At 39.6% G+C, this 144179-nt stretch overlaps 2 protein-coding genes across 2 annotated transcripts; one reads left to right on the forward strand and one right to left on the reverse strand.

The window, feature by feature from the left end:
- Positions 1-37606: 37606 nt before the first annotated feature.
- Positions 37607-70882, forward strand: UBXN2B (UBX domain protein 2B). The gene is made up of 8 exons (XM_004580577.4): positions 37607-37807; positions 44931-45034; positions 54075-54225; positions 56555-56638; positions 57632-57741; positions 59426-59563; positions 65341-65502; positions 67126-70882. Exons 1-8 carry the CDS (start codon positions 37724-37726, stop codon positions 67286-67288), a joined length of 996 nt encoding a protein of 331 aa, XP_004580634.2. The 5' UTR covers positions 37607-37723; the 3' UTR covers positions 67289-70882.
- Positions 70883-105074: 34192 nt separating this feature from the next.
- LOC101535440 (cytochrome P450 7A1) lies at positions 105075-114949 on the reverse strand. The gene is made up of 6 exons (XM_004580783.4): positions 114870-114949; positions 111845-112085; positions 110523-111109; positions 108433-108563; positions 106218-106393; positions 105075-105374 (listed from the first exon to the last, which is right to left on the reverse strand). Exons 1-6 carry the CDS (start codon positions 114947-114949, stop codon positions 105075-105077), a joined length of 1515 nt encoding a protein of 504 aa, XP_004580840.2.
- Positions 114950-144179: the final 29230 nt, after the last annotated feature.

Consider the following 144179-nt stretch of genomic DNA (forward strand, 5'->3'; position numbering starts at 1 on the left):
TGTCATAGAAGTATAGAGTGGAATAGTAGTTACTAAAATCAGGGAACTAGAGTAGGAGGAGGGGAAATGGTTAGTCAATGGGTACAGAATTACACTTAGATAAGAAGGATATTGCTCAGTGGGGATTATGCAGTTAACATTAGTATACTGCATATTTCAAAATAGCATGTTACAATCCTCTATTTTTAGACCATGTTTCTGGTCACTGGTTCTTAATCTCAGCACTTTCTTGAAATTCTGTCTCTGCTGTTTTCAGATGTCTGATTAGAAACTTGAATATTTGAACCAGACATCCTATTTAATTTGCTCAACTTATTAATTATTTAAATTATGGAGTTCAATTAAACCAAAATGGAAATCCCTCACACCCCAAGGTAATTAAGCAAATATGAGCTCTAATTTATAATTCAAAAATCATAAAGTTGTGATTGGAACAAAGATGCCTGCCCAGGAGCTCAAGGCTATTTCATATGTCACAGCAAGTGTTTACCTACCTATTCATTCTTTGACATAGCGTATAAAAGTTAAACATTAAAAACCAGTACATGTCCAATTACTGGGTCGTTCTCTCATTCAGTTTTCACACAGCACATGAAAATTCAGAATAATAAATGAATGACAGAAAGAGAAAGAAGGTGAGGAAGAGGGAGAAAGAGAAAATATTTGAGTAGAAAGCTTCAGAGGAGGTGGTATTGTGGCATAATAGGTTAAACCGTGACCTGTTATGCCAGCATACCTTATGGGTTTCTCATAGGTCTTGGCTGCTCACTTTCTACCCAGTTCCCCACTGAAGGCCTGGGAAGAACAACAGAATATGGCCCAATTGTTTGAATCCTGTCCCCATGCAGAAGACCTGGTGGAAGCTCCTGACAGCTGGGTTTAGCCTTGCCCAGCTCTGGCCATTGTGGCCATTTTGTCTCTCCCCTTTCTCTCTGTGGATCTAGCCTTCAAGTAAATAAATAAATCTTTTAAGAGAGAGTATCAGAGAGCTTAATTATGGTATCTGTGATTATAGCTAGTAGAGCCTGTAATCTGGAATTAAACACAGGTGCTGACATTTCATTTATTTTTTCTACCCATTACACTATTTCTCTTGACAACAGAATTTTCCATCCAGGGTAGTTGGCAATGTTTAAGTGTCTATTAAGTTCAGGGTCACCTTGGGAGAAGAACAACATGAACCTGTGGTGCTGTCACTGTCTGGTTGCTGGACAAAGCACTAAGGACACAATGCCACCATGACAACGGCAACAAACACTGAGAACCCCAATTAGTAGCATGGCCCACAGGAACCTTAAAAACTCAGGGAAGGGGAAAATTAAATGCCACATGGTGAAAAGCTTTACTCACAACCTGAGCAGATCTCAGAAAGATGAAGGTTTATGTGTGCAAAGGGGCAAAGACAGGCATTTCAGACAGGACCAGTCAGTGGGATCAAAAGTTGAGGACAAGAATGAAAGAGAACACAGAGGCAGAGGTGACAGTAATACCCTGTCCTGAAGTTACAGACTAACAGGGATTCATTCTGATAATATTCACAGTATTCCTACTCTTCAGAACCCATGATATATATTAAACATGTCCTTTGGCATGAAAATATTATGCAAAACTTTTGAAAAAATTTAGCAAGATACATGTATTCAGGATACAATTAAGACAACTTTTCAGGAGTACAATACTTATAATTGAGAAGTACAATAATTGAGGAGCACAATAATTATAAATTGAGAATGAAATGATACTCAAGTACAAAAGAAACTATTAGAATAAATAAATAGCCCCCATCATATGATTTCTGAAATGTAACTGCCTTTTGTTTTCCCCAGAGGAACAATAGTACCCACTCTCCCATCCATTATGTTTCTATTTAGATATGAGGGTATTCAAAAAGTTCATCAGAAAACAGTTGAAATATAACTTTATTTGCTGTAAAAAAAAAATTGGAATCCAATAGTTTTTTTAAGTCATATGCAATATCCTTGACTTCACAGGTACCTTTTAATTAAACTGTATGCTTCAAAATCATAACTGAACTTTTACTCCTAGATGTGCTTTCCTTTTGCTAGCTTTCTAAGAAGAAAACTGTTTCTACTTTTGTGTTAATTCCTAAAATTACGTTACTAGCCCTCTAACAGTTGATTTTCAGATCAAATAACAAGCACCCAGACAGGAACCTGACATTGCTACAGGATATTGGCATGTATGCTGAAGTCCTACTGCCATAAGCTTCAGGGTTCTTCCTGGAGGAACAAGAAATGAATGTTTAAAAGCACAGTAACTGCTAGTCAAAATAAATCCTAGGAATAAGGCTAATCCTTTAGAATATCCAAATATTTTCACCAAAAAAAAAAATCCTGTACTTCTTCAATCATATTAGTTACCAAACATTATGTCAAAACTTGCAAACTGCCTAGGCTACTTTCAGCAGACTGTAAACTATGATGGCAAAGACTCTGGCAATCTTATCTGCATATTCAAAATCCTCACCAAATGAGCAAATGACACTTTGAGATAAACACTTTATTAATTTGTATGAAAGCATAAGTTAAAGCAAATACAGACAACTATATGAATATGTGCAAATATAAACATTAAAGCACAATACAAGATCAGAAGGTATATAAGTAAACAGGCATGCACACAGTCATCCAGAGGAACTGTACGATAGAAACTATCATGTTGAGATGTGAAGATACAATGCAGAATGCACATCTACTTCCAAATCAAGGATGGACTCCTAATGAAACTGTTAAACACATTTTGACAATAGGATGCTGGGCTTTCTGCCATTCTCTATACCAACAATATCAGGATGCACTTAAATCACATAATGATGGCTTTCTAATTGTGTTTGAAGGACTGTACTATTGTAATAGTATAAGAGAAATTAGTGGGGGGACGGCAACTGAGGGAGGTGAGGGAGAAATCCCTAAGCCCACGGAACTGTATCATAAAATAAATGGAATTTTAAAATAAGGTTATTTTGGTCCCAAAGGAGTCAAATTACTTTTTAAATGTTATCTATTAATTTGAGAGACAGAGTCAAGTAGAAAAGAAAATAAATTATTTTCTAATCTTTTGATTCATTACCAAATGCTCACAATACCAGCAACTATAGAGAAACAGGGAGCCAAGAACTCAACTTTACACTCCAAAGGGGATGATAGAAACTCAGTCAAGGCCTACGTGGTCTCCATTCGTATGAAACTAGATAAAAGTTTGAAACTGGGCATGGAATCCAGGCACTCTGATATAACGTACAGTTGGCTTACCTCGGTTTTCAAGTCCATCCACATGAAAGTTCTACAGTTCACGGGTATTGCATATTACTTGAAGAAAAACCCACTGGATTCCAATTTTTTTTACAGCAAATGAAGTTATATTTCAACTGTTTTCTGATGAACTTTTTGAATACCATCATATCTAAATAGAAACATAATGGATGAGAGGGTGGGTACTATTGTTTCTCTGGGGAAAACAAAAGGGAAAACAAAAGATTTCAGAAATCTTTCGCTGTTCAACAGACTGCTTCAGTTTCTCAGGCATCAAAAAATGACAAGAGCCTTTGCTTAAGACAGAAATAGTAGGGCATCTGCTGGGGGGCAGTGGGTTAAGCTGCTGCCTGTAACACTGACATCCCACATCAGAGCTCCAGGTTGAGTCCTGGCTGAACTGCTTCTACACAGTTCCTTGCTAAAGGACCTAAAAAGGCATTAGAAGATTGTCCATGGACTTGGATCCCCTACACCCAGGTAAGAGACACAGAGTTCCTGGATGCTGCAGCCATCACGGAAGTGAGCCTGCCGACTACACACCGATCTCCCTCTCCTCCTACTGTGTCCCGCTGTCTTCCCAATAAATAAACAAAGATTTCCAAAATAAAAGGAAAATAAAGATGCAATGGGGAAAAGCAGAACCAACACGCAAGTCCATATCCTTCTTGGTTCTTCTGCCATGAGTACTTCCTCCACTGGGAGGCGCCTTTCATTTCTTCTTTCTTCAGAGATGAAGAGTTCCCCCCACAAGCCTTTTTCAGTTGCCGATTGGCCTGCTAGTGATGTTGTTGATGGAGGGTCACCCTAACTGAAGGCTGCCGGGTTTAGCAAATCATATAGGATGCCTGGATAAATTTAAATTTTAGGTAAACAGTGAATAGTTTTTCAACATAGTTTCAAATGTTATCTTTGCACTTCCTACATTTCATCTGGCAATCCTACCCCAAGAGCAGAGTAATTTGAGTCTACGTTTCCTAAAAAAGAAATTTTGAATTGGCTGTTGACTTCTTCACGTTCTGTGTCTTTCTTTCTGCTATACTAGCCATGCTTTGATGTAAATCCTCTCTTGGGGATGAATGACTGAATACCTTGAGGCTTTTCTAAGAGTCTGTGAACATCGTGTTGTGCGTGTCCATGAAGACTGTGTGGCTTTTCCAGAGAACAAAGGGGTCACTCAGGGAACCGTGTCCTCCTCTTAGGGGTTCCAAAACCCACACAGAAATAAGAATCCTGCTCACAGACCTTGCCAGGCAGATTACATCACTGCTACCCTGTGCCCTTGGAGAACTCTACACAGTCCCAGAGGCCTCTAATAAGGTCCTAGAAGCAGAGGCAAAACTTCTTTGGAAAACCTGGACCGCATGCAGTTGCTGACAGTGGCTCATTGCAGAAATCTCAGGTAAGTCATTTCACGAGACTTGTGTTCCAAGTATTCTCCATTCCTTTATTTCTTCCCTCCTTCCTTTCTTCTTTCCTTTCCTTTTCTTCTAGTCCCTTTCTTCCATCCTTTTTCCCTTCCTTCCTTCCTCCTTTCCTTCCTCCCTTCACCCTCTTTCTTAAAAAGGATTTATTTATGTATGTATTTAAAAGGCAGAGACAGAGATCTTTTTATCAGCTCATTTACTCCCCCAAAGGCCATCATGTCCAGCACTAGACTAGACCAAATCCAGGAGTCTGGAATACCTCCAGGTCTCCCTGCTCCAACACGGGCTGCAATGCCCAATCCACTGCTTTCCTGGGTTTACTAGCAGGGATCAGGATCAGAAATAGTGCAGCGTGAACTAAAACCAGCCCTCACGACACAGGTAGTGATTTAATCAGATCTTCCATAAAGCTGCCCCCTCCAGATGTTTTACAACTGGGGGGTCTGTTTTACAATGGGGTGGGGAGTCTAGCTTTTCCACTAAAAATTATGCAAAACTAAAATGAAAACTTTTCAGTTAGTTTCATCTCTTCAAAACACTTTCTTCTGATTAAATCATTCAGTGACTTGTAGATCATACAGTAGCATCATTTTCTTCAAGAAGGTTCTTCATTTTCATTTCTTCAGCTACATGTTAGTCATTTAGTTGCATGTTATTTAACTTCTTGGTGTTGTTAATTTCTTTTTTCTCCCTGATGTTGATTTTGTTTTGTGGCTTTCCATTTAAGGGGATGTATAGTAGCTGTGTAATGGAGACTGGCATACCTAGTAACATGTTATTTAACTTCATGGTGTTTTAAATTTCTATTTTTCTTTTTATTGTTGATTTTGTATTATGACTTTTCATTTGAGGAGATGTACAGTAGCTGTGAAATGGAGACTATCATACCAGTTGTGATGATACAGTGTAGTATGCATTTCTGCTTCCAGACAAAGATGGACTCCCAATGAAACTGTTTACTATATCTTGACAATAGGATGCTGGACCTTCTGTCATTGTCCATGCCCGCAATGATGGACATATGACTGTGTATGAAGAACTATACTTTAGTAATGCTAGAGAGGAACTAGGCTGCGGGGGGAGGGAACTGCGGAGGGGATAAGGGAAATGCCAGGAGCCTATGGAACTGTATCATAAAATGACAATAATAATAAAATGTAAAAAAAAGTGAACCTTAAAGAAAAAATCCATACTATCAATATTTTTGCATGACATTTTTTGAAATTATTAGAAGAACAGAGAGAGAAAGAAGGACAGACTTAGAGAGACCAATAAAGAGAGTTCTTCCATCTGCTTGTTCCTTCCCCAAACACCTGCAACAGCTGACCCTGGGAAAGGCTGGAGTCAGCAGACAACTGCATCCAGGTGTCCCTTTGGGCGGCAAGCAATACTCAACTCCCTGAGCTGTAAGCTGTCATCTCCCACAGTGCGAATTAACAAGAAGCTAGAATGGTAGCAAAACCAAGACGTGATCTCAAGCCCTCTGATATGGTATGTGGGATCCCAAGACATCTTAATTGCTGTAACAAAAGTTTGCCGCGATATCATTAATTTTGAAAGTGCTTATTTCAAAGACAGACTAAGGAGGGCATCAAATATGTGGTTGTATAAACATGAAATCCCTTTTCAGTATGGTCATACTTCACTTTCCTGGCATTTTCTGGGTAGTGTTTCCCATTAGGCCATGTCTCTAGGGAAATATTTCTAAATATTTCATCATGAACATGTTAAAATTGTTTTTGCATTTTTTGATGATCCTATAGAAATATTATAAATATTGTTTATTTCCTCTGCTGCACAAAACAAAGAAAAATGAACACACAAAAAATTATTTTTTGATAGCTATTTGAAGGCTATGTCTTGTCTTCTCCCCTAATCTTACATGCTATGTTTTTTAGAAAGGCTTGTGTGCTGAAACAAAGTGTGTGGAACTGGCACTCATCAACACTTCTCTTCCTTCTGCATTGCATCCTATAGTTCAAGTGATTGCACATGACCGTATCTTGGAGGCTCTGCTATATATCTCTGTGCTATGTACACACACAGAATGCATTCCTTCTAATTAATAATCACTGATATTTATTTAAAATGTTTAATTATTAAATCATTTCCAGATACATTAATAACTGTAGTATTGTTTTTAAATCATGTGTCCATTATCAAAAACAATATAAATGCTTATGCATAAAACTATATGCTGGAGTGCTGTTAAACCACCTCAGAGAGTATCATATTGTTTCATTCTGAGCACAACTGGATAATCAATTTAATGTTTGTAGAGTTGAGTGTAGTCTTCCAGTTAAAGTGTGTGTGCTTAATGCAATTTTTATTCATTTGATCCAGGAAACATTGAGACTAATAATGATTTATCTTTAGAATTCTTATAGCAATAGGAGAAATTCTATATGTGTGCCATAATCATTTCTCTCTTAACTGTGGTATTCTAATACAGCATATCACAACCATATATTCATTTTTTCTATTGAGAGAGATTCAGTTTGCTTATAAACTATTTGTTGCAGTTTCCAGTGAATATTCTTGTTCTTGGCTCTTGTGCTTGTGTGCCAGGATGTCTCCCAGTGTGTGCAGGATCTGGCTCCCCAAGACTCATGAACGCCAATGGTGCACATTCCTTTACTGCTTAGCCTTCAGGGATGGCTTGAATCTAACAACAGAGGAAACATTCATAGCACTGAAAGTGGCAAACCTGCAAAACAAGCCCATCTATCGCTTGCACTGGGGAACCAGTGATTAACCCTTTACCAGCACATCAGTAAGTGCATGTATCACCCTGAGGCAGAATTGCCAGCTAGTATATGGTCTTTTCCATTTTACTGGATGCAACCAAAGTTGTCATGCCACCAGTTTTGCCCTCACCTAATAGTCTACAGACACATTACTTCTAAAATATTTTACAAAGAGTTGATACTATTAGATAGGTTCATTTATATAGACATAATAGGTTAAAACTGACACCTCATTACTGGTTTTATTTGATTTTTTCTGCAAGCCAGTAAAGTTGAGCACATTTTTATATACATAAAAAGATATTTGAATTTCTTTGTTCTTAAATTACTTCACTCATGTTTAAATTGGTTGGTCTTTTTCTTACAGGATTCTTGTTGAATTTCTTTCAGAGTTTGGATAACTAAACTGTCACTTGGTTTTTGGATCTTTTCTGAATCTGTTTAAAGTGTTTCGTCCTTACCGTGGCATTGGCTGTGTGCAAGCTTTGTAGCCTAAACTTTACTTAGTGTCTCTGGATCTCATAGTTCCCTTGGTGGAACTAGAATAACAAAATCATCAGTTTGTTAGAAGTAAATGAGTGTGGGCCTGGAGTGATAGCGTAGTGGTTAAAGTCCTCGCCTTGAACATGCCTGGGATCCCATATGAGTGCCAGTTCGTATCCTGGCGGCCCTGCTGCCCATCCAGCTCCCTGAATGTGGCCTGGGTATACAGCAGAGGACATGCCAAAGCCTTGGGACCCTCCACCCATGTAGGAGACCTGCAGGAAGTTCCTGACTCCTGGCTTCACAATCTACTCATATGTGGTATTCCTAGAGAGTAAATATTTTACTGGTTTTCTAATAGTTTTTCTTGTTTTCCTGAGTTAACCAATGTGTAGTTCTTTTAAAAAATGTTCATTTGGGGCCCGGCGGCGTGCCCCGGGATCCCATAAGGGCGCCGGTTCTAATCCCGGCGGCTCCACTTCCCATCCAGCTCCCTGCTTGTGGCCTGGGAAAGCAGTTGAGGACGGCCCAATGCATTGGGACCCTGCACCCGCGTGGGAGACCCAGAAGAGGTTCCAGGTTCCCGGCTTTGGATCGGCGCGCATCGGCCCGTTGCGTATCACTCGGGGAGTGAATCATCGGATGGAAGTTCTTCCTCTCTGTCTCTCCTCCTCTGTGTATATCTGGCTGTAATAAAATGAATAAATCTTTAAAAAAAATGTTCATTTGTTTGAAACATAGGATTTTGGAGAGAGAGCAAAATCTTCCATTCTCTAAATAACTTTCATAAATATTTACAAAGGTAGGACCTGGGTTGGGTCAAGCTGAAGACAGCAGCTGGGGACTGCATAAGGGTCTCTAATGTGGGTGGCAAGCATTCAAAGTGACTGGGTCATTTTCTGGATCTTTCTTAAGCACATTAGCAAGGAACTAGACAAGAAAAGGAAAAAAAAAAAACAGTCCTGATTTGAGTATTGCAATTGGTGACTTGACCTGATGTACCACAAAACCCAAAGTATTGAGTACTTTCTTTTGCAGCAAATGTACTAAAGGCACAAATCAGGCCATGATACAGGGCACGATCTGATCTTGGACAACAGATATACTTTAGCCCAATGACCACCTGGGTTAGCTGACAGTCTAAGGTGCAAGCAATGGAATAATATATTTAAGTTTGTATAAACAGATGGAAATGTAGAAAATAAGGATAGTGAATCAGAGAACAGATAATTCAAGACAAAAATGAGAGTAATTCAGTAGTCCACACTTACAGGTTGAATCTGTGGATTGAACCAATGTGGATCAAATATGTTTGTGAAGAAAAATTGCACCGTTCCTGAAAATTTACAGACTACACACACACACACACACACACACACACACAACCACAACTGAATGCTCATTTATCTCTAAGTATCCAATTACACATTCAGGTTTGAATGAAGAAAGAATATATAATCATATAAAATACTAGCAAAAATAGATTTAGGCCTAAAAGGTAATATTATAAATAGTAATAATATAGCCTTGAATCTTCATGTGGCTGTCTCACATATATACACCACGAGCTCTTGCTGTGCTATAAAAGGAAACATGACTTTGGCACATAATGTTCCATCTTTTTCATTTTGATAAACAAGTTTCTGCTTATACATCTATATGCATATATATACAACCACAATTTGAGCTATTCATTATAATAACTCATGTGTTGTCTCTAACCAATATGTGCTAACACGTTTCTGGGGTTCTGACCACTGCTGTGCTCTGTGCTGAGCTTCAAGCTCCTTGTGACAGGAGTCCTGCTCAGCTGACCCTTCCTCCCCTAGTGCCTAGCGCAGAACTGCCTCCTCTGAAGTCATCAAGAGATCTGATTGGATCACAGGACTGAACTGTGCATAAGCCTAGAACTTTATCAATTCCAGATATTCAAGGCTACTCCTTTCATGTAAAAATATAAAGCACTTCTTAGTGGTTCTTTGTTCCTGGTCACCCACAAGAAAGCATTCCTCACTAAACTTTGTATGTAACCAAGATTAACCCACTTGGAGGGTCTAAACAAATGCTAGCTCTTCAGCTTTGCACCATTCCTACCCCTCACACTTCTATTATTCCACTAATCTGCCACCAAAGTGACAAAATAAATGGATGCAATTTTTCCACATGTACAAAACAACTCCATTTCAACAAGTTCCAGTCTCATAGCTTCATTTGTGCAGGCTTTTCAATAGTATGGTTGAGAGCTCGACTGGAGGAACTCTAAAGTGACTGGTTAGTGGTTGGAGAATGAAGAGGAAGCAGAGTTTGAGGAGAGCGGGATCATTGTAATGCTTCCCATTAAACCACTAGATTGCTTGCACTTCAGGCTTAGCACAGTCTACCCAGTAAATTGGCAATATCCCAAAATGCAGTGCTTCCTGAGGTTTCTCAAGCAATGAAGCAGGCAGCTCTTTCTCTTTTCTGATCACCATCAAAAGAATAAATTACTAAACAATAGACAACTCTGCTTCATTTAGAACATATGAAGCACTTCAAAATAGTAATGCTGCTTTTATGTTCCAAGGGAACAGCTGTTTTAGAGGCACAGCATGAGACCTCAAATATTCCTGATTTAATTTGTAATAATTTCACTCATTAAAATATACACTCATACCAAGGGTAATCAGTCCATTTCAAGAAAGTAGTGAAATGGCCTAGACCAAAAAAGAGTTTTGCACAAATCCTTCTTTATGATTGTAGGATGGCATCTTTAGCATTTTTACAACAATAAGCATCTTTGTTTTTAAAACAGTAATGACTAGATAATCCCTATGAACATCACTGTGCTTTAAATGCTTGTGGGGCTGTGCTTTGAGCTGATGAAGTTTTCTTATTCTCTGAAGTTTGTGTTCCATCACTGCTTGGTATTCCCTTTACTACTTGTAGCTCCATAGAGCTATCACTGAGCTGAACAATTTCTGTCAGCAAGTGCAGCATGAGCCAAACTTATCTTTCAGGTTCTGAAGCCATATTTATTCCACATCCTCAGAAAACAAATGACAAGTTTACCATATTATTAAGCTAGCGGTTAGCAATTTCCAATAACTTAAAATCATCGGTTGAAGACCACAGTTTCAAATTCAGATTAATACATTGCCATTTAAGCCACAGAGGAAATAAAGACATCTAATCGGGATATTCTTAAAGTTAGGAGAGCCGTCTGCTTCCAATCAGGAATCCTATACACAGAAATGTTTTCTGAAACATACATTCATAGATGTATTTTTGAACTTCCTGTGGGCCCTGTTATGAGAAGGAAAACATCCTTAAAAAGTATGACCTTAAACAACAAAAGAAAGGGGTAAAAGAGCTGTGGAGATGACACATGGTGTACATGACCTTCTGCGCTTCCTTTAAGGGACAGTTGGCAATACTATGTCACATACGACCTTGAAAAACCAGGGGTAATAAAATATAACATATCAGCAAAAACAAGTAACAAGAAAACAAGAAAAAAAAGATGTGTGTGTGTGTGTGTGTGTGTGAATGTGTGTGTGTCTCACAGTGTGAGACAAGGAAAGAGAGCAAAATAATAGACTGTAGCTTACTGGTGAATTTTACACTAAGAAATGCTATGAGCAAAAGTTGCTGTTTCAATAAGCCACAAAGCTCATATGTTTGAAAAGTTTCAGCATCAATTCTGTGAAGAATTGATCTGGGTACCATAAAACAGAAAAGAGCAGGAAACTACAGACCCGTCTTCAAAGAGATTATCAGTTAGTAGTGCCAAAAACACTAACACAGAATAAGTGACAACTCTGAGAGGCAGGATACAGACATCCAAGGAGAGAGAGAGAGAGAGACAATAAATTCTACGCATGGAAGGGTCGCTTTAGATGAGAGACGTCAGTAAATACTACAGGAAGAGACAGACGTAACTAACTGTGAGCTTTGTCAATTAGAAGAAAGGACTTTACATTCCAATATCTTCCCAGGAAGAATCCTTTCACCATGATTGATCATCTAAAAATTAATAGACTCCTCTACTCACGTGATTGCAAGGGGCAAGGAGAAAACCATTTTGATAAAGCACAGTATGCCTAATCCAGATCGGGTGTTGAAATAATAACACAAACTGCCTGTTCTGAGCTAAATCCAACAACAAGCATAAAACCAACAGAAGTAAATATGCTTCAAAAACTGTTTTTTCTTTTTTTTAAGATTTTTTTATTGCAAAAGTGAGATATACAGAGAGGAGGAAAGGCACAGAGGAAAACCTTCCATCCATTGATTCACTCCCCAAGTGGCTGTAACGGCTGGAGCTATGCCTATCCAAAGCCATGGGCCTGGAGTCTCTTTCAGGTCTCTCACAAGGGTACAGGGTCCCAAGGGTTTAGGCTGTCCTCGATTGCTTTCCCAGCACACAAGCAGGGAACTGGATGGGAAGCAGGGCTGCTAGGATTAGAACCACATGGGATCTTGGCATGTGCAAGGTGAGAACTTTAGCCACTAGGCTACTGTGCCTGGCCCTGTGTTTTTTCTTTTTAAGTAAACCGATCAAGAATCCTTTAAAATGTTTACCTCTTTAAGATAAATTGCAGAACAGGACATGAGTGAAACTGATCTCATCAGTAGAACAATAGCAAAGATGAACTGGAGAAAACCAAGCCAACTTTCAGCTAAATGGCACGAGCAAATGATGGTCAAAGACAAGAGAAGCTAGAGAGGGAGAGTGGTGCGATCGAACCATGAAATAAAAACTGATATCACAGGAAATGGAAAGAGCCAGAAATACCAGCACAAGGGCCAGAAATACTTGGACAATTCTCAATGCCATCAGGTTCAATCAGACTGAATACTACTAGTATAGATACTCTGTAAGAATAACAGCGTGGGACTCATGCTAACAGGTAGGTGGGAGGAAAAGGATTGGAACTGAAATGTTTACATTATCACATATTGCTATGAAGAATTAAATTAGATCACAAAGTCATATCATAAATCATAAAAATTCTAAAAGGGTTAAAGTGTAAAACAGATACTAAGAACTCTACATGTTTGGAAAAACTTAGCAAAATACTTTTGTGAAGTGGAAAAGACAAGTCATTTTTAGAAAGAGAGCAATAAAATCTCCAAGTTGACAACAGAATTAATAAAAGTGTCATATTCCAAACATATAAACAGCTGATACAAATAGTGGCAATACTTAAATATCACTGGAAATAGGAAATGGAAATCAGATTTTAATTGCTACCACATATTTCTAAAATCAAACAGAATATACACAGATAATAGGACCCAATATTCACAATTATCATTGCACAAAATAGGAGAGATAGCTGTGACAAACAATATGTACAGCCTATAATAATGCCCTATAGATTCAATGGGAAAATGTGAGGGGCAAATGCTCACAGGATACCCCTCATTCATTTTCAAACCAGTCACCAGAGAAACAGCCGCTGAAGCAACCTTACATAATCTGGACCTAACTACCTAGAGGAAGTACTGCAGGTCACTATTTTGAAGGAGGGATTTATGGAGTAAAAAATGATGAAACAGAAACTCATTTTTCATAAACATTCAAATGCTGTCATTGGTGTTATGATAACACTGGTTTTGAAAACTGTTCTATCATAATTAATTAGCATTTATTTGGAAAAAATCTGAGCATGACTAGAATTTTCCATCTTCTTACTCCAGATTTTACCTTTAAGAAACAGTTGTAATGCTGCAAATCAACTGTTTTGAGTGTTAAGAATCCCTGAAGCATAAACCTTCCTCAAATGCTTGCTAGCTTGCTCCAAATATCACACATGAGCCACATCCTGCAACAGCCCTACAAAGATCCTGCATGCCCACTGAGAGGAGCAGCAGTGCCAAAGGACCACCCCCTTTTTTTTGTCTCTCCAAGATGAGTGATTTTAGATCTTAGCTTTTCTTTACTCTTAATTATTTTTAAATCATTTTTTAGATTTTTTTTTAATGGAAAGTCAGTTTTACAGAAAAGGAGAGACAAAGATTTTCAATCTGCTGGTTTACAGCTCAAGTAGCTGCAACAGCCAGAGCTGAGCCGATCTGAAGCCAGGAGCTTGTTCCGGGTCTCCCACCCGGATGCAGGGTCCCAAGGCCTTGAAGGGCGGTCCTTGACTGCTTTCCCAGAACACAAACAAGAACCTGGAAGGGAAGCAGAGCAGCCAGAACTGGCACCCATATGGGATCCCGGCTCATACAAGGCAAGGATTTTAGCTACTAGACTACCATGCAGGGCTCTACTCTTAACTATTTTAAAACCATTCCTTTCCTAATCAAATGATTGAGTCAAAAGAAATGGTTTCTGATGAAGCATTTGAGTATCATGTCTCAATCTCATATTTACACTGTGATGAACACCTGCTTGTTACTGAATTTTTGTTTTTTTCTTAATGAGTTTTATTTTTAAAATAATATTTCTAGGCTTATAAAAAGTACATGATAAACAGAGTTTCTAATTACCCAGTTCTCCTTTTTTTAATGAACATCTTGCCTGAGCATTGGTGTAAGTTTCACTTGTTCAGGCCATATTAATATTTTAATCACAGTTCTTGGGTTATAAAGGACTCATTCTTTGAATTGCATATGCTGCAAGTTCTGACAAAGATATAGTGACATGTACCCACTATGATGGTATAATATAGAATAGCTCTGTTGCCCTAAACCCACACTAGGCTCCATCTAAATAGCTCTTCCTTATGCATCCACCCCTGCTCCCTGCCCCTGACAGTCACAACCAATCATTTAACTGTCTCCATGAGTTTTTCTTCTCCAGAATGTCCTATGGTTGGAATCATATAACATGCAACCTTTTCAATTGGCTTCTTTCACACAGCACAATATATATGAGCTCCCTCTGTGCCTTTCTATAGTTTGATAACACATTCCTTTTCATATAAGAATATTCCTTAGTGGAGATGTTCCACAGTTTATTCGTCTACTGTGATTTCTTGGTACTCCAATGATAAATATAAATGAAATTACTATAAATAATAAATAATAAATAGTAATAATAATAAAAAGGAATAATATTAATAGTAGTAAATAGTATAATAATATTAATAATGTTAATAATAAATAATATTATTAATAATAAATAATAAATAACCATGCAGATCTCTGCATGGATATACATTTCTAATTTGTTGGTTAGAGCACAATGTTGGATCATGTGGCTGTACCATGTTTAGTGTTGAAAGAAATCACTAAATACCTCCCAAATTGGCTGCTAACATGTGATATTCTCATGGGCAATGACAGCACCTCTTACTCCACATCCTTACCAATATTTGGTGTTGTCAGTCTTATGTATTTTGAACATTCTAATAGATATGTAGCAGTATCTCATTTTACTTGCAATTCCATAATGATGTGATGTTGAAAATCTTCTTATACTTTTATTTGCATGTGTTTGTTTTTGATAGAATGCCTAATAAGGTGTTTTGACAATTTTTAAAATAGGCTGCTTCCTTTTTTAAGATATATTTATTTTTACTAGAAAAGAAGATATGCCAAGAGGAAAGACAGAGAGGAATATTGTCCCTCCAATGATTAACTCCCCACGTGGCCACAATGGCCAGAGCTGAACCAACCCAAAGCCGGGGCCTCTTTTGGGTCTCCCAAGAAGGTGTAGGATCCCATGGCTTTGAGCCATCCTTGATGCTTTCCCAAGCCTTAAGCAGGGAGCTGGATGGGAAGCAGGGCACAGGGGCACGAACTGGTGCCCATATGAGACTCTGGCATCTGCAAGACAAGGACTTTAGCCACTAGGCTACCGCGCCAGCCCCTAAATAGGCTGTTTTCTTATTACTCGGTCTTGTTTAATTTAATTTTATTAACTAATTTGAAGGGGGAAGGAGAGAGACTTCCTTTCCACTGTTTCATTTCCTCAATGCCCCTCAGTATTTGGGGTTGGATTCAGGGCCAATGACAAGAGCCTGAAACTCAATCTAGTTCTCCCACATGGGTGGGAGGAAACCAATTATTTGAGATACCAATGCTGCCTCCCAGTGTCTGTATTATCAAGAAGCCTGCCTCAAGAGCAGGAGCCCAGGAAGAGAACACAGGCACTTGATGTCCAACACAGGAATCAATCACCAGGCTGAATGCCCGCTCCTTACAACTAAATTCGAAGAGCTCTTGTAAAGCTTCAATGGCAGTCTTATATCAGATAGGGCTTTTCAAATATTTTCATGAAGTCCAGCTCACCTTTTCATTCTTTCAATAATCTTCGCAAAGGAGTTTTTAACATTTAATAAAATACAACATTGTATGCTTTATATTACACATTTTCGCAACTCAATAACTTTTAGGAATTTATCTACTGTGTTTAATGACTATCAATAACTTTTATGTTTTCTCATTCATTTATTTTGGCAGAAAATTCTGTAAAAATTATTAAGTAGTGGGTGGCATGGAGTCCTCACCTTGAACATGCCAGGGTCCCCTATGGGTGCCAGTTCATGTCCCAGCTGCCTGCCTTGCTTCCAGACCCCTGCTTGTGGTCTGGGAAAGCAGTCAAGGACGATCCAAAGCCTTGGAACCCTGCACCCACATGGGAGACGTGGAAGAGGCTCCTGGCTTTGGACAGGCATAGCTGCAGCAATTACAGCCACTTGGGGAGTGAATCAACAGATGAAGATCTTCGTCTCTGTTTCTCCCCTTCTCTGTACATCTGACGTTCCAATAAAAATTTTAAAAAAATAAATCATTTTTAAAAATGATTATGGGGAGCAGCAGCTAAAGGATCCAGTGTCCACTGGCTGTCACTCTACAATTTTCTGGGTTCCTGGAGTCCTGGACCAACTACTTTGCATGAAACTAGGAATGGAGGTAGACTGTGAGAGATCACATTGGAGGCTTTTATGGGCCAGTGTCTGAGGCTAAATCCCAGTTGCAACCTCATGGCTGCTTACAAAGCAAGTCCAGAGAAATCAGCCTGTAGTTTGCCCAAGAGAGGAAAGAAGCATTTTTGTACAAATGAAACTTTCTCTGTGCTTGGTAAAACAGACGTGGGTTTTCTCAGGCTCCTTTCAGTCTCCTCTCAGATTTGTTTAAATTCATGATCATATATGTGTGTAGCCCCTATTACCTTAATTTGTTCACTTCTGCATCTGGAGTCCAACTGTCCCAATGCCCTGGTGCAAATGTCTTAGCTTCCTAGGTTAGCGAGAGTCTGGATAACTACAATTTATGAGAGACAGAGAGAGAAGGAGAAGGATGAAGGGAGGGAAGAAGAGAAGGAATAAGGAAGTGGGATGGGGAGGGGAGAGAAAGAAAAGCTGAAGGCTCTCCGAGCTAATTCTCCATTCTTCAACAAATAATGTCTTAAATCAATTCAGCATTTCCCTTGACCTATTTAAAATTTTTTATAACATGATTAGGTCTTGCCAAGGAAACAATTTGTTACAAGCTTTCCGTGAGTGATTCTCTTTCATAATTTAAATTTTTTTAAAGAAAAAGGACATCTGATCTTTTTTATTTTCCTGCATAGCACAAATTCATTCTACTCAAGGCTTTTAACTGAAAATTTAAGAACCAGTGTTTGGGGCCCGGCAGCGTGGCCTAGCGGCTAAAGTCCTTGCCTTGAACGCACCCCGGGATCCCAGGGATCCCATGTGGGCGCTGGTTCTAATCCCGTCAGCTCCACTTCCCATCCAGCTCCCTGCTTGTGGCCTGGGGGAGGGAGCGGTCGAGGACGGCCCAAGGCTTTGGGGCCCTGCACCCGCGTGGGAGACAAGGAGGGGGTTCCTGGTTCCCGGCATCGGATCGGCACGCACCGGCCCGTTGCAGCTCACTTAGGGAATGAAACATAGGATGGAGGATCTTCCTCTCTGTCTCTCCTCCTCTCTGTATATCCGGCTTCCCAATAATAATAAATCTTTAAAAAAAAAAAAGAACCAGTGTTTGGGGGCTGACACAGTAGCGCAGCACACTAATCCTCCACCCTGTGGTACTGACACCCCCACATGGCTCATGTTTGTGCCCTGGATGGTCTTCTTCTGATCTACCTCTGTGCTTGTTGCCTGGGACAGCAGCAGAAGATGGCCCAAGTCCTTGGGCCCTTGCACCCACGTGAGAGACCTGAAAGAAACTCTGGCTTCCAGCTGTGAGTCAGCTCAGCTCTGACTATTGCAGACATTTAGAAAGTGAACCAGAAGATGAAAGACCTTCGCCTAGTATCTCTCCTGCTCTCTCTGTAAAATCTACTTATCAAATAAAAATAAATGAATCTTAAAAGCAAAACCAGGGTTTAGGTGTGAGCACTTGGCACAGTGGTTAGGATGCCAATTAAGGCAACTGCATCCATGTTGGAGAGCCTGGGTATGCATTTCAGCTCTGCTTCTGATTCCAGCAGCCCTTGAATGTGCACTCCGAGAGGCAGTATACGTCAGTATCTTTCACTGCACTGAAGTCACAGATCGAGTCCCCAGCTCTCCTTGCCTTTTTATTATTGTCATTATTTTAATTTGAGAAGTCAGTCAATGGATAGGATATGTTTCTCTTCTTTCTTTTCCTTTCATATAAGTAAAAATAAACAATTTGATAAAAAACATATCTCATGGTGTGCATCATTGATGACATTCATTTTGAGAGATTTCAGTGCTTCACATAAACATCAATATGTTACCCACTTAAGGCATGACTAACTATAAATAGAAGTAACAATATGAATAATAATAAATATGAATTTAAGGAATGCAATCTGCTTTTTTCCTAATAACTGATTCCTGATTGTTTAATTTCCATTACTTTTAGCAGTGTTCTCCAGCTGCCACCAAACTTTAACAAAAGCTTTGAAAACTGTTTAGAAAAAGTGTTCGGTCAATTACCATCATATAAAAATATTTTGCATACTCATTTACTGTACTATTTAGAAAATTTTCACAATTTCCTTGTGAGTTCCATATGGAGCACTCAGTGAATTTACAATTGCATTTATATGTAACTTAAGTTGCATTTTATTTTCACCATATTGCACCACTGTATGTAAAAATGTTTTCCTTAATTCTTTCTGCTAATATTAAATTCTATTCTGTTAAAATATACTTTAAACTCCAAGTTAAACCTAAATATTTATTCAAGTTTTTTTAAAGATTTATTTTATTTTTATTTGAAAGCCTGATATACAGAGTGAAAGAGACAGAAAGGAATTATTTTCCATCCACTAGTTCATTCCCCAGATGGTCAGAATGCCCAGACATAAGCCAATCTGAAGCTAGGAGCCCGGGAGTTTCTTCTGAGTCCCCCACTTGAGTGAGGGGCCCAAGGACTTGAGCAATGTCCACTGCTTTCCCAGTTTTAAGTGGGGATCTGAATCAGAAGTGGAGCAGCTAGGACACAAACCAGCAGCCATATGGGATGCTGACACTGCAGGCAGAGGATTAGCTTACTATGCCACTGCACTGGCCTCATTTATTCAAGGTTTTTATTGATACATTATTGCATTCACCTGCTTGTTTTATTTGAAGTAGATATCATTAGTGTAAGCATGCAATTCATTTTTAAACACTGCTTGAAATATTGTAAATTTGTGAACTTCCAACTTCATTCCTCTTCTTGATTTTTCTACATAATTACACAATTGGTGAAAGCTGAATTTTTAGTAAGATTAGTGGGGCCTTATCTGAAGCATTCCTTCAATGATGTACGTCTTTCTAAAATTTCAGTAAAATAAAAGTCAAATCTGGCTCTACTTTCAGATATCTAATTAAATAAATCAATTAACTGAAGTGAAATTATTTATAAAATTAAGCGAACTAAGGAAATTAGGACAGATTTTTAATTATGCTAATTATGCTAGGTTATTAATTAGATTACAACTCATGTCTATAAACATGAAAAGAACAAGTTAACAAGCAACTGAGATCCTGAGAACACTACATGTAACACAGTAAGTTTTACAAAAACAGTCCTTTTGTAACATTAAAATTTTACTTCAGCAGCAAAGAATTTTTCTAAAATGAATTCTGAGGGAGGATTCCTATCTAAGTTGATAGATCGGTAACTATTTATGGTGTAATAATATCACCACCTACTGGGGAAGTGCAATTTGAAGGTTTCATTTGCAAATTTTCAGCAATACCAATGTTTATTGAATTTACACATTCTTTGATTCATACAATTGCTTAACAGGCTGAGATTCTAACCCTTTCCTTTGCACAAATGAGAAGAAGATCTACGAGGCTAGGCGAGGTTTCATGGTTTCCTACGGCAGAATCACACCGGCAGTTCTATAAGGTGACCAGAGAGTTCACAAACAGTGACATTATGAAAAAAATAGAAGTGGATTTTTAATTTTTTGCACCAAAAATCAAATAATGACGTGATTATATTTCTCCATGAACTTCTGGAAGTCTCATCGTTTTCTGACTACCATCCAAGACTCATTACATACACAAGATGTTAATTGCTGTCTCTTACTCCTCGCTCCTGGAAACTGGGAACTTCAGTTAGCTTTACAACCTGCTAGCCATCGTGGTAGATGTCAATCTACTTTAATAACAGCTGGAGCACTCTCAAAGTGAAAGTAAAGTTGCTTTTCCTATAAAATCTATCGCGCTGATAGTGTCCCCACTGTTCTTTTACCATCTCATTTTATCTTAGAATAATTAAGTTCTGAGTTTCTATTAGGGCTTATGTTTTCTCCAGCAGGTGACATTTTTGATTGAAAAAAATATATATAAAATTGTATTATACTTGTGTTTCCTATCGTGTCTTGGTTTTGTTTTGTAATGTATAATTCAAGAAATGGAAGAAGCAACACTTTCAAACTCTCAAACTGACAATTTAAAACTATTGAAAATGATGTGGGAAAGCAGGCTTCCTCATAACCTGTGAGAAAGTGGGTTAGAGCTCAAGTTCACCAGCAGTTACAATAACCTTCCAATAGTTAGGCTGGGGTGGGCATCCTGGTATAACAGATTAAACCTCTACTTGGGATAGCCACAATCCATGCCACAATGCTGGTTCGCGTCCCAGATACTCCATTCTGCTCTGCCTACTGCTGACACAGGATGGTTTAGTTGACGGCTAAATGGTTGGGTTCCTGCTTGAACCCTTTAGGGAGATCTAGATGTAGACCCAGATCCTGCCATGGCTCTTGATGGTCTTTGGAAAATGAACCCATGAATGGAAGCTCTGTGTGTGTGTGTGTGTGTGTGTGTGTGTGTGTGTGTTCTGTCTCCTTTCTCTTTTTCACCCTGTCACTCTGCCTTTCAAGCAAATTAAAAATAAATGAATATTTTGAAAACAATGTTAAATCACTAGACCTTGCCACTGTAATTGCATTTTTGGAGTCCGTTCTATCTAAAAGTTGGCACATTCATTGCATCATTATCAGTAATACAAAAAGCAAGTATGACTTAAATAGCAGGTTCTCAAAAGAAACATGCAAATGGCCAACTAATATATGGGAAAAAATGCTTTCAGCAGCCACCAGGGACATGCAAATCAAAACCACAATCAGGTATCACCTTACTTCTGTCAAAATGCCTACAAACAGCAACAAATGCTGGCAAGTAGTTGGCAAGAAGTGAACTCTTGGACATTATTGGTGGCAAAGCAAACTGATGCAGCTACTTTGCAAAGCACAATGATATTTGTTTAACAACCCAAACTGGAAATTCCCTGTAACCCCCAACCCCACTACTGTGTATACACCAACGTGGCAGGAGCTCATTACATCAAAGTGGTACCCGCTCCACCATGTTGACGACAGTGCCATTCACACTAGCCGAAAATATGGAGCCAACCAAGGCATTCATCATCAGGTGAATAATGAAGAAATATGTCATACATGTAGAATTTACTATAAATTGCCATAAAAACAATGACATTTTGTCAGAACAAAATGCTTGCAACTGGAGGACATAGTGATAAGTGAGATAAGTCAGAGACAGAAACATGAGCATCAGACTCTCCTTGTGTGGGGGATTTAAAATTTAAGAAAAAAGAAATGCTTACAGTATATCTTTCTTATAAATCTATAGTGTTGTGTCAAATTTTGTGTATAGTAAACTGCTGCCTGGAAAACTAACTCTGCCTCGGGATTGGCGTTAATGCCTTCAGGGTTGCATGCCTGATGACCAGCAGGCCCCATCTCTTTCAGGTTTCACCACCTCAACATCACAACAGGGATCAGGCACAGGAAACTTTGGGGGACATCACATCCATCCCATTGCATAAGCTGATAAAAACAAATTCTAGGATGTCAGTGCAATCATTTGCTACAATTATCTTTTAAATGATGCAGTTCTATGCTTATGAACAGGAAAACTCACCTAAACTTTAAACCAAAAGAGCCAGTTTCTGCCATCTACATGCACTATCACTTTACTTTTGTGAAAGTATATAACTTCATCTGAATTTTATAAATACATACACATAAGCAAATACACATACACATAGGAAGGTATCTTAGGCAATGTATTGCAACTTTTTTCAGATTATGATTCATATAGTAAAAATTGTCTCACTCTCTCAGGCCAACTAAAAGGGGATTAAGATTTTAAAAATGGAGGTGAGTTTAAAAGAAAAAGTTTTCTCAGTATTTCAGAAGAAATTGAGTACGAAATTCAAATTTCTGACAGAAATTTCAAACAATTAATGTGCTTACATGTTGTCTCTAACCTGATGGCACCTCATCTCTCCTGAGATACTCCCTGGCTCTCACTAGAGATGAGTACATCGTGAGTGGTGAACGTTACACTTTGAACCTGACTCAACTCCCCAGTTCATGCAGTGCAGTCCAAAAGCCAAACCTGATGGTGGTAATAGCTAAAAACCTAACACAGTCCCAGTTGTTTGAAACTTGGTTCAGAGAAAGGTCCTTAAAAATCACTGAAGGCATGGTCTGGAAGGGTGGTCCTCATAAGAGGGTGGGTTTCATAAGCCCAAGTCAGACCCACTAGCTTGGTCTGTCTGCTTCTTGGCTTACCACGTGGTCCTCACCCTGCACCTGTCCTAACTTCATTAGACACCAGACACTTGATCTTGAACTGTGTACCTTAAAACCACGGTAAAGCTCCCTCCTCCTTAAGTAGACTGCTTGGGGATAGAATTTTACCTATGACCTCCTTGTTACTCATATTCACTGCCCTAATGCTGGCAACTGCTTCCTTTTGGGGACAGAGAGTGCATTTGTCTTGGGTTTAGAATGTAGGTGAGTGGTGGCAGGTGAAGAGATCAATGGGGAGTGGAGAAGTAAAAGGTGAGTGTGTATTAAATCGTGAATGTTTGCACAAGAGGATGAAAATTCAAGGAAGCACCTGTTGAAATCTTTCTTTTGATATTTAATAAAATGAAAATATGGTTATACTTATTGCCCCAAAGGTTGCTTTTAACTTTTCCTTCCCGGGCTGTTATATTTCAAGGCTGCAAATTCCATGCTAGCAATTCACCTTTTACTTTCTAACGAAGTTCAACTTTGCAGTTCTACATAGCAACACTCACAGTAAAGTATGGGATCCTCTCCTAATGTGCATGCTGGGTAGTATGTATTCCTCAAGATTTTGTCTCTTCACACTCATTGAAGATAAAGTGGAGTGGACTTGGAGGAATTCTGAAGGTGCAGTTGAAGTCTGTGGGCTGGATCTCCCTCTGGTGGACAGTTGTAGTAGTGTTCATATCTTACATAGCTGTTCTTGACGTGGAAGCTTTTGGTGAATGGCCTAGAAATATTTCCTCAAGGCAAGGACAATCAACAAGTGATCTGGAAAGACCACTCTATGATCAAAAATTCCTGTACCCAGTGACAAGCTTACCATGGTCACCAAGAGTTGGTTATAAAGAAATGACTTGGAGTAACTTGGCCTACTGCTGAAAGCACCTGAGTCCCAAAGCAGAACGTCTGGGCTCCAGTCCCTACTCTGACTCCTACTTCCAGCCTCCTGCTAATGTGGACCGAGGAAAGCAGAAGTGATGGTTCAGGCACCCAGGCACTGCCACCCATGTGATACCTGCAATGGGCTCCCTGCTAACACCTTCAGCCCTGGCTGTTATGAGCATTTCGGGAATGCCTCAGTGAATGGGAGAGCAGGAGATTGTTAAAAAAAATTTCATGCAATAGTGATGGAAGTAAATAATCCATTTGCCTCACTCTGTTTCTTTACCTGTCAACTAACTTTTTTTAGTGATTTGATAACTGCCTTTGGTGGGTGATAAAGCTGCAGAGAGCTCACTAATAATTTTTCAGTGTTCTGACTGATAATGAATGGGACATTTGGATTTTGGAGTTTGCTAGAGAGAGAAATCCCTCCCTCACCCTGGAACTCTACAACACAGTCACACAGAGAACACAGAAACCCATGTTAAAGCAGGGGCCTGCAGCAAAGCCCATGTGCAATGTGAAACTCTGCACCATTCCTGGCACCAACACACGGGTCCTAGGGAGAATATAGATATGAAATTTCCCATCATGAGAGGTTTGGGACTGTTACACAGACTGAGCTGGGCTTCCCAAAATTCCAAGTTCCACATATGAAGCCCTAATCCTCAAAATGATGATATGTGGAAGTAGAGCTCAAGAAGTGATCAAGAATTAAGGGTGGGAACCTCAAAATTGGAGTAGTACCCTTATAAGTGACACCAGATAGCTTGATCTTGCTTCTCCCCTGCCACTGTCTTCTTCGGGTACAGGTAGCCATCTGTGAGCCAAAAGGAGAGTCTTCACACCCAACATTTCAACACCCTAAGCTTGGCTTTGCAGTCTCCGAAACTGAGACAATAAATGTCTAGGGTTGATGAATATGAGACCTAAACAGAACTGACTAGAATAAAGCCAGAGTCTAAAGGTACAGCAGAACGTAGCAAGCCAGTGCTATGGAACAAGGCACCAAACCCCTTAGCTGGGGGAGCCACATTTAATCAGGATTCCTGCAAGCAGCTGACAAGAGCCAAAGGCAGGGCTGTAGGAAAGTATGCCCCAGTCTGTTTCACAAGCTCATGCAGCGAATGCTGGCCATGTGCATAGCTTGCCAGGAAAGGTGATTGCTCCAGGCTTTGTAGTATGCTAGAACTTGTTCAGCTCCCAAAGAGCTGACCACATCGCGCATGGTGCAGTGGGTTAAGCTCACACTTAATTTGGAACACTAGCAGCTCCTATGAGTGTAGTGGCTTGAGTCTTGGCTGTTCTACTTCCAATCTAGCTTCCTGTTGCACTTGGATGGCAGTGAAAGACAGTGCAAGTGCTTGGGGCCCTACCATCCATGAGGGAGTTCTTGGCTCCAGGCTTTGGTCTGGCCCAGACCTGGCTGTTGCGGTCATTTGGAAAATAAACAAGAGGATGTAAGATGTAAGATTTCTTTCTCTCTCTCTCTCTCTCTCTCTTTCTCTCTCTCTCTCCCCTCTGCCTTTCAAATAAATGAATAAATTTCTTTTCCTTTTTTAAAGTCATTCTCACAGCACAGCCAGAACCTGTGGACTTACCGGTGGGAGGTTCTCCTATTGGAGCAGTGTTCGTGCAGATGACAGGATGGGGATGGGCCAGAAGGAGAGGCAATAGACCTCTGAACAGGCACCCAAACACGGGCATGTGCTGCTCTTACACGGCTTTTCAAACTGGCCTCTCTGGGCCCTCACACCATATGGGAAATCCAGTGCTTCGTGGTGCTCTACCTGGCTAAACTCAGTGGTGCTGCTGGGGCTCGTGCGTTTACCAGCAACTCTCCAGTCGGATCCTGGTACAGAAATATGCTGCTGGAGTTTGGACAGTTGCTAACTATGCTATCTGCTCATTTTGCTCTAACTTGACACTTCACTTGTAAAGACAAAGGCTATAACACACTGCACAACTGAGAACTGACAAATGCAAGAAAGGAAAATGCTTCCAAAGAGCCCAAATACTGCAAAATTCACATGTAAGATAACTGTGGTGCTGGTATATTTCTGAAACTGCAGAGGACAACTGTACTTATGGTCATGACTATGACAGAGGGAAGACCTCAGTCTTAGAGACAGAACACTTTCCTGGGAATTCCATGATGTTGATTATGCCAATGTCCTAAGCACTTTGTTCTCAGTTACATTTCTTAGTCCATCATATAGTATCTCGTCACAACTTCAGAGTAGGATGAAAGGGTTTCCTACTCCCAAGACCATTGAAGGAATACTCCTTGCATTGAATTTAAGAATTTCACCACAATGGTCATTACTTGGGAAGCACTTTGCCATCCTATTCTCATTCTGAAGATAACAGAATACGGCTGTTCTTCCTCAATTGCTAGAGTGTTACGCATGGGATGAGTGCAAGTAATACACGTCACTTTGGTTCAACACTAGGCGTGAAGTATTCACTCCTCTTCTCGGCATTGCCCAGGGGGCAGAAACGGCCTCGGCTTCCTTGAGGATAATGTGACGTGGAGACTTTCATCAACTCATCACCTTCTCTGTTACTTAGAAGTCAGCAAGGCTCGTGAATAATCTGCTGCCACTACATGTTCTTCCTGACTGATATACACATGCTTCCACTGCACCCACAGAAGAGCCCTCAGATCATCCCTCAGTAGTGCTCTAACTTACATGTGATCATAGACCCTACATTTTCTACATTATTGAATATTTAAGATCATAGCAAATCAAAAGCCTCTATATCTATATACAGATAATTGTCTTTTAAAGGACTAGCTGTCTTCATCCATTTTGTACTTCAAAAAAAAAAAAAGATTTACTTACTTTTATTTGAAAGGTAGATTTACAGAGAAAAGGAGAGACAGAATGATCTTCCAGCCGCTGGTTCACCCTACAAGTGGCCACAATGGCCGGAGCTGAGCCAATCCGAAGCCAGGAGCCAAGAGCTTGTTCCAGGTCTCCCATACGGGTGCAGGTTCCCAAGGCTTTGGGCCCTCCTCTTCTTTCCCAGGCCACCGGCAAGGATCTGGATAGACAGTGGAGTAGCTGTGACACAAACTGGCACCCACATGGGATCTCAGCATGGAAAGGCAAGGGCTTCAGCTATTGGGCTACCATGCCAGGCCCTATTTTGCTTCTATCACAGCATACATGAAACTGAGGATAGATATGCAAAGAATAGAAATGCACTGACTCACAGTTCTGTAGACTAAGAAGCCCCAGGCTGAGGAGCTCTATCTGGTAAGCATCACTTGCTGGGTCACAACATGATTGAAAGTATCCTATGGCAAGGCAGAGTAAGAGAGGCCTGAGTTTCCTTTCACGACAAACCCACTTCAACAATAAGAGTATTAATTCATTTCTGAGGGGAGAGCTCTTGTGACCTAACCACTCATTAAGAATCTACTTCTCGGGCCCGGCAGTGTGGCTTAGTGGCTAAAGTTCTCGCCTTGAACGACCTGGGATCCCATATGGGCACCGCTTTTAATCCCGGTAGCTCCACTTCCCATCCAGCTCCCTGCTTGTGGCCTGGGAAAGCAGTCGAGGACAGCCCAATGTTTTGGGATCCTGCACCTGTGTGGGAGACCTGGAGAAAGTTCCTGGAAGAGCTCCTGGCTCCCGATCAGCACAACATCAGCCGTTGCGCTCACTTGGGGAGTGAATCATCGAACGGAAGATCTTCCTCTATCTCTTCTCCTCTCTGTTTACCTGATTTTGTAATAAAAATAAATAAATCTTTAAAAAAAATAAAGAATCTACTTCTCCGCACTGGTATATTGACAGTTCAATTTCCAATACATGATTCTGGAGGGACACATTTGCACTGTAGACATGACTGACACAGACAGGCTTTAATAAGCAGATAAGGAAGCAAGTGCATCAATGGGGTGTTATTTTGTGACAGCCAACAGAACTACCTACATTAGTAGACTTTGGTATTGCTGACAATTTCACCGGCTTTCTCTTTGAACTTCAAAATTTCCTACAGTGAAAATTTTAGTAGCAATAGTTTAACTGCTGTTTCATTAGGTCAACCACAAAATAGTTAGACCATAGAACACTCAATTCAATGTCCATGGCTATGTCTTTAACATGATAGCACTAGGGAGTCAGTGTTGTGGCACATCGGGTTAGGTTACCACTTGATATATGGAGGAGTCTCATCTTCAGTTCTCACAATTCAAATTTTTGCAAGTGAACCTGGAAAGGCAGTGGATGATAGTCCAAATACTGCCAAATGCTGCCAAATAGTCCTAATGCTGCCATTCATGTGAAAGGCAAGGCTGGGAATTCTTGGACCCTGGCTGCCAGCCTGGCCAGAGCCTAGTTGTTGCAGCTATTTTTTTTTTTCTAAAACAGGCATTGGAAATAGAAACAAAAAGCAAAGCAAGTCAAATGACAAAAAAGCAGATGTCTTTGCACTTAAATGTAATGTAACATACCTTAACTTAGAGTTTTGATCTGTAATCTAAAATTTCTGAATAAGGAGGATGATGTATACATAAGACAGGGTAACAGTGTTTGCTGTGGCATGAAGTTATGGTGGCATCTGAGGAAAATATTATGTGTATATAGGGAGCATTCTGGAAGCATTTTTTTTTTTTCGACTTTGCGTCCTGGGCTAAGAGCATGACTTGGCATGTTAATTTCTAACTTATTGGTGGTGAGTAGGAAAGACTTCAGAGAGAAGTTCAGGGGCCAGTGCCGTGACACAGATAATGTGCCCAGAAAGGCAAAAGACTATGGCCCAAGTGATTAGACACCTGCCATTCATTGTGACCATTTGGTGCATAGACCAGCAGATTGATAGTCTCTTTCTCTGTCAGTCCTTTCCTCTTTATATATAATTTTGCCTTTCAATAAATCAATGCAAGGCTCTCCAGGAATGGGCATATGTTTCATATAAAAATGAGGCCCCAAGATACAGGTAATACCTGTGGATGGTGAAAGAGGACCTCAGAGTGTGGTACCCATTCTTCAAAGGAAGGGTGGCCCTAAAACCCTTTCTATCTCCTCTCCGGGAAGCTAAAAGCTTGTCAGCTTCTTCTTCCATCATCCAAGTGCATCTTCAATCAATGGTCACCACAGGGATAAGCACTGTGGTAAAACAAATGACAGGTGTCAGAAAATAAATAATAATTATTGTTCTACCTCTGATCCAGTACACTGGGTTCATCTGTATACTCGGGAAACAGTCATGAAGATGCATTTTCAGAACACCATACTCGTCTTAGCCAAGCTGAGTCAAGTGTACCCATACACTATATAAGGTCTTTAGCCTCCTAAAGCCTTGATATGTTAGGTTTTAAACATTATAATCTGCTTTGGGAAATTAAATGTCCTTTCCCAGATTTTGTGAGCAACCTGGATAGGAAATGGGCATGTCTGGACAAGTGGGAAAAAGAGGCTGTCAATGGCATGAGCTTGGGTAGTGGATAAGATTAACCTGAGGGCTCCCTAACATGGAGCTTGTATGGTTTAAATTTTCCACCAATGCCAATGGAGAGAGAATAAAGGCATAGAACAGAAGGCAGAAAAAGAAAGGAACTGAAAGTTGGCAGACGCCATAAAAACTAGTCTGACCCCTTAATGTAGAAAGCCTGGCTTATTTGTCATGTGAGCGTGGTTAAATATTCAAAAGTCAATAACACAAGGAGGATTCGTGGACATCAAAAAAAAATAATCACTTGATCAAATTCAACATTCATTCAGAGTAAAATGACTTAGTGAACAAGAATAAAGAACTTCTTTAATTTGACAAAAAGTACAAAATTCCTGCAGCAAATATATCCTAAGATAAAGTGTCAAACAGTAGCAGCAGCAAAACACATGGCCAGTTTGCCTCAGCAGGTGATGTATGAGAGGTCCAGTTACTCTACAAACTCACCAACACAATGTCACACAATGTCTCATGGTTTACCTTTAATTAAATCACATTTTAAAAATTTTAGCCATTCTAATAGAAAGCCCTATTTCCTTGTTGTTTAACTTTCCATTTTCCTAATAACTAACAACACTATGCATCTTTCATGTGTTTATCGATCATTCACATATTTTATAAAGTGGCTTTCACATTTTTTGCCTCTTTTAACTCAGTCTTCTTGTCTTCCTTACTGACACTGTAATTTATCTGAATTTAATTATTACAGTCATCTTTTAAGATGAGTACTAATTTTTTCCATTTTGAAGAAACTGAAGCTTGGCTTCAAATCAAAGAACTACTAAGATGCAGATTAGGATTTGAGGTGTCTTTCTGAAAGTTTTGTTTCTAAACAGTACACAACATTGATTATAAAGTAAAGTACTTGCTTTACAAATCAAACGCTAGGAGATGGCTTCTGTTTTTTCAGAAGCAGTTCTCCAGATATGTTAGTTAGTTAGTTTAATTGTTTCATGAATACCAAAAGATTTTAAAATTAAAGCAAAATCTTAGGATTTCTACGGGCCCATGAAAGTTGAAAACATTTTCTGAAAACCTAAAATTCAGTACATCTGCAGAGACAACCCCTTTCTCCTCTTCTTCTTCTTTGACTTTCAATTCTTTAAAAATAAAGCTTGTAGGACATGTGTTTCATTAAATTCAGTTTAACTAAGCCATGTACCATAAAGCCATAAGCCACTGTTGTTCATTTGAGCATACACAATGAAAAAAAATTACTTCAGGAAGCATTAGTTGAAGAACTTACTTATAAAAAGGTATTCATTCAGGCCCAGTGCAATAGCCTAGTAGCTGAAGTCCTCATCTCACATGCGCTGGGATCCCATATGGGTGCCAATTGGTGACCCAGCTGCCCCACTCCCCATTCACCTCCCTGCTTGTGGCTTGGGAAAGCAACGGAGGAGAAATGAACCAGCAGATAGGCGAACTTTTTCTCTGCCACTCCTTCTCTGACTTTTCAGTAAAAATCAATCTGACATTTCAATAAAAATAAATAAATCTTTAAAAAGGAAGCATTCACTCACCATCAGAGTTTCTCCAGTGCCTCTCTGTGAGATTGGCCAGAGTGTTCGGCCAGAGTGTTCAGCCAGAGGTGTATTATTCCAACCTAGAAAACATTAAAAGTTTAAACTATAGATAGAATAATGCGAAGATTCCTGGGCAATATATAAAGATATTCTAATGGGTTAAATTCTGATACGTGGAACTAAATCATGTTGGAATGCTGAGGGTTTCATTATTATTTCAAAAGCCCTGAGGTAGGGTAGATAAAAATATGAACAGTTTAATTTGTAAAAAAGAAAAAAAAAAAAAAACAAGACATAAAAACTCAGGATTTAAAGAGAATATTCCCAGGAGCCAAAGATGGAAAACAACTTCACACACAAAACTCAGGTGTGAGCCTGGTCCATGTCATCTGAAGCTTGAGAATACACACTCGCTTCAACTCTGGTCTCACTGGATTTGTTCATAGCTTCACACACTCCACCCAGAAGGTGCCCCAGAATGTTCCATTCCAGCCTCTTGTCTCACATGCTCCGAAACCATCAATCAAACATAGCACGAGTGAGTATGGAAATGCAATCACGTGAAGTCTTTTGTATATATATTTTTTGCTTTACAGAAATAAAGGCCAATTTCCTAAGCGTTACATCTGTCATCTTTCTGATTATCTCTGGTCCTCCTCATAGAACTTCCACCCATACCACATTTCTCACCACTTTCTGAGCAACCTATGCATTCTTTACTTTGAACCATTGCTCTTTTCCCTTCTGTAAGAACTCTCCATGTGTCACCAACATGTGTCAAAAATCTCCCTGTTCTTCAGTGCTCAGTTCAAATGCCCCTTCTCTGCTACCACATTCACTGAATCAGAATTGATTTCTCCTTCTCTGTGTACACAGTTTTTAATAATACCAAAAATAACTTTAGGTTTTTATGCACATTATTTGATTTCAATAAAATTCAAATCATGTGACAAAAAAGGTTAGTTTTTTTCACTTTCAAATCTTCTGTGGCACATAATCTATTTCTGTACATAGACAGTTGATCAAAATTGTTGCAGTTTAATTTTTCAAACTTAATAAAATTTTGTAAGATAAGTGTCTAATGAAATGGGAATGCCAGTCCGTCTGATACCAGGATAAATTCCCTAAAGGCTTTCTGCTAGCAAATTTGGAGAAGGGTAATTAATTCCATTCCACCCGGCGGGGCCCATTTCTACTGAAGCACCACAATTAGCAAACCCACCTATGATACAGTCCACAGGAATTTAGGTATACTAGTTTGCCGGAGTCCAGCTCCAGCCTGGGTTTCAGAACTCGGGAAGGGTGCGTGGATGAGGCGCAGAAAGAAAGAGACAGACCACTAGGATTCCATGATGACAGTGGACACGGCAATAAAGCCGTCCGCTTTATTTATACAGAATCAATTAAACTCTGGCTCAGACTTTCCACGTCATGGTCAAGTGGGTGTTTCTAAGGACAACCCTGCCATCTACTTTATCCAAAAACAATAGAAATTCCTGCTACAATTCTTATCCTACAACCTAATCTTGTATCACAAAGAAAAGGAGAACCTAAAGATTAAGGAAAGGATGAAACCCTAAATACAGGTCCCTTGATTAGCATAAGGTCAATGGAGACAGCCAAGACAGTACGAATAATAGAAGGCCCTTTTGTAAGACATTATTATTGACATTAACCTCCAAGCTCACATTGTGTAAAAAGCCAGTCTCACAGTAGCAAAAATGCCTGGACAGATTAGAATTCTTCCACTGAGCCGGCATAGTAGGCACGGCGAATGTCCAAGCGAAAAGCACTGACACATGGAGACCATGGTGGTGGTAGAAGTGCTGGGAGCCGTCTTCTCCTAAGCCTCTTTATTACATATTATCTCCTCTTCCCCCCAAGTCCATTAACAGGACAATAGGACGTCAATGAGTCTGCAAAGGCCAGGTGCTACTGCCTTAGGCCTGATTCCTGAGTGCTCAGCTAAAGCAATGTAAATCAGCTCCTCAGCCCACAACACTAGTTACAACCCATGCATTCCAATTTGGAAATGATAAAACAAATTTGCAAAAAATAATAATTTACAAATAATTTAAACTGACTAAACATTGAAAATAAGCACACACAACTAATTACAACTGTGTGTGTATTATTCAGTCACACTACTCACTCTTTACTGAAAGCCAAGAGGTAGAAGAGAAAGAACAGAAACCTGGCTCTTTGAGATGTCATGCTTTGGAAACTCACACCATAACACACCTTAAAAATGTCTCCTGACTTTACGAAGTGCTTAGGTAGTAAAGATTGATCAAAAGGTCATTTGCATGGACCATTTTGAAAGATGAATATATGCTTATCAGGTACAAAAAGGACAACAATAAGAAAAATACAGACAAAATGGTAAGGAAGAGCAAAAATGATGCAGAGTATTTGCAAATCCGTTGGTGCTTTACGACAGCTAAAATGAGCACGCTGGGAAAATAGAAAGCTTGTAGAATACAAAGTGTTTTCTATTCCATCACAAGCAATGATTTTTTTTTTCTTCTACCTGATTAAGCATCTTTTCTTGAAGAACAATTCTGGACTCAACGTACAGAGCAGGAAAGGAACCCAAAGGCCGATTGAGAAGCTAATGTGACAGCTTGGGGGAAAAAAAACAAAAACAACAATAACAACAACAACAAAAACACCAAGGAGTTTGGATGCAGTCTAGGCAAGGTGACAAGAAGAGGAGATGGAGTTATAATATTCTTTGAGGGAGAGAATGAAAAAGTTGATGAACAAATTATGAGGGTAATGAAAAACAAATTTTAAATGTTTTGTTTTGAACGGAAGCTGGATGATAATACAAGAATAAATGATAAGAAATAATGATAAAATATATTATATATTCTGAAACACTCAGATAAAAACATCGGTTGAAAAGTAATTGGAAATGTAAGACTGAAGCAATAAAAAGAACTCTAAAATAAGTGCTCTAAAATAACATTTGTAAATGTGTATATAATTGATGCTCATTATTTGCAGATTCCATTCATTTAGTCATAACAAATTCATTTGTAACACCTAAATCATTACTTGCGGTGCTTTTTTGGTCATCTGCAAACACTCAAAAGGAAGCAGAAAATACTGAGTCAATCAATGAGCATTTTCCTAGTTCTTACATGGTGAACAAACATCCCTTTTGAAAGTCTAGTTAGTGCCATGCTTTTCATATTGTTAAAATATTTTGTTTGTTGATGATTTTCTGGGTCAAAAGGGCTCCCAGGAATAATGCTCAAGTACAAGGTGGTATCCCGAAGCCCAAGGAGCTATGACGAACCACGTGACTGTGTTAGCTCACCTTCATTTAGTTGTAACTTAAAGCACTGTTTCTTTCCTTTGAAATCTGCTTCTCCCTTTCAATTCAGTCACAGACAGAATGTCTTATTATGACAGACTAGTTAAGACTTGTCTTCCCAAACCTTATGCATGTGTTTAAGTTCTGATAGCTTAATGTTAGCCATCAGTGATTAAGGATGGAGATGGATTGAATTCTGACAGTGGTTAGCCACTTAGGTCCCGGTGAAATGCCTTTGAAAGCGTGGTTCTCAGGAGAGATGAGTATTTCGAGTTCAAGTGAAGCTAGCTGTTCTCTTTCTCTGTGCTTCCTGACCCACTGCGCACCATCATTTATTTTCATCTGTCACGTCCAGCTTCTCGAGATAACCAAATATGGACCACTTGAACCTGAACAGAAACTTGTGAGCTGAAATAAATCTTTCCCAAAAAAACTTCTTCCAGTTAAAGTAACAAAGTAAACTAGTGCATTTATCAAATCCTCTAGTCAACTTGTTATTTTTTCATTTTCCCTGTAGGAGACTCCAGTCCCTACTAGATCTAGTCCTCAGACTCCTACTAACTACCGCTCCTGATTATATTCTTGCTGACTGATAAGACTTGAATTTAATTACCCCTATTGTTTTAATAGCCCTATTCCCCAACTTTGACTCATCCAACACACACATCTCTGAAATGTTTCTAAACCGCAAATCCTTTTATATCCAATTGCCTTAGAACAGTGAGACTCACCCATAGTTACCTAATAGAATCAACTGGAGTTTTGTTCTTTAATCAACTTAATAAATATATAAATTGCATATAACAAAATGCACTCAGTTTAAGTGTATAGCTCATTTTAAATATTTATTTATTTTTATTGGAAAGGCAGATATACAGAGAGGAGGAGAGGCAGAAAGGAAGATCTTCTGTCTGATGGTTCACTCCCCAAGTGGTCACAGTCCAAAACCAGGAGCCCAGAGCCTCCTTCAGGTCTCCCACTTGCGTGCAGGGACCCAAAGCTTTGGGTCATCCTTGACTACTTTTCCAGGCCACAAGCAGGGAGCTAGATGGGAAGCAGGGCTGCCAGGATTAGAACTAGCACCCATATGAGATCCTGGTGTGTTCAAGGCGAGGACTTTTGCTGCTAAGCTATTGTGCTGGGCCCTAAACAAAGTCTGTATTTGTGTATCAATCACCTCAATCAAGATGTAAAGCACTTCATTCACCTCAGAGAGTTTCCACACGTTCTTATACAGCTTCCCATGTCTTACCCCAAAGAGACACCTCCATGGAACTACTAGCTTTGTCATTAAAAGTTCATTTTGCCTACTACAGAACTTCATATAAATTGAAGGACACAATATGTATTCTTCCATGGATTCTTATTTTTTCTTGATACAGACTCTAACATTCATCCACAATACACAAATAAGCATTTTTTTTTCCTTTTCACTGCTGCAAAAGTTAATATTTAGGACTATCATTTATTACAGGGCAAACTTCATCTTTATCTGATTTACTCATATAACGTTAAGTAGCCCTTATCCCAAAAGCTTGAGACCGCAAGTGTTCCACATTTTACAATATTTGAAAATTTGGAATATTTCCACTCGACTTTATAGACTGATCTGTAACCTGAAAATTTGAAATATGACATGTTCTAAAATCTGAAACTCTTTGAGTATTGCATTGTAATAGAGCAAAACTCCTGGATGTTCTCACCTAATGTGTATGCCAAGACAGACACAAAGTCAATGATCTGCACTGAAAGTTAAATGAGTTTTAACAAGTTGCACAAGCCAGGAGCAAGGTAATCTTGTTATAACATAAATAAATAAGTAAATGACAAAACCTGGCTTTCCCAGTAAACAAAGAGTAAATTATGCTACACAGTTCATTTCCAGGGAAGTCATACATATTCATTAGGTTTCAGGGAAGCACTTGCTAAAGGCTATGCAGATTCAGGGCCCAGCGGCAGTAGTCTAGTGGCTAAAGTCCTCACCTCAAACGCACCAGCATCCCATATGGATGCCACTTCTAATCCCAGCAGCCCCCACTTCCCATCCAGCTTCCTACTTGTGGCCTGCGGAGGCAGTCGAGTACAGCCCAAAGGTTTGGGACCTTGCACCTGCATGGGAGACCTGGAGGAGGCTCCTGGTTCCTGGCCTCGGATCAGTGCAGCTGTGGTCATTGCGGACACTTGGAGAGTGAATCAGTGGATGGAACACCTTCCTCTCTATCCTCCTCTCTACATATCTGACTTTGCAATAAAAATAAATAAGTCTTTAAAAATAAAAATAGATATGCAGGTTCATATGGAGTAGGGACATACGCCCCATGAATTAGTGGGTATCATGAATGCCATATTCGACTGAGGATGACATTTATCATTATAACTAGGAGAATTTTTTAGATTCCAGTATCAAAAGGTAAAATTTGAAAACAGCACACTTGCTACTTACGCACACAATCCTTAACCCAGTTCCCCAGTGTTTGGGCTTATGGTTTGTATGAAGGAAAATTCACCTCAGAATGCGTCTTCATCCCGGTTGTACCCTCTTCCAGTAGAAAGCATATGTGGCTATGTTAACTGCAATTAAAACAGGATTCAGTTACCCTCTTTGGGAGTGGATGTTAGGGTCAGTGCTTAACAATTAGATTTTAGATCTGGATTTTCTGAATGGGGGTGCTCCACCTGTAATAAGTCTCACCTGGCAAAGGAACAGATATGTACACATGGAACACACTACGATGTGTTGTTTTACTTGGTCTCCAGATGGGCCTAGCAATTAAACTGACATAACTGAGATCAACTAGAGAAAAACACTAATTTTATTTATTTATAAAATTCGATGCATACGTTGGCATACTCACAGCTAAGTGAAGATCCGGAGACGCAGTGAAGTCTACGTGCTTACAAACAAGGTTAAACAGAAAGAAACAAACATGGAGAAGTTAATGAGGAAGAGATAGCTTGGTTAACAAAGTCGGCTTGTCTGAAGCCAAGAATTTCCTTGGCCTCAACTTTGCAACCCTGATGAGGAGAGTTCTGTAGTTTTCTTTCTGGAAGAAAAGGAACGGTCAATGTGCTTTTCTTGCACCTGCTCTTTTCCAAGTGTCTTTCATTGTGTCAAAATGGTTTAATATCGGTTGAATGTAGGTTTAATACTTTTCATCCTGAATAAAAAGGCCGTTTATGATATCCTTCACACTAACTAGCAACGCCCGCTGTGGGGAGGGACAAACCACGTTGTCCTTGAAAGCGGAGAAAACAGAAATTGATATTCTCTGGGTGACGTCGCAATTTTCTTCAGATATTACCTCACTGTGGAGTTAAATGAATCTGCCAGCTAATGCTGTTCTCTAGAGACTTCTAAGCGTCCTCCAGCCCACAGCAGGTTCCTCTGCGGGGAAACTCTGAGTCAATACCTTTAAGGAACCCACAGACCCGACAGGTGACCGGGCACTGGAGCCCAGGAGGGTGAGGTGACCGAGCGCTGAAAGAGGGCGCGGGAGCCCAGCAGCGTGAGGCGCAACCCACCTTGCACAGCTCCTTCCCTTCAGGGGTCCCTCGGCGCGGCTCCGCCCCTTCCCGCGGTTACCCGGCAACAAGTCCCGGAAGTCGGGAAGCGCATCCGCAGCCGGCGCTACCAAATACTGGAAGATGGCGGAGGGCGGAGGCTCTGAGGCGGACGAGCAGAAGAGGAGGTCCTCCGCACCGCGGCCCCCGAGCGCGCGGGATTTACAGGTGCAGTGACCGGCCGAGGGCGGGCGCGCGGCGGCGGACGCAGGCAGGCGCTGGCCCTGGCTCAGCTGGGCACGGAATCGTGACTCCGGCGCGGAGTCGCCTCCGGGCGGCACACTGCTTGGCGGTGGTGGAACAGGTGCCGGAGCCTAGTAGCGCCAGAGCCGGTTTTCCTTTCCACTCCCTGTACTATAGGAGAAGCAGCTGTCCGCTTAGAATGGCATTCTGTTGGGTTGTCAGTTGGGTGGTTCGCCGCCGGTTGTTTCATCAGGCTGATGGCAGAAGGCGACGTTACTGTGGCCCTAGGGACTTCAGCAAATGCTTAGAAATATATTAATATGGTTTAGGTTAGTATGCTTTAGTTCTTGTCTTGAATGCTGTCAACTAGAAATCGTTGCTTTTTATCAAGTAGCTTTCCTTTTTAAAAAGATTCATGCCACAGCCATTATGGCAGCTTAGTTTTAAAAACCGCTGGCCAAAAACTGAACATCTACAAAGAGTCATAATTTAGAATACGTGGGGCTGAAGCCACAGGTTCTGGTGGAATGTCTATATTCTTTGATAGCACACTTCCAGTCTCTGTTTAAAAGTAGTGCTACATCCTTGAAGATGCAAAGATAAATAGGATAGCAGATCAACTATCCTATTTATGATGCTGGGTTACATCGAAGGATGCTGATGAATAAAATCTGTGAGAGGCCATAGATACGGACTGGGCCAACAGAGCAAACCAATGTAATCACATACCGAGTGTGGGATAGTTGCAGAGGGCCCTAAATCAAATCACCTGGTAAGCTGGAGCCAGTGAAGTTGTTCTCTGTGCCTGGTTCCTTTTCTCTGTAAGTGCTGTCAGATGGTGAGCTTGATTGCAGCTGGTTCTCACAGCCTGCTCTGTTTCTGAGAGCTGCCTGACCCATTAATTGTTTCTGTTTTTCTTCACTCAAACACTGCTGATTGTTAAGTGGTTTAAAGAATTGTCTTCTAACTATATAAAAGTATAAAAGACATCTACAGCTTTTGGAAGTCTTCTGGGTTTTTTGATGAATTGTATGTAAATAGACTTAGCATGTTTTGTTATGATGGAGTATTATTGTCAAAATCCCTAAGTTGGACAATGGAGACATCCGTGTAAGGTTAGGAATTGGATTCAATGTTGAACAGTTCCTGTGTCCATAGGAAGTCAGTGCTACTAAATAAAATCAGAACTAGAAGGCTACAAGCATAGTCTACCTCTTTTAAATAGGCATAAGCAATTTATGACAAAGTATGAGGTGTTGGGGGAAAAAATGAATTATTCCCCAAAGCAGCCTTGGTTTCCATCATGGTCCCATCTCTTAGAAGTGTATGGACTTAGAAGTGTCTCCTCTTCCTTGATCCTCCATGTCTTCATTTATAAACAGTGAGGATGGTGTCAGAGGACCGGTCCAAACTTCACATGTGCAGTTGGGACACATGGAGTGAGGGTGTGACTAGCACTGCTCCTCGATTAACAAGGCTACGAGGAGTTTCTGGCTGTGTGGCAAGGCCTGGCAGAATGTCTCTGGTCATCTCATTGCTGCCTCACCCCATTGTATGGACAGTCAGTCACTCTGATGTTTCATGGAATTCTCCTGAGGGTGTTGTTTTTTTCCTGCAAATTATGAAATGATTTCTGCAACTGGTTTAATATGGAAAACTAATTTTATCAATCATGTTATGGTAAAAGGTCTTTAACAATGTAAGGCAGTGACACACAGCAAGCAATAGTATAATTGAGCCCACATTGTTCCCAAACATCTTGTTATGTGCTCACTTTTGTCTTGGAGCTTGCCCTAATATAAGTAATGTTTTCCTTAAGAAATGGCTTGGTAATATCTTGGAAACAGATGGCTATCATAGAGGTACGAAGAGTTTATTTACCACGCAGCTTCAAACTGCTGCACTACATGAAATGACGCGTTTTGGCTTCCCACCACACAGAGTGTATGTATATGGGACATCTTCTAAAGGGATACAAATGGCGTGAACCCCTAGAGGAAAATGGTTTGAAACCTCTACCTTTTGTTTGCACTTACATTTAGGGGATGAAAATAGTTTGAAAAGGTAAAAAAATTTTTTTGTAAAAGCCCTCACATTCGTAGAAAAGGCTGAGTTGCCCTGATCACTCCCCTTTAACAAATGAACAAAAACAATTGAATCCGTACTAGGGGAAGGTGATAGTAATTAGCATATGACTGATTATAAGATTTAATAAAGAGTCTATGATATATGCCTTTATAAATTCCTTTCATTTGAAAGCTTTCTCTTTAATTTTGTGTTTTTGGTATTTTAAGTAGTGTTAGTTTAGGTTTAGTGAAAATTGGTTTTGGTTATAAGTAAACCACCTGTCACTATGTAAGCGTATGCGCTGCCAACCGTGGAGTTTCTGGCTTTAGCCAGGTGACTGCAGGTTTGAATGAGTAGTAGTTTGTTGAAAATGTTTTCTTTGAAGTATAAATAATAAGAATGATTTTTTAGAATTGTTTTTGTATTCTTTTGACCGTAAAGTAAAAATGAAACAATTGAATGTTATACAAAAGCTTGTGATGGTTTCTGTATAAATAAGGAAGGCAGCTTTTTTGAGTAGTCTATTATGAACATCATGCGGTAGTGGTCCAAGTCACTTCTTCTTGTCTGCTTGCTGACCCACACATCGCTTGCAAGCTGTCAAGTCAGCCGGAGCTGGTCTGTGGCACACTTACCATCCTGACACGAGCAGAGGAGCTCCACAAGAGCAAACATTCAGAAATGCTAATCAACACAGAGCAGGCTTTTAGGGACATGGCTTCACAGCTGGCCAGGATGCTCAGGTGTATGCTTCCAGTGCTGTTCTGCTCCAGCTTAACATCAAAAGTAAAAGGTTTCTGTTCTGTCTGTGCTACCATATAGGTTGGAAGTTGGGGAAAGGTAGAAGAGGAGAAATTAAGATAATTTCAAGCCAAAACTGATCACTCCTCAGTAGCAGTGGGCATTTTGGTAGCAGTGGTTTGTGAGGTCAGCTGGGTGTTGTCCTCGGCAACCAGTAGCACCTCAGTGATGGGCAAGAGTGGGTCATACTTGTTATGTTACCGTGAACACTAAACAGGAGATCATTGATATCTTCTGGGTCCTGAGGGCCACAAGGAAGATGCAGTGACCTTTATTGATGGCAAGATACATTGTGCCAAAGCACAGGTTAAGTTCAAGTCTGATATTATTTGAGTCTCCTGGAAAAATGATGGTAATATGTTCTTGACGAATTAGCAGTGTTCATGTCAATATCATCAGTTACTCAGAATTGGAGTCAGTGCAGTCTGTCAACATACGTCTTTCCACCATGGGAAAGTACTTTGCTACACAGAGTGGGTGTGCTTTGGTCAGCGTCTGGGATGTGGATCAGTTGGTGTGTTCCGATGCTTTTCCAGGCTGGATTGCCTATAGGAACCATTGTTAGCCGGAGCGGAGAAACATGAGCATCAGATGACCGTTTTGTTGCCTCTGTGAAAATAGAGACGTAAGAAGAGAAAGGCTATGGAGGTAATATGAAAGATTGGCACTTCAAAATGCTATGTTTCTGCTGGCATTTGACAAGCATGACAAAGATTGCAAATATGACAGTGACTAGAAATTCAAAACTGGGAAAGTGTTGGGGCTACCTTGGGGTTGGTTGATGGTTTCATTAAATACTTGTAAATAGATATAAAAAGCCTTTTTTTTTTCCTGCTGCTCATTATGGTTCCATTTGTGTGTGTGTGTGTGTTTATTCTCCTCCTGTCCTGGCCATAAATTAGCTGATTAGGGTTCAGCAGGAAGGGTGATGACCCCAGTATTCTCTGTCCTCTGAGGACTTCCTGTCTTCTCCACTGTGTAGATGGTGGACTTTGTTCAATTCATTGTTCTTTGAAACCCTTATTCAAAGGGAGGGATAAGAGAAGGTTGAATGGGAATGGAAGTTTTCAATAATTAGATAATATGTATGATTCTGAGAACTAGAGAGCAAACTTCAATACATATTAAGGTAAGGGTTCAGCTTGATAGTAGTTGTTACCTGTGGGGAAAAAAAAATAAGAATGTCTAATACTGTGTTAGGATTGCCACAGGTATACTAAATCTGGTGGATAGCAATAGTCCGTATCATCTGGTCTCAGCTCGACTTATGATTAGAATCACCAGAAATGGTTGTTGAGCGAGTTGTTGAGCATCACCCCTCATCTCTAGATCTTTAAATGTGGAGTGAGGCTCAAGAAAGTGCCTGTGATGCTGCTGTTATTCTGCAAGAGAAATCCTTGTTGTAGTATCAGAACTTGTCACAGTAGGAATCAGAATGCCAGTACTTGTGGTATTTTGCCATATTCTTGAAATACTCCGTGTATTATTATTATTTTCAGATTTTTATTCAAGCTCTTTGCATGTCAAGTTCTGGAGGAGAGACCTTTATGTACATGCTGTAATCTCTCTCTAAAATTGAACCATCTTCCTCCTGACACTTCCTCAGGACACTTCATTGGAAGCAGGGGTGGAATTGTAACCCAGGCACTCAGATACCTAATATAAGGCTGTGCTACTGCAACAGAATGTCTGCCCCTGAATTACAATCATTAGATATTTTGGAATAAATTCATTGCATGCCTTTTAAGTACCATGTGTATTAGCAACAATTTGGCAAAGTTCTAATCTTGTACAGAAGGTAAAATAACGTATACTGATAATGACAACACAGTGCTTAATACATGAAGCAGTTCAGAAAATTCCTAAGTATGTATGACGTACAGTAGGGAGAAAAGTTACTCAGTTTTGTTACGTGTATATTTTAAGAGTTAACTAGTAGAATACTCAATTAATTGCCACAGTTTTTTAAGGCAAAAAACAACTATGCATGGTTTTCAAAAATTTTTTTAAAGATTTATTTTATTGCAAAGTCAGATATGTAGAGAGGAGGAGGAGAGACAGAGAGGAAGATCTTCTGTCTGATGATTCACTCCGGAAGTGGCCGCAATGGCCGGTACTGTGCTGATCTGAAGCATGGAGCCAGGAACTTCCTCCAGGTCTCCCACACGGGTGCAGGGTCCCAAGGTTTTGGGCCGTTCTTGATTGCTTTCCCAGGCCACAAGCAGGGAGCTGGGTGGGAAGCGGGGCCGCAGGGATTAGAACCAGTGCCCATATGGGATCCCGGCGCGTGTAAGACGAGGACTTTAACCACTATGCTGTCACACTGGGCCCCGGATTTCAAAATTCTAAGAGAATAAAGAAAACACCCCTTTAAATATAGATAAAAATTTTATTCATGAGAATAAGATCAAACTGAATTTACAGAATTGAAATAATGCTGGCTCAGGAGGCACTGTTTGGAGAGATTTTAAGGAGATAAAATTTCTGAATACTTTGACTCAAGTCATGAGTCTTTGTAACCTCATCTTACTTGTGCTTTTGTTTTGTTTTTAAAGGATAGCAAAGGACCAGTAAGCAGATGTAGATAACATTGTGGGAATAACAGAAGCCTTGGTGGGAAATGAAATACTGATGCACTAACCATTTAGCATTTTTCTGATATTCCTAGATATAAGTAACAATACTGTACTTTCCACTACATCGTTTAATCCATTGAAGGTGATTTTGTAATAGAAGTTTTAAAATGTGGTAACTAAGGCTCAGGAGTTAAGTTTGTCCAACATCACACACAATATGCGCCTAAAATGGGATTTGAAGTCCTATTTTAGATTTCAGAGCACTTTTATAATTTGTGTTTCTTGCAAGACTACCATGTTGGGTGTGTGACTGTTGATATGTGTATGAGGGGAAAAAATTAGTGATAAAAATGACTCTGTTGGACCCGGCGGCGTAGCCTAGCGGCTAAAGTCCTCGCCTTGAATGCACCGGGATCCCATATGCGCGCCGGTTCTAATCCCGGCAGCTCCACTTCCCATCCAGCTCCCTGCTTGTGGCCTGGGAAAGCAGTCGAGGACGGCCCAGAGCACTGGGACTCTGCACCCTCGTGGTAGACCCAGAAGAGGTTCCAGGTTCCCGGCTTCGGATCGGCGCAGCACCGGCCCATTGTGGCTCACATGGAGAGTGAATCATCGGACGGAAGATCTTCCTCTCTGTCTCTCCTCCTCTCTGTATATCTGACTTTGTAATAAAAATAAAATCTTTAAAAAAAAAGACTCTTTTTTGTTGTATATGTATTTTAAGACTTGAGTGATAAAATATTAATGCCCCCAGTGCTGAACTGTTTGGATTACGTCTTAAAATTTAAAGAACAAATACAATTTTTATGTGAAGATTTCCAGCTGTGCTGTATCAGATACAATTTGGTTTCATTTGTACGAAACTAATTTTCAGGGCATTTATATGCCTGATGGGTTTTAAATTGAGAAATTGTTTTTCTGTGCATAGATTTTGAAAAATTTTAACAGTTGTAAGAAATTATGAGATCTGATAAAAGAAGCTGATATTAAAGTGAAATATCTTCAAGAATTTTGTTTACATATTTCTTTATTTTTATTGAGAAGTCAGATTTACAGAGAAGGAGAGACAGAGAGAAAGATCTTCTGTCAACTGTTTCACTCTCCAAGTGGCCGGCCACGATGGCCAAAGCTGAGCCAATCTGAAGCCAGGAGCATCTTCCAGGTATCCAACTCAGGTGCAAGGTCCCAAGGCTTTGGGTCTCCTTGACTGGTTTCTCAGGCCCAAGAGAGGAGCTGGAAGGGAAGTGGGGCAGCCAGGACATGAATTGATGCCCCTATGGAATCCCAACACATGCAAGGCAAGGATTTTAGCCATTGGCTACCACACCATGCCCAAGTGCTCTTAAACGAATGGTAGACAGTTTTATTGGTCCAAAATTTAAAGTGGTTTGTTTCCTATTACAAAGTTTAACACCACTGAATGATTACTTGAAAAAAATTAAATGATTACTGCTGTAACTCTGGTATATGTGGGATTTGGGTAGTTCTGTAAGTGGAGAATTGAAGTGAGTCTAGTTTGAAGAAAAATTTATCTTCAGAAGTGGCAGCCTTCACTTACAAGCGTTCTTCAGTGCTCAGTTTCAAGTGAATAGTATATTCATAACTTGTACTTGCAGAGTTTTATTTCTAGTGTTCTACTCTGAAATAAACCTGTTACTATGTAGTTGGCCTTGGCAGAACTATATGAAGATGAAGTCAAATGCAAATCTTCCAAGACTGAGAGACCTAAAGCTACAGCCTTCAAGAGTCCACGGACACCACCTCAGCGGTAAGTTTTGTTTAAGAAAAAATTATATATCTCTTTTTATAAATCTCATTACTTCCAAATTATTATAAAATATCTTAGATTTTTATGAAATTGTTTTTTCTCAAGTATTATTTGGGTACTAGTTCTAAAACTTTATAGTCATTGACAGAAAACCTAAGTACCTAGTATTTTTGTTGACATTTGAGATTGTATCTGAATGCTATTTTTTTTTTTAAAGATTTATTTTATTTTCATTACAAAGTCAGATATACTGAGAGGAGGAGAGATAGAGAGGAAGTGGAGCTGCCGGGATTAGAACCAGCGGCCATATGGGATCAAGGGGAGGACCTTAGCCACTAGGCCACGCCACCAAGCCCCTGAATGCTATTTTAAGACAAAGTGGTTCTTTAATACTCTGTATGTCATAAGACTTAATAACATCTTAAGAAATCCTCTCTTACAAATACCTATTCATGTACTAATTTTTTAGTCATATATGTGATTCTTTTTTTTTTTATGATGTTCACACAGTTGGTTAGGGTGGGAAGGGCCAAGGGTTAGGGAAAAGTGGGTGAGACTGTTGTTTCCACATTTTCTTTTTCTTATTCCTGTATCTGGGGGAAGTAGGAGAGAAGGAGGGAAGCCACACCCAGCCTCCCAGTTGACTCAGTACCCGGGGATGAGGAACAGCTATCTGATGTCATCCCAGCATCCCTGATGTGAAGCATGCGCAGAGGGTTCTGCTGAAGTGTTTTGATAGTTCTGATAATGCTGGTAATCTTGCCACTCCAAAGAGGAAGAAATCTTTCCAAGGCCCATTGGCTGACGTAGTCCACCTTAAAGTCTCCGTTCATCCAGATATTAGCTGTCAACTCTTGGCTGGATAGTTGATCAATTTGTTCTGCCCTCCTTCCTCTACTGTGGTAACAGATGTCCTCTGCAAGCCCTAGTAGACTGCCATATCCTCCAAGTGTGTCTGTGTATGTTGTTTACTGCTCTGTCTGGGCCAGTGAGGAAGCCCAGTTCTGACACATGCCTTCCACGTTCAGACCATAGCTCCTGAAATTCTCCCCATGTCCAGCTTGGAGTTCTGAGTTGAGGAGTTCATCTGGGGGGATTCTGAAAGAAACCTCAGCTGAAGTGATCCCTGACCTTACTCGCGTGTGCTTGCCAATACGGAGTCTGGCTCTGTCCATCACCCACCCTAGTTGCCATTGCTGGATCGGTTCTGTCTACAGCCCTGCCTCTTACTAAACAAATACATGCTGTGGCCCAGCCCAACCCTGCCCAGCATACACTAGGAGGAACTCCAGCCTAGTCGAAGCTACCCGCAATAACCTCGCTAGGCCTACCCCCAGCCCTGGTTCCTCTGCTTGCCAGTATGTGCAGCAGACTGGTCCAGTCTTCCCACATCCCATTGAACTCTGATACACATCAGTAGGCATTGAAGCCTACCTTAACCCAACCTGCCCCACTTTATAGCCCACACTTATGCCAACAGGTGCCACCCCTATTTAACCAGGCCCTTCCCTATCTCTGGTCCTCAGGCTCACCAGTGGGAGTTACAACCCATCAGAGAAGTGCCCACTGTCCCTACTGGTTCAACACCCAGTTCCAGATCCTACACTTTCAAGGTCATTGTGCAGCCTGGCCTGACAGAACTTGCCACCAGTCCCAGCACTTGCCAGCTGATGCTGTGGCAGAGTCCTACTGGCTCATAACTACACCATAGGATACAGTCGATTATCCCAGCCTGGCTCTCCCCCAGCCCAGGTCCCATGCAGATCAACATTTTTTTTTTTAAGATTTTATTATTATTGGAAAGCCAGATATACAGAGAGGAGGAGAGACAGAGAGGAAGATCTTCCATCCGATGTTTCATTCCCCAAGTGAGCCGCAACAGGCCAGTGCTGCGCCGATCCGAAGCCGGGAACCTGGAACCTCTTCTGGGTCTCCCATGCGGGTGCAGGGTCCCAAAGGTTTGGGCCGTTCTCAGCTGCTTTCCCAGGCCACAAGCAGGGAGCTGGATGGGAAGTGGAGCTGCCGGGATTAGAACCGGCGCGCATATGGGATCCCGGTGCATTCAAGGCGAGGACTTTAGCCGCTAGGCTACGCTGCCGGGCCCCAGACCAACATGTTTTATAGCTCTTCCCTACCTGGTCTTCCCCCAGTCCCATTTCTCACACTCACCAGTGGAGGCAGTGGCCCAACAGAAGAACTCCCCACAGCTCCCCTACTGGGCTCACATACTCCTCCACCACCCCAGGTCTCATATGTACTGGTGGGTGCTGCAGCCCAGACTAGCATAGCCCATCTCACTTTGGCATTTGCCAGTGGATGCTGTAAACTGGCCCAGCCTGGTCTCCCCCTGATTCCAGCTCATGCTGGTGGATGCAACAGCCTAGACCGGCCCAGCTAGCCCCTAGTACCCAGCCGTAATGTGAACTGGCTGGTGTTGTGACCAACCCTGCCTGTCCTACACCTTGCCCTGATTCTCAGATCTGCCAGTGAGTGTTATAAACTGGCCCAGCCTAGACTGCCCCCAGAACTGATCCCCACCTGTTCCTGCAGGTCCTGTAACTGGGCCTGGTCTGGGCTGCTCTCAGCCATGGTTCTTGAATTCACCCGCAGCAACTGTGTCCTGACAAAGGAATTCCCCAAGCTCCTCTATCAGGTCTCTTCTCAGTGACAGATCTCATGCACATAGTTGGGTCCTTAGCCCAGGCTGACTTAGTCCACCACCTGTCCTGGCAGAAACAGTGGCATTGACCAACCGTCCCACAGCCACTCTGGTTCTTAATGTTGGGAGCAACAGCCCAGCCACACCTGCTCCATGCCCAGACACAGTTCTTGTATGGTTCAGCGGGTGCCAAGACTAGCTCAACCTGTTCTATACCCACCTTGGCTCTTACAAGTACCAGCGGGTGCTTGAGGATAGCCCAGTCTGGCACAGTCCAATATACCCCAGACCTAGTCCATGCCCATGCTGAGGTACACTGCAGCCATGTCTAGCCCAGATTGCTGCCCCCATTCCAGCTCTTGTGCTCACCAGTGGGAACAGCAACCCAGTCAGGGAGTCCCCTTAGTTCCCCAACCAGGCCTGCTCCCTGCCACAGATCTTGTTTGAGTCAGTGGTTGTTCTGACTCAGCTGAGCACAGCTCATCCCCTGGCTTGGCCTTTACTATAGGATGCTGCAGCCTGGCCTGGCCTAGCCTGCACCCCAGTCTCAATACTCACTGGCAGGTGCCATCACCCAGCCCTGCCTAGTCTGCCCTCATCCCTGGCTCCTGCACATGCCAGTGGGCTAAGGTTGACCTGCCCCTGCCTGGTCCTCCCTATTTCATATCCAACCTACATACATGCCAACAAGTGGAACTGCCTTACCCGGCCTAGTCAACACCCAACTCACCAAGGGAGCCACAGCGACCAAGGAATTTTCCCAAGTTCCCCCACCAGGCCCACTCCCAGACCCAGATCTCACATGTGCCAGCATGTGTTAGTTCCCTATCCACCATACTCTGCCCCCTCCCTCCTGGCCTTTGTGTGAGCTGGTGGTTGTGGCCTGATCCAACCCACATGCCATTCCTGGGTTTACCTGCTGATACTGCAGCCTGAACCAGCCTGGCCTGTCCCAACCCCAACACCGTTAACGTCGAAGGGTTCCATAGGCATGCCTAGCTCAGCCCGTAACCACCCCCAGCGCTTAAGCAAACCAGTGGATATTGTAGTTCCACAGGGTGGCTCGTATATCCACCACAGAATCTGCCCCCAGATCAGGTTCTCTCATGTGCTGGTTGTATCATGGCCCTGCCTAAAATTAGCCTTTCCCTGTTCCAACTCTCAGATACTGTAGTATGTCCCTGCCAGGTAGGCTCCCTGCCCTAACATTAGTGTGCATTGGTGAGTGGTCGTTGGTGGTAACCCATGCTAACTAGCCCAGCTCAGATCTCCCACGTGGGCTGATGCATTGGTCTAACCCATAAAGGTCCTCCAACTTCTTCCGTACAAACTGCTCTTGCTCAGCCTCCTCGCTTACCTGCAAGTACAATGCTCTTGTTGATGGAAATCCCTTAGAAGTCATTCTTCACCTGCAACATAGTCCCTCAGTGGTCTCCCACATCCCATTTCCCATTTCCCTGTTCAATCCATAGTCCCTGAGCCAGGGAGTGCATGGGGTACCTGGTACCAAATGGCACTCATGGGGGCTGCCCAAGCTGGGCTCGGCCTGTGGCACCAAATGGCACTCGTCCGTAAGTGTGATTCTTAAAGCCCGTCCCCAGAGCTTGCTATGAAACTTTTTTCTTTGATTAAGAATCTAAAGCTTCTGTACCCTGTCTCTGATGAATCACTTAATGAGAGACCTGATAGATACTAGCTGCTGTTTTTAAAATTCCTGCACTATAGGGCCAAGCGTGGTAGCCTAGCCCCTAAATTCCTCGCCTTGAATACCCTGGGATCCCATATGGGCGTGACTTCTAATCCAGGCAGCCCCACCTCCCATGCAGCTCCCTACTTGTAGCCTGGGAAAGCAGTTGAGGACGGGCCCAAAGCCTTGTTACCCTGCACCCATGTGGGAAACCTTAAAGGGGCTGCGGGTTCCAGGCACCGGGCTCCTGGCTTCGGATCAGCACAGCTGCGGTCATTGTGACTGCTTGGGGAGTGAATCAACAGATAGAAGATCTTCTCTGTATATCTGACTTTTCAATAAAAATAAGATTGAAAAAATTACTGAAGTATAAAAACCAGCTATATTTCGCAGCCATGAGTAATATCATTAATACCTCTTTAGTATTAGAAATATCATCCTGAGAAACAAATTTGTATCTCTCAGAAAGGTTATTATTTTCTAAAAGCTGAAATATTCGAATTGTTTTTCTTTGTTACTGTTTCATATCCCTACTTTTTGTAGGGAAGGTAAAATACTGAAAAAAAAAGAAAAAAAATAGTTTCCCTAGCTTTTTATTTTATGCATTTTGAGACCATTTGATAATTGAAAGACTAGTACAGTAGATAAATACTGTTTTTGCTTCAGCCATATTCTCTAGTTAACACTGTTGTAACACTGCGCTTGTGTATACACTCCTTTATTCCACTGTGTGAAAAGCAACTCTAGCCAGCACACTTGGGCTGTACCTTCAGCATGCCTCTCCCCGGAGTATGCATCTGCTGCTTTATCAGTTTGACAGCGCATTACAACTGAAAAATTCACAGCAGTTGCACAACATGACTTAACATATAGTCTGCGGTCAGGTTGTCTCGTAGGATTTTGAAGTCTCATCCAGGAACTTGCATGGAATTACGTAAGTCCTAGTTTGATTTTGTAAACCTAGGCCATTCTTTCCACATTTTTGTTAGTTTTTGTTGTTCATAATATGAAGCCATTACACTGATTTTTTTGAAAGTTCTAAGCCTTTTTTTATGTGTTTATTTTTATCTGAAAGTCAGATTTAGAGAGAGACAGACATAAATAGAAAGAAGGTCTTCCATCCTCTGCTTCAGTTCCCCAGATGGCTGTAATGGTCAGAACTAAGCTTATCCAAAGCCAACAGCTAGAAGCCTTTTCATAAGTTTTTAGGGTCTTGTCCCTAAGATTTGCTCTCTAGAATAATGACATTTTCATAAGGGTGAACTTTCTTAAAAGATACTGCTTGAGACATAAGAGTCTTGGGTACAGGGTCCCAAGGATTTGGGCCATCGTCTGTTGCTTTTTCAGGCGATAAGCAGAGAGCTGGATGGGAAGTGGAGCAGCCAAGACACAAACCAGCACCCATATGGAATGCTCATACCCTCGGGTAGAGGATTAGCCTGTTGAGCTATTTATAAAGTCTCCAATATTCTAGATCATTGTTTCCTCATAATTAGATTTTCTAGTTAAGCATCTGTTGAAAATACTAGATAAGTGATAATGTCTTCTGTCTATTATATCACATCAGCAGCCCTGTGATTTCAGGTTTTTCCACTATTGGTGACATATTCACTTGGTTAAAGTGCTGAAAACCACATCATTCCATTTTAAGGTACAGTTTTGCCTTTAATCAGCAGGTTGGTGTCTTGAAACTGTTTGACTATCCTTTTTCTTCATCTAACTCTTAGCTGTTTCTTTATTTTTTTACCTTTTTCCATATTTTAAGAGTGCTTAAGGTAAATTTGTGTAACTGATTTACCCAATCAGTATTTGGCCATTGTTTCCTCAGTCTGAACCTATTTCCAGTGACTTAATCTGCTCTATTATGTAGCGAATCAAAACGTTTGAGTTCTTAAAATAACAGTATGTGTTGGTATTTCCTTTGCTATTCTAATACCTAGCTAATGGGTGGATTTTTATTTTTATGCCATCTGAAACAATGTTGCCATTAAAAATTATAATTTGATAATACAGTTTTTTGGGGTCTTGTTCCTTAGATTTGCTCTCTAGAATTATTATGTATTTATAGGATAAACTTCCTTATAAGATACTGCTTGAAGCTTAAACTATGTGTAAACTGCTTGAGAGATGATATAAATTATAGGCAATCTCTCTCATTTTTTAAGATTTGTTTGGGAGGCAGATTTTTTTTAAAGATTTATTTATTTTTTTTATTACAGAGTCAGATATACAGAGAGGAGGAGAAACAGATAGGAAGATCTTCCATCCGATGATTCACTCCCCAAGTGAGCCACAACGGCCAGTGCGCGCCGATCCAAAGCCGGGAACCAGGAATCTCTTTCAGGTCTCCCATGCGGGTGCAGGGTCCCAAAACATTGGGCCGTCCTCAACTGCTTTCCCAGGCCACAAGCAGGGAGCTGGATGGGAAGTGGAGCTGCCAGGATTAGAACCGGTGCCCATATGGAATCCCAGGGCGTTCAAGGAGAGGACTTAAATCACTAGGCCACGCCGCCAGGCCCTGGGAGGCAGATTTATAGACAAAGAGATATTCTACCTGCTGGTTCACTCCCCAAGTGATTGCAATGGCTGGTGCTGAGCAGATCCAAGTAGGAGCTAGGAACAACTTCTGGGTCTCCCACACAGGTGCAGGGTCCCAAAGCTTTGGGCCGTCCTCTGCTGCCCTTTCAGACCACAGCAGGGAGCTGGATGGGAAGTGGAGTGTCTAGAACACAAACCAGCTCCCGTGTAGGATCCTGATGTGTGCAAAGCAAGCATTTGGACATCTCTTTTCACCAGTGTATTTTCTAACACTGCACACACAACTCCTTTGACTCTGTATTCAGTATCAGCATTTACCCAATTTCATTAAGTTTCTAATTGTCAAGTACCTGAACCTCACATGTTATTTGGCTAATTCTGAATGCAGTCATAGCCTTCGAGCCTAAACTGTGTAGAAGCCACTGACAAGCTAGTACATTTGTATTTTAATAAATTTAATGATGAAAACTGTAACATAGTGGTAATAGCTTTGACTCACCTCAATACTGATTTTCTTTTTCTTTGTATAGATTTTATTAGTGGGCAAGTATTTAAATTCCCTCACCTTATGGTGAGGACAACACCATTATTAAGACAAAATGAATACATAGTTACTCCCTGACAAATGTCAGCTATTATCAACATATCACGACCAAAATGAAACGGGCATTAAATGCAGCAGTTGAAATACTGTGTAGGATGCCCACGTTCCACATTGGAGTGCCTCGTTTGTGTCCTGGCTCCGCTCCTGTTTCCTAGTGTCTGACGGCATGTACCCTGAGAAGCAGCAGGTGATGGCTCAAGTTCTTGGGTCCTTGCCACCTGCATTGGAGACCTGGATTGAGTTCTGAGCTCTTTGCTTCAGCCTGGCCAAGCACTGGCTGTTGTGTTTGAGGAGTGAACCAGGGGATGGGAGATCTATATCTCTGTTGTTTTTTTTTAAAGAAAAATGAAAGATAAATAGCAGTTTTAAAAGACTAAGATGAGTGGTACATATTTTACCAGATTAGACACTTGGCACCAGGGAATAACAGAGTTACAGTAGCAGGCAGTTGCAGCCAGAAGCATTCCTTTTCTGTTTGCCATTACTGTCTAAAATCATCTGCTCTAAAGCTCCTTTTCTGTATTACTAACAGTTGCCGTAAGATCCAGCTGGGGCGCTGTTCAGCTTTGCCAAAGTGGACCTAGCAGGTGTAAACTTGGGGGCAAGCCTTCCCTAGGCTTTTGCTCTGTGTAAACTTAAGCCACTGTGTACTATTCCAGAGCCCTTGCAGAGTGAAGCCCACCTCTTTCTTTAATCAGTGAGCAGTTCTAGTGGTATACACCTGTTCTCTAGGTAGAATTTCTCTTTCCTTAGAGTGAGTTGAAAGGTGATCTGGTCAAACATAAAAGAGACACTTTTCTAGGGATATGCATGAGTTGAATGGAGTAAGAGTAGAAATTAGCCACTGTCACTGTCTACATTGTTCTAGCACAAGGATTAAAATAGTCTTTCTTCAGTGCAAAAAATCTCTAAGGAGTAACACTTGTATATGTAGTCATGTACTCTAGAATTCAGTGTTTATGATGTCTAAATCTAGGCCTTTTTAAACTAACCAGATGTGTGAGAGTGGATTCCTTATGGGGACGGATTGTCACTTTTCTTCGATTTCATCTAAAGACCCTAATTTGCATTTGATAAACAATTGCAAGGAACCAAGCAGGGGAGCCAGGAAGTCAGGTGTTGTGTTGGAGGCTGAGCCTGTCAGAATCCCTGCCAACTGAGAAAGTACATGAACCGTTTCCTCTAATGCTGCCCTTAGTCTCACTTTAAGAATTAAATGTTTCTATAGCAGTTCCAGGAATCCCTCTTTTAAGCATATTTTAAAAAGAAAAGTGTGAGTGGAAGAAAGGAAAAAAGATCTTCTATCCACTGATTCACTCCCCAAATGCCAGAAGAGCCAGAGTGGAACCAGACTTAAGCCAACAGTTAAGAAATCCATCCTTATCTCTTATACGTGTGGCAGAGACTCGGGCACATGGTCAAAACCTGCTCCTTGCAGGGTGAGTGTTAGCAGGAACCTGAAGAGGAAACCAAGGCCAGACTTGAACCCAGGCATTGCATCCAATATAGGATGTGATTCTAAGATTTAATTCATGAACCGTGATGTTTAAAGGTTTTATTCAGGTGAACATGAGTACAGTGGATTACATATAGTTCGTCCTTCAACTGGAAAAATTGTGAATGAACTTTTCAAAGAGGCAAGAGAGCATGGTGCTGTCCCTCTGAATGAAGCTACAAGATCTGCAAGTGATGACAAGTCGAAGGTCAGTGTACAGTTTCAAAACTAAACATACTATTTCTATATCCGATCGCTCATCCTTTTTTTATAAGCAGACGTTTGTTTTCTAACTGGGTATTTGCTTTAATACTTCTCATTTATGAGATAATGATAAGTCTGTTAATGAGAGGTTGACAGAAATTTCTAAAAGGAATAGAGAAAAAACTCGCATATCCATTGGAGTCATACCCACTACCCTCTCTTGAACTCTCTCTAACCTCTGGCCACCACTACTCTTTTCCATCTCTGTAACTTTCTAATATTAAAAATGTTTTATAAGTGGGATCCTACAATAGATAATCTTCTGCAAGTAGTCTATTCACCAGGTTGTCCTATGGATTAAGACTGCTCTTTTTCAAAGAAAAAGTGATAACAGTGGTCTCACACACTTTTCTTTAGCCCTTGACCCTTCATATCCTAACCAAATATGTAAAAATTATCAAAAATAAAATTTATATAATGAAAAATAGACTGGTCTTTTTCAGAGTTGATTCCTCTGGTATGGATGTACCATTGGTTTAGCCATTCATCAATTGAGCATTTTATTTGTTTCTATATGTTAACTATCACAAATAAAACTGCTGTGAGCAATCATATACAGGTTCATCTACAGATGCTAGTTTTATTTTTATAGCATAAATGCCCAGGTGTACAGTTACTAGGTCACATGGTAAGTACTTGTTGAGTTTTTGAGAATCTGCTAAGCTATTTTCCAGCATGGTGGTACTATTTTATATTCTCACAATCTATGAGAAATTATTTCTCTGGATCTTTATCAGCATTTGTGATTGTCTCTATGTTTGACTGTAGCCATTTTGAAGCATAGTGATAGTACAGTCTGGTTTAAATATGAGTCTCCCCAGTGACTGATGATGCTAACTTGTGTTTTCCTGATGGATAATGGTGGTAAATATCATTTCATATGCTTGATTGCCATTTTTAACTTGTTTCAGTGAAATATTTTTTCATAATGTTTGCCTATTTTCTAATCGGATTGCTACTGTTGAGTTTTGAGAGTTCTGTATATATTTTAGTAGGTATGAGTCCTTTGTCACATGATACAGCTTGCAAATATTCTGTCCCACAGTATAATGTATATTTTCATTCTCAACTGGAATTTTGCACAGCAATAGCTTGATATTTTAAAACCATCCGACTTGTCAAGTTTTTTATTTTTTTATTTTCTTTTGTGGATCAGGCTTCTGACGTTGTCTTAACTTTTACCACACCATTGGTCCCACAGTTTTTTGCTCATATCACCCAAAAAAGAAAAATTACACAGTCTACATTTTACACTTAAACTTATGATTCATTTTTAATTAATTTTTGGTGGGATTTGCAGTTTGGTTTCTTTTTGTGCTTATAGAGATCCAGATACCCTGGCATATTTTTTGAACAGGCTTAGCTTTCTTTGTGAAATTACTTGTATACCTTATTAAATTCTGTTAAACTGTTGTATAGCTTTTATAGCTGCCATCTCAGTACTGGAGTTGTAAGGACTCCAAGAGCCTTTGTTTCTGAATGTCCTTCACTCCTGTGATCTGCATTCTCAACCTGGAATCCCCCGTCACAGTCATTGGCGAGGCTCTGCACTCCCCCACTCTCCCTTGCATGTAGCGGTTCAGTAAGGTTGGAGGTGTGCCTAGGCTATGTGTCTGCTGAAAAAGCCTTTCTTGGTGCTTTTGTCATTGATAAGAGAATCCTTTTTGTGAATGAAACTTAACTCTTACCTTTTGCTTCATTTTTATCAATAACTTCAAATGGTTTCTCAGTCAAGTCTTCAAGTCATTTTGATTCTTGAAAGCTTTCCAGTTTCGTTTTAAAAAATGTGAAATTGATATTGTCCATAATGACTAGGGTGGGGAAGAAAGCAATTTGACAATCAAAAGCTCATCTATATCACTAGGGATAGGAACAGCATCTTAAGCTCTGAAGCTACCCTCCCTGATGAATGGAAGAATTAATGATCAGTGTAGCAAAATAAAATGTGTAATCAGAGCTGACTTGTCAGTTGTAACTTGTCAGTTGTCAATTGTAAATCAAGCAGCATATAAAATAAAAATACAACCCTGCTTCGGGTCATTTAAACTCACTGACAAAATTCTTTACTCTGTGAAGTTTTTATTTATTCTGAGAATTGTTATGAAATTGTAATGGTGCCTTAATAAATCTTAACTATACTGTAAAATACACATTCTAGTGTGCAAATGCTTATCTTACCTTAAGATTATCTAATGCTGTAGTCCATCATACTTTATAATTACATTTCACTTAATTAGCCCTACGTCACTTACTGTTTAACATCTGTGTTTTAGTCCTTTACAGGTGGAGGATACAGGTTGGGAAATTCCTTTTGTAAGAGATCTGAGTACATCTATGGAGAAAATCAGCTGCAAGATGTAGGTGCAGTAATCAGAATGAAAATTGGTATTATCTATTAGTTAATCCTTTGGTTTTAAAATTTAAACTAAAAAAATAAATATCTTTTTTAGTATTTAAAACTGGGCCAAAAGACCAATGTGTAAGTTTTCAGTGTAAATTTGCATATCTTGAATTATTTCATGCTGTGCACTTAGAAGTACATAACTGTTGAAGGAGTGTGTGATTGTTGAAATCAGCTTTCGCTTCAGTGTTTGGTCTTCTGGTTAAACCACTGGTTAGATGCCTGCATCCCACATTTGCATGACTCTGGCTCATTTCAGCCAATGCAGACCGTGAGAGACAAAGCTGATGTCTCAAGTGGTTGGCTTCCTGCCCCCTCTGTAGAAGTGGTTTAGATTCTCAGTGACTTTGGCCCCTGCAGCCATTGTGAGCCTTTGGGAATGAGCCACCACATAGTAGATTACTCACTGGCCCTCCTTATATGGCTCACTTGCTTCATCTCTCAGAATGATTTGAAAACTGGCATATATATTATAATAATTATTGTAAATAGTGTAATTAGCTGAGTTGTGACTGTTGAACATTAAGGTCCTTCTTCTGTTGCTTTTTAAAATGCTAGAATTAAAGCTTCATTTTTTAGCATTTATAATTTCATAAATGTGGGGATTCTCTCGGCCCTTGTCATGAGTATTTAAGCTCTGCAGCTGAAAAGAGGAAGGGGAGGAGTGGCGGGTCATACCTGGAGCTGTCTTCTCTGTTCCCCTGGTGGTTGTACTTAAGATTGCAGCCCAGCTGTGGAGGCTTTGTTCTTTGCAGCCATCTTCAGTTAGTTATGCTGAATGAAAATCTGCTAGGCAAGCACATTCAATTTTCTACGAAACTCTGAATAAAAGAATAATACGAATAGCTTCCTATTTTAAATTAGGATAATGGTATGGCATGCTGTATTACGTTTGAAAACATAAATCTGTTTGGTGGAAATGATTCCTGCCTGATTCCCTGTCCCACAGGTACAGGTTTTGCTTAAACTGTGGAGCAATGGTTTCAGCTTAGATGATGGAGAATTGAGACCTTACAGTGACCCAACAAATGCTCAGTTTTTGGAATCTGTTAAGCGAGGGTAAGATGTGTTATTTGTATTCTGTTGGTTGGAATGGGGTGAGAAGCTATTCTAGGAGGTAGGGTGTGGTGCTGGCAAAATACTGGGATAGAATAGCTTGCATCAGTGCTGTGAACACAGAAACCCAAGGCATCACTAGCAAGAGCTGGGAGCAGTTGGGAGGCAGAGATGTTCGTCTGTGGTGAAGACCGAAAGTACTATTAATAATGGTGCTGATTTTATAACTGTGGAAGAAAATATACTGTTGCAGAGTGTAACATGATGTAGACCAAGACTAATTTATTGTTAAGCTAAAACCCATGAAGTTTTATAGGCTAATGTTGAAACGAACAAAGATTTTTAAGTTCAAGCCACAGCCCTCCAGCAGAAATTATGCATCAAGAAGAGTTTTAGAAAAGACTCAAGAAAATAAATGATGTTGGATAATAGTTTTAAACTGCATATATCAGACATTCTATCTATTTTACAATAAATATTTCATAGCCTTGTCTTTACTATCCTCAAGGATAGTAGATTATTTTCTCTAGAATTGATAATAATATTCTACTTTAAAATATTGAAGAAATGAAAGACATTTGTTGTAAAATAGTGCATACATTTAAAATGCTCAGCTTTGACCATAGCAGATAGAAGTAGGCCTGCAGTTCCGGCAGTTTGTAGCTCTGTGCCATCTAACACCTCCTGTATAAATGTGGCAAGTATTAAAATTAGAATATTAGGGTATAAGAGAATGTTAATTACCATAAATGGAATTACACTCAAGGGCTTTGTAAAATTCCAAATAAAGTGTACAATCCTTCTGGCAGTTTATATAATAGACACATTCTTGGAAATTTCAAAATATATCAAATAATACCCTGCCAAGTATTTTTTGTTTTTGTGACTTTAAGACCCTGTTAAATTTGGGACTGAGGTATATTAAAAATATTAGTGTAACCCTCTGACGGAGCACTTGGTGATCCTGTGGAATCCAAGACAAGCCTTCAGTGTGCAAGATGAGTTTGCCATGCCATTCATTCACAGTCCTGCTCTTACACTGGTAACAACAGTGCTTAAGAGCCACCCATGATCAATCAAAGCCACCCCTATCGATTTTCTAAACATCCTACAGGAGTTTAGAAATAAAAATCCACATTAAGCATTTATCCTCATAGGTATAAATCTAGGTATAAATTGCTATTTTACAGTTTAACTTTCTAAATCCCAGAAACACACTAAGAACACTGTGACAATCAGAATATCCCAGGGTTGAGATATGAGATCTACATAATCAATCAACATAAAAACTGTGCAAATTGAGTCTCCCTAATCTGAAATTCTCCAAAATCAGAGACCCTTTGAGCATTCCCATGTTGCCAACTAGAAAACTCTTCCATCTCACCTCATGTGACAGGTCTAGTCAAAATACCATGTAAAATTACCTTCAAGCTATGTGTATGAGGTATGAAGGGAACGTAAGTGAATTCTGTGTTTAGATTTGGATCTCATCTTGAAGGTATATGTCTAAAGGTCGTATTCTAAAATCACACATTTCTGGCCGTAAGCCTTTCAGGAACGGGGTACTCAACTTGCTTGTAATGGAAGAAGAAATTGCTGTTTGCAATACAGTTCTTAATTTGATGACAGTAATCTCAGTATAGTTTATAATTTTTGAAAAACACAAACATTTTTCCCTCTCTTGAAGAGAGATTCCCCTGGAGCTTCAGCGACTGGTCCATGGGGGCCAACTGAGTTTGGACATGGAGGATCATCAGGATCAAGAATACATAAAGCCTAGGCTGAGGTTCAGGGCATTCAGTGGAGAAGGCCAAAAGCTTGGAAGGTAAGATTCTAAAATGAAACAAGTATTTAATCTTTTTCAACATATATATATTTTTTTATGAGAATAAATGAAATGTAAAAAACTGCCCTGTGAAAGAAAAATCAGAATATGAACTGTGAAAACCAATTAAAAACTACAAATCCAGCCATGGTATTTAGTAGGCTAAACTTGGTTATTCTGCATTCCTAGCTGTCTGAATACTTTATGTGCTATTAACTCATTTAATCTTCATAGTAACTCAATTTTGCAAATATAGGGATTTGCCCAATGTGTTTGAGTTTAGGAAATCACTGGTGAATGGGATTCAAACCCAGGCACTCTGGTAGCAGAGTCTGTGCTTTTCACTTTATGTCATGTGCCTGTTTCAGATTATGTGGTTTCAAAAGGGGAAAAGTAATGGGTTTTGATTGTATAGTACAGTGGATATCTTAATATCTAAACAGTGTGCATGCAAGCTACAGAACCTCAATACGTAAAAGACTGACGAAGCCTGAACTGAGACTGAAGATGAAGGAGGAAGTTGTCTCATTTCCAAGGAATTCTGACTACATTTTGTGGAGCAAAATTTACAAACCAGTGTGCGTGGTATAGCAAGGTCCTTTAGAGTAGCCCTAGTTTGACATAATCTATGTAGATCTCATAGAATGTGTTGGGAAAAGTTAACTCTCTGTTTGCTCATATGATATTACAGGTAATTTGGATTTGCCACCATGCCACTCTTTCTCAGCTAATCGTTTATGTATCCTTTGTGTATGTGTGTTTGTTTTGTAGTGTGATTCCTTACTGTATCTTGTTTATTTGCCTTATTATTACTGGTTGTCCATTCCCCTATGTCTTAAAATAGAGAAGTTATACTTGAATGACTAAAGTGTCCCTTTCTGTATTTCTGCTGATAGAGACTGAATCTTAGGAGGGAATACAAGAGTATGAAGGAACTTCCAAAAGTTTGTGGACTATGAAGTCGAAAGTTTCCTTTGGTGCAAAAACATTTTGAAATCTTGGCACATACTTACATAATGGACATTTTTGAAATTTCATGGATATAAAGGTGTTTGTACACCACAATAAGCATCTTCAGATTCAGTTTTCCACAGAATTGTTGTAGACTTGCTGAGGATTTTTTCCTAGCTAAATCCTTCCTTGCCTAATCACAAGTCTACCTGGGTGTTTTTCCCTCACCTTTCTTCCCTGTCAGCACATACCAAGCTTCTCCTGCACTGTACTCTTCCTTTATGACCCCAGACAGAAAGATGGGAAGATAGATAGATAGATAGATAGATAGATAGATAGATAGATAGATAAGAAGATAGCTAGATCTAATTTGCCACCATGTCTGTTTAACTTAATATTTCTTGAGATTGATTTTAATTAGGATAGAGATCAAAAAGCCCAGTCATCTCATTGCTGTGTATATATTCATACTTTTATATTTATAACTAAGAGTTGATATTAGAACGCACATCTTTGTTATCAAAAGCATAGTACATTTGGAGTTTGAATTGAAATAGCCTAAACGAAAAACGGCTGAGAAAAGTTAATGGTTATAACCTGCAAATTTAACCGTCTGATGATTGTATCTCATGAAAGCTACTCTTTTCTAGACAAATAGCTTGAGAAAATGACAAAGAATCTGATGAAAAAGAGTAACATGGCAGTATTGATGATGCCATGTTATTCATTGCCCATATTTTTCTAGGTTTCGTTGATAGAAAAATGGATTTGTTAGCTTAGCTAATAAGAATTTTGTTATAGGATGCCAGATAGTTTTACAATTTCTGGCAAAGCCAAGCTTTCCTTAGGAATAACAAACATTAACAACAACAGTCCAATGAAAGCAGCTCTTATGTCAACTGACCTGTGAAGCTAAGAACCTGTCACTAGAACATTTGTTCATGACTGCTCTAGAAGAAGCAGATAGCTTCACCAGGTTAATAACCAGAAGAGCTGCTAAGCTTTCACATCACACTGCTTACTTCCATGCACAAAATATGTGGGGAAGGGCAGTCATACAAAATTCCAGCTGTAAAATTCTATGAAATGTAGTCTTTAAAACTGGCAGTTTTTAGCATATAGAAAATGTATGTGAGACAGACAGCATGGGAATGTGAGTCTGTATTCAACATTCATGAATCTGGATGTTGAATACGTAAATTAAATATACAGAGGGTCCTGATTTACAGTTGTTCAACTTACGGTGGTATAAAAATGTTGAAACTACCTAGAATTCTGGATTTTGAACCCCCAGGCTAGCCGTATGGGATAGGATACTCCTCATGATGTTAGGCAGTGGCCAAGCAAGCCACAGACCCCATTCAGCCCACAATCCCAAGGAGAAACAGCCTGTTGTTCTGTATAGTGTGCTGTGTTGCTGAGCTGTGATGTTGGCTAGATCATGTATGTTAGATACATTTTTTATTTATTATCTTCAGCTTTTGATGAGTTTCTCTGGGCATACCCCTGTTGTAAGTCAAGGAGCATCTGTATCTAAAAATGAAGAGTTACGTGGAGCATTTGAAATTAAGAAATACATTAACATAAAAGTTTAACAATTAACCTTCATCTATTTAGATAGTGTCTTTCTAAAATGTCTGATTTCCCAAGAGTTCCAAGCAACTGTTTTGTGAATCAAAATAAATAAAAATGGAAATAACCCAAAGCTCCATTTTAAGAAATCTATAAATGAATATTAATAGATAAAAATAACTTAATTTTTATTGTGGTATATAATTAATTATGTAGTAACCCTAAATGTAGGAAAACTCTTCTTTTTACATTATGAACTTTATTAGTAAGCACTATCTATACATAGATGCTTTCCATATGAATGAATAGCGTATCAATAAACATGCATAGATAATTATAAATATCAGTATTCATGTCTATTGAGTGTTTATATAGATCCTTTATACTGCTGCCTGAAATTTAATGTAGCTTAAATATATATGCTGTTTTGAATCATGAAGTACTGAGGTAATGATGGCTTGCTGAGTGAAGAAACTGCCTTTATGTCCAATAAATACAAATGTGTATGGAAAGAAGCAATTTGAAATTCCCTCAGGGGGTCCCTTTTGTGTCTTTGTTCAACAAAGACAACTTAAACTAAAATGAATGTTGGATTTTTATTATTTCACTTCAACTGGGGATTTTGGTCCTTAATCAGATGAGAAGGAAAACTCTTATCCAGTACTGTCATGTAAAACAGTAAAAGAAAGCCACAGATGTGAAACCACAAATGAAAAAGTAGTGTTATAAAATGTATTGTTGGATAAAAGGTGACTTGGTGAGTCAGAACAGAACCCAGAAAAATCACAGAGTTCTTTTGGGTAGGAAAGACTAGAAAGTAGACTTTTGCAGAGGAGTTTGTGAGCTGTTATATATTAATGATGAAAGTCATAACTTGAAGTCATAATCTCTCTGCTTAAGAGAAATCACTCACTTTCAGAAGATTCAGCAAGAACTCACACCAGCCAGCGCAGATGAAATTTGACTTCATTTTGGTCGCTTTACCTTTGAATGCTCTCTTCTCCAAAGCCTAATAAGCTGTTCTTTCTGCTTGTCCTTGCTTTCCTTGTTTCAGCCTTTGGCAGTTCCTCACCTGACTGTGGCCCTTGGATTGCCTGTCTTATGTAGCTCTGTGCTGGGCAAACAAGGCTGTACCTTCTCCAGTCACACTGAGTTGACTGAGTACTCTCAACATCCCTAATCTCTGTGCAAAGCCTACTTCTCACTCTCAACAGAATGCACAGTTAACCATTATGCAGCATCGCCTCGTGTCAGTTGAGTGACTAGTGAGTATAGCAGAGACGGTGATGGTGGCAATAATGATAGAAATAATGTGTCTACCAGGTTGTTGGAGAGTCTAGGATGGAAGACGTCCTTTGCATTCTTACGTCCCTGCTTTGCAGTTTTCATCCCTTTTTGTGTGTGTATAGGTTGTTAAACTATTTGCTCAATAAAGTGAATTGCATTCTAAGTATTTAAGCTTTCAGTTCCAAACTTAGAAAATTCCTTAATATCTGGTTACAGGTTGTAAATTATCATATCCTCATTTTTTGTATTGTAGATATATATTTCTTAATTTGTTTCTAAAAGCTGTGTTAAGGAATAGCTAACAAAAAAGGGAGAAGGGTTAACAGCAGAACCAGTTCATTTTGTGCTGTTATCTTTTTATTTTTAAGATTTATTAATTTTAATTGAAAGAATTGTAGAGAGAGAGGGAGAGACAGAGAAAGATCTTCCATCCGCCGGGCCACTACTCCAATGACTGCCACAAGCAGAGTTTGGCTGGTCAGAAGCAGGGAGCCATGGGCTTCTTTCAAGTCTCCCACTTTGGTGCAGGAGCCCAAGGATTTGGGCCATCTTCCACAGATTTCCCAGGACATCAGCAGGGAGCTGGATCAGAAACAGCAGCCAAGACACCAACTAGCACCCAGATGGGATGATGACACAGCACACAGAGTACCAGCCTACACCACCATGCCAGCCCTTTTATCATCTGTTTTGACAGGGAGCTTAGAGGATGGAATTAGAGTGATGATGAATTAATTTATGTTGGACTAAAGCAACAGTGCTCATAAAGATTTTATGTACATAAATTTTCATTTTTAGATGAAAATTTATAGGAAGATATTTAAAACAGTATTTGAGAGAATAAACATCGAGATGAAGAAGGGCCTGCATGTGTCATAGTGGTTGAGTTATTGCTTGTGATACCCACATCCCGTATTCAGGATGGTTGGTTTGAATTCCGTCTCCTCCATTTCTGAGTCCACTTTCTGGTAATATACATCCTGGGAGGCAGCAGGCAGTAGCTGAAATACCTGGCTTGGCGGGGGGGCGGAACGCCCTGCCACCCATTTGGAAGACCAGGATGGATTTTGGCTGCTGGCCTCAGCCTGGCCCTGGCCCAGCCCTAGCTGTTACAGGCATAATTAACTGATGGAAGATCCCATCTTTATCTCTGTTTCTCCTTCAAATAAAGTAAAACAGAAGCTTTAAAAATTGGCTAATTTTGTATTTTAAAAGAAGCACTGACTTTTGGACATTGTTTCAGCTTAGACGGATTGATCATTCTGCTGGTATTAAAACATCGTATTTAATGTCACTGGCTTCTAATGTCTCTGGCATCCAAGGTCACTGGCTTCCGGGTCAGATGTTTAAATGTGTTGTCTAATAAACTTCATGGCAATTTTATCATCATGAATAAAATTTCATTCCTGACTATTGCATAGGAACTATTTGTCTTTTATCCAAATAAATAAATAAATAACTACTTAAATGTTTTTAAATCCTATTAACTAAGTTTATATTAATGGTTTAGTTTAGATTGTAAATGCAAAAATAAGTGCTTCCTGTTAAAAACACTGCTTTATAACTGTGTTAAGGACCTATTGGGATAATATACCTGAAAACATCATCTTATTATCTCTTATTTTATAAATGACCTGGTTGATTGCTCACATTTACAAAATTAATGCAGCTGTGTTTGCAACCAAGTCTCTGTCTTATTAATGAAATTGTGCTGAAAGTCTAATAAAATTTCAGAGTAAAAGTGAAAATGACGTGAATATACCATCTGAAGTAATGTTAGTGTAAGTTACATGGTTAGAAGAAGTATAGGAATTCAAATGAAGTCATGCTTTTGCTAGTCCAGAAGCGGAACAAAGGATCACTTGAGGATGACCTTAGATCTGCGTGTTCATCTGCTATCTCCAGTTGGTCGTGTCCTTGCTTATGAATTCTGATTAGTTCTCTGTTTTTCCATTCTTCTTTCTTAGCCTTACTCCTGAAATAGTCAGTACACCTTCCTCTCCTGAAGAAGAAAACAAGTCAATAGTTAATGCAGTTGTCGATATTGATGATTCGGTGCCAACTACAAAAATTCAAATCAGGTTAGCAGATGGGAGTCGTTTGATACAAAGATTCAACAGTACACACAGGTAAGCTTCTAAATCAGTAACATGTCTAGTTTGCTGTTAACTGCTGTGCCTTTTCCAAGTAAAACTATGTTTGACTTGAGTGATGAAGAATGTGGAATTCATCACATGTACTTCAATTTTTGATAGAAAAATCTTCAAAAGTATAGTAGATATATATATATGTAAGAAATAAAATAACAGGAAAATGCATTTGAATTATTCTGTTAGCTAATGTAAGCTTAGATATGGTTTTTGTCTATGGCTAACACCATGCAAGGTGGAATCGATTTTAAATAGTAAAACCAGGACATGGACATATGATAGTTAAGACACTTATTAAGGCAGCTATGGCCCACATTGGAGAGCTTGAATTCAGTGCTCAGCTAGGCTCCTGTCTCTAAATTCCTGCTAATGCAGACTCTAGGAGGCAGCACCAATGTCTCAATCTAAGCAATTTAGATTCCTGCCATGGGAGGCCTGGCGTAAGTTCCCAGGTCCTGACTTTGGCCCAACCCAGTCTTAGCTGCGATGGGCATTTGGGAAGTGAGTCAGCTAACAGGAGCTCTGGTTTGGTTTGTATATGCAGCTATTTCTGCTTCTGCTTCTGCTATTAGATAAATATTTTTGTTTCATCTTTAAAATAATAAAATTTTATTTGGGCTTCATTAGAAAATTTATGATAAGTCTGATTGGATTATCTTTTTGTGTATAGCAAATTCATCAAAATAAAATGTGTAAATGTATAAAGTAGATAAGTTGCTGTGGGTAAATACCGTACTTTGAATTGTCTTAAATATGTATCACTTTAACAGTCCTTTATTTATCAACACTTGTGTTCACAGCTAGTTTTATATGGTCATTGAAGCAGATGATCTTAGTTGAGTTATATGTTTAGAAACCATTTTTCAAATTATTCTTATGACATAGTTGTCATAGATTTTTTTAAGATTGATTTTAAGATTGATTTTATTTGGAAAGATAGAAAAAGGAGATACAGAAAGATCTTCCATCCACTGGCTTATTCCCCCAAGTGGCTGCTACAGCCCAAGCTGAGCCAATCAGAGCCAGGAGCTTCTTCCAGGTCTCCCACACAAGTGCGAGGTTTTGAGGCTTTGACCCATCCTCTACTGCTTTCCCAGGCCACAGCAGGGAGCTGGATGGGAAGTGGAGCAGATAGGACATGAGCCAGGATCCATATGAGCACGTGCAAGGCAAGCATTTAGCCACAAGGCTACTATACCAGGCCAGTGGTTGTAAGAGTTTTAGACTTATCTCACCATGTCCCAATCCATGTTACCTTTTTTGGTGCCAAATGCTAGTGATATAATTTTATACTCTGAAAAATATACCTGTAGTTTCACTATAGGAACATTGTTAACTCTTATCCAAAACTCACCTGAAGATTGTTTCCATGGTAGAATAAATGTAGATACAATATAAAATTGTATTTGAACTTAAAGGTAGAAAAATTCTTCTGTTGAATTAGTATAAATTGAAATTGTCACACTTTGAAATAAGTGTTGGAAATGTGAAATTGTCATGATCTAATTTTAGCTAATGAATACATTTGTTTTGTTTTTGTGTAATGAATTATTTGGTTGTTTTGTTTTGTTTTGTTTTGTTTTGTTTTGTTTTTGCCTTCAGAATCCTGGATGTCCGGGACTTTATTGTGCAGTCCCGTCCTGAATTTGCAGCTCTTGACTTTATTCTTGTGACTTCTTTTCCCAATAAAGATCTAACAGATGAAACCCAGACACTGCAAGAAGCAGATATTCTTAACACTGTGATTCTCCAACAACTAAAATAATATCATGCCTATCTATGCATTCATACTGATAAGGAAAATACTTTCAGTGTAAAAGCAACCAGGTTATTTTTAGCTTTTTTACCGATAAATTTTGGTTTTGTTGTTGTTCTTTCAGTCTTAGTACAGATGAATTTGGATGGGGTTATATCTTGAGATAAGTATGTGTGAGTTTTAATTGCAGGCTGGTTTATGTTGAGAGATTTTTAAATAGGCAAACCAGTTTCTTGCATACTCAGTGCTAATGCAACATTAGTTTTTAAGAAAAAATGAACAAAATTGTTTTTTGCTAAATATATTCGATAAAATTTGCACTAAAGTTCCTTGATGCAGCATTGGCCAACAGCCTTTGAACAATCGTTTGATCAAATAAGTTGAAACTTTTTCTGTCATATATACTAAGAAGTATATATTACATTCTGAGTTTCAAATGGTTTTATCATGCAATAATTCTTTCTTCTATTAAGATTTTATAAAATTCTCTTGCTTACTGAGTTAAGTATACTGTGAATGTCAGAAAATACATTTTGGTCTTAGTTTTTTGGTTTGGTTTGGTTTGGTTTTCCCCATCTATAACCATCATATACTAGAACAAAAAGACAAAGATCAGCAATTCTTGAGAAAATAAGATGAACAGCACTTTAAAATAGAGTGATTAGAATCCCTTCCAGAGCCTGCCTTTATCGCCTTCACTGATTTGTTCAATTCATTTCTACCCTAGGATACCCACTGTACAAACTAATCAGTCTTCTACCCAGAATGTATTCTGTTCTAAAACAGAAGTAGTGTGGAAATACAGGAATGTAGATTCCTTCAGTGACTGAATCTAAAGAATCACCAGCCTAAGTGTTTGCATTTGTGTTGAAGCCAAGCATTTCCAGAACAAAGTAAATAGTGTCATGAATAATAGACATGCTTTTACTGCTTCTCAGACACCAGCTCATCTTTAATCATCACTTTGGGATAGTTTGCCTTTAGTGCCATAATACACTGGCTAAATAAGTGACTTAAAATAACACAAATCTTAGAATTCTGAAAGTTAGAAGTCCAACGTAGATTTAATTATTCTAAAGCCAAGACATTAGCAGGGCTACATTCTTTTTGAGAAGGGCTAGGGGAGGATGACTCTCTTGTCCTTCTAGACTCTAGGGGCCACTCACTTGTTTTCTTGTAGTTTCTCTGTCCATTTTAAGAGCTAACATGTTTGGATCTCTCTGACAACACTAGGAAAGGTTCTGTGCTTTTAAGACTCACCAGAGCATTGCATCCATTGGATAATCCAGTTAACTCTCAAAATTCTTCACAACCTAAAGCAAATGCTAGCAGCTGTGTAATATCGTATTTTTTTTCTTTCATATTCTCTGTACCTTTCACTTGAACGTGGCAATGCTGCTGCTGATATAACATTGTCAAGAAACTTGTACGTCACCTACATATGTTTTGGGGAGTCACTCCATTATCTAGAAGATTCCTCCACATATGCTTTTCACTTGCTCCCACCACTATCTTTGAGACATCTGAAAGGATCCGATAGTCATAGCCTCAATCTCACAAACTTTTGTGTGAGTGGATGCTCAGATATTTAAAAGTTTCTGAGGCATTAGGAAAAGGTGGTACAACCATATCCTCATCTCTGTTAGAGACAGGCTTATCTTCCAAGTCTTCCATCTATTTTACTATAAAGGTTCTTCAAAAAATTTGTAGGGGTGAGCATATGGCCTAAAGCCATGATGCCTATCTCTCATATCAAGAGTGCCTGGATTTGGTTTTTGACTCTGGCTGCTGATTCCAGCTTCCTGCCAGCAGACCCTAGGAAGCAGCAGATAATAATGGCTCAGGTAGTTGGGTTGGGTCCAGCTGCCTACACGGTAGATATGTATTGAATTCCTGTCTGCTCCTCTCAGGCCTAGCCCTTGAGGCCCTTTTGGGAGCGTGAACCAACAGGTAGAAGTTGTCCCTGTCATCCCTCCTCCCTGCCCTTACCTCTTGAATTAAAAATTAGGTTTGTAGAAAATGGAATGAAAAGATTGTTTTGGGGACAAGAAAATTTTAAACCTATGCAGTTTTTCAACACAGCATGTATTTTATATAAACTTTTTTGAAGACCCCTGGTATGAATGAATTTCAGAATTTTTTTACACCACAGTCAACTTACCCCTTAATTCCATTTGTCATGAAAGGTTGAATTGCTTGTCTGTCCTCTTTTTTCCTCTTACTATATAAGCAGCCAAAATTAAATAGGCCATGTCTTCTGTAATTGCTTAGCAATAGTCTCAGCTAAATATTGAAGTTTATAAGTTCTGCCTTCCAAACAACTTCAGAACACAGTTCAGATAAACTTTTTGCTAGTTTGTGGCAAGGGTCTTTTTCCTTCAATTTTTCAATGACACATTCCTCTTTTTCTTCAGAATTCCTGATGATGTTGTTACCTCTGATGTCCTGATGTCTTCGTTATACTAACAGTCTCTTCAGGGCAATTCAGATACTCCTTCCGGTGACTTAGATGTTCTCTACTAGACACTTTGAAGGCCTTACTAGTGTTAACATCCTATTTCTATGTCAATCTAGGCTCTTTCTGTTACAGTCCTCACACTTTTTTCAGCCTCTACTCACTGCCAAATTCCAAAGCCACTTCACTATTTTTTGGATACCTGCTCCTAGGTATCTAGAGAAGTCTGCCATGCCTAACTCACTGCCAGTTGACTTGAATGTGCTACTGACTAGGAGATTCAGAATTTACCTTTCTTCAGAGGCACTGTGCATGTCAAGCAGGTGAATTTACCTGTGCTGTAGATTTTAATGCTGGAAATGCTATCAGAACTACAAGATAAAAATCCTGATCTCCTTCTGCTCCCCACCTCCACCCCTGCCAGCAAGGAAGAAATAAGGTTCTCTCAGCCTCATGATAGGGGTGAGAAAGATTATTCCTGGGCCTCCCCTGTGATGGGAAGCCCTGATCTTTTTCAGTTGTTAAAAACAACTTTGATGATACATATGCAAGGGGACTTGAGAAGGTTCATGGAAAATGGAATCAAAATATGTGGTTTTTCCAGGAATTTTTAATGTCTGTTAATAGAACAGTGTGGATCAGAAAGATTTCCCAGGGGTAAAGTACCTTTTCATGCAGCAAATTTGTCTTCCTACAGAAATGATTTGTTGAAAGAAACATTTTCAGTAAAAGAGCATTTACCTGTTTATGGATTAGCAGAAGACAACAATGAAAAACTAACCAAACCTTGTAGAATCATCTGAAATTTTCTTCTTGTAAATTATTTTTGTCAGTTATATGGAGTGCCTATAGATGCACACACAAAAATGACTATCACTTTAGTTTTCGTAAGGAGAAAGAACTAAATAACCACAAAGATGAGGAATACAACTGTGTGTTATACTTCATGTTTAACTTCCTTGAGAGTCATTTTCCTGTATGATTTTTAAAATTACAGTGACGTAAATTTTTAAACTTGTAATCATTTCCAAAAAGATTGTGTCACAATGAACAGCTAGACAACCATGTGTGAAGTCAGTCATTTTGCATGATGGATGTAATCAGGTTAAAATGTCTGCTTGCCAATAAAGAATGTTTTCATGAAACTCCTTCAAGGTGTTTTTCAAAATTGCTTTGATTTATAATTTTGTTCAAGTCACTAAATAGATTATTTTGGTCATGAATAATATTTCCTGTGGTTTAAATCCCTCCGGTGCATATTATTCAGAGACATAAAAGATGTCTATTGTGCCATGTCATCCCAATTTTCCACTGCTATTTCAATTTACTCTGCTCAGTTAAAAGGGTTCAAATGCTTGACTTTCTGTGGCAACATATCTCTGAAAGCTTTGGATGTGTATTGTTACATTGTATTGCGTGTTCCCCTTCAGAATTGGTACCCTGATCATTGATGCTAAATAATACATATATGTTGGTAATTAGGAAAATCTTTGTTACAGTGCTCAGTTAAAATGGAGTCTCTAACCATATGCATAGAAGTGTGTATAGCACAGGAAAATGGCATGTGTAGCCGGAAACTAGTAGCCAGCTCTAAACTACTTACATAGCTGTAAGTCTACAACTATGACTTGAGTCTCTTCAAACTTTTTTAAAATTTATTCTTTACATTGCTTACGTAGTTAGGAAGGATACACACCCATGTGGGTCTCTGATTATGGTGGGGAGGGCTGAGGTATGGAGGGAGGGAGTGGGACAAGTATTCCTTTTTTTTAATTTTTCTCCTGTGTCCACAGGGAGAAAAGGGGCGGGGGGCCAGTACTTGCAAAACTATGTGGCCACCAGGGGATGGGGAGCAGTCATTTGATGATGCCCTAGAGACCCTGATGTGAGGAAAGAGTCTTCTTGAGTAGTTTTTTTGATAGTTCTGAAACGTCGGCTTTGTTGCACTGGGTGAAGCATATCTTTCTAAGGTCTGTTGGCTTAAAAAGTTAACCTTAGTGCATCCAGAGACCCAAGAAATGCCCCAAAGCTTGGCCAGGGGAATTGTCCAACCTGTTGTGTTTTCCATCCTCTGATGAAAATGTCCTCTGCTGGCCTAGATGAGCTGGCATGTCCTGCCCCCCGTGTGCATCTGGACATGCTGTATACTGCACAGGCATCAGCAACTAAGGAGGCCCAATGGCAATATGTGCCCTCCAAGATTAGACAGGACATCTTGTGATTTTTCCCTGTGGTTGGGATCTAAATCCAGCATTCCAGTCAGGGAGTCCACCAAGAAAGCTTGCCTGGGGTGATCTCAGACTTGAATCTTGTGTGTGCCAGGTTTGGTCCATCACCTAAATCAGCCAAATCACCTACCAGTGAATGCAGCCACCTGGTCAGTTCTGCCCCCTGTGAACTGATGAATGTTGTGGCCTAGCCCAGCCCAGCCTACCATAGGCCCAGTCTTTACACACACCAGCAGGTGCTATGGCCTGGTTGGGGTGAGCCTGATTAACTTTCACTAGGCCTTCTCCTAGTCCAGGTTTTCGAGTGTGCTGGAATGTGCTATGGCTTAGCCCATGTTATACTGCATCCCGTCTGGCTCTCATGCACACCCACAGGTGCTGCAGCTCAACTCAGGCTGACCTGCTTACATGGGTTCTGCCACCTTGCCCAGCTAAATCCATCACCAACCCTGGTTCTTGTACTCACCAGTGAGAGATACATCCTAGCAGAATAGTGCCCACATACAGTTCCCCTACCACACCCACTTGCAGACCCAGAGCGTTCATTTGCCAGAGGGTATTGTGGTAAGCCTAACAACTTTAACCCAGTCCTGGAACTTGCCAGTGTATGTGAGAGCCTGGCAGGTCCCACCAGTTGTGGATTTCATGCATGCCAGCAGGTGCAGCAGCTTAGTCTCAGCTTGCCCCCAGTCTCAGCTCTCACACTCACCAGTGAAACCAGAACCCAGCAGGGGAGTCTCTGAAGTTTCCCTGCCAGGCCTGCTCCCAGCCCCAGCTTTTATATGTGCCAGTGGGTGCTGCAACCCATTTTGAAAAGATCCAACCCCAAGATCAGCATTTGCCAAATGCTACAACATGACTCAGCCCACTTTACCCCCAGTCCCAGCTCTCATTCGCAGGTACAGCAGCCCAGCCCAGCATGGCCCAGCCACAGCCTTCATGTGAGCTTGAGGGTGTTGTCCAACCCAGCCTAGCCTGCAACTTTTTTTTTTCTAGCCTGCAACTTGCCAACTGGAGCTGGCAGTTCAGCTGGAGCAGTCTAGCTCCAGCCTTCATGTGAACTGGAAGGTATTGCAGTCCAACCCAGACTGGCATATAACCTGTCCAGGCTCTTGGTCTTGCCATTGCATGCTGTGGACTGGCCCAACCTGGCCTTTCCCCAAACTCACTCTCATGTTCACCAGCTGGAGCTTCAGCCTAGGAGGGGAGTTTCTTAAGTTCCCCTACTCTTCACACTCCAAACCCCAGATCTTACATATCCCATTGGGTGTTACGGCCTAACCTGATATGGCTGACCCTCACTCCTGGCACTGAGTAGCGGGTACTACAGCCTAACCTAAGTGGCCTGTACCCATTCTGGCTCTCACTGGTGTGTATTACAGCCTATCCCAGCCTGACCCATGCCTTGACCCAGCTCTCATGTGAACTGGCAGGTGCCACAGTTTAGCCTGTCCTGTCCTGTCCCACACCCATTCTGGCTCATAAGAGTGCCAGCAGGTACTAGAGCCTGGCCCAGTCTGACCCATCCCAAACCCAGCCCACCCACATACTAGGTGTGGCACCTTGCCCAGCCTGGTCCACCCCAGTCCTGGCTCTCACCAGTGGGAGCTATAGCCAAGCAAGGGAGTCCCCAAAGTTCTCCTGCCGGGCTGCTTCCCATCTATCAATCTTGTGTGATCTGTTTGGTGCTTCAAACCTTCCTGGCATGGCCCACACACAGTCTCAGGTATCGCTGGCAGATTTTGCAACCTAGCACATCCAGGTACAGCCCATACCCTCTCCTGGTTCACTTGTGTGCCAGTGGGTGCTATGGCCTAGCCCAGCCCACACAAATGCTGATGAATGCTACACCCCCAACCTATCTGTTGTGCTCCCCAGCAGGAGCTGAGGCCTAGCAGTGGAGTTGTTCAAGTTTTCCTACCATGCTCAGGATCTCATATGTGCTATTGGGTGTTGTGGCCTTGCTTGGCATGGTCTGCCCTCAGTCCCAGCCTTTGCATGTGATGATTGGTGCTGTAACCTGGCCCAGCTCAGCCTCCAAGCCCTGGCTCCTGTAAGAATCAAGTGGTTTCCTGTCAGGTGATTTCTGTGGTCCAGCCTGGCTCAACCCATCACCACCCCCAGCTCTCACATAAAGCAGCAGATGCTGCAATCCCACAGAGGTATACCCACAAATCCACTGTGGAATCTGCTCTTAGACCCAGTTCTGTTGCATTTTGATGGCTGCTGTGACCCAGCCTGACCCATCCCTGCTGTGACACTCATGGGTGGGTGCTGTAGCCTAGCCCAGCCAGGCACAACCCCCCAGCGCAGCCTATGTGGGTGCCAATGGGCGGTGGGTGATGCTATTTAGCCCATCCAAGGTTTCACATTTGGGCAGTGCCTTATCCTGACTCAGAAATGCGCTCTGGTTTCCCTGCTCTAAACCACTTTGTCTCAGCTCCCTTAACCTAACTGGGTGCAGTGGCCCAGTCTGTGGAAGCCACCAGAAACCATTCCTCCCTTGTCAAACATTCCCTCAGCCACTTCCACTCCAGTAACATCCTCAGGCCTGCTTTCCTGGGCAATTTGCAGTCCTTCCACCTGGGATCGAGGTGTCATGTCCTGGCCTGGTATTCCCTCCCATAAGTCATTTAAAAAAAAAAAACAGAATAAGGCACAGAGTGGTAGCCTAGTGGCTAAAGTCCTTGCCTTGCATGTGCCAAGGTCCCATGTGGGCAACGGTTAATGTCCTGGCTACTCTTCTTCCTTTCCAGATCCCTGCCTGTGGCATGAGAACCCCAAAGCCTAGAGACCCTTCACCCATGTGGGAGACCCACAGGAGGCTCCTGGCTTTGGATCAGCTCAGCTCTGGCCATTGCAACCACTTGGGGAATGAACTAGCAGACGGAGGATCTTTCTGTATCTCCTCTCTGTGTATCTGCCTTTACAATAAAAAATAAATAAATCTTTTTAAAAAAGAGTTGAACAGGGCTTAGTGTGATGGCTCTGTGACTAAATCCCTCACCTTGCACTCACTGGGATCCCGTATGGGCGCTGGTTCATGTCCCGGTTCATTTCCCATCCAGCTCCCTACTTGTGGCCTGAGAAACCAGTGGAAAATGGTCCAAAGACTTGGGAGACCCGGAACAGGCTCCTGGCATTGGATTGGATCAGCACCGACTGTTGATACCACTTGGGGAGTGGACTAGTGGACAGAAGATCTTTCTCTGTCTCTCTAAATCTGCCTTTCCAATAAAGTAAATAAATCTTGGGGAAAAAAAGGAAACTTTAAGAAGAGAGAGATACAGTGTCTGGGTCCTATCTTTACATCATAGGAGTTTGGTCTCAGATATAAGGATAATATACAAAAGCCAGTTATTTTCTGCTTACTAGTAATAATTGAAATTTGTAATAAAAACAATGTTACTTGTATTAGCACCAATATAAAATGAAATACTTTAGAAATCTTTTTAAAAGTACATCTATATAAGGAAAATGACAAAATTCTAGTGAAATAAAATCAACTGAAATTTCATGAGATCCATGTTCACAAAGAGGAAGACTCACGATTGATAACATGTTAGATCTTCCCAACTTAAATAATGGACTTGCCATAATCTCAGTTAAAATCAATCCTACCAAATTATGGTGTGGGTAGCAACAAACAGAAGAAGCTCCTGGGTCCTGGCTTTGGATTGGCTCAGTTCCAGCCATTGAGACTACTTATGAAGTGAGTGAATCAGCAGATGGAAGATCTTTCTCTCTGTATCTCCTTCTTTCTGTAAAATCTGCCTTTCCAATTAGAATGCAATAAAAAAATAAGTAAATAAATAATTCTTTAAAACAAGGACCTTAGCCAATGGGCTACCGCGTCAGGCCTTCAATAAATCTTTTCTTAAAAATAGAATAGGCAATTATGTGGACATACTGGTATATTTAACACGAATTTGGCATTAACCATAACTAGAATTCCTGCCAGCCTTGGCTGCTTTCCTCCCAGCAGTGCAACACTTGCCTAGACAGTTGCCTCAATCTGAGAGTGACTAGGGACTCTTAAAAACAAGAAAAGACAACTGAAAGTTTGGACTTTATGACTTCCCATTAGAAAAGATTGTTTTTAAAAGTAGCTATGTGTTTATTTGAATGTTAGCATTAGAATCAGATCTGATGATTGCCTTGTTTCCAAACTACTGAGCATATGGGGACCAGGCCAGGTGAAGGCCAGGAACCTACTCCAGCCCTCACCTGCAGGTGGCAGGAGCCCGCGAACTTGGGCCATTTTTTGCTTCCTTTCCATTAACAGGAAGCTGTATCGGAGCTTGACTAGCTGGAACGTGAACCAGTACTGTAAGGGATTGTAGCATTGTGGGCGGTGGAACCTCTAGATGAGTTCTTCCATAAGAAGTAATGATATCCCAAATTTTTCTGACTTTGTGTAGTGTAGTTGGTTTCATATGACTTCATACTATGGATTTCAGGTAACAACCATTCGGAATAAAACAGCAACAGAACAAGTCACTTTTACTGACTATATCACAGTAGTTCCTTTATGTGACGGGTCTGAAGAATAACTAACTTGCTGCCTTGCACTTCGAGTGGTTTTACTCATAGTTAACATTTTCTGTAGGCTTATTATTGAATTAAAGCGTGCTAATTCGGCAAAATCGAAAGATGGCTGCTAAACTAAAGGTGTGAGGAAACTGTCACTTTTTATTTCTTCAAAAAAATTCTCTTTTCTGTTCTTTCTTTACCTGGTCAGTTTGTATTTTTTTTCCATAGCACTGCTTAAGATGGCTTAAGTAGTGTGGGTATTTAAACCAGTAACTTTTCTCACTTGAACTCTGAGTATAGAACAGTATTTTAAGTTACTATTCTGTGTTATTTTAATTGTGTATCAATTGATTGAATTCTTTGGCTTTTTCTGATATACATAGACTGTGTCTTGACTATTAAAAAACATAGGTGTTGGGCCCGGCGGCGTGGTCTAGCGGCTAAAGTCCTCACCTTGAATGCACCGGGATCCCATATGGGCACCGGTTCTAATCCCGGCAGCTCCACTTCCCATCCAGCTCCCTGCTTGTGGCCTGGGAAAGCAGTCGAGGACTGCCCAAACCTTTGGGACCCTGCACCCGCGTGTGGGAGACCCGGAAGAGGTTCCAGGTCCCGGCTTTGGATCAGCGCAGCACCGGCCCATTGCGGCTCGCTTGGGGAGTGAATCATCGGACGGAAGATCTTCCTCTCTGTCTCTCCTCCTCTCTGTATATCTGACTTTGTAATAAAAATAAATAAATCTAAAAAACAAAACAAAACATAGGTGTTAAAACTTAAGTTGTCATTTTTCATGGTTCATCTTTATTTTTTATTTGTATCAGTAGAAAAGGCTTATTCAAATGTTACCAGATTTTAATGTTATTATCATAAGATTAAGAAAAATAAAACTATAATCTTGATTGTTCTGTGAGGCACTATTGACTAGAAAGTAGCAAATAAGACTCACCTGAGTGCCATGGGTTAATTATGCCATGTCCTGCACAGGAGGTTAATGTGCGCTTCTCTGCTTTTCATGTGGCTCCCTGCAGTTAACCTGAGAAAGTAACTAAAGAGGCCTCAAGTGTTTGGGACCCTGTTACCCACCTGGGACATCCAGGTGGAATTCTTAGCTTCAGCCAGGACCTTAACTATTGGAGCCATTTGTGGAATAAAGTACTCCACAAATGGAGTGGATACTAGGACTCTGCCTGTCTCTGCCACTCTGAGATATATATATTATATTATATTATTATATATATATATAATGTTATGTTATATATGTAACATAATAAAAGTACTATAGATTTTGAGATATTAGTGGAGTTGAAAGTGGAAAATGAACTCAATAGTTGAGTGGACATGGGGGTCTCACTCACAGGAGCCTAGAACTTAACTGGATCTGAGTTTTTCAGTAGAGAAAATAGTAGGAAAAATTGATGAGCAAGGAAGAATTCTGTCCAAGTCATCAATGTGAGTGACATGGACCCAACTACTTGAACCATCACTGATTCATCCCACGATCTGTATTAGCAGGAGGTCCAGAGCCCTATATGAAATCTATTTCCTCCATTATGGGACCCAGGTGTATTTCGACCAGCACTGTTCTATGAAGACATTGTTGGAAATCCCTCAACTTAAGTAACTCATTTGATTACTCAGAAACAGCCAGAGATTGCTTATTGTAATTTTTTCTCTGCAGATTTTATACCTTTAGGTATAACACGGCTATTTAATCAGCCTATCTAATAGAATTACTCAGCCTTTTTTATTATTAAATTACCATTTTGGCTAATGATGTCTTATTTCAGAATGTGTTGCATCATCATTTGTTAGCCTACTACTGACACTCCAAGAATTTGAAAGAGGAGTTGCTCAGTCTTAATTACAGTCAATTTGGAGTGTGCTACCAACACTTTAATCACTGGCAGGCACTCATGCCTCTGAAGTTAAAATAGTTCTGAGTGCTGTTATCTTTGGCTACCCTGCCAGTTGGCTGAACTTATGAAGAAAACTTTAATTTGCCAGTAGACACTGGTCATGTTCTCCAAATTAACTATATTATGCAATCTTCCACACAGAGGCAGCAGAAATGACCTAGAGTTACAGATTTCCAAATAACTTGTATCAATAGATAACAATATCTGCAAACATGCATGAGTTTCACAGTTCTTGGAAGTATTTTTGGGAAGAAAACTATGTTATGAAACTCTTATTTTTGATATCTCTAATACTGCCCTTCCACATATGTGAAAATAACCAGTGTGAATTTCCATTTGTTCTTTTTAAAAAAAAAAATTCACATGTTTACTCATTTTAAAGGAAGGGAGACAGATCCCTGCACTGGTTGATTCACCAAATGACTATAGGAACCAGGAATTCCACCTGGGTCTCCCACACATGAGTGGCACAGGCCCAACTCCTGGGACCATCCCTTATTGCCTTACCAAGCCCATTAACAGGATGCTGAATCAGAATTAGAACAGTCAAGACATAAAAAGATAACACAAGTGTGGCTTAACATGCTGTGTCGCAAGGCTGGCCCCATCTTTGGGTTAGAAATACAGAGTTGAAGCATATTTGTTATGTAAAAGTTATAAAATCGTGCAACCCTAAAAGATTTGGAATACTCTGTCGCTACCCTTTGAAGAACTTACCTTAACATTGGCCTATATCTGAATCCTTTCATTTTGATGTACCGAAAATAACAAACTCAATTGCATTCCTGATCATGTCGGACCTTCTGTGAGCACACAGCATAGAATAAACTGCTACAACCTCACACACAAAGAACTAGATGATTCACAAGCTATATTTGTTTCTCCTCCTGTTAGTTTTTGAGTTTATAAGGAAAATGATAAAATCATAAAAGATGTTTTCCTTTCTAGAATTCTGAAAATGTTTGACTCAAATTTTTAGTTTTGTTCATGAATATGTCATCTAAAACCATTTTGTGGATGGTTTCTTCAAATTAAATAATTACATCTAGGTTGTGGAGAAGCATGTTTACTATTTTCTCCTTGTTCTTCCTGCTCTTTGTCTTATAGAATATGCACAATATCTAAAAAGTATACTGTTTGTATGTGGGGGTAAGGTAGTTTTGAAACTTTTTGCTTTGCTCATATACCTTTAAATCCAATGAACATCTAATTTGCTAATTCTACCATTTTCTTCTTGAGTTTCCTTCCCTTGTTTCTCTGGGAACATTTAAATATCACTTCCTCATGGTCTGATTCAATGGGAACATTCTGTGCAACAGTAAGCTTTCCTTCCTGAAAGAACCAAAGATGAGTGGTTGTCACTAAGGGAAAAATTAGGTGGCACTCAGTGACCATAACTTCCTCCTGCTCAGGGTTAGAAGATCAAAGCTGTATGATGCAGTCATGTGAATTCTTAAGGACATCTTTACATATAAAATTACATTCATGTTAGTGTCAATTCATATGTTGGATATTTACTGAATGATTAATACACTTAAAATTTAATTCACATTCAACAGTCAGGTCATCCAATATGAAGTTATATTTGTGAATACCAACAACTTAAAATTGTTCATCTACATAAATCCTGATGTACTCTCTACTGTGACATCACTTGTATCTGTATAGCTTTCTCTCCCAAACATTTCACTTGACCTGCACAGGAGCACTGGGAAAGAAACAGAATATTATCTCCATTAGCTTCATGGACCTACACACTCAATGGTGGAGACCTGTTGAGGTGCAGCTGATGGTAAGATAGAATCTTACAGGAAGCTTGGATAAGTTAGCATTAGGACATCATGTTGTGGAGAATGGTTATTAGTTATTGTCTCCACCAGGGAGATATGCAGGTCCAGGAAAGACTTCCTATCGATCTTTTCATTGACAGCTTTAATAAAATGAAGTAAAAGGAGCAAAGTTACTTGTTAAAATAAAACCAAGAATGACCATGGCATGGATATCATTTACAATGCTTTCTATAGTCTCTTGCAGCACAGGGAAGGAAAGCATGACCAAATGCAACTAGCATTGTCATAAATAAAATACTGATAGTGTCAATGTAGTAGACTGAGGGTTCCTTCCACAGTAATGTTGCCCACTGAGCATTATCCCAGTGTTCATCACCTGAGTGAAGGGCTCACTGGCCACTCTTGGAGAGCGTTTAAAATACTCCATATAGTTCTTCATTTAAATGCACTGCTATAAACTTCAGTTTTTAATTATTTTTCTGTTTTTAACCCATAGCATAGCCATTCTTCCTGATTACCTTCACTAAACTCTGTATATGGCCACTCTTAGCTGTGTTTAACTTTGGTAGTTGTAAGTCCTCAGTTCTGTAAATTCTATTTAGATCTTTCAAAGTTGTTAGCACAAGTTTATTATCACAAAGTCCAGAAACAGAGACATGTGCAACAGAATTGGAAAATTAAAATGAGAATTAATATTGGATTGAGAAACCTAAATTTCTTATTCCTGTACCAGCAAATCTGTAAGTTCAATTTTTCTCATCTCCAGAATGAAGGAGTTAGAAAACTGCCCTTCAGCTGTAGCCATTATGGGAAATTATATAGCAGTTTGCTTACAAATTTAAAATAGGGGCTGGTGCCATGGCATAGCAGATTAGGTCTCTGCCTGCAGCACCAGAATCCCAATCCCACATAGGTGTTGGTTCAAGTCATGGCTGCTTCAGTTCCAATCCATATCCCTGATAATGTGCCAGGAAAGCAGTGAAAGATGATCCAAATCCTTGGACCCCCAAACTCATGTGGGCAACCCAAAGGAGAATCCTGGTATTTGCTCTCTCTCTCTCTCTCTCTCTCTCTCTCTGTCTCTCTCTCTCTCTGTTCCCCCCTCCCTCTCAAGATCATAATTTCAGTGTGATATATGCACTTTCATGTTCATTGTAGCACCATTCACAACAGTACTGATATGGAAACAACCTAATTACCTAACAACAGTTGGATGGACTAAATATGACGTAACTATACAACAGAATTTTATGCGACACTTTAAAAAAATTGTGTCGTGTGTGATAAATTAGGCAAAACTTAAGGACATGTATACAAGGGTACTAAGCCAGATACAGAAAGACCGATACCTTGTGATCTCACATCTATCTGGAATAATAATAACAAAAATATAGATCGAACCTATAAGTAACGTACTGATTACCAGTCGACAGGGAGGAAGGAAGTTGAACATAGGATATGTACTTTCATTTGTAAAATGAGGCTTAATGTGTAGCACTATAATTATAGTTATTAATTATAAATGAGTTTGCTGGGTTAAACTTTGATTCAACTAACATAATTTTTAATTGTTCTCATAAAACTTGTCCAATGTTTACTATTTAAGATTCCTTGATTTTTGTGTTTAGCATTTCAAAATGTATAAAAATGTAAGAGTCTTTAACCATTTCTTGGAAAAATATGCATTATGAAAAAACTAAGTGTGAGATTTCAAAGTGTTCTTACCCCAAAATTAGTTAATACTAGCTTATGATAACATTCTGAAGCAGATCTAGATTTTGGGACTAAGGAAAAAACATGTCATACTTTGAAAAAATGAACTATATAAATTCTGCTAAAATTAAAAGAAGAACAAGCATGTAATTTATGGTGAAGCTTAGGAGGAAGAATAGTGAAATGATCGATGCTTTACAAAAAGTTTGAGGACAGTGTTCACAAAGAAATCAGCAACTTACAAGTGTCTCATTCATTTTAAGAAGGGACAAGGTGATGTTGACGACGAATCCCTCAGCAGCATAAATTGCATATCAAATTATGAAGAACACTAATTCAGCCCAGGCCCTAAGTGACATAATAGCCAATAACGTTGATGCCTTATCAAATCACACAATTCTGACTGAAAAGACAACTTGAGCAATCATTTTGCTCAATAATTTCCAAAATGATTGTTCCCAGGTCAGTTGAAGGTAAAAATAGAATTTCAATGGAAATTCTAAACAAGTGAGATCAAAATCGTCAAATATTTCTTCATGGAGTTGTAAATGGAAATGAAATGTGGCTCCACTAGCATGATCCTGAAGAAAGCATCAAATGTACAGATTCCAAGAGGAGAAAACAGTCAAAGTGGAACATTCAAGAGAAAATGCTGGGAAAAACATGCAAAAAAAAAAAGAAGAAGAAGAAGAAGTTAGAAAGCAGATTTTTACTACAGAATTGCAGCTTAGCTTTTTTAAAAAGTATATTTTTGAAACCAAAATTTTGACCTTTAACATCATTCCTTATAAAAGAAGGCAGTCGGGCCCAGCACGATAGTGTAGTGGTCAAAGTCCTTGCCTTGAACGCATCAGGATCGCATATGGGCGCCGGTTCTAATCCCGGCAGCCCCACTTCCCATCCTGTGAGCCCCAGCTCCCTGCCTGTGGCCTGGGAATGCAGTTGAGGATGGTTCAACAGCCTTGGGACCATGCACCCGTGTGCTCCTGGCTCCTGGCTCCTGACTTTGGATTGGCTCGGCTCCAGCTGTTATGGCCACTTGGGGAGTGAACCATTGGACGGAAGATCTTCCTCTCTGTCTCTCCTCCTCTCTATATATCTGCCTTCCCAATAAAAATAAATAAATCTTAAAGAAAATAAAAGAAGGCAGTCACCTTAAAGAAATGATTAATTCCAATTTAGAGAGAGGCAAACAGTTCTAGATCAAGTTAACTTGTGATCTGAACTAAGAAAGCTATTAAGGATAAATCATACCCAAGTGACGTGAAAGCCAGGATAATCAGTTCCCACTGACCTAACTGGAGACAATTTGAACATCAAGATCACAGAAAGTTTTGATAAAAGTCCTTAAGTTCATCAAAGTCTTCAATCATTTGTCACCATGTGAAGTAATCATCAGTGTAAATCCTTACTTTGAATATTTTTTCAGCAGAGGTTATAAGATGCTGTGCATTTATTCTGCGTTTCCAGTCAGACCTATATCTCTGAGTAACCAGTAATTCTAGGTGATAAAATGTAGTTCTAAAAGAATGTCAACTAGTAAATGTAGGTGATTACCTCTTTTCATCATTTTCAGCCACTGATGTTATTAATGCTTAGGCAAGAATGATATGTTGAGGTTAAAATTATTGGAAGGTCACTTTGTCCTTCTCCTTTCCCCTCTCATCATCCTGTTCCCATCATAGAGGAAACAGCTGTTTTCCTTGCATGTTCCTCCACTGCTGATCTTTCATTTCTCTTGATTGTGACTGGAGTCTGAATCAAAATATTCATCTGAAGTGCCTCATATAACACTTCAGTTGTCTCTAATTTTCTCTCCCCAATTTGGACTCTTATTTCTATTGTCAAAAGCAGCCATCATAAAGTCTTTTCACAGCATCTTCTTTCTTAATCAAAATTCTCATTTTCACATTTTCAATTGCTTTTTTTAAAAAGGTTTATTTATTTTTGTTGCAACAGAAGATTTATAAAGAGAGAAGGAGAGACAGAAAGCTCTTTCATCCGCTGGTTCATTCACCAAGTACCTGCAATGGCTAAAGATGAGCCCATCAGAAGCCAGGAGCTTCTGGGTCTCCCATAATGGTACAGGGCCCCAGGGCTTTGGGCCACTCTCCACTGCTTCCCAAGGCCACAAGCAGGGAACAGGTTGGGAAGTGCAGCAGCTGGGTTATGAACCAGATCCCATAAAGGATTCTGGCACTTAGCAAGGTGAGGATTTAGTCGCTGAGCCAATAGGATGGGCCCTCACAGTTGCTTTTAACTGAGATTAAAATACAGTCTCATTTATATCAACATCAAACTTGCTTTCCTTCTTTGCTAGTAATTTGACTTTTTGTTTTGACTGTGCTTATCATTCCAGTCCCTTCATCCTCAATTATCAAGAATAAATGATTCCCGTCATTTCTATATGCTTAATTCCTTATTCTATCAATATTTTTTTTAAAAGCAAATAGGGATCAATGCAATAGCCTAGTGGTTAAAGTCCTCACCTTGCATGTGTCGAGATCTCATATAAGTGCCAGTTCTAATCCCTGTGGCTCCACTTCCCTTCCACCTCCCTGCTTGAGGCCTGGGAAAGCAGTAAAGGATGGCCCAAAGCCTTGGGATCCTGCACTCATGTGGGGCACTCGCAAGAAGCTCCTGGCTTCAGATCGGCTCAGCTCCAGCCATTGTGGCCACTTGGGGAGTGAATCGTTGAATGGAAGATCTTCCTCTCTGTCTCTCCTCCTCTTTGTGTATCTGATTTTAAAAAATAATAATAATAAATTAAAAAGAAATCAAAAAGTAAAAATAAGTAAATAAAAAGCCAAAACATTCCATTTTCTTGCTAAGATTCATCCAAGGAAAACTGACTCCGATAAAGAGCCATTGTTAAAGGAAAAAGTAAAAATGATAAACATTATCCTAAATTTCCCTTTAGGGATGTGAATATACATATCATTATCAATATGCAAGTCGAGCATTTTTGGTCATGAGACACCAGAGGTCCTCCCCACCTCCAGCAGATGTAAATGTGCACCTTAATTCCATGTAAGTTTGTGAAAGAAACATCTCCCTGAAACCAGAAGCAACCCTGCCACTCATTTCATGGTGATTCTCAAAAAGCTGTTCAGAGTTCCATTGTCTTTCTGTGTCAAATGAAATAAAAGTTAACTATATCTTCCAAGATTGAGAAAATTAAACATTCTGTAAACCTATTGATTGAATGCTGGAGCTATAGTTTCCCTTCTTCCTAATTTTTTGGTGAGTTTGGTTCTTCCATGCCCTGTGGATGTCAAAAGCCCTTCCCAACATCTTTCACATTCCCACCAAACTTAGTTTTCTTGAGCATTGTTGATTATGGATGATCATACCACTGCTGTTCACAGGCAGTTCTATTCATAGTACATCAGCATCAGTGTAAAAAATTAGAAACCTCTGTGGTTTTCTACCCATTTTATCCTTGCAAAAACTTAAATCTAAAAAATATGAAACATTCATGCAAGGCTGCATCTTTACCAGCAGCCAAGTATAGTAAAAGAAAATATGGAGAGGGAGAAAGAAATATTACATCAATACCAACAACTGCATTAGCATACTCAACATTCCTGTTTGTCAGTTGACCTTCAAGGTATCCCCACCTAGCTACACTCTCAATCCTATGCCCTCTGACCCACTCCATAGGCTCTGTGTAGAGATTGGGTTCTTCCTGAAACTCCAGATTCTCTCTGTTAAATAGAGGCAACTCCTTAACTTCTGCCTTCAGCACTAAACTTAGCCTCTGAATCAAACCAACTGGTCCTCAGCAGAAAATACATACATGCATACATGCAGAAAAGAAGATAAAAGGGAAGAAAGAAAGAAAGAGAAAGAGAAACTGAGAAAGAAAGAAACTGTAGAATAGAAGTTCATTCAACAGAGTTTACTTTTCATTGAATCTCTAGGATTTGGGTTTTCCTCAAATATTACATAGTGATTCTGAATCTGTTAATAAAAGCATGACTAGAGGCAAGCACTGCGGTGTTATGAGTAAAGCTGCCACATGAGACACCAGCATCCCATTTGGGAGTGTTGGTTCCTTTGATTACCACCTCCTCAACTAGCAGTTGTGCTTGGTGCTCTATGAATGGTGGTGATGGTCCACATACTTAGGTCCCTGTCACCCGAATCGGAGACACAAAAGCAGCTCTTGCCTCCAACAAGTTCAGCTCTACTCTTGTGGGCATTTGGGGACTGAACCAGCACACGGAGGGTATTTCTCTCTCTCTCTCTCTCTCTCTCTCTCTCTCACTCTTCCTCCATCCATCCCTGTTTTCATCCCTTTCTCTCTGTGTGCGTATGTGTTGGTATGCCTTTAGGCAAATCAACATTTAAAAACGTAAAACTTAGGCTGGCACCATGGCTCAGTGCCTAAATTCTTACCTTGCACACATTAGATCCCATATGAGCACTGGTTGGTATCCCAGATGCTCCACTTCCCATCCAACTCCCTGCTATGGCCTGGGAAAGATGTGGAGAGTGGCCCAAAGCCTTGGGACCCTGTACCCATATGGGAGATTCAGAAGCTCCTGTCTCCTGGCTTCTGGCTGCTGATTGGCTCTTCTCTAGCCATTGCAGCTACTTGGTGAGTGAATCAGCAGATGAAAGAGCTTTCTGACTCTCCTCTCTTTATAAATCTTCTGTTGCAATAAAAATAAATAAATCTTTAAAAAAACATAAAACTGTGTCATTACTGTTTTTAACATTGTTTGGTTATACACCTTATCATACGAAACTATCTCATTATAAACATTAGTAAAATACACCAATGCCCAAAACTGTGTGAAAGTGCAGTCTGATATTAGTGTAATGCATAAAAAAGGACCTTGATGGATGCTGTTCAAGGCTGCTGTTATCACTAAATGGCCTTGATCTCAGCTGTTGAGTCCAGAGTTGATTTGGCTCAGTATATAACCTGCTGATTTCTGATGACTTTGAACACTATAACTCTACACTGAATAACATATTTGGCATTTCTAAGCTTTCTAGTACACACATACACAACTCTCTTGTGATATTTCTTTGTTGTAATAGACAGTCATGAATTTTCCTCTTCATTTAAACCTGTTGTATAAATTTCGAAAAGTGTGCCACTCAAAACAAACAGAATAAGGAGTAGGGACTAATATCGATAAACAGGTTAAAAGAACAAATATTGGGATGTCATGCTTTTAGATATACTTTTCAATGATATATAAAATCTTGGGATTGAATAAAATAGTAAAATATGAAGCCAAGATAGAGACTGGGTGTGGAAAGGCTATTATTATCTTTCCTTGAACTTCATGTCTAGAATCAGTTCAGCAACGAGCAAAATCAACTTGAACCATGACTTCAGATTCTGGGATTAGGTCTCACAGATTAACATCACAGCAATGAGCACATGAGATTACACTTTTGGAGTTGTTGATTTCTCAGGAATCTACATCTCATATGGGCTTCTCAGGAAATAATGTAGTAAGTGGGATGCAGAATGGTTTTTCAAGGGGAAGGGGAAACAAACCTATAATCTGAATCACAAATCCTTATTGCACAACTTGACATCAGTGAGACCTTAGGTATATCACTGAAAAGGGACATTTAGGATTGAAATGACAGAAGAATTTAATTTGCTTGTTTTCTGTATTCTGCTTGCGATAAAAGGACAGTGAAGGGCAGTGAAACATTTCATGATAGAGCCTGGGGGCCTGAGAGATAAGGGGCACCTGCAACTAGCCTCCACCCCTAATGGCATGGCCCCCTCCCTGCTTACGTTTAGGATTCCCCTCCCTGCTTATGTTTAGGATTCCCACTCCTTGTTTATGTTTAGGATTCCCCCTCTCTGTTTATGTTTATGGTTCCCCTTCCCTGTTTATGGTTATGGTTTTATGGTTTTATGATTTTAGACTCGGTTTAGCCTTTAAAAAGGATGCTATACCATGACTCGGGGTCGATGCCTAGCTTCCTGCGTGAGGAACTGGCCTCGGCCCCAGCGTGCTGGTGATCGAATAAAACCTCTTGCTGTTGCATCCTTCGGCTGGTGTGTGCTGTTTCACCGAGCGACCTCACGTCCCGTCAGAAAGGCCAGTGTGAGGGGCTTCCCCTCCGGGGGTCTTGACAATCACCTCATTTCTGTGAAGTGTTGCACAACCTAATAAATTCTTATGCTTCTATCATATATTACTGTAATTTACTCTTTGATCACTACTATCAATAAATAGAAATCATTCCTTTTAAATTGTTCCAAGATTTGTTTACCTCTTAATTTTAAATATATATTTACTTGAGAAGCAGAGTTACAGAAACTAAGAGAGGGACAGAGAGAGATTGATCTTCCATCCATCGATTTACTCCCTAGAAAGCCACATGGCAAGGGCTGGGTTGGGCCAACACTGAGAGCTTCCTGCAGGTGTCCTTCATGGTTGCCTGGAGTCCAAGCATTTGGTGGTTTTACCTGCCATGCTACATCACTGGTCCAGGATATGGCCCTTTTTAAGTAATTTGAGATTTGTTGAAAAATAAAATAACCTGGTTGGTGACTGTCTTGATTTCAGTCATGTCCCCAAATCCCTTTCAACGTCTGATTATGCTAACACATGACATAAAAGGCCTTCTTTTTTCTTCCCAAACAGGAAAGGAATATTGATTTGCCCATCTAAAGATTTTTTTTTCAACTTTGTAATGCTTTGGGATTTAATGGAAATTTGGTCTATGACAGCAGCAGACAAAATGTGTATATATATATATATATATATATATATATATATATATATACACACACACACATATGCCAGACATTTTGCTCAATCACTTCTGTCCTTAGCAAAATATCATTTGAAATCTTTTCTCTGGGTTAATTATTTATTGTGCATTTATCTTGGATTAATCCCGCCTTTGGTGTTCTCTGCATTCCCTTGGAATTATGAGAAATGTCTGTGTGGGGAGTTGGGTGCTGAAGCTGCTCTGGGATTGATAGGGGCTGTCGCAGATGGCGGCTGGCCCAGGGCCAGGAGGTGGAGCTGGTCTCACCTCGCTGTGATTACTGGCCTATCACGGAGCGCCAAGTGGACCCACGGGGAGAAGTGATTGATGGAGAACGAGATAAAAGTAGCTGGTAAAAGCTAGGCGGGGAGACTGGGATGAAGGATGGGACAGACAGACGGACGACAACGACGAGAAAGACTGGGAGCCGACGAGGAGAAAGACTGGGGAAGGAACGACGGACGAAACGGGAAGAACGGGGCAGCAGAGGGGGGAAGAAGGATTTAGATTTTCGGGTGGAAAAGTTAAGGTGTACGGGCAGGAAAAGTGGCAAAGAGGGATACAGACAGAAGCAGTAAAAGCAATACGGAGAGTATGCCTCATCTTTTTTAATGTCACTGCTGGGCAGCGGCATGTCTGGAATTTGGTTTTTTTTTAGTTGTAACAAAATTTTCAGTCTTCAGAAGTACTACTAGTTAGGTATTACTTAGCTCATAGGTGAACTTGATCCTTTAAATCAAAGACAGGAGTATTCCCTTTAGTTTGCCATGATTATGTTTTCCATAACCATTGCTTTTGGGAAGCACAGAAAGATATTTACTGACCAATTTGGACAGCTTTTCAAACACCAAACTAACAAGAGCTAGGAAAAGCAGGTGAGAAACTATGATGCCTAGGATTGTAGGATAAAAAGTATAGCTGCACTGAAGAAAAAGTGGAAATAAACAATTCCTCACATTAACACTCTCAGTTGGGAAACACAGAGTCTTCAGTGTGTTCTTTCTCTCTCCAAATGACTACAATAGTTTAGGCTGCCTTAGGATGAAGCCAGGATCCTGGAACTCGATCTGCGTTTCTACATGAATGACAGGGGTCCAAGCATTTGGCCCAAATTCCACTGCTTTCTCAGGCACATTGGTAAGGAGCTGGATTGAAAGTGGACCATCCATCACTTCTCGGCCTCTTGGCTAAGATCAAGTGAAAGAGGACCATCCAGGAGTTGAACCAGCATACATTTGGACTGCTGGCATCACAGGTATTGGCTTAATCCATGGCATGAAAACACTGAACCCACATCACCCCTTTCAGACACTCCTCCAATTCATTATTTGAGGATTTGGGACAAACCTGGGGTTGGGATAGCTACTGGTTCTGAAAGAGTAACATACCCACAGCATATTTACAGAAAACACAAATATAGGGTGTCTTACAGTGCTTAAAAAAATCTATAGCCAAAGAAAGTAAGCAAACTGCTAGGAATTCCTGTAAGGATAGGCACCAGAGAAGCAGACTATTAAATCTGAAATAAATACTCTTAGATGACATCATGTGCAAAAATTATCAATAATTTTTAGAAAACAATTAGCTTACCAAATAGTCAAAATAAACACAAGAAACCAGCCATAGATCAACTGGTACCTCAACTAGTATCTACAAGCTTTTAGAAAGAGAATTAAAAATAGCTGTTTTTAAGAAATTTCACAAGCTTAAAGAAAAGATGAAGGAGTGATTAAATACTCCAATAGACGAATTTAGCTTCAGATGGTAGTGAGGCAAAAAAAAAAAACAGGCCTACACAAAGTCACATAAAAAATCAAATGAGCCTACACTGAATTACATAGACACAGGTCCACATAGCCTTTGGGTAGAGATTAGAATGTTAAAGAGATAGGGAAAGTTCCAGAAATTGTGATAGCTCAAGGGTGACCATTAAGAATTCACATCTGTACTTTTCACTTTCTTGTTCCCAAACCCACGCAAAAACCTTGCACACTCTTTCTATAAAAGCTTGAGACACCAAGCACCATGATCCCATATAGGTGCTGTTTGTTGTCCCAGCTGTTCCATTTCCCATCCAGCTACCTGCTTGTGGCCTGCGAAAGCAGTGGAGGATGGTACAGAGCCTTGGGACCCTGCACCCACATGGGAGACCCAGAAGGAATTCCTGGCACCTAGCTTCAGATCAGCTCAACTCCGGCCGTTGTGGCCATCTGTAGAGTGAACCAGGGGATGAAAGATCTTTCTCTCTGTCTCTCCTTCTGTCTGTAAATCTGATTTGCTTTTCCAATAAAAATAAATAAACCTTTAAAATAAAAAATCAAATTTGAGGGGAAATGGGGTGGAAATGTAAAGACATTTTTATTTATTTGCTTGTTTTCATACAAAAAGTAACAGAGACCGAATAAAAATTGCAAATATGTATGCCAAAATATGCTAAGTAGTATTAATAAGCCTAAAGGGACAGTACAATTCAGTATAATAATAGGAGACTTGAACACCATGAGAATAGAAAGGGATAGGTCACCCATACAGAAAATTACAAAGAAATAGCAGACTTAAATTATAGCCTAGACCAGTTCACTGTGACATAATCTACAGACTGTTCTATTTAATGGCTTCAAAATACATTCTTCTCAACAGTGTATGGGTACTTGTTCAAATACAGGGTGCTCTGCTTCAACCTAGCTCCCTGTTCATGTGTCTGGGAAAGCAGCAGAAAATGGGTCAGGTATTTGGGTTCCTACAACCTATGTGGGAGATCTGGATTCCTGACTTTGGCCTTGCTGTTGGCAACATTTGGGGGCAAACCAACAGATGAAAAATTGTTTTCCTCTCTGCCACTGCCTATCAAAATACTAATGATAATTTTCACAAAGCTATGAAAGATCCTAAAATTTTATGAAACAATAAAAAGTGCTGAATAGTAAAGCAATCTTGAGCAGAAAGAACAAAGCAGGAAGGATTGCAATATCTGACTTCAAAATGTACTACAAACCTAACGAAACTAAAACAGCATGCTTTTGATATGTAAACAGACACATGAACCAATGAAGCAGAGTGGAAAACTTACAAATAAACCAACTGTATGTTTTTAATGCTAAGAACAAGAAATATACAAAGTCTTGATTAAATGGCCCTGGATAAATTATATGAACACTGGCAAAAAAGGGAGGAAAGCAGGAAGGCAGGAAGGCAGGCAGAGGGAAGAAGGAAGAAACTAGACCCTCTCCCTCATATACCAAGGTCAAGCCCAAATGGAGCAAAGATCTAAATGTAAAACCTTAAGAAGAAAACACTGAGGAAATGCTTCAGGACACTGATGTGGGCACGAATGTTCAGATATGCACAGGAGACAAAAACAAAAATGGACAAGTGAGATTTTATCAAGCTAAAAGCTTTTTATACAACAAAGGCAACAGTAAAGTGAAGGAACATCCTACAAAATGCCCGCAGATATTTGTGAAGTGTACATCTGACAGAGGGTTAATAATCACACCACGTATGGAACTCAACCAAATAACAAGTAATCATCTGATTTTAAAATGGACAATAGATCTAAACAGACATTTTCAAATAGCCATAAGGTTCATGAGAAAAAAGTGCTCAATATCACCACAGAGAAATGCAAATTAAAACCACAGTGGGATATCACCTCACTCTGGTTAGAAAATTATCAAAGAGCTAAAAGACGACAAATATTTGTGATGATATGGAGATAAGGGGAAATGTATGCAATATCAGTGGGAATGTAAATTAGTAAAGTCATCTGAAAAACAGTATGGAGGTTTCTGAAAAGAATAAATGTACAATGATCATAGGATCCACCAATTACACTACAAGATACATATCCACAGAAAAAGTGAACACCCTGTCTATCAGACAACTACACTCTAATTTACTATTGCATTATTTCCAATAACAAACAGAAAACACCAATCTCAATGTCTATCAGCTTATTAATTAATTAATTAATTAATTAAAATTCATATAGCCAATGGAATGTTATCCAGGCATTTAAACAACAATATTCTATCTGCTGAATAAAATGGATGCCAGAATTTTAGGTGAAATAAGTCAGGAACAGAAAGACAAATATTACATGATGTTATTAATATGTGAAATCTTGAAATATTGATCTCATAGGAACAGAGTAAAATAGCTGTTACTGGAGTTTGGGGGAATTAGAAGAAAGGGATAGGAAAAGGGGAAAAGTTTAGTTAATAGGTTCTAAGTTGTAGTTCAGTAGGATAAAGCAGTTCTGCTTAGTTTTCTTTCATATACAATTAATACTTCTCAGTTTCAATCCAGTCTTGTAGTTGAGGATCGGCAGCTAACCACTGATATTCAGCGTTGAGTGCTTGTGATGTTCAAGATTGGGCAGTTACTATTAGCAAGTTCCAAAACAACAACAACCTGAGCAGATACTCGGTTGCTTTAGTTACAAGTGATACTAACCTGCTTTGTCAGCGTTGGAATGGTGCCACTGTCTGAGGTAACCATCATGTGAACTGTGCCTGCAGGTGGCAGCTTCCCTTGTGATCTGTGCCTTACGGGTCATTGCAGGGCAAAGATAGTGAGCGCTCACTGTGTTAGCTAGTGGGCAGGAAAGCTGGAACACCACGCAAACTTCAGTCAACAATCAGTCCCCTCTAGCTACCTACATGTGCCTAAAATAGAAATATATTGCAGGGAAGAAATTAAGAAGTACTCATCTAGATAACAGCTATCATCAAAGATTTAAATACCAAATACCAACATTAGAAGGCAAAGTCTCTATTACGCTGATTTATCAAATTACGTTGGTTTTCCAACAAGTTAGAATGTCTCTGTGGTAAGATACACATGGCAGAAAATTTGCTGTTTGAACCAGACACTCCAGACACTCCAAAATTAATCATAGGTCCTCAACAAAGGCAAAGCAATCCTCAAATCAACTTTTATTGAACACCAACAATAATAGGAATTTGCAGTTCTGCACTGGTGCCCTCCCAAGGAAGAGGAGAGAGGATGGAGCAGTGCCAGACATTTCAATATCTATTACATTTTCATTCTATTATTTTATAAGAGGGGAGACTACAACTTGAAAAACAATATCACACAGACACACTCATGAAAATCTGATTTCAAGATTCGTTTACTATGATGTTAGTGATTAAATGAGAAAATAATGGGATTCTCAAATTTACTGACCCACTCATGTCATTATTGAGTCACAAATGATTTAAGTCTCAATTTCCTCATCTGAGAAAATAGATGACATTAGGACTTCATGGGTGCTCTTCAGGAAAGTACTTAGTGGAGTTTGTGACACAAATTTACTTCTGTGACTACTCTTTTACTCTTACTATTTTTGTTACTGCTACAGTTGGTCAGTTCAAAGTATTGAGTAGAATTGCACTCAGGATTCCATTTTTTAAAAATCAAGAGGTGAATCCATGGAAATATCAAAAGAATTTCAGAATCATCTCCCGTCATTGAACTCCTCTGATTAATAACTCTGTAGATTTGCTCACATGAAAACTTAGGTTGGAGTCTGCAATGAAAGGTAATGGAATCATCAACATGCTCGCAGTTAGGACTTGAAGACCTTTTACGCTTTTGCACTCTGAGATGTTCGGGGCTGGTCTGAATTCTATTATTACTGCATTTTCCAGCCTGACAAGGAGCCACAAAATGATCTCTGTTTTCTTTGCTGGCAACTACAGTTTTCATGTCTAGTGGGAAAATTGTTCTCTAAAATCAATCAGGATTTACAAGGACATGTTTGTTTTGACTTTAGTCCTATTGGAACTCTGTAACCTTGGACTGAAATGGACAGCTCTCAAAAGTATTCTTTGTATAGGGCAAAGTCAAGAGGTTTCCTACTCCCTATTTTATGCATGATGACATCAGAAATAGGACAAACCTGCTCTTCAAGTTCTGAGAACTCTGGTCTGTAGAACTTGTCATAGACTGTGGTGCACCTAGTTTTGCCTTCCCCTCCATATGAGGACCGTATCGTGTGAGGGACACTCTGGCCATGCTGTGCCTGAGAAGCTATAGTTCGGCCGTTCATAGCATTAAACCATTTTATTTTTCCTCTAGTGGCAGCTCCTGGATAATGATTTAATAAACCTATTGCCTACTATGTAAATTCATACAGAAAATCCTATTTGTTTGCTTGTAACATTCTAAAATCCAGAGTTTTCAGTAAATCCTTATAATAATTACCAGAATTTCTGTAAGGCTTACTTAGCGCTATGCTGTGTCTAAGCACTCATTTACCCCTCATCACACTCATGCCAAAGATGGAAAAATCAAAGCACAGAGAGGAAGAGATTCAGAATTAACTCATGGGGCCCAGCGGCGTGGCCTAGCGGCTTAAGTCGTTGCCTTGAACGCCTCGCGATCCCATATGGGCACCAGTTCTAATCCCAGCAGCTCCACTTCCCATCCAGCTCCCTGCTTGTGGCCTGGGAAAGCAGATGAGGACGGCCCATTGCATTGGGACCCTGCACCCATGTGGGAGACCTGGAAGAGGTTCCTGGTTCCTGGCTTTGGATTGGCACAGCACCGGCCGTTGCGGCTCACTTGGGGAGTCATCGGACAGAAGATCTTCCTCTCTGTCTCTCCTCCTCTCTGTATATCTGACTTTGTAATAAAAATAAATAAATCTTTTTAAAAAAAAAAGAATTAACACATGGAGAAGTAGAGAATGTTCTAGAACCCAGGCTCCCAAGGTCTGCATTAGACAGAATCTAAGATGAACCCTATGATTCCTGCATTCTGCTTTTCATGCCTTTGTGTGGAGACTGAAATTTGTGACTTGCTCCTAAAAAATAGAAAACAGAAGTAACAGACCATCCCATCTGCGAATGGCTTCCAAACGCACTGCCGTGCCTGTTCTTGAATGGCTCACCACAGCAGAAGCCAGCTGCCATGTACTGAATCAACCTTACAGGGAAATGAGTGAACACAGATTTCTAAGATCAGCCAACAACCGCACGGGTGAATCTGGAAGTCACTTCCTCAGTCTGATGGCTAGCCTTGACATGATTTCAACCTCAGGAAAGACCCTGAGCCCATGGCACTTCACGAAGTGTGCCTGTAGCTCTGGGTCACAGAAACTGTGAAACAGTGTTAGCTTTTTTTAAGTTATGTTTTTAAGAGTTTTTTTTAAGTGATTTGTTATATAACTGTAGCTCAACAACTAAAATGTAATGCTAGCATTTTTTAAATATTGATTTATTTTTAAAATAATGACTTATTTATGTGAAAGGCAGAATAATAGAAAGGGAGGGAGAGGGAGAGAGAAAGAGAGAGAGAGATTTCTACTGTTTCACTCCTCCAGATGATCATAATAACTAGGGTTAATAGGCCAAAACCAGGAGTCCACAGCTCCATCCTGGTCTCCCACACGGGTAACAGAAATGCTGCTTTAACAGGTGCATTAGTAGGGAACTGAGTCAAAAGTGGAACAACTGGGACTCAAACCCCATATTGGATACCACTGTCACAAACTAGGGCTTAATCCACTTTATTACAGCACCAGTCTCAAAAATTAATTTACTTTAAAACAAAATATCATCATTAGAGTTGCATTTCTTAATAAGGTGTACAGTTAATGAGAGTTCTTAGCTTTTTGGTGCTCATATAAACTATGCTTCTTCTATGAAAATTACCAATTCATGTTCAAGCAGGATTTTCTCTTTCAGCTGCATAATGATTATATTATCTGAAACTTATCAAAGGCTTTCTGAAATTCGAAATTTATTTACTGGTTTTGATTATCTGTCTTCTGTCTCAAAAATATTATTTTTATCTACTGGATTATGTGAAGCTTTTTCTTAATAAAAAGCCACTAAGCCCATGAGATTGTGGATATGGTAGTGTCACCCATAGAAAATTTGCCTAGCCTACCTTCCATATAATTTCTCTTCCATGTCTTTTTTCCAATCTCTCTTTTTTTCTTCTTCAGTGTGTAACTATGTGTATGGTGGAAATCCGTTTTCAGTCTTTTTATCATCAGATATAAATTAACATATTCTGACCAGATTTTTCTCTCCTAAATTCATGCAGCACTACCAAAGTGGTCCCACAGAGAATTTAGTACACTTTTTAAATTTATCACAATAGTTGTCCATCTAACTTTACAAATTATGAATAAATTTGAATATAATAACACCCATTAAGTATTCATCAATAACAATAGGAGCCAAGTAGGTATGCACTTAATCTGAATTGTCACAATTATTTCTCAAGTTTCTATGCCATGATCACAGGAGGGCTAGTAAAGTCTGCCCTTCAGGATTCACAACTTTGACCAATTAGGAACGTCCTCCAGAAACTTGTATTTACTTATTCGTGACTTTGTGAACAGAAGCTTACATACAGTGGAAAGGCACTTGCCTAGCAAATAGGTACCCAGTCATTGTTCAGCATCAACAACTTACAGAACTCTTTGTGGCAGTTTTAGTTATGGGAGAGTTACTCATTACAGAGGTGTTTGTAAATTCAGCTGGTCTTGGAAACACATCTCGAAGTGCAAAGCAAATGAAAGAAAAATATTGTTATCATATTATTCTTTCTTCTTAGATTCCTTTGACCATTCAAAAGATGCTTCTTAATTTTATGTTTATCCTCTGAAGTGAAAATTATTAATTACTTGTAAATGCTTTTTCCACTCATCTTATTTTTTGTAAATGCACAATGGTACTTAGGCATGCAGGCAGGCAGGGGTGTGTGTGTGTGTGTTGCACCAGACCACTTTTTAGACAAGACTTTTAGTTTTTTTGTATTCTTTCTGATCAGCCTTCTCATTGCCCTTATGTGACTTTAGATTCAAAGATTATTTGATTTACCAGAGATACAAAAATGGTTACACCACTTACCCAGTGGTAACCAAGGTGAACACTTTGTGAACCACTATTGATTCCAGGGCCTCTTCCAGGTTTTCAAACACCATGAGACAGCATTGGAAGATACCCAATGAGGGCTTTTATTTTGGAGCACTGGTCCCTAGTGTTATGCTGCAGAAACCACAGGCAAGCAAGAATTAATAAGGGCTAGAAGATTTTTGATGAATAAGGCAACAGCTTCAAAAAAACCAACCTAAGTAAGCTGTCAGGTAAAAGAGGCAACCATGGTGTGCCTGGAACAGAGTCAACCTTCAGAGAAGATTACATCCAGGCCTGAATGCAGAATTACAGGAAAGCATCTGCACTGTCCCTGAAGAGTCCTCCCATACATCACTTGAAATCCTTAGGTGGTGTCACTTCATTCTGCAATGAGAACTTGCACTTTAAATACCACTCCCCAAAAGGTGTAATAATACAATATTCCCTACTGTCCATATTTTCAACAGTGTGGCCAACAGTGATCCAAAATTATGAACCAAAAAGCATAGTGATTCCTGATGCCACCATTTGCCAATATCTTTCATTGGTGTTTAACAGATAGCTTGACCTAAATCATAATAATGCTTGCTCAGCATAACATACCCATCCTCCAACATTAGAAAATCACAAAAGTGGATGAGCTAACATCATGCCATAAAGAAAGGCCAACTTGTCATCAGAAAATGGGCCCAGGCTGGCGCGGTAGCCTAGCGGCTAAAGTCTTTACATTGCATGCATCGGGATCCCATATGGGCACCAATTCTAACCCCAGTATCCCCAATGCCGAATCAGCTCTCTGCTTGTGGCCTGGGAAAGCAGTGGAGGATGGCCCAAAGTCTTGGGGCCCTGCACCCACATGGGAGACCTGGAAGAGCTCCTGGCTCCTGGCTACTAGCTTTTGATCAGTGCAGCTCTGGCCATTGCAGCTGCTTGAAGAGTGAATCAACAGATGGAAGATCTTCCTCTCTGTTTCTCCTCCTCTCTGTATATCTGACTTTCCAGTGAAAATGAAATAAATTTTTAAAAAGAAAGAAAGAAAAAAGAAAATGGACCTAGATCCTCAATAAGATGAACATTTCCAGAACTTCACTGAATAACAAAATGTAGAATAACTACAATATTTGGTAAATTAGGGCCTGAGCAAAAGGACATAGAGGAGTTTGTTCGTACGTTACAGATTCAGCAAAGGGACATAGAGAGGAGTCTGTCTGGCTCCTCTTTGACCTCTGTTCCACCGACTCTCGTGGCAAATCTGGCCACGTTCACCTGAGATTCTTGTTCCTTTGAGATCCTGGTCAGTGTCTCCACCTCCACATTGTGTCAACAGACAGTAACCTTGCCTTATCACGCAACATGGGCCTGTGCGCAAGCCAGCTGTGTTCTCGATTCTGTGTGTAACTCTTTCCCAATAGTTTAATAGAGCAGAGATCAATAGGGAGAAGCAAAGCGGTCTCTTAGTGAAGAAACAAAGCATTTGTGGTGTGTCAGAATGCATGGTAAGAAGAAAAACAGGCTGTGCAACACGTCCCCATGCATCATTGAATTATTCCATCACTGTTCTCAGCTGTTTGAGCTCAGAAACACTGGTGCACCCAGCTGAAAAAAATAAAATTACTCTTCTTGAAGAAATGGAATTTCTTGGATTCACTTCAAAAAAAGTGATGAAGTAAAAACAGCCAAATTTCTCAGAAATTGCTGATCCGGCTTCACTGTCATGTTTTGGTGATCAGAGTACTCCCCGGACACCTGTCCTTGCTCTTAACATACACATTGCTACCTTGAGCACTGAGTGCTTTGGGATGTTGTTCCTTCGTTCCCCGATACTTTCCCTTCACCTTTTTCTCGCCAACACACTGTGAGGCAAACCATTAAGAAAACTATTTTCTTGTATATATTTCTTTACAAGTATGCATTTCTGTGCTTTAAAAAGCAACTTTTGTTTTTAGTGAAGTTTGATTTTCACTTCATTTTGTTTCATAAAGGTAAAACGAGTTTACAGTTGGATGTGACATGGGCCAACAGTGAAGGAAAGAACAATAATTCCCTTCAAGTCCCTCCTGGGTGTTCATCTTTGTCTCCTTTCCAGGAGTCAAAGAGAAAACTCCAAGAGTTTTTGAAATAGAAAAAAAAATTATAAATGAAAAACTTAACTAAAATCACTATCAAACCATCTTTCTGAATCAAAGCACATGTGGCAAAGTAATTTTAACTGTTGAATCTCGATGAAAGTAAAAGGATACATCATGGTCTCCTGGCCTGGGTCCTTAGACACACCTGGGTGGTGGATGCCAGGTCTGTGTACCCCAGGGTGTGGGTGCAGCAAGGCCCAGGTTTCCTAGCCTGGGTCCTTTGGCCTGACTGCATGGCGAGTGCTGGGTCCATGAGCCCCAGGGTTTGGGAGTCCAGAAGAGTCTGGGTCAGGCAGCCTAGGGTGTCAATGGCACTAACCAAAGCCAACTGACCGCCTGGAAGTGCACTTGTGAGGGCTTGATGTGCAGGGTTTCAAAGGGTCTGGGGAATGGCACAGGTGGGGGCGTGCAGAAACATGATAGCCTATGACCAGGATTGGTGGTCTGACTATAGAGTGCATGTGTCAGAACTGGGTCTCCTCAGTGGAAAAGATAGAACAGTGTATGGCAGGCCCAGGTGCACATGGAGGACATAGCAGCCCATTGGGGCCTACAGAGGACATTTGGTACCATGGTAGAAGAAGGAGGGCAGAAAAATTGGACAACTAACCCAACCAAGTGATGGCAGCAAATATCTGGGTGAATGGAGACTCTAAGGTGGACTATGTCAGCCAGTGGACCTTGGAAAGATTTTCTTGGATCGGCGAGATTGACAGCATTTCAAAACTATTGAAACCACTTAAGCAGAATCCTTGGAACATGCTCCATATCAGGGACCCAGGGATATTGGGTGGCCATTCCCCATCCCTGGGTACTGGGACGATTGGGAGACTGGGTTTTTTTGTCCCTTTATCTTCCCTCATCCCCCAGATATAGGAAGAAGAAAAAGAACATTCAAAACAATGGTCTCATCCACTCTCCTCTAACCCTTGATCCTTCCCACCACCCTGATCAACTATGTAAACAAAATAAAAAATAAAAATTAGGAAAAAAAGGTATACATGTTCTTTCACATTTTGTCAGGGTTGAAATTTTGCAAAATAATAAATAGGAGAGGAGGCCATTGCTCCTCAACCCCTTCAATTGCTTTCCTCCTTTCTCTTATAAGTTATCATGCCTCCATTCAATTGCTTCCCTTCTCTTATAAACTATCATGCAGTTCTAGTAATTCTTAAAACTGACATCATTTAATCCATGGTGAATTGCACTAGAGGTTTTAAGTGCTGAACCCCAACTGGAGTTACTTTTCCACTGAATGAGTAATTTTCTATGAGAAATGACTCTTTAAAAGGAATTGAAAGGATGGGAATTTGGCCTTGTAGTTAACATTTTTGTTGGAAAACCCACACCCCATATCTTAATATTAGGTTTGAGACCCACTGCTGTTCCCAGTTCTGGCTATCTGTCATGTGTACCCTGATAAGCAATGCTGTGTCTCAAGTAATTGTGTCCCTTTTTGCCTGTGTGGCCCAGCCCTGGCTGTTGCCAGTATCTGGGGAGTGACCAGTACGTTAGAGCCCTGTTTTATATATGTATGTGTGTTTCTTAGCCTTTAAAATTAATTAGTTGAAACTGAGTTGAGGAAGCCAGATTTTATAGGCATTTATTTATTTTTCCCAACAAATAATGTAGGGAGTTTATGTAAATCTAGTAATGTGAAATCTTATGAATATAAATTTTAAATTTTCTAGGACCTGTGAAAAGGAATGCCTCTGTTTTACAGAGTGAGATCCTTTGGATAGAAGCATATCTGTGATTTCCATGGATGCAGTATTGGGTGTGCACACAGGTGCTCCATCCCACACCTGTCCTGCAATTCACTGTACAACCATTTTAACTTTTCTTTCACCAAATGTCAGTACTAACCAAGGTGAGCGCTTAGATTAGATGACTTAAACAGTCATGCTCTACAAATTTTCAGATTTGCTGTGCTAGCCTTATGTGATTGGCCGAAGTCTCCCAGTTGGTTTCAGGGTAACATGCGCAAGAGGCTGGTGAGAAACTACATTCTATTATACGGTAACAAGACCAGTAAGACTGTTTTAATCCCAGTGCTTCAAAAATGGTTGACTTTGATCCTAAGAGCAACAAGAGGATATGCACAATGAGTAGCTCTGAGCTATTGTTAAGTTGAAGGAACACCTGACTGTGGCAGCAAAGCATAGTATTATAGCAGGTTTGATTTCATGGTATTTCCTTCTAGACCCTCGGAGTCCTCTGGTCTCTTTCATGGCTACTCCTTTCGTTAGCCCTCACCTGCAGTGTCCCCACCCTTTGATGAGTGATATTCCAAAGTAGTGGGAATTAAGGGATAAAAATGACATGAGGAGTTGTGTTATCACAGCTTGCCTTTTTAATGATCTAAGGCAGTGTCACTTGGACTATTGGTGAGGGAAGGAAGCTGGTTTTTGAGTTGGAATGCCTTGGATTCAACACTGAGCACTTCCAATGGCCAACATTGTGGTGTTGGACCAATGACTTCATATGAAGCCTCCTGTTTCTCTTCTGTAACATAGAGATAGTATTAATAAAAACCAAAATGGGCCCCTATACAAATCATGATGTGACTGGATATCAGAAGTGTTAGATCCAAACCCAAGTCACACGAACCTTGGATAAATGCAATCACTAATGCCTTTTTTTAGACCTGGACATTTTGATCTCACAACAAGTTACTATAATTTTATTTTTTCTTTGATGCCTTTTTCAATTAAGATTTCTCCTTCAAATAGAATGATTTAGTCTTCAGAAAAAGTCTAAGTTAACACTGTGTAATATAAAATCATACCCATGGCATTGTTTGTGGTGTTCAGTGTAATATTTCCATGTAGGCAATGTGTAATGATCAAATCAAGTAACTTGCATATCCACTGGTTCAAGCATTTTGCATTCTTTTGACCTGAAAACATTCAAATACTGCTTCCAGCTTATTTCAAAATGTACAATTAACTATTGCTCACCTTGAGATCCCATTGAGTTATAGACATTAAAAATCCTTGTTCCTCTCCTTCCATGTGCCTGTATCTATGAACCCTCTTCTCGCTCCATTTCTCTGACTCTGGAAACTGCTGCTTTAGTCTCTACTTCTAAGAAATCAGTATCCATGTTAAGTGAAAACATGCAGTATTTACCTTTATATACTTGACTTATCTCACTTAACAAAGTATCTTCCAATGTCATGCATGTTGCAAGCAACACTATTTTTTAATATATATAATTGAATAACATTCCATTGTGTATATACTCCGTGTTTATTTTATCTGTTCTTTGGAGTGTAGACACTTAAGTTTATGTCATATCTCAACTATTATAAATAGTGCTGCAATTAACAGGAGAGTGAAGATGTACATGGTTTTAAAAGTATGTTCTCCTGGTTCTTCTGAATGCTGAAAGAAGAAAGAAAGAAAAGAAAGAAAGAAAGAAAGAAAGAAAGAAAGAAAGAAAGAAAGAAAGAAAGAAAGAAAGAAAGAAAGAAAGAAAGAAAGAAAGAAAGAGAGAAAACAGATGCGATAAATGGGTGCTCTGCAAAAACTTCAGGGAAAATGTGTATTCTGGAAAAAATTTGCATGAATTTCAAATTTTGGTCCCAAAATCAACTTATCTTGTAATTCCATTCTCCATGATATTTCATTACAGTATATTTTATTTTAAAGTTAAGAATATTATAGTGAAAGTAACTCTGAGGATTTTTATATAAAAATAATTAGCAAAACATTTCCAGTAAAGGAGCAGACAGGAACTGTCTTTAAAACTGCTCAGCTCTGCCATTGCCCTGGGTGAGTTCTCAGTGAAGCTACAAAAGTGCATCCTCACAGCCCAAAAATCCTTCTGTATTTGGATTGGAATCTGCATTTCATGTACCTCTCATATGTTATTAAATGTCTTTCATTTTTAAAATGCAAAAATTATGGTTAACTTTGAGGCTATATAAAACCAGCTGTGGGGCAACCTCTATCATATTAAAATAATGATATGGAAAAAAATGTCAGAAAGCTTTTAGGAAGCCAGAAAATCTGTTACAAAACCACATTAGAAACTTAGATTCTGTTGCTTTTGTTAATCTTGAACCACATCTCAATGAATCTTCTTTTTCTTGAAATGAAAAGTAAATCATTTTGAAAAAAGTTCTATAATAGAGCTAAATTAATTTTATGTTGTATGAGAAAGAGTTTTGAGAGATTGATTACTTTGAGTATTTTTTAATTATTTGAAAATATGAACGTTTTGAATGAATATTGAATAAAATTTTAAAGCTTATAAAGTGGTGAAAATTGCAAAATTCTATTTCAAACTTTAAATATATATTTGTTCTTTTATTTCTTAAAGATGAATTATTTCAAACGTAGCACATTTCAATGGTTTCTTCACAGCTGTAGTACAAGAAAAAATATAATTTACATATAAATACAGGCATATCAATAAAAATGTCATAGCTGATGACTCTAATAAAATATTTTATCAAAGCATGGTTACATATAATAAACACTATCATAGCCTTATTTTTGTTTGAATTGCAAACCATTTAGAGATAAGAGGTGTTAAATAAAACATTTAGCTGTTCTTAACAAATGCTGAATGCCTTAGAAGCAGAGTTTTTAGATGGTCATTTTCATCCAGTTGTATTCTTTAAATGTATCACATAACAGCTACATTATTTCCATTAATGCATATTCAGAAATGACATGAAAACTACTTCTTCAGTCTCTGAATAAAGCAAATAAAAGTATAGAGAAGGTGGTTGAAAGCCTGACAAAATTCTACCTATAATAAATTAGCATATAAAGGAACAATATGAAAACCATCTAAGATCAACATTTAAAAAACCCTAAATACTGGATATATTTAAAGCTTAAAAAGAATTCCTTCCTACTAAGACATGATACAATCATTAGAATATCCTTCACAATACTTATAAACGCCCACACCTGAAGAACTCCTACATCAAGTAACAAACAAACAAACAAACAAACAATCAGTTTCACTAAAACGTGAACTTGAGCCTCTCATAATTAAGGGGCAATTTTTATGAAAATAAAGCCATTTCCTTAAGGGAAAAAAACCTGTCAATTGGAATTCTTCATTTTGAGAAAGAAGGCATTTTCCTTTAAAAATAACCAAGTTCAGTCTCTGGCCATAAGAATATTCATTGGCTTAGATATTACATAAACAAAAGCAAATTATTACACTCCTGAAAGTAGTTCTTTCCACCACTATGTCAGATGGTAACTGGAAACTGTCACCAGAATGTCAAGGTTCGCGTGCAAGCGTTCAACAGAATGAGCCCCGAGGGCTCACAGCCACCACCATGTAAGGTATTTGTCCAAAAGCGCATTGTAGTGCCAGGACTCTGCCATTCTGTAATACCACTGAGTTTTCTCTTTTTTCCAGCTAAATATTCACAACTGTTTGAATTTATATTTAAATTCAATGTCATTTAATGGTGGTAAAATACCCAAGCCTGCACGGGACTGGTCCAAAGGAGGGCAATTAACGTGACTCTCTACGAACTCCAATTCAAAATAGGAAAGCATCAGAATCAAAAATTGCTTGATTTCTTGGACAGCAAACAGTCTTCCAGGGCATATGGTAGCTCCCGATCCAAAGGGCATGTAGTAATATTTTAACTTATGCCCTTTACTGTAAAAGGTGGTCTTTGTCGTCCTGTTTTCGTCAAGATATCGATCATATTTAAAAGTCTGCAAAAGATACAAAAATAAAAGCCTGTGAGTTATGTTGAAAGGAATTTTTTTCTCCACCTGACAACTCCAAAAAGTAAGTTACTGTTTTTAACTCACTCCATTTGAAATTTAGCAACTACTTCATGGTGAAGCAGAGTAATAGAGGACAAAAGCTAATAGGAATGTATGAAACAGGGAGAGAAGCTTCACAATGCTGCCTACCACGTCTGAGTGCCTAGTCCTTCAGTCAGATAGCGCTAGAAATAAGGGTTCCAATGACAAATCAGACTGATCAATACATTAGCCTTTGATTTCTTAAACTTTGAAACAGATTTTTTAAGGAAACAGAAAATTAATATCAAAAATAATCTAGGGGAAACAGTGTGAGAGCAGATATCAGAACTAAAAACTAATGAAAACTTCAAACCATATGGAGCAAGCTGTTAGCCTAGCAGTTAAGATAGCCACATCGTATGTCAGAGTTCCTCGGTTCAGTTCTTGGCTCTGGCTCCTGACTGCAGACACCAGAAGGCAACAGTGATGGCTCAAACAATGAAGTTCTTGCCACTCAGGTGCAAGACCCCGATTGCATTGCAGTACCATGCTGTCTTAGCTGATAGTCAACAGGGAATTTGAAAAATGAACCAGCATTCTTTCTACAACCCACAAAATAAATAAATAAAAAATAAAATATGAAAGCTGAGGCCAAGAGCCAAGTGTTTCAAAGCATGAGTAAGTGAAATAATCAGGGAGACACTTTCAATTGCTAAAACGAGCAAATTAAATCTATAATTGTAAATGTGGTCTTCATATTAGGGTAGGCATTACTTGGATATAGAACTTTGATGAGCAACCACTTACCAAAGGGTCTGGGTAGATGTCTGGATCTAAGTGCATTAATTGTGGATAAAGTGCTATGATGTCATCTTTGCGGATGTTGTAGGAACCATCCTCAAGGTGCAAAGTGAAATCTTCTTTAGCTGTCCGAATGTTCAGGGAGGCACTGGAAAGCCTCAGGGACTCTTTGATGATGCTGTCTAGATGTTTCCAAACACAGAAAGAAAATAGTAAGATACATAGAAGTGGGGAAAGGAGGCAGAAAAGAAAGGAAGAACTTAAATAGTATTTAAGGCCATGAAAGAGAAAGTTTGAATGCAAATATGAGCAGATTTTGGCAAGTGGATCAGATATAGATTCTCCAAGCTTGTTTCTATTGCCACTCTGTTCTTATCATTCATTTCTATCCAAATGTGTGTTTTAACCAAATGATTAAAGTTAATATTTGACTAAGATACAATTTTGGAGTGGCTGGCACAGCAGTATAGCACACTAATCCTTCACTCATAACAGCAGCATCCCAAATGAGTGCCAGTATAAATACCAGCTGTTTCAGTTCTGATCCAACGCTATGCTAATGGTGTGGGAAAGCAGCAGAGTGGCCTAAAGCCTTGGTACCCGGCACCCACATGGGAAACCTGGAAGAAGCTCTTGGCTTAGGACCAGCCCAGATCTGGCCACTGTTGCCATTTGGGTAGTGATATTCCAGTGGGTGGAAAATCTCTCCTTCTCTTTCTTTGCCTCTCCTTCTCTGTAACTCCGATTTCTGATTTTACGTAACTCTTACAAAAAATAACTCTTTAAAGATGATGCAATCTTGGTTATAAATGAGAACTAGGCTTCCATTATTTTAGAGGAAAAATTGTTTTGTTTCTATAAGGCATTAAACATCTTATAAAATAGAAAAAAACCAATGTTTCTCTTATGAATGAGGCAATATTCTGAAAAAAACACTTAGAAATGTTTTCACAAGCAATTAATGCAGATCAAGTCCTATCTACAAGAATCTACTTAATTCATGTATTATCTGATCTTAAATGGTAATGCCCTATTTCCTGTTATGGACCTAGAGCAACAAAAAGAACAGCCCAAGGTTAACTAACATAGGAGACATCTGGGTTGGTGCTCTGGTGCAGCAGGTTAAGGTACCATGTGGGACATTTGCTTCTATTTTGAAGTGCCTGAGTTCAAGTCCTGTCTCCAGTCGCAATTCCCGCTTCCATCCTGGAGGTGGCAGGTGCTGACTCAGAACCGAATCCCTGCCACCCACCTAGCAGGTGTGGACTGAATGCTGGCCATCAGCCTTCAGCCTGGTCCAGCTCTGCCTGATGTGTTCATTAAGGGAATGAACCAGTAAAAGGAAGATTATCTCTACCTAAATTTATCTCTATCATCTCTCTCCCTATCTCTGTCTCTCTCTGTTGCTCTGCCTTTCAAGTAAATAAAAATATCTAAAATAAGTTGACATTCTTCAAAAATAAAATAGAGATCTTATGAATGGTCCAGCCTATTATCTTACCTTCTACCCCTTATCATGGAATTGTGTGTAAAAATCACGGAATGTTAGCTCTACATCTCGCAAAAAAAAAAAAAAAAAGACAGTCCCAAACAAGAAGCAACATGTTTGAGGTCTCCCATATTAAGTAAAACCCAACATGGACCCTAAGTACCCTGTATCCTAAATTCCACCATTTCTCCTATGCCACAGTGCACTTATAAGTATATAAAGCTTCTTTCCTTATGAGAAAAATAAGAAAAATGGTAAGAAAACTCTTTTTTAAATGCATAGTACTTATGTAAGTCTATAAAATACAGAACAGGGAGGAGGAGGAAAGCCAAATGACCTTCCGTCATTTCACCCAGTGTGTGCAGTTGACTACACTTTGCTGGTGACACAGATAATATGTTTCCATTTACCATAAGCTTAGTGCAGAGAGGAGTAATGAGGGTGACTGCCTGCACTGTGGGAGTTGACGGCACAGCATCAGGCGTCCCACAGCAATCAGTAATCAGTTCCACTATCTAATCCCAGGTGGTAGCTTAATTTCTAAGTGCCAGTGTTCACACTTGAAAGATGGAAACGATTAAAACCCTTACTTGTAGGAATTGTTCTAAGCTTTAAACAAAATGACTCATGCAAAACATCTATCGTAATATCTAGAGTTAAGAAAAGAAATAGCATGTTTGACAATGATTGTTAATAGAACTCAGTGAAGGAAATGCAGCATAACAAGCTCACCTAATACTGGCAGGTCATTCAGTTGGATAGGGTTCAAACGAATAGGTTTGCCATCAAAGCTGATCTTTTGACCAGCATTCTCTAATGCTTGGCTTACTTCTTCAGAAGCTGCTTTCATTGCTTCAGGGCTCCTATTAAAGTTTACAAAAAAAGATGTGCAGAAAATAAATTTTTCTACCCTGAAAGATACTAAGAATTTCCCCCCTACTAAACTAAATGATCAGAATCACAGAAAAAGTGCAAAAGGGACATTCCAGTCTATTTCTAACCCACAATAATTTTTTGTCCATGGATATTAGCGAAACGTATTGCCTTAGACTTTGCTGCACAAATAATCAGACATAAATAAGCAGCCATAAAAGGAAATTTGTCATGTCCTATTTATGTACTGGCACTCTTGCGTTTATATGGTAGTAAATAACCAGTTTAGGTGGAATTATCTAATACATCCTTCGCATGTCAAATTTCACACTTTAGAAAGGAATCTGATGTAAGATGAATGCTACATACAAGGTATTTTAGTTCCAACTTTAAAAAGCAATATGTGGCTAATCACCTTATGAATCACAGTGATAGGTCCAGCACTTTCATAGATGGTCAAGTAAACAATAAGATTAGTAATTGCTAATTGAGTGAAGAAGCAATCTTTGAATATACAAATGAATGAAGGCAGGCACCATACCTATCGTGGCATGTAACTGAGGAATCATTTAAATGTATGGCTGTGATGAGGAAGGCTGCATTTACAGACCTAACTTGGCATCATGAGAAACACTGGAGTTATAGAGGAATAGCGCGGGATTCCAAGAAAGGTATGTGGGCCAAATGTCCTCAGTTGAACTGATATCAGTACATCTAAGTAGCTTCCCTTTCTCCGTGACTCTGATTCAATGAAAGTGCCTATAGGCCATAACTGCTGATGTTTTACGTTTTCAATAAGCTGATACTAGTTCAACACTTAACAAGCATGTTACATTTTTAATTCATGACATTAGAGTCTGGGCCCAGAATGGTAGCCTAGCAGCTAAAGTCGTCACCTTGCATGAGATGGGATCCCATATGAATACCTGTTTTAATTCCGGCAGCCCCACTTCCCATACAGCTCCCTGCTTGTGGCCTGGAAAAGCAGTCAAGGAAGGTCCAAAGCCTTGGGACCTGCACCCGCATGGGAGATCCGGAAGAGGCTCTGGGCTTCCTGGCTTCGGATCGGCACAGCTCCAGTCATTGCTGCTGCTTGGGGAATGAATCATAGGATGGAAGATCTTCCTCTCTATCTCTCCTCTTTGTATATCTGACTTACAAATGAAAATAAATAAATCTGGGCCCAGCGGCGTAGCCTAGTGGCTGAAGTCCTCGCCTTGAATGTCCTGGGATCCCATATGGGCGCCAGTTCTAATCCCGGCACTCCACTTCCCATCCAGCTCCCTGCTTGTGGCCTGGGAAAGCAGTTGAGGACGGCCCAATGCATTGGGACCCTGCACCCACGTGGGAGACCTGGAAGAGGTTCCAGGTTCCCGGCTTCGGATCGGCGCGCATCGGCCCGTTGCGACTCACTTGGGGAGTGAATCATCAGATGGAAGATCTTCCTCTCTGTCTCTCCTCTCTGTATATCTGACTTTGTAATAAAATAAATAAATCTTTAAAAAAAAAATTCTTTTTTTAAAAAGAAGTCTGGGGCCCAGCGCCGTGGCCTAGCGCCTAAAGTCCTCGCGTTGAGCGCACCGCAATCCCATATGGGCGCCGGTTCTATTCCCGGCAACTCCACTTCCCATCCAGCTCCCTGCATGTGGCCTGGGAAAGCAGTCGAGGACGGCCCAAACCTTTGGGACCCTGCACCCGCATGGGAGACCCGGAAGAGGTTCCAGGTTCCCGGCTTTGGATCGGCGCAGCACCGGCCGTTGCGGCTCACTTGGGGAGTGAATCATCAGATGGAAGATCTTCCTCTCTGTGTCTCCTCCTCTCTGTATATCTGACTTTGTAATAAAATAAATAAATCTTTTTAAAAAATAAAAAAATAAAAAAGAAGTCTGTTAAAATGGTTAAATTTCTGCCTTCTGCCAAAATAAATAAGAGGCTAAATCATTAGTCACCTCATCATTTGAAATAAGCTCCAGAAAGTGGCTGGGATGGTGTTTGCTTCCGCGGCCCACAGCAGAGCCAGGTGTGTCTTGGCCTTCTCGGCAGCGTCAAAGCAGGAGACCGTGTCATTCAGAAACATGCGCAGGCGGACCAGTTCTGAGACATGGTTTCTGGTTTGGAGGTTCTCATGTTTCAAGCCCTCTGCCAGCTTCTCCCGGGCATTGTGAGCTGTCTTGAATATGTGAATGGGGAGTCCTGCTACCAGGGCTGGAAACACTTTGTCAAATTCCTTGAAGTCTTCAAGGATGTTCAGAATAAATGCTCTTTCTGAATCTTGTTTGGTAAGCTTTCTGCCAAAGAGGGTTAAGTACCCAGCCTCAAACATGACCCTGTAGCAGAAGGCGTACATCCCTTCTGTCACCCAGGCCGTGCTCCTGTGCTCCTGAAGGCCCTGGGGCTTCATGCTGAGTTGGAGGTTTTCCATCATGGTATCTGTGAGGGAGACCAAGGCATCACCCGTCAGAGTTTTGTTGAAAGTGCTGTTTATGTTTTCTGTGGTATTTCCATCACTTGGGTCAATGCTTCCATGCCCAAATACCTGAAAGAAAAATAAAACAAAAATGACTGATAACACTTCAGCGGCATTCCTAATTCTCCGCTTCCTAAAAAGAAAAAAGTGACATGTGCAAAGTCATTTTCTTCATTGAAAACCAAATTTAAATCCTAGCTCCTTAGTGAAGTTGCCCTTGACCACTCTGCTCTCATTTCTTATGCTGCTGCACTCGTGTCTGAAATAACCCAAGGTCAGGTTTTAGTCATTAGTTCTGTTTTCAGTTCTCTGTAAATGTACATTCACCAGACTTTAAACTAGGTTGCTGCCAAGACCATGTCAAATATATTTCTGCAGAAGTTTAATAAGTACTAATAGTGTCTCCACGGCACAACTTCTTAGATTGCATCTAAATGATGCTAGACTATCCAAACTCATTACCAGACTGAACAATTGTGTGGCAGGAGTGGGGTTAAATAGTCATTGAGCAAATTTTCCACACTTCACACTATGTGTTTTGTTATGACACGAATTTGTATCTCTCTTAGTCATACATTGCCATATGGCTTAAACAAGTGATGAATCTATTTGGTATTTTTAAAGTTATTAGTACTAAGACACTATGACAACTTCTGTTTATTATGTTTCTAATAATCTCCACACGTGGATAACCCTCTCTTCTAACCTTTATTGTTAAGTAAAAATAAAAATTCACAAGTTGGCTGACAAGGAAAAGGCAGCAAACAAATAAACAAATTGCCAATGCAAGGCACACATGATTACCTTTGTAGAAGTAGCAAAGTGGAATTTTTTCCAATCAAAATATTTTCCATGGCATAACACCTTTTGGTATGATAAGGAATTTGTAATGAAGTGAACATATTTCCCCATTAGTTTGCAGGTGAAAACTTGACCATGTTTCCTCTCATTTGCTCTGAGAAATTCAAGAGGATTCACTCCAAATTGCAGAGCACAGCCCAGGTATGGAATCCATCCTTTCACCAGAGGTGGTTCACCTTTTTGCCTGAAGACACAAATTTATAACAGCTTACATGTTTGGCTTTTTTTTTCATTATGCCAGTGGCAGTTTAGCACTTACTTCAATCTCCAAAATCTTATTCTTTCTAGATATTACTTCTTTTAAGATGCAGTTCTAATCTTTCACTGAAATAATGCATTATATCATCCTTGTAATATGATACATGGGTGAAGATGGTCACTAAACTCATCCACTCATCCATCACGCATATGTCAACATGCAATATTGAATGTCTACTATTTGCTAGTTACTGTTTCCAATGACAGGAGCAAAAGAATGAGCAAAACAACAAGATTTATGCAGATGTGGAATATAGCAAGGAAACTGCGTTCAAATGTGAAAATAGTATATGATTATATTGTTTCTAAGCATCACTTGCCTGAATAGACCAAATTATATCACTTAAAAATTTTTTTTAAAATGTAGACCACACCTCAGGAACAGAAGCAGAATAGTTAACTTCCTTCTGAACTTGGGAGAGGAGCTTTCTCTGGTACTTACTTAGTTCTAACCTTGGATGCCCACCCTCTCTTGCAATGACCAGCAGGGTCGATCTGGTGCCCCACCCCCAAAAATTAAAATTAGATTAGATAGACAGAGATCAATAAGGAAAGCTTAGAACCAGCTTGGACTCACATATACCCTACTATGTAGGACACAAAAATTAGTTACTCCTCACTAAGGTATAAAAGATTTCTCCGCATACCCCTCCTAAAACTGTTTTGCGCCTCAATTGTTAACATATGCCTAGTTAGAGTTATAAGCCAGATTGGACTATCCTAAAATTTGCCAAGTTCAGTAAAAATTATGCTTCAATACTATAAACAGCTAAATATAAAAATGAAAATATACATGAGACATCTTAATAGTACCCTATAGCCATTTTAAGGCGTATAGCAGCTGACTGTATATAAACTAAAATTGAAATGTCAATGAAGTAGTCACAGGATGTGGTTAAGAACTTGTATTTTCTAACATATTGGTCACTCAATACCATGTCAATTAACTCCATAATGTTGTGAATTGTTGTTGTAGTTATGTTATGGCTTTTCGTTTGACAGGATGATATTCTGCCAGCTCTACTTTCAGAGCAGGGATGGTCTCCCAAGAAAACTGTTGAATTTATTTGGAGAATAAGATGCTGGACTCTATGGTAGATGCTTGCAATGAAAGAACCATGACTGAATTTGAACTGTAATACTGCAACAAGGTGGAGGAATCCACCATGAGGGGAGGGGATGGGGGGAGGGGAGAATCCCAGAGCCTATGAAACTATGTCATAAAACAAAATCAAATTTTTAAAAATGTAGACCACAGAATATCAGAAAGGAATGTGGAACTATTGTTTTCAAAGTATTAATTATTTAAAGATATTATTCTGTAATGACCGTTGAGGAGGAAGAGAGTGTCAGTTGAGGTTAGTTTATTATAAAATGGGGTTAAGAGAACCTTGAAAGGATCATCAGTTGTAATTCATGCTCTTCCATGCTATTTTAAATATTTTGTTAGAAACTGTAGACCTGAGGGTGGGTGTTTGACACAGCTCTTAAGATGCTGCTTGGAACAACTGCCTCATAAATTAGAGTGGCTGGGGTTCAAAGCCCAGCAGAATCACAAGCCCTCCTTCCTCCTGGGTAACTTGGGAAGCAGCATTTGATGATTCAGGTATGTGTGTCCCTTGTACCTATGTGGGAGACTCCTGTTGAATTCCTGGCTTCTGATTTCAGTATGACCTAGCTATGGTTGCTTTTAACATTAAAAAGTAAGCTATCACATGGGAGAATTTATGTCTCCTCTCATCCCATCTCTCTAACTTTCAAATAAATATAATTTTTTAAACCGGAAAATAGAAAAAAATTCAGTATAGATTCTGTCTCCCTTGATAGAATAAGAATGGTATAATTACATGCTTGACAAATGATGAAGAATTAATTAAAATAGCTAAAACACATTAAAATCAAAATACCTGAAAATACAAAGAAAAAACTTGCAAATGACAGATGCAAATAGCAATCTGCATAGCTTCACAATGGCTCAGAATTATGCTCTGTTTTTAAGACTGACATAACAGAGAATATCTTCAGGCCTCTCCCCCAAATATTTTTTGTGCAATTCTAAAGTTAAGTAAACATTGGCTCTGGCTCTGACCCTCTTTGTAGTTCTTGCATTCTTGAACAAATTGTAAATGAGTGACAGATACCAACCAAAGTGGTGGTACATATTGTTAGCAAATTTTCACAATTTACCATACTCAGTAAGGGAATAGTAGTAGACTGACAAGCTTGGACTACAGGCTTTTCATCAAGTTCAGCCTGTATCTGTAGAAAACCCAAGAACCAAAAGCCAATTTAAAAAGGAGCACTTATTTAGTCAGAGCAGCTATATAGTCCACATGATTGAAAAAAACTATTTTCACTGTACTTTCTTACATGCCAACTGGAGCATCCCTAATTTGAGCTTCTTTTGCATACAGACACATTAAACACACACAGGATTCCTAAAAATTTATATCAGTTATGTAGTGAACAAAAGTGCACACTCATATATTATTGCTAGCATATGTAAATTTTGAAAAGGAAAACCAACACATATTCTGTTACATGTAGTCAAAAATATATTACTTTTATTTAAATTGTTAACTTTAAAGGAAAAAGAAATGCAAATGTATATAAGTATACATGTATGGGAAACCAAATCTATCATATGATGAAAGCAAAGGAATATTAAGTGAATAAACTAAAAGACAATTTAAAGGTAATCTTTTCTCACCTTCTCCTTAATCCAAGGATAAGCCACAAATAGGAGCACACCGTTAGGATTATCCCCCAGATCAAAGTCATGGGAAGCATATTGCAAATCTGTAAAAATCTTGAGAGGGGAATCTGTGATTTAAAAGGCAAGATTCTCTGGAGAGAATGAAGCTAGAGGTTTTTATATACATAAGACCCTGATCCAATAATTTGAACTTGGGTGACGAAATCAAACAATTGACCATTTGTTTATCCAATACCAAAAAAAAAAAGTGGGGGTAGGATAGTGGTATAACTAGCCTTGAACTAAGTCCACAGGTACCAGAAGATCTTCCAAAACAATCAGAAGCCTGCAATACTTGATAAGTTGAAGGTCTCTCAAACATATGTTGACTCAAAATTCAGAACTGGAGCCAGCAGCTAGTATTACAAGTTTAGTATATTTATAAAAACAAGCAAATCTTGTTTATGATGAACATATGCCTTACAAGTATAAAACATAATTTAAAGAAAACTAGCACAAGTTATTCATCAAACATCAAACTAATGATTTGATCTTGCTATCTTTAGGAGAAGAAATTAATTTAAGTGCCAGAGAAATCCATTGATTAAGTTCAAGGAAAGGAGAATTGAGTTCTCGCCCTTTTGTTGTTAGTGTTTTCCAAAATTATAGACATGTTACTTAGATCACAATATATTATTCAATATATTATGCACCTAAGATAATCAAGAAAGTGAAATACAGCTTCTCTTAAGCATCAAATGATTACAAAATGCTTTATACTTAAAATATGCTTAATCATTTTTCAATCATGCAAGTAATACATTTCATTTCAAATGTAAACTTTGTATGTCTAATAACCAGAAACATGGTATCTTTGATTGGAGCAGTGAATACGGGGGAAAATGGGTAAGATTAAAACATTACAAGGTAGCTAGGAACCAAGTCATACAGAATAGCTTGTGAGCAGGAAGAGAGGTTTTCCCAAGCAACAGATCAGAAAACTATTTCAGACATTTGCAGTTTGTGAGACCTGTTAGAAATTATAGGGTCTATGTGGGATTGACAATTGAATGTGAGTCTCAAGTGAAGGACAATGTTTAGGGTGAAGATATAAATCTCAATTCATCAGCATCTGGTTGGAATTTAAAGCCAAAAGATCCTATGTGATCATATAGAGAGAAAGGAACAGAATTCAACACCAAGCCATAGGGCATTGTACTCATAGAAGGGGAGGAGAAGAATTAATAAGGAGAGGCAAAAGAAAAACTCAGGCCATATCATAACACAGCAAGCAAGAGTAGAATGCATTTTTAAAAAAGATGAGTGAACTGCTTCAGTGCCGTTCTGAGATCAAGAAGGAAAATCAAAAGGCGACCATGAAACTGACAACATGTAGGTAGGTAACTGACACATAAACATGTACACAGATATGAGGTTATATTAAAGACTTTATGGGTGTGGAGGGCAATAGTTAAAAAGCTTATTCTCATGGTTTATAGACACAAACATCCATACACACATATTAACGCTCACAAGGTCTCTTCCTCCTCCCCCAAAAAATTCAAGGAAAAAATAAATTAGAATGTAAGTTGATTTTAGTGTAGAAGACTGTTGAAATACATGGCTAGTTTTTCCCATGATTTTTTTAGACTCATGAACTTACATATCTTATTGCTTTTACTATTTGCTTAGTCTTTTTTTTTAAAATTATTTATTATTTAACTTCAGTAATTACATTGTATTATGTGACACAGTTACATAGATACTTGGGTTCTCCCCACCCCTCCCCAAACCCTCCCACCATGGTGAATTCCTCCACCTTGTTGTATAACCACAGCTCAAGTTCAGTTGAGATTTCCCTATTGCAAGCGTATACCAAACATAGAGTCCAGCATCTTATTTGCTTAGTCTTCAACCGAATATATATAATATAATTTACTTAACTCATTCCCTATTGATGGAAGTTTGACTTGTTTCCAATTTGGTTATAAACTACAGATTCCTGACATCCTTGTTGTCTCCTCAGAAACCATCAATATTTTTGTGCAAGAGATTATGATCATAGTTATTAATATCAATCATTGTTTGAGGGTACACAAATTTACTCAGAATGTATTTGGGTTTTCCAGGGTTTGTGCAATACATATATACATACACATACATATATATTGTTTTATTTTATAAATCAGTATTACCCTTTCTTTTATCTGACACATAAAAACTTGAAGCTGTTGGTGGCAAGTCAATACAGCAGCCAATCACAGGGAAACCAGCCATCCAAGCAATGTGAGCCCACAGAGTCACCTCCTAAACATATAAGGGAAAATAAAGAAACGTTGAAGGGACAGAGTGTGGGAGACCTCTCAGTACTGTCTTTGTAATCACCTCCAAGCTTATCATTATGCCACAATTAAAATATTCTCAAATTTGTAAAGGAAAAATACATTCACAGAATCAGGAAAATTCCATAGCTTTTATGTTCCTCAGTCTATGTCAGAACACCTCATATTTCTAATGTAGCTTAGGCATTGTTTATCTCAAGTTCTATCTTTCCTATACCTTTATTTTTATAACCCTTCTCCTGTACCACAGAAGTCCAGAAAGTACAAACACATCCAGAAAAGCATGCGCTTGAATATTCTTTTTTTATTATTATTATTTTTGCTACACATGGTTTCTACCTTTCCTTCTGAGGAAGTCACTTCTTGCTGTTGCCACATGCCCGCAAATGGCATCTAGCACACCCTTAGTACATTGCTTCTACTTTAGTGGGAAGGAACTCCGATGCTTAATACAGGTGTCAACATTATTGTTAGACAGCAAGGAAACCCCTGAGGAATCTCTTGATGAATATGATGCATAGCATCATCTGTGAGGATATCTAAATTCTACTTCAGTTGGTAAAATTTGTTATTCATTCTTTCTCTCTCTCTCTCTCTCTCTCTCTCTCTCTCTCTCTCTCTCCAATACCAGCTATGTGCCAGGCACTGAATCAGCTCTAGGTACACAGTGTAAACTATAAACAAGCAGCTGAAGCCTTGACCTGTGGAATTCCATTGCAGCAGGGTGAAAGGGCAAGTGCCCTCAAAAGAAAGGTCTAGAGTTATCAAAAGTCCTGGCATGATAAACTGGGCTTACTTGCAAACACTACCACCTCCATTGCCTCTCAGTCTCCTGTTTGTAAAGAATAGAAGGACTACACCTTCTAAAGTATGGAGAAAGAACTTGCTCTAGGCCTCAGGAGATATGCAACCTGAGTCCAACACTCCATTCTCCGGAACAGAAACACACTAAATGTGGAAACTTAAGCCGGAGAAGTTAAAGCACACCTAAAGCTACCAGCTATGTAAACTGTTAGAACATTTATGTGTAGCTTTTATTGACAAACAGTGAACAAAGAACTCGGCACATCATTCTGATTGCTTTCAGTAAAATCAATAGTGAATATTATCAATTGAGTTAAATAAGCTGTGTTCCAAAATTCGCAAGTCAAATTAATGCTCTGAGGTAAAGGACAGCCTCAGTTGAGACAGCCCCCTGCGTTTGCCGAAGATATCACACAGCTGTCATGAATCAAGCCTACACATCACGTTACTAATTCAGGTTTAGTCAAAGGGAGGCTGCACTGGAACAAGCTTGAATACCTAATGTAAATAAATTTCAGTTTTTGTCATGCTCTGTGGTCTGTTCATACTTTAGACAGGTCTTCATGAAGCAAAAGAAAAAAAACCAATTATGGTAAAGATAAAATAGCTGACACTCAAGTATAGTTCTAAATCTTTCTGAGGTTACATTATATGCTTTTGAAGATGGAAATGTGGAGTAATCAAGATGGTGGAATAGGGTAAGGATACGTTTAAATGTACAGAGAAGCATTTAATCAGGATGAAGCAGAGAAGACAATTCCAGGAAATAGGAGAGGACAGAACAACAGCAGAGGGCTCCCTGAAGACTGACAGACACAGAAAAACAGTGGACACAATGATGTGGTGTTGTAGTGACTGATACTCCAGTGTTATTCAGCTAATGATGATCTGAACTCCACCAGCAGCCAGAACTCCATCAGCAACCAGGTGGGAAGGGACTTTCACTGGCAGTTTGGGAGGTGAACCCAGACAAAGAAGAACTGTCCATCCTGTTGGTCCATTTGATTTGAACAGGAGCAGAGACAGAGTAGCAGATTCCAGATGGTCAGTGCAAGAACAGGGTGGATTTCACAGCCCAGTCAGCCCCCTAGAGCTGAATTGGGCACCATTTTGTGTAAGGAGGCAAAGGCAAGGGAACGGACTGAGCATACGCTGAGCTGGGAGTGAACTCATTTCTGACTCAGTGAACTGCAACAACGTGGCATCCTACAGGTTCCATCCAGGACAGGTCTGGGTAGCCCTCAGACTTGACAGCCAGCAGATCAAGAACTCTAGTACTGGTACGTCAGGCACCATTTTGTACACTGTGGCAAAAGCCTTAGGACTGCAGGGACAACAATGAACTGTGCATGTGCTGAACTCATGAAAACTCACTGAGTTCCATGGACTGCACTCGTCCTACAGGAAAATAATACTGACTGTGGCATCGTATGGGTCAAAACAGGTCCGTGTGGCACCCAGACCTAACGTCCAACAGGTTCCAGCAAGATCAGCACCACCAACAACCTAGCTAGATAGGACACCTGGTGTCTCCCTCATCTTGGGACCTGCTCCAACCAGAAGTGGGAGAAAGGTTGCAGAGACAACGATGCAGCTTCAGCATAGTATCACAGGAGGTAGAGATTGGTGAGCCAGGAGTTGGAGCTATGGAGTTCTTGGTGGAAATCTGACATAAAAACCCAGACCTGGAACTCGCTGGAGGGAGTGGCACAATTGGCTGCAAGCAAAAAGCTGTGTACTAACTGCAGTAAGTGAAACCAATTGTAGACCTGTGGGTGACACAGCTTAGAAACCTGCCCCAAGGAGAAGACTCTGCTGACCAGAAGCACAATGACCAAGAGCAAAAGAAGAGACAAAGGCACAATGAGTATTACTGAAAACTTCCCTGCAAAGGAGCAAAACCCTATGTCAACCTCAGAGTTAACTGAGGAAGACATTGAGAAAACAGGGGACACAGAATTCAGAAAACTCATTTTAAAGCTTCTGATCAACAATGAGAAGCACATACAAGAGTTCCAAGAATTTAAGGAATATTTTACACAAGCAATAGCAGCAATAAAGCAAATCAAGGCTGATATATCAGAAATGAAGAACACAGTAGAGCAAATTAAGAGTACAGTGGAGAGTCTCAAAAATAGAATAAAGCAAGCAGAAGCAAGAATCTCAGAATTGGAAGATATTTCCTGTCACCAGTGGGAAGCAAACAAAAAGCTGGAAGCAGAGCTGCATCAGGCCAAAAAAAAAAAAAAAAGATTCAAGAATTGAAAGACACTATTAAGAGGCCAAATCTAAGAGTTATGGGAGTCCCAGAAGGTGCAGAAAGAGAAACTGGTTTTTAAAATATATTTAATGAAATAATAAAGCAATATTTCCCTAATCTAGAGACAGAATTGGGAAACAAGATCCAGGAGGGGCATAGAACTCCCAACAGGCTTGATCAAAAGCAATCTTCACCAAGACACATGATAATCAAGCTCTCCTCAATTGAACATAAGGAAAAGATCCTGAAATGTGCACGTGAAAAAAATCAGTTGACATATAAAGGAATGCCAATTAAACTCACAGGAGATCTCTCACAGGAAACTCTACAGGCAAGAAGAGAATGGAGTAACATATTTCAGATTGTAAAAGAAAAAAATTGTCGGCCTAGGATAACATATCCAGCAAAACTTTCTTTTGTCTTTGAAAATGAAATAAAATTCTTCCACAGTAAGTAAAAGTTAAAAGAATTTGTCTCCTCCAAACTTGCCCTACAAATGATACTTCAAGATGTTCTCTTGACAGAGGAGAGGAGTAACACCCAACAAAACCAAAAGTAAATGTGAAGAACATATCAGTAAAATGACAACAGAAGACTAAACCAATGAACAACCCATTCCTAAAATGCCAGGCCCAAAGTACCACCCATACATATTAACCCTGAATGTAAATGGCTTAAGCTCAATCAAACGTCATAGATTAGTAGACTGGATTAAAAAACAAAACCCATGTATTTATTGTCTGGAAGAGACACATTTCACCAACAAAAGTCAGCAGAAACTATATCACATGGGATTTGATGTTTTCGGTTAGTTTTATCTCTTCAAAACACTTTCTTCTGATTAAATCATTCAATGACTCATAGATCACAGAGTAGCATCATTTTCTGCAAGAAGGTTCTTGATTTTCATTTCTTCAGCTACACGTTAGTCATTTAATGGCATGTCATTTAACTTCATGGTGTTAATTTCTCTTTTCTTACTGATGTTGATTTTGTTTTGTGGCTTTCATTTAAGGGGATGTATAGTAGCTGCGTAACGGAGACTGTCATATCTAGTAACATGTTATTCAACTTCCTGGCATTGTAAATTTCTATTTTTCTTTCTATTGTTGATTTTGTATTATGACTTTTCATTTAAGGGGATGTATAGTAGTGTGAAATGGAGACTAACATATCCAAATGTGAGGATACAATGTTGTATGCATTCCTACTTCCAAAGATGGACTTACAGTGAAGCTGTGTACTATATCTTGACAATAGGATGCTGGACTCTCTGCCATTGTCCATGCCTGCAATGATGGACATATGACTGTGTATGAAGAACTATACTACAGTAATGATATAGAGGAACTAGGTGGGGGGTGGAATTGGGGCTGGGATAAGGGAAATACCAGGAGCCTATGGAACTGTATCACAAAATGATAATAATAATAATGTTAAAAAAAGATGGAAATGCCAAGCAGGACTAAAGAAGAAGAAGCTGTTGATAAGCTGCATTCCAGAGAACCATAGTAACTTTTAAATTCATTTATGGTATTTAACTTTTTTTAAGTTTTGGCATGTTTTTTCCTCTCTCTTATCCTACTTGGAAGAATGATCAATTCAGGCAGAATAAATCAAAAACAGAAAGGTTAAATGGGAAATGCCACATAGTTTAAAATATTTCAATCAGTCAAAGAAAAAATTAAATCTTAGTTTAAAATTTTTCTTGGCCAATAAGTTTTTACCTTTGAGCAAGATGTTTATCATCTGCCAAATCTTTAACTGTAAAATTGGAATGGCTATAGTGTGTGACTTATAATGCAGATGCTAAAATGAAATAAATATGATAGATATTTAGCTTAATGCTTACGTAGTTTCTGATTGAAAAACTGTTTGCTATAACTTTTAAGGCGGCAAATGCAGGCTTCAACTTTGTATTCCTTAGAATTGCGGTTCAACATTCCACAGTTCCAGGCCAGTATTTTACAAGAAGTTTGATGAGACCACCATTGACCAGGTCTCATAGTTGGGAAAGGTAACTACACTACCACCTACCTGCATAACCAAATACAGAACTGATTTATGTGTACTAGTTCCTGTTAGGTGATGAGGAAGATGTGAAGCAATCACTCAACCCTTTATCTCATGCATTCTACTCATTTTTTTTTTATTAATTTAACACCTTGTTTGCAAGGGACTTTTGAGGATCCAGAGTTACAAAAGTAACCAAGGCGGGCAAAGTCTTTGCCCTCAAACAGACACAGCCAAATCAACAGAAAAACAGATGCACTGTGATATCTGTTAAAGAAGTCATTTTTGCTATCAAAAAAGATTTGAACCGATTCATCAGTGTTTGGTTCTCAGCTATTCTGAAGCTTGCTCATTTAATCTGATTGGTAACACTATGAGGTTGGCACTGTTACTTCCTGGTACAATGAGGCTCTGGCACCAAGCCCCTGAGAGTCACTCCTGTGCTGTGTCATACCCAGGGAGAACTCGGCTTGCTCAAGGTAAAGGCAGACTTATGGACCCAGAATGAAGGAAAGCTTTGTTTGTCCCTGTGCCACAGTGGCTTAAACTGCCAACTGCAGCATCAGCATCCCATGCAGGCACTTGTTTAAGTCCTGGCTGTCCCTCTTACAATTCAATTCCCTGCTAATACCTGGGAAAGAAGCATAAAATAGTTCAAGTCCTTGGGCTTGAACTGCAGCCACGTGGGAGACCCAGAAAAAACTCATAGTTCCTGATTTTGGCTTGGTCCAGCCATCTGGGGAGTGTACCGATGGATGAAAAATCCCCCCCCCCTCTCTCTCTTTCTGCCTTTCAAATAAATAAGCAAATCTTTTAACATAACTAAGGAATGCTAAGTGTCCCATTTGCTTCTGTGATGTCTCGCCTGAGAGAAAGTAGTTAACCTAATGGTTTAAGACGCTCACGCCCCATTCTGGAGTGCCTGAGTTTCAGTCCAGATTCGACTCTGGATCCCCACTTCCTGCTAAAGCAGACCTTGGGAGACAATGACGATGGCTCCAGTGATTGAATTCCTCACACCTGTGTGGAAGGTCTTTGCTGAGATCCCCACACCTGGCTCTAGCTCTCTTCAGCCCTGTGTGTTGGTGGCATCTGGAGAGGGAACCAGTGAATGTGACCCTTTCTTATCTCTGTCTCACTGAGTCTCGAACAAAAAAGAAAGAAGTCTCCCCCAACTCCTCTCCATCTCAGCCTTTTGAAACTTAATCCAAAAAGATAAGTTAGAGACATTCAGAGAGAGAGAGAGAGACACTTGGGGCCAGCAGGATGGCTCGATCAGTTTATTCTCTGCTGCAATCACCAGCGTCTCATATGGGGGACAGTTCGTGTCCCACTTGCTCCTCTGCCCATCCGGCTCCCTGTTTGTGGTCTAGAAAAGCAATGGAGGGTGGCCCAAAGCTTGTGACTCTGCACGTAGGTGGCAAACCCAGAAGACGCTCCGGATCAACTAAGCTTCAGCTGTTGTGGCCATCTGGGGAGTAAGCCAGCAAATGATCGTTCTCTCTTTCTCTTCTTTGTAAATCTGCCTTTCCAATAAAAATAAAAATTAGAGAGAAAACTTGTCTTCCTGAGCCAAGACAGGGCAGTCCTCTGGCAACTTCTAACTTTTTCTTAGCATCCAGGAAGACCAAAATCTCCAAGTGATGGGGCATAGAAAGAGCACAGCATAGTTGTGTATACTTCTGAGGCTGCAGTTTCCTTTGAATCTGATCACCTAATGAAGTACTATTTTTCTCTACATAAAGTAGAAAAAAGAGAATTATTCTTACAGCTTAATGGAACAACAGTTTATGAATGTCCATAAAGAGGTTTAGTAGCTTGACTAGTAACGTAAAGAGATTTACCTACTTGCCTGATAACTTGGCTGCACCTGTTTTAAAGAGGTTTATCAATTCTGTTGTCTTCTTTCTAACATATGAAAAACATACTCAATTTTCTCAGAAAATATTTGATGAAGTTACAGGCAGAATATGTACCAGAGCATTTAATATTGTGCCAGGATCATCAGATAAGTAATCTCATTCACAATAATCCCTCAGAATATCATGATGAGAAAACAGGAGCATGGAGAACTTCAGCAACTTGCCAAAACTCAGCTCGTGTGAGCTGCAGATCTAGGCCTCTGCTTTAGGACTCCATGGGCTGTGGGCATGCCCTCATGGTTTAGGCTTTGTCTCCAAGAGTTCTGGGGCTCCCATTGCAAAATAAATAAATAAGTAAATAAGTAGGAAAAGGTCTAAAGTGAGGCTGTCAGACCACTGTGTGCTTCAATTAGTGCTTCACTAAAGAGGAAGTATATTGTTTGTGTAAGGAGTTATTCCAATATCCTTCCCTGGACCTGTCGCCATTTCTTCTTCCTCATAGCTCATGAAGTTCGCACCGGTCCAGCCATCCAACAATCAGATGTAACCTGGCATTCCACCTGAATCCCACCTCCCAATCTTCCAGCCCCCTCCCCAACTCCGCCCACTCGCCAATCATCCTTAGGCATTCACCTGCAGGCACCAATCCCCTGGGGCCTGGCCTCAATCCCTCCCAACCCCCACCCCCTACACCTGGCCGACAAAAAGCCCCCCCAGGTGCGGTTCGCTCTGTTACCCCTCTCTTACCCCTCTCTTATCCCACTCTCACCCCGCTCTTACCCCGCTCTTACCCAGCTCTTATCTCTCTCTTATCCCTCCTTCTCTGGTCTCTGCTCTCTCTCCTCTCCCCTTTTTCTCCTCCTGACTTTCACCACCTCTACCCTGTTCCTGCCCTGTTGGAATAAACCTCCTAAGATATCTCGTTGCGTCTGGTGTGTTTCAGCTCACGGTAAAGAACCAGGTTGTGGGAATTAGCTGCGCGTAATAATCTCGTAATATCGTATGAACTAGAACTCTACCAATTTTTTTAAATAACTAACAGTTTGAGGGAAGGATTGCCTTTTTTTTAATCCATTGAGATAATCATGCCTTTTCCCTTCATGTTGTATCAATATATATTTCATTGGTTAGTTATATATAACAAAGCGTCTTTGAATTTCCAGAATAAATCCTACTTAGTCTACGTGTATGTTTCTATCACATGTTGCTAAATTTAGTTTGTAGAATATTTATGCTTCTAGTTTTATATAGGATGTTCATTTATGGATCATTTTACCTGCAATGTCCTTGTCTGATTTTCAGTATCAGATAATACTGGGCTAATAAACTTAGAAGAAATGTGATCCTTCCTCGCCTAGTTTTTGGATGACATTTCAAACGATTAGCATTATATCTTCACTAATGTCTGGCGGAATTAACCATAGAAACCATTTCATTCTGGAATTGTCTTCGTAGGATTTAAAAATAAAAACAGAACAAAAACCTACTACCTGAAGTATTTTAAATTTTAGGTGTATTCAAATCTTTAAATTTCTTCTCAAGCTTCTTCTTGATAGTTTCTGTCTTCCTGTAGTGAATCTAACTCTGAACTGATTGATTTGCTTGCTTTTAGCACTCATATATGAACATCTTCACTTCCAATATCTATTCTTTGATACTTTATTTTAATAATTTGAGCTCATTTTCTCTCCCTCTTTCTCCACTTCAGCTAAATGCTTCTCCACTTTGCTGATCTTTTGAAGGAGCTCACTTTTGGCTTTATTGATTGTCTTTAATTATTTTCCTGTTCTCTATCCCATTTCTCTTCTCTGACATTTATATGATGTCTGTTGCTGCTTTGTTTGGGCTTATCTTTTTCCTTAGTTTTCTAGCTTCTCACATTAAAAGACTAAGTTATTAGCTGGAGATCCTTATTCTAGTTAACAGGGGCATTTCAATAGCATGAGAGGCTTCAAGATTTCATGGAAATGCACACAATAAAAAATGATTTTAAAACATCTTTGCACCAAAATAAGCTGATATTTAAACCCCGTTTTTCAAATACCCTTGCCAGTTTCTTGCTACACGCTAGATTTGGCTTGCTGTATCTTTATTGAGTTGATTTCAAAGTAGTTTCTAACTTTCTTTGTGATTTATTTGAACTACTGGTTATGTGTGTGTTATTTCATTTCCCAAATTTCTAACATTAAGCACTACTTTCATTGTGTCATAATTAGAAAACCTTATATAATTTCTATGACCCAATGTATGGAGACTTATATAGCTTAGCATGTATCTGTCCATATATTTACAAAGAATTTGTATTCTGCTTCTGTTGGATGGGAAATTATATACATATATACTATAATTTATAATGTTTTCAAATTCTATAGTTCCCTGTTGACTTTCAGTCTATTTGCTCAATCATGTGTTGATGTCTTCAATTATTATTACTTAATTGCTTTTAGGCCTTAAATTGTGTCCATTTTGCTTTGTGTGTTTTATGTACAAACATATTTATAATTGCTATAAATGCTTGATGGGTTGACCTTTTGTACATTATATAATGTCTTTTATCTCTAGCTACAATTTTAAACTTTTTATTTCATTTGCTTTGAAAGACAGGATTAGAGAGAGAGAGAGAGATTTATCGACTGGTTCACTCCCCAAATAGTCGCAATGTCTAGGGCTGAAGGCAAGAGTCTAGAGCTCCATCCAGAGTCTCCCACATGGGAATAGGACCCAAGCACGGTCCATCCTGAGTTGCTTTTCCAGCCATACTAACAGATATCTGGATGGGAAGTGGAGCAACCAAACCCACACCAGTTCCCATATGAGATGTAGGCATGGCAGGTGGTGACTTAGCTCTTTTTTCTTATGTTTGCTTACTCATTCCCCTATTCATATTTCTGGAAAATATTAACCATGATAAAACCAAAGATAGTATGAAAATATGGCAAACTGTTACTGTTTTAGAATTCGTTCATTTTTTGTTCCCCTAATACAAATACAATCAGGTTTTGCTAGAAATTTAATGTCGCACATAAAAAGATAAATGGACATACTGCCCTCTAGAGGACAGCTGTGTGAACTGTCATAACCTCTGAACTTATGGCCATAATAGCTCCTCTTGTATAAGGGATATAAGCCCAAGTCACCTCATGGATGAATGAAATGAATAGCACCAAGTTGTATGTCTGCAATGATCTTCCTTTACATCCTTACCTGTAATAAATTCTAATTTATTAATGAGACACATTAAAATATTAATAATATTAATAAAATAAAGCTATATAATATGCTATAATAAAGTTATTTGTATTTGACCTTTCCTTCATAATACCATTCGGTTGTGATGATGTGAGACAGAAAGAATTCTTCCATCCATGGGTTCACTCGTAAATGACCTCAGTGGCCAGAGCTGAGACAATCTGAAGCCAAGAGGTTCTCCTGGATCTCCCACCCTGGTGCAAGGGCCCAAGGACTTGAACCGTTCTGTAGTGTTTTCCCATGCCATAAGCAGGGAGCTGATCACAAGTGCAGCAACCAGGGCTTGAACTGGCTGCTACATGGGATGCAGGTGCCACAAAGGGTTTGCCTGCCATACCATCACACTCCCTAATTTTTTGATTTTCATAACATAAGGTGAATAGGACAGAATCCCCAGGCCGACTACCGGTGACAGCTGCTGTTTGATGTGTAGTGATTCTATGATTGTCTGAATGTGATGCTGGGTTGCTGTGTAAGTTTTCCCCTCTGCTGAATACCTTAAACTATTTTTCCTTTTTTTCTCAATAGTCTTACAACTGCTTTGCTCAAAACTCAAAGTTTTGCATCTTGAATCTTACTTTTTTCTTTTACTGAGTTTGGAAAATTCTTGTCCATGAACTCTTTAAATACTTTTCTACCAATATTCCTTTTTTCTCCTCAAAACTCCAATCATATAATCATATATATATATATAAACTTAATGTACCACTAAGCATAAAAGCCGAAATAAAAATTAGACTGTCTATACAAAGGCTAAAACATTAATCAAATTATGAAATATCAGGTTTCTTCTTATACATTGTTTAATTTGTTTTATTTGTATTCTATAGTAGCTACCACATGTAAGAGAAAATATATGTGTGTTTTGAGAACCAGCTTTTTTAAACTAAACATAATCTTCAATTACTTACATTTTATTACACACCAAAAAATGTTTTTTTTTCTTTTTGTGGCTGAGTAGTATTCCATAGCAGGTATATACAACATTTCCTTTATTGAGTTATGAATTGATGGGCAATTGGAGTGACTAAGTATTTAACATTGTGAATTAAGCTACCATAAACTCAGACTCTGTTATGAACTCCGATAGTCTATTCATGGATTCTTTTGGTGTCTCAAATACACAAACATGTCATTTGCAAACCAGGAAAACTTGACTTTCCCTGATTGCAATCTGTTTTCTCTTAGATATTTTCTTGCCTAATGGCTCTAAGACATCCAGAACTATATTGAGTAGCAATGGTGAAAGTTAGCATCTTTGTTTGTTTCCAGATCTTAGTAAGCTTAATTCCAACTTTTCCCCAATTCAATATGATGCTGGCTGTGACTTTGCCAAATACTGCCTTGATCTTTTTTTTTTTTTTTTTTTTTGAGATATGCTCCTATACAGCCATTTTGCTTAAAGCATTTTTCTTTGTCAGGAAAGGATGCATTTCAGCAAATGCTTTTTCTATACTTGTTGAGATAATACTGTGATTTTTATTCGTCAATTTGTTAATAAGATGTTTCACAATGATTTGCATATATTGAACCATTCCTGCATCCCTGGGATAAACCCCAGGTGGTCTAGTTGGATGATTTCTTTTCATGTGTGTTGAATTCAGTTTTGTTCTTGTGAATCTTTTCATCAGTGTTCATCAAAATGTCGGCCTGCAGCTTCCTTTCTGTGTTGTATTGTTTTTCCTGGTTTTGGAATTACAGTGATACTGGTCTCACAGAAGGCATTTGGGAGGGTACCCTCCCTTTCAGGAGTTCAGCAAAGTTTAAGAAGTATTAGGACTCACTCTTCAACAGTTTGGTAGAATCAGCAGTGAAGTCATCCAGTCCCGGGCTTTTGTTTGTTGAAGGCTTTTTATTACTATTGATTCAATCTTTGTCTTGATTATTTATCTATTTAGGTTATAGATGTCTCAATTTTGATAAATTGCATGTTTCTAGAATCTACCCATTTCTTCTGGAGTTTCTAATTAGCAGGCATTAAGCTGTTTATAATAACTCTTAAAATTCTTATTTAAATAGCATCAGGCATAGCATCTTTTTCATCTCTGATTTTATTAATTTGTGTCTTCTCTCCTTTTGTGGTTAGTTGGATCAATGTATTAGCAATATTGTTTTTTTTTTTTTTTTCAAAAACAGAGCTCTTTAGTTCACTGGCTTCTTGCAGGTTGTTTGCTTTCTATTGGAGTGCTTGAAATGCATTGTTAAATCACTTATTTGGTCTTTGTATTTGGTGATATGGGCAGTAATTGCTATAAACTTTCCTCTTAACTCTGATTTCGCTCTATCCCATAGTTTATAATGTTATGTTGTCATTTTCACTTGTTTCAATAAATTTTTTTCTTTCTTCTCCATCTACATTCAGGATCATATTATTCAGTCTCCATGTATTTTCATATTTTCTAAAGCTTAAGTTATTAATTTCCAGCTTCATTCCATTGTGATAAGAAAAATGATACATGGTATGATTTCAGTGATTTCTTGAGACTTGTTTTCTGCCTAGCCTGTGATCTAGCACAGAGAATGTTTTAAGCACTGATGAAAAGAATGTGTATTCTCTGTTAGTAGCATGAAATATTCTATAGATATTAATTTAGAGCTTTTTGATTGATAGTGTAGGTCTGTTTTTTCTTTGTTGATTTTTTTTTGCCAAATTGATCTTTCCATTGACAAACTTATGTATTGTAGTTTCCTGTTTTCTCTGTATTGAATATGTCTCCCTTTAGATTCGTTAACATTTGCTTGCATAGCTAACTGCTCCAGCCCTTGGTGTACACTCAGTGCTGCTGTCTCATGTTCCTATTGAGTTGTTCCCCTCTTTCATAATCACCTTTGTATCTTTTTGCAGTAAGTCTATCTTGTCTGATAAGAAGATAGCTATTCCTGTTGCTTTTTATTTCCATTTGCAAGGACTATTTCTTTTCATTCTTTCGCAGAATATAGATAGGCCTTGCTCTGTAGCACACTTTGCCTTGTAACTGGATGGTTTCATTCAGTAACATTCGAGGTTATTATTGATAGGTAATTATTGGGTCCTGCCATTTTATGTAAATATTCCTATTGTTTGTTTTTTATTTCCTCTGTAAATCTATTATAAGGTTTTCTGACTTCATATTTTTTCACTATGCTAGTTATCCTTCTCTGTTTCTGTAACAGCCTTATCATTTGTAAAGTTATCCAGGAGGTGACAAACTGTTTTTGGAAGGTATTTATTTCACCTATATCTATAAATGAGACATTTTTTGGGTATAATGTTTTGGACTTGCGAGATTTCTTTTTAAAGCCTTAAAGACTGGGCCCGGCGTGATAGCATAGTGGTTAAAGTCCTTGCCTTGCAAGTGCCAGGATCCCATATGGGCGCCACTTCTAATTCCGGCAGCCTTGCTTCCCATCCAGCTCCCTGCCTTTGGCCCGGGAAAGCAGTCGAGGATGGCCTAAGGCCTTGGGACCCTGTACCCTTGTGGGAGACCCGGAAGAGCTCCTGGATCCTAGCTTCAGATTGGCTCAGCTCCAGCCATTGCACTAACTTGGGGAGTGAACTATCCGATGGAAGATCTCCCTCTCTGTCTCTCCTCCTCTTTGTATATCTGCTTTTCCAATAAAAACAAATAAATCTTTTTAAAAAAAGACTTAAAGACTATTTCTTTCTATTCTCTTCTAGCCTGTAAGATTTCTGATGAGAAATCTAATATCAATCTAATTTGAGACCCTTTAAAAGTAATATGGTGCTTCTCTCTGGCATTTTATGGGATCTTTTATTATTATTATTATTATCATTACTTTTGCTTTTGACAGTCTGAATATAATATATCAGGGGGAAGATCTTCTCTGGGCATGTCTATTTGAGGTTCTCTGTGCTTCCTGTTCTTGAATGTTCATATTTTTTGTACAAATTAGAAACTTTCCCACTATCACTTTATCTAATATGTTTTTCTAAATCACTGTGCTTTCTCACTTATTCAAGAATGCCTATGACACATATACTGTTACTGGTGGTGTCTCAAAGATCCTGAACACTGTTTTTGTTTTCTTTGCTTTTTTTACTTTATTCTATCTGAATAGGGTATTTCAAAAGCTTTATCTTCCAGTTGGAGGTGTGGGCATAGAGAGGTTTGCCTTGGGACAAAGGGTGACAGCAGTGATCATCCTCTCTCCCCTACTGCCTACAAAGGAAAACTATCATGCGTAATTTGGTTATGACCCTGGACTTTGGCCAGACAAGTATGTGCTGACCAGAGCTCCCAGCCCCCACCAAGCACACATCTCAGCTATCCTTGGTAGGTTCATGTTTCCCATTGTATGTAGAGGCACACTGCCAAGAATACTGACTTCAGAGGAGCTCTCAACAAGTTTTTCTGCAGATTTATAAAAACGAGCATAAAACTATGAGAAACATGAAGAAGAAAGACAATATGATTCCCCCAAAAGAATACAATAATAATTCAGTTATTTTTTTAATTAACAGTCTTCATTTTTCAGGACAGTTTTAGATCTACAGAGAAGTTGAACAGGCAGTACTACATTTCCATATCTCAACTCCCTCTCAGTATTTATTAACAACTGGCATTGGAACGTACATTTGTTAACAGTTAGTGAGCCCCAGTTGCTACAGTATTATTTAGGAAGCCCATTGTTCACACTGGAGTTCTCTCTCTCTCTGCAGAATGCTGTGGGTTTTGACGAAAGTAGAATGTCGTGACTCCACCATTAATGAACCGCACGGGAGAGCTTCAGTGCCCTAAAAATCCATTGTTCTCCACCTGTTTTGACTAGCTCCCTGCCAAACTCTTGACAAGCATTAATCTTCCTACAGTGTAGCCTTATCTTTTGCACCATGTGAAAAAGAAAGATACCAGAAACATCTTCTACCTAGCTTCAATCAGAAAAGCCTAGCTTCAATTTTCCTTGCTCATTTAAAATTCCTCCATGTACTTTTCTTAACTTGCAATAATTATAAAGAAAGTTGCCATAGTCATCTGAGTGCTCTTACAGGGACCTCAGTTTTTACTTCACCCTTAATCTTGAATCGAAGTTATCGGATTATGTGTCAGATTACATTCAGCTTTTTAGTAAACTGCCTAATGCTTTTTCGCAAGTGGCCATACTACTTTACATTCCTTCTAACCAAAAAGGAGAATTCCTGATGCTGCACATTCCCACCAAAATTTGGTATTGTCAGATGGGGTGTTTTTGGAATTTCCACAAACATAGCAGCAGCATTTTGAAGCCAGAATCCACTCACAGGTTTTTGGGCTGGTTTCCCTTTTGGTGGCTTGGCAACACGACTGACCCCTTTGGATTAAATGGATCTTTGTTGTCTTTTGTTTTGATGAGAAAAACTTACAAAAGTGTATTGATGTGTTTCTAATTTAGTTACATAAATTCCGGAGCAAAAACTAGAGAAACAAAAGTCACATCATGATAACTGTGACACACTAGTTCAGGGGATAACATGGCACAAAACATGATCACCTTTTTAAAAATATACTTTGAATGAAACTTCCTAACATTCCTTCTCATGAGAAACCAGCCAAAAGCTAAAATTTTGGAAAGTGTCAAGTGAAACTGATTATCTTATCTGTTTTCTAGCCCTCTGCTTCTCATCTTCTCTCTTCTCTTAGACAGGAATAAACGAGTATATGTGTCATTTAGCAGCTGAAACACTTAGCTATGTATGATTGATTGTGAACTGATTTTGACTTCTCAGATCTTTCTAAAATTTATGAGAATTTGGGTCTGGTGCGATGGTGTAGTGGTTAAAGTCCTTGCCTTGAACGCGCCGGGATCCCATATGGGCGCTGGCTCTAATCCCGGCAGCCCTGCTTCGCATCCAGCTGCCTGCTTGTGACCTGGGAAAGCAGTCGAGGATGGCACAAGGCTTTGGAACTCTACATGGGACTCTACATGGGAGACCTGGAAGAAGCTCCTGGCTCCTGGCTTCAGATTGGCTCAGCTCTAGCTGTTGCAGCTGCTTGGGGAGTGAACCATCCAACGGAAGATCTTCCTCTCTGCCGCTCCTCCTCTGTGTATATCTGCCTTTCCAATAAAAAATAAATCTTTTAAAAATAAAATAAAATTTATGAGAATTTAAAGCTGAGATTTAAATCTCATTCTTTTCCCATTCTGAAAGATAAGAGGGGAAAATATCTTAACAATGTTCATTATCTTCAGACAGGTGAAGATAAATGTCCTGTCCAACAAATTGAATAGATTAATAAGGGCATTTAAATCTCAAGCAAAGAAATAACAGGATAGCAAAAGGTAGTGCAATAGTAAGTGTACAGCATTTCTTCATTTTATCCTATATTCCTGCATAGACTCTCTATTTATCCTGGTTGCATTTCTGAGAACTTTATAGACAGACAATAATAAACCACTGTTTCCCTGATTCATGTTCTGTCTTTTGAATGAGGAGTTTTTCAGTCTGTTCTCTTAACATCATCTCACACCTTCCCACAACTCTGCCAGCTCTCTGTTCCAGGCACAAGACTTGCCCATTTAGCAAAAAGCCCTGATGTAGGAGGATATGTTGCAGTTATAGCATTACCAGACTCCAACAGATGGGGTACCACTTGACTTTGCTGTTGTTTTCGGTTTGCAGTTAGTATCTGACTCCCCGGTTACTGCATGTGGAGGACGTGCTAGTCAGGTCCCCTTCCATGGCTGCTGTGGCCTCATTTTGCTGTGTTTTCTTGACAATGTTTGACTTGGTGTGCAAGGTTAGCTAATTTCTGCTCCCATTTTTATCAGGCACTGTTCATAAGATATAAAGATAATGTGTTTTGTGCTTCTAGTGTCTATCATCAAATCGCTTTATCCTTTATGAGAGCAGGAACTATGTTCAAAGAATCTAGTGCATAGCCCTTAATGATAAACTCAGAAAATAGTTTGCCTTTGATTGAGCTTATGGGTCTCTATTTTCACTTTTAAATATGTACTGAGGGGCCCGGCGGCGTGGCCTAGCGGCTAAAGTCCTCGCCTTGAAAGCCCCAGGATCCCATATGGGCGCCGGTTCTAATCCCGGCAGCTCCACTTCCCATCCAGCTCCCTGCTTGTGGCCTGGGAAAGCAGTTGAGGACTGCCCAATGCACTGGAACCCTGCACTCGCGTGGGAGACCCGGAAGAGGTTCCAGGTTCCCGGCTTCGGATTGGCGCGCATCGGCCCGTTGCGGCTCACTTGGGGAGTGAATCATCGGACGGAAGATCTTCCTCTCTGTCTCTCCTCCTCTGTGTATATCTGGCTGTAATAAAATGAATAAATCTTTAAAAAAAATATGTACTGAGGTTTCTCGGGTCTATGTACAGAAATGCCTGCTGGTCTATCCTAATAACACTGACATGGCCATATTAACAGCGCACATTGTGCATGTCACTTTCTTCTCATGACAGAATTAACTTTTGGGAGGTAGTTATTCCCTTTCCATTTGGTTGAGTATATAAGTGGCCTCCATGTTAGATGAGATTTGACTGTCAATCCTTTGTAACTCTTCTAGTTGAAAGATTAATCGAATTCCTTTCCTCGTGGATCTGGGATGCTTGGTGATTTGCTGGGCCAGTAGAATGTGGAGAAGAGTCTGGGACTTTAAAGACTAGTTCACAAGATGACTTGCACCATGTAACTAGAGATCTTCAAAACACATTTTAATCAACACTGGCCATTATGTGACAAGCCTGACTACACTGAGACTGCTATGTTGTGAAGAATTCCAAGCTTCCACTTAAGAAGACCACAAGAAAAGGGAGACACCATGTTAACTTCAGTTGCTTCAGCCTAGGACACCAACATGTGAATGAAGAAGCCAAACGTCCCAGCCTAATATAATAATAAGAAGGCCTGGAAACTTAGCCATCAACCAAAGCAATGGTGCTAGACATGTGGCCATTGTCAAATGCGCCAGTCCCCTTCGACTCCTTGAACTGCACAAAATTTGATCTCAGGCATTAGAGAGCAAAGATGAGCCATTACCTCCATGCTGTGCCACATCTGTCGCTTACAAAATCACAAATGTAATAAAAATTGCCACTTAACCTTTAGAACACTTTGTTAGGCAAGTAACGAACCACCTATAATTGGGCCATTAAATAAAATGCACATAAATGGCAATAAATTTGCTCAGCTATAGCATTTGGTTCAGAAGTGAGCCCATGGCCTAGGTCCACCCAAGCCAATTGGCATTTCCATCCAAACAACCTTACTAATTGAATGGAATATGATTTTTAACATGATTTATTAATGGTTATTGCAAAGTCAGATATACAGAGAGGAGGAGAGACAGAGAGGAAGATCTTTTGTCCGATGATTCACTCCCCAAGTGACTGCAATGGCCAGAGCTGAGCTGATCAAAAGCCAGGAGCCTGAAGCTTCCCCCCGGGTATCCTAAGCAGGTGCAGGGTCCCAAGGCTTTGGGCTGTCCTCTACTGTTTTCCCAGGCCACAGTCAGGGAGCTGGATGGGAAGCAGGGCTGCCGGGATTAGAACCAGCGCCCATATGGAATCCTGGCGTGGTCAAGCAAGGACTTTAGTTGCTAGGCTACCATGCCAGGCCAGGATATGATGTTAGAAGCTACTTCTTGATCCACCATGACTCAATGGGCTTTTAGTACTTGGAATTTTATGCAAGCTGTGTCAGAGTCTTGGTTTCTATTATGTTTCGGAGAAAGTAAGATGTAAATAAATAGAAAGTCATCACCACCTCTCCACTAGCTTGCCTATTATTGGAGGAAGGGTGAGGAAGTCTCAGAAAAACAGCAGCAGGAGACTGAGTATAACCATATCAAAGAGAATCATTAAAGCTGATTCTGTAATCAACATTGTGAAGCAGCAGCTTAATCCACCACCTGTGACATCGTTATCCCATGTGAACACCAGTTTGAGACCTAGATATTCTACTTCCAGTCCAGCTCCCTGCCAATGTTCCTGAGAAAGTATTAAACCATGGCTCAACAATTTGGCCCCCATTTAGCCATGTTAGGGCCTGGATGGAGCTCCTGGTTCCTAACTCCTGGCTCCTGTCTTTGGCCTGACCCAATCCTGGCCTTTATAGCTTTTGGGGGAAGAGAGCCAGTGGAGAGGAGATTCTCTCTCTCTCTCTCTCTCTCTCTCTCTCTCTCTCTCAATTTGCCTTTCAAATATATAAGATATATATTTTTTAAAAGAAAATATAGCACACTAGCACACATGCAGAAAAAAGGAAAGTATTCAAGGATAAAGTTTCTGAAAGGAGACCATTAATCATACCTATTGGAATATATTTGACTCTTTTTTCCAGTTGAAATTTACTCCACTCCTTATCTCATCCCACTTCTTGCCGTAAAAAAGGACATGGCCTGTCCTTTTTATTACCACTTACTGATGCGCCCAGTCCAACAGTTTGATAGACAGGCAGTGCGGGAGACAATATGACTAAGATCGCTATTCCAGAGATTTTATACTTTAAGCTTTACCACAATCGCCTGTAAATTGTTCTCCAGAGTAGAGGAATCTTCCTAGTAATCCCTAGCTTCATCAACACTTCTTATGGCACAACTGCATAATTTTTAAATCTCATGAATGTCAAACACTACCTCATTTCCATTTAAGTGTTCACTTTACTCTCAGTGAGCTTTAGCATCCTTTCCAGATGTGTTACTCATTTGAATTTCCTCCTTGATGCACTGCCGAATCATTTTCTTCATTCAATTTCCTCCTGAGTTGTTTGCATTTTTCTTATTGAATTTTAGTAGTTCACAGTGAAGAGTACTACTACACAGTATGTTACATAAATTGCATTGACCAATTTGTAGCTTATGTTTTCATTTTGCTAAGGTTGAGATTTTGGATAATGATTTAATATGATAAAAATTTTAAATCTTAAAAAATGATATATGCTGTCTGCATCTTTTTGAAATGAATCTATCCTATCCCACAGCCATTCGGTACATTTTGCACGCATACGGTCTTCTAGCAGTTCTTATATTCAGGGCAGCTATTTATACATGTTTTAATTACTACTGTATTCCAAGAGTCTAGAAGCATGTGTGTACCCAGCAGATGCAAAGTAATAGTTGGGAGAGTGAATGGAAGACAATACTCAGGGGGAAAAGCAAACTGAAAGTGGTAAAACAGAATGGCAAGGAGGATTGAGAAAAGTGGGGTTTTTAAAATTTTATTTATTTCTTTTTCTTATTTATTTATTTATTTATTTAATGATACAGTTACATAGGCTCTGGGATTCCCTCCTCTTCCTAAATCCCCCTCCCAGCTTATTTTCACTATATTATTACAGTAATACAGTGCTTTAAAAACAGTCATTAAGCTCATCATTCTGCCATTTAAGTGCATCCTGACATTGTAGATACGGACAACAGCGGAAGATTTTATTTGTTTAGTTTCATGATAGAGAGACAGAAATAGGCATATGGGCAAACCTTCCATCTGCTGGCTCACTTCCAAAACACTTGCAATAGCTGGGCCTGGACCTTACAGAAGGCAAGAGCCACAAAACTACATGCAGGTCTCCCTGTATAATAATACAACAACAATCAGATATTCAATGGCCTTTTATCCTCTCAGACTTGAGAAAAACAGGCTTTTGTATTTCTCTTCTTATATCCCAGAAGCTATATAGCGATAACGCACCATTTAAGTCCAAGCTCTTATTCCAATGTTCTATTTTTTTCACACTACCAGCAATTATACTTAAGGACCCATTTTGCTAGTATTATTCATCTCTATTTTTGGATTTTGTAGATACAAACATGTGTTGCAAAGCCGTTAGCTTGCTTGTCTTTCAGTGTGCTTCCATTTTTCTGGAAATTGGTTGCATGAAGGAATTTTTAGCTCATTGGGCTCCAGTTTCTCTACTCAGTGTTTCACCTGTGAGCAACCGCTGTGCCCTTTGACCACAAAGGAGGCAGCAAAGAAGAATGAACCAAAGCCCATTCTCTGCATGCTGTGCCTCATGAGTAACGCTGCCAAATACCAGATGAAGCTCTCTTGCTTCTTGCATTTATCACTTTGGGCTTAGAGTAACTGTGAAATGAGTCTGCCTTCAAATCAAAGCCCTTCTGAATATGTTTGGGCCTAAAAATCTTTTTAGTTTTATATCTCTGGAAGGGAAATAAGTCCCTGTAGCTCCTCTATCTTGAACTGAGGGTTTTTGTGCATCTCAGGAGAGGATTCTACTTAGCCCCTACCTCAGTCAGTTCACAGGAGCAGAAGAGCTGCCAGTTGAGGAGGCTATGCTTGGGTGGATTATGTCCAAAGCAGAAAAGCTAGTTAGTCTCTTGTTTTCCTAATGGCCATATCTCACAGTGTGGTGTGGTAAACAGAATAACAGCCTCTCAAAGAATGCCCACACTCTGGTCCTCAGAACTTGCGAATATGTAAGCTTTCATGGCAAATGGATCTTGGAAGGTGTGAATAAGAATTGTGAAATGGGAAGACTATCCTGTATTATCAAGATAAACCCAATATAATCACAAGGTCTCTTGTAAGAGCGATGCAATAAGGTTAAAGTCTGAAAAGTAGACCTGGCTGTAGCTTCCAGAACGATTCATTTCAAAGGCGAGAAAGGGACCATGAGCTCAGCAATGCAGGCAGATTCTAGAACTGGAAAGGGTCAAGGAGTGAATTCTCCCCTGAAACTTCCAGAAAGTATACAGCTCTTCTAATACCTTTCATTTTAGTCCGCAATCTCAACTTCAGACTTTTGAATTCCAAAGCAGAGGAATGTTATACAGATGGTGTCTCAACTCACTAGATTTGTGGCAGTTATTGTAGCAGCACTAAGAAGTTAAGACAACATCTTCCTCCAGCAAGACACGTTCCCATTCCTGGGTTACCTCTTCCCCATACTGTCTGCACTGAAAGGCAGTCCTGGCCAAAGCAAACAAAGCTCATCAGCTCTGTTTCCTCACCTGCCATGGTCAAGAGAATGGCCGGTGCAGATGGAAACCCTGGTTGTTTGCACAGCACTGGAACAACACTGTGGGTCTTGTTGACTATCATCAGCAAGGTAGGATGACTGAGGAACATAACTGGGTCTGATGAAGGATGTATTATTTAGAAAGGTAGAGAAATAAAGTGAAAAAAAAATCCTAGGTCCACTTCTCTTATGAGTCCACCCCTGCCTGCTGGGTCCAAGACATAGTCTTTCTAAGTTCTCGCTTTGCCTGCAGACAGAAGATCTTTCTTCCTGTCTCTCCTTCTCTATGCAAATCTGCCTTTCAAAAAAATTAAATAAATTTTCTTTTAAAAATAGGAAAAATATGCTTTAAGATAAGTTTACTGGAACTGGCTGTGACAGAAGACAAATTCTGAATATGCACTTTTTAGTGGTACTGTTTGGGTTACGTACCTTGCCATGGTTGGGCTTGAAAGTTTGTTCTGTGACTACCCATGAATTCTTAAGAATGAATCTGTGCAGTGTCAAATGTAGAAAATGTGCTTGGCTAAAGCACAATATTTCTTAGACCACTTCTCAGCTAGACCTGGGAAGGAATGACAAGAGGAGGGAGGACCTTGGTCCATCTATTTTTACTTCCCGATTTCTGGAAAGCAGATGTGATTGCTGGGTGGCTGGGCAGAGCAGGAATTTTTGCAACATGAGATTACTTCACCTCCACCTTTTCCTTTTAGTGAGAAGAATGGTCTACCTTTTTCAAGTTGCTTTATTTTAGATATATGATACTCCTCACTAAACCAAACATGTTTCTCCTTTGCTTATAAAGAAAATGGAGAGAGAAGTGAGAGAATTGAAGCCACATTTAAAGGAAACAAATGGCAACCCAAAATAGATTGCAGGGGTGTGTTCCCTAAAGCCTTTTGGAGAACAACGCATCCAGTCTGTTCTTCTACCACATGTTGTTCAGCAATGTGAATTAGCTCACATAAAACTGATAAATGTCTATGTGTGTGTGGAGGGGGGAGGTTGTATCTGTATAAAACAGGCTGATTATCAGTTCTCCAAAATGCTGTGACCAAAAGTGCTTCAAATGTTGATTTTTTTTAAAATTTTGGAATGTTCATGTACTCATAGTAAAATATGTTAAAATGCTACTCAAGTCTCAACACACCTTTTATATTTCATATGTATCTTACAGCCTGAAGGTAGTTTTATATAGTTTTTTGTTGCACCTGCATTTAACTGCAACCCATCATATAAGACCAGATGTGGGATTTTCCATTCGTGGTGACATGACATCACTCAAAATTTTTGGAATGTCAAGGATTCCTTATTTTCAATGAAGGAAGCTAATCTGTGTGAGTATTACTTTGCTTCACGTGCATGTGATTTTTCAGTATGTAGTTTTTGATAAATCAGGGACAATCTTTCTCCACATTAAAGAACAAGTCTTACCAATATATAAACACCAAACACAATAAGATAAAAATACTACAATAGTAATTTTCTTTACTGTATGTAAAATCTGAGTTAGTGTATTCGAGAATCATTTTGTGTTTCACAATGTTAAGTTTTTTGGTGACTTATATGGGAAGACAAGGAAACTGAAATTTTTTTTTTCTTAAGAAATAAAGTCTCAAAAAACAAGAAAGAAAAAGAAATGAAGTCTCTTACAGCAAATGTTTAATTTTGATGGAATCAGTCTCTCAAAAGCAAATAGCCCTGTACAAAGCATGAAGAAGCACAAGCTGTGGAATACAGAAGCAGCTCAAAGGAGATTGCTGGTGAATATTGCCATAGCTTACTAAAGCATAGATATTTTTGTTGATGTGCCTGTTACAACATCAGATGGTATGATGTCTCTAACCCCATTTATGCCATCTGTACTGTTATTTCCAGTGCACGCTTTTTTTAGAATGCCAAACTTTACATAAATGCATATGTATATTTATAAAGGAACCATTGTATGTAAGAAAGCAAGAAAAATAGCTTCTGAGCAAATCATAATTGATAAAATATTCCACCTTTGCATCTTAACATGAATTCTTTAGGGAAGACTGGCTTCAAACCTAGTTCTCTGCTCATTCTATTTAACATCTTGAATTAAATCTTTTTTTAATATTTGTTTATTTTAATTGGAAAGGCATACTTACAGAGGGAAGAATAGACAGAGAAAAAGACCTTCCATCTCCCGGCTTACTCCCCAAGTGCCCGCCATGACCAGGTCTGAGCCAATCCAAAGTAAGAAGCCTCCTCCAAGTCGCCCATGTGGTCACAAGGTCCCCAAGCGTTGAGCTATCATCTCCTGCTTTCTCAGGCCACAAGCAGGGAGCTGGATGGGAAATCGAGGAGCAGTTGCAACAGGAACTGGTGCCCATTAGGGATCCATGCAGTTGCAAGGTGAGGATTTTAGCCACTGAGTCATTGCATCAGGCTCTAGAATAAAATCTTGAAGAATGCAAAGCCTCAGTACTTCTGTCTTTTATGCTAAATTTCCTACGAGGCTGCTGGGGAATGCGCTCTTCCAAAATGAGATTGTGAGACAAGGGACTGCAGGAGACAGGGCATCAGCACAGGAGAGCCATAGCTTAAAGTCCAGGTAATGGTGGGCAAAGAACCTGGAGAAGACCTGTGCAGCAAACAGCTGAGACTTGGCTCTAGAAAGGCAACCTGCACAGGGCGGGGCTTCCAGAGGATGCCTGAAACCATGAATGTACCCCCACCCCTACAAACACTACATTTTATTCTATACATGGATAGCTATGACAAAATTTAACTTCAAAAATAGATGCAATGAAAAACTAATACATAATAAAATATAAAAATTATAACAAACTGTAATAAAGATTATGTGAATGTAGTCTCTCACTCTGCCTCCCTTCCTCTCTCCCTCAACATATCTTGATGTATTTGTTCCATCCTTCTTGTGCTGTTGTACCGCCTGTGTAATGGGATTAAATGAGGAGAAGGATACAAGCATTGTAATATCGCATAGACTACACATAAGGGTGACGTGAACATGAGCTCTGTGATACTGTATCAGTTGGACTGATAACTGGAGACGGCTACCAGGTGACTAACGTTTATACAGCATATATCACATTGATGTACTGACCAAAAGGATGAGTCACATTCTTGCCGTGACATAGACGGACAGCACAAGATTTCCTCATTCTACTCAAAAGGACACATAATTTGCAACTTTCAACTTGTTTATTTCTAGAAGTTTCCATTGATGTTGTTGGATTGTAATAAGTATAACCATGGATAAGGGGAGACAATGTTGTCTAATATGTTTGAGTTTATGGAACAATCACATTTAAAGTTGTTTTACAGATGTATTTGGCACACTAAGAAGAATTAGCTACTAGAATGAGAAAAACAGTTCTAATTTCATTTGAGAAGCAGGACATATCACAGCAATGCAACCCCCTTTGCTGAATGAGCCAAACATCTTAGGCTGGCTCTTAAGCTTTAAAAATGATAAAAATGAAGGCTGATACCATGGCTCAGTAGGCTAAGCTTCTGCCTTCAGCACTGGCATCCCATATGGGCATTGATTTATGCTGCTCTACTTCTGAACCAGTTCCCTATTTAAGGCCTGGGAAAGCAGCAGAGTGTGATTCAGGTCCTTGGGTCTTTGCACCCATGTGGGAAACTTGGGGAACGCTCTGGATTCCTGGCCTCAGGCCAGCCATGCTCCAGCTGTTGCGTCCATTTTCAATGTGAACCAGCAGATGGAAATTCTCTGTCTTTCCTTCTCTTTGCAAATGTGCCTTTCAAATAAAAACAAACAAAACTTTTTAAATGATAAAAAGTGGATGTCAGTCTATTATTTCTCAAGAATCCCCAAAGCAACCCTCTACTTTCAATAACAAATTTGCTTGTGCTACGCACATGGCAATGAGGATGCTTGGCACACCCTCCAAGAGGACCTTCTGTACATATGCAAGAGTACGCAAAGACCTGGAGTCGCAGAGGGCCCGACATCAGTGTCTGATGTCTTGTTGTCCTTTGGAATGTTGCCTGATCCTTTACACCCCACCGTAGAGCTACTTATCTACCCTGTGCTGGAACTTTTATGGGCTATTCTGACCTTGTGTAAACCTAGCTAATCTATACTCCACACGCCTGCTTTCCCTCCACTTGTTATATGCTTTTGTAAAAGTATATAAACCCTCACTTTGTTTGTCTCACTGCAGCATCCTGCGAGATGATGGCTGCCCTATTCAGTTCTACACAACCCCGTGTCCTTTGTTTGCCAAAAACATGTAATGCCATACTGTCTTGTACTGGCAACCTTGCTCTGAGGGCTCCTTTACCGGCTGAATGCTGACCAGGAAGCCCCATTGTTGCACCTACTCACAAGTGTAATCACTGTAAACCTCTGTGATCCTCTTCATCTCTGTGCTGCGCATCTCTGTATATGCATGGAGACCTTTTTGCTTATAAATAATGACAGAATCCATTTTTTCCTAATTTTAGATTTTGCTGCTGAATGAACCTCCTTCTCATTTTACACATATCTTGTATAGATGTCAGGTTTAATGTGGTTTAGATCTCTCTAGTCCAGCTTCGGCCTTAATAGAGTCAATTACTAGAGGAGTGGCTAATCCCCAGAGACAAACCTGAAACTCCTAATGGCTGTGAAGTAGATAACGAAAGCCCAGTTCTTCCTGGCTTTGTTCTATTGCCTTTAATTGCCCAGGCAATCTGCTTCTTACCTAGTGGCTCTGAGTTACTCCATTGTGTAATGTTTCTGAAGGCATGTATAATGAAAACAAGGACTCACAACTTAAACCAAAAGTCCAACAATCGCATCATTATGAATGGAAATAACACAATTGTGGTAACAATGTAAAGATGGGACATCTTATACCATGTCTAAACATCAGCCATTAGTGAGTGAAGAAA

Source organism: Ochotona princeps, chromosome 9 (assembly GCF_030435755.1).
Source record: "Ochotona princeps isolate mOchPri1 chromosome 9, mOchPri1.hap1, whole genome shotgun sequence".
NCBI classification, from domain to species: domain Eukaryota; kingdom Metazoa; phylum Chordata; class Mammalia; order Lagomorpha; family Ochotonidae; genus Ochotona; species Ochotona princeps.

What these genes read in the sequence shown, in the direction of transcription:
- UBXN2B (XM_004580577.4), top strand. Translation starts at nt 37,724, where the DNA reads ATGGCGGAGGGCGGAGGCTCTGAGGCGGACGAGCAGAAGAGGAGGTCC. An exon ending in CGAGCGCGCGGGATTTACAG is followed by an intron (nt 37,808 to 44,930) that starts GTGCAGTGACCG and finishes GTTACTATGTAG; the next exon opens with TTGGCCTTGGCAGAACTATA. An exon ending in CCACGGACACCACCTCAGCG is followed by an intron (nt 45,035 to 54,074) that starts GTAAGTTTTGTT and finishes TGATGTTTAAAG; the next exon opens with GTTTTATTCAGGTGAACATG.
- LOC101535440 (XM_004580783.4), bottom strand. Translation starts at nt 114,949, where the DNA reads ATGCTTCCCATGACTTTGATCTGGGGGATAATCCTAACGGTGTGCTCC. An exon ending in ATCCTTGGATTAAGGAGAAG is followed by an intron (nt 112,086 to 114,869) that starts GTGAGAAAAGAT and finishes TTGTGTCTTCAG; the next exon opens with GCAAAAAGGTGAACCACCTC. An exon ending in GAATGACCTGCCAGTATTAG is followed by an intron (nt 106,394 to 108,432) that starts GTGAGCTTGTTA and finishes GGAAACATCTAG; the next exon opens with ACAGCATCATCAAAGAGTCC.